Here is a 144,179-nt window from a genome sequence, read left to right as displayed (position 1 = left end):
ATGTGCACTGTAATTTCTTTCAAATACAAAATATATTGAAAAGCAAGATTTATGGATAAAGCCTTTTTTTTCAAACATTTGTCATCACAAAGACAACCTACTTCCACCTCCATAACATCACCCGCATCCGCCCCTAGCATACCCCTTTAGCCACTGAAACCCTGATATATGCCTTTGTCCTTTCCAGGCTCAAATGCTCCAATACTCTCCTGGCTGGCCTCCCATTTTTTACCCTCCATAGACTTCCGTTCATCCAAAACTCTGCTGCTTGTAACCTATCCCGAATCACGAATTGGCTCCAGTCCCTCAATGCCTCAAATTTAAAATTTGCATCCTTGTATTGAAATCCCTTCATGGCCTTGCCCCTTTCTATCTCTGCAGCCTCCTCTAGCTAATTACCTCCCCATGAACTCTCCAATCCTCTGAAACTGGCCTCTTGAGCACCCCTCTCTCCCTTCGCCCACCATTGGTGGCTGTGCCTTGGCTCAACCGTGGCTTACAAAAGAAATTAGGGATAGTATTAGATCCAAAGAGGAGACATATAAAATTGCAAGAAAAAGCGGCAAGCCTGAGGATTGGGAGCAGTTGTAGAATTCAGCAAAGGAGAACAAAGAGATTGATTAAGAAGGGAAAAATAGAGTATGAGAGTAAACTAGCAGGGAACATAAAAACTGACTTGTAAAAGCTTCTATAAATATGTCAAGAGGAAAAGATTAGTGAAGAGAAATGTAGGTCCCTTACAGTCAGAAATGGGGGAAATTATAATGGGGAACGAAGAAATGGCAGAACAATTAAACACATACTTTGGTTCTGTCTTCACAAAGGAGGACACAAATAACCTCCTGGAAATGTTAGTGAACCAAGGGTCTAGTGAGAGGGAGGAACTGAAGGAAATCAGTATTAGTAAAAAAATTAGTGCTAGGGAAATTAATGGGGCTAAAGGCTGACAAATCCCCAGGGCCTGATAATCTACATCCCAGAGTACTAAAGGAAGTGGTCCTGGAAATAGTGGATGCATTGGTGGTCATCTTCCAAAATTCTATAGACTCTGGAACAGTTCCTACAGATTGGAGGGTGACAAATGTAACCACACTATTTAAAAAAGGAGGGAGAGAAAAAACAGGGAATTAAGACCAGTGAGCCGAACATCAGTAGTGGGGAAAATGCTAGAGTCGATTATAAAGGACGTGATAACAGAACGCTTGAAGGCATTAACAGGATTGGACAAAGTCAGATGGGTTTATGAGAGGGAAATCATGCTTAACAAATCTACTGGAGTTTTTTGAGGAGGTAACTAGTAGAATAGATAAGGGAGAACCAGTGGATGTGGTGTATTTGGATTTTCAGACGGCTTTTGATAAGGTCCCACACAAGAGGTTAGTGTGCAAAATTAAAGCACATGGGATTGGGGGGAATATACTGGCATGGATTGAGAATTGGTTGACAGACAGGAAATAGAGAGTAGGAATAAACGGGTCTTTTTCCAGGTGGCAGGCAGTGACTAGTAGGGTACTGCAGGGATCAGTACTTGGGCCCCAGCTATTCACAATATATATCAATGATTTGGATGAGGGAACTAGATGTAACATTTCCAAGTTAGCAGACGACACAAAGCTGGGGTGGAATGTGAGCTGTGAGGAGGATGCAAAGAGGCTCCAATGTGATTTAGACAAGTTGGGTGAGTGGGCAAGAACATGGCAGATGCAGTATAACGTGGATAAATGTGAGGTTATCCACTTTGGTTGTAAAAACAGAAAGACAGATTATTATCTGAATGGTGATAGATTGGGAAAAGGGGAGGTGCAATGAGACCTGGGTGTCCTTGTACACCAGTCACTGAAAGTGAGCATTCAGGTGCAGCAAGCAGTTAGGAAGGCGAATGGTATGTTAGCGTTCATTGCAAGAGGATTTGAGTACAGGAGTAGGGATGTCTTACTGCAGTTGTACAGGGCCTTGGTGAGATCACATCTGGAATATTGTGTGCAGTTTTGGTCTCCTTATCTGAGGAAGGATGTCCTTGCCATGGAGGGAGTGCAACGAAGGTTTACCAGACTGATTCCTGGGATGGCAGGACGGACGTATGAGGAGAGATTGGGTCCACTAGGCCTATATTCACTGGAGTTTAGAAGAATGAGTATGATAGAGCAACTCTTGCCCATTGACAACCAAAGCTGTAGGCTGCATCCCAACTCCCAGGGCTGGAGTCATTTAACTAATTGAAGCAGATGACCCATGCCTATATGGGCACCTGTCTCGACTGACTTGAGGAAAATGGGAGCAGCATCCCGTCGTTCTGATGACAGAGCCAAAGAATCCCATTTAAAAGTTATAGTATTCAAACAATGTTTCTTAAAACAATCGTAGATTTTCTGGTTGTGGATTGCCTATGATGATACTGAACTTAATTGTCTATGATCATTTTATTTATTTATGCACAAACATAAGACAACGCATTCCATGATGGCTTTTATACGCCATCCTTCCTGATGACATTGATTTTGCAGAAAATGTAAAACTATAAAGAAAGATAACTTTCTGTTGAGAAGTAAGTAAATGAAGATATAATTTATTAGAATAACATTGGTTACTGAAAGATTTATGCTAAGTCAAGAGATGTTAGTTCCACATTTTGGTCCAGGCATTGTGGATGGAGTTGGATGAGGCATCACAGTAGAGGGTCAGGTATTTCCTCATGGCAAGGAAAGGAAAAAATCGAAAGGCGAGTTACCCCAGTTTGCTCTTACACATCTCCTAATGGTCAGATACAGAACAGTGCTGATATAAGCCCTGGAGAAGTTCACTCACTCACCCTCTTAGTGATGGAAATGTACTTTAAACAAGAATAACCAAAAACAAATGCATGCAAAGATAACAGTTTTAAGCATTTGTATATAAAAATAAACCAAAAACCTTAGTTTTTGTATTCTGTGTTCCATGGCTGGAAGATTGTTCCTAATCTGAATAATTCGAGCCTGCAAAGCACTCTGATCATCATGCGTATATGAGGGAACAATAAATTCTGTCAACAAAATGAAGTAGAAGAGAGATTAAAAGACATTAAAGTGATAACATTGGTAGAGAAATGTAAATATTGTCAGTGATACTTCAAAACTTCTAAAAATGAAACAAAGCACAGCAAAACAAATAATGGTCAAATTCAAAATATAGGCACATTAATGATATTGAAGTTTCCTATGATGCCAAATGGGAGCATGGTAAACTGTGGGGAAAACACAAAAGATTGCAGGAGAACATGGAAAGGTTGTGGAGTGCAAAGATAGATAGCAGATGAATTCAATGCAGAGAAATGTGAAATAGCACATTCTGAGAAAAAGAAAAGTGAAAGGAAGTATAGCTCCACCACCAGTGTACCATGGCTGCAATGTGCACTATCTACAGGACGCACTGCAGCAACCCACCAAGGCTTCTTCAGCAGCACTTGCCAAAACCGCGACCTGCACCAACTAGAAGGACAAGGGCAGCAGGTGCATGTGAACACCATCACTGCCAAGTTCCCCTCCAAGTCACACACCATCGCGACTTGGACATATAATCACCGTTCCTTCATTGTCGCTGGGTCAAAATCCTGGAATTCTCCACCTAGTAGCATTGTGGACTGCACACAGACTGCAGCAGCTCAAGAAGGCGGCTCACCACTACCTTCTCAAGGGCAACAAGGGATGGGCAATAAAAACCGGCCTTGCCAGCGAAGCCCACATGCCGAGAATTATTTTTTATTAAAAAGACTTTAAGTGGCATGGAGGAACAATGAGATCTAGGGATGTAAATACATTTGAGCCTGGAATTCCTCAAGCCCTGCTCTGCCACTGGAAGTGTGGGTGGTGGGACTTCTACCCACCAATCTGTCCTGGTCGTGGCCACATCCCAAATCCCAGGGATAGGGTCATTTACTTAAGGGGGCCCTGCACCCATGCCATTTATGGCACTCCCTGGGCATCCACCCCAAAGTGGAACAAGAATTTTTAAGTAGCACCTTGTCCCTCCATAGGCTGTTCTAGCCAAAGCTTTGTTGAAACTTTAAAAATATTTGGGATTTTAAAGTTGCCACTTTCTAACTGCAATTCATCACTTGGCAATCAATTGTTATTAAGGAGCCAGCACTGTCGGCCCTATTTCTGCCAGGATGTCAGCCTAGCATACAGTACACCCACATTATGCAACCACCCTCATCACTGTCAGAACTTTTTCATCAGCCAGAAAAAAGAGCAAAGATCTAGGGGAAGCAGGTCCCAAACCAAATTACAGCCTCCTAACTGACTTGAATCTTACAAGCACCCTTCCAGAAACCTAAGGCCCATGGATCTTTAAAGGATAGAAAAGGTCATAAGAACATAAATGGCATTTTTTATTTAGCTCTCCTGACCAGTTTCTTAACCCCCTTTACATTGTTTTTATATCGTTCTCAGTCCACCATGCCATGTTTATTTCAAGAAAAATCTATTTTTTGCCCTCATCCACACCCGCCCCCCCCCCCCCCCCCCAGTGACTTCCATTGTTGTCCACGTTGTTTTTTCCTTCTGTTACCCTTCTTCTCTAGTGGTATGCATCTGTTCTATACTATGCCAGAATTGCAAGAAATGGTATGCAGGACCAGCATACTCCCAAATGTTTATTAAAATGCAGTCCTCCCCCTTTTGACGCAGGTACTTTACCACTGCTGGTCCTGCCCAGCGGAAAATATCACAGGATGCAACCCCGCACATTTTTGGTGGGGTAGGACTTCCGCCACTTTCTTCATCCAGCTGCCACAATACTGCTCAATGTTCAGGTAGTACAGGTACAGGTAAGGAAAATCCTGGCTCTGGCATTCACATATAGAACTCCAAGGCATCATTTTCCTTATTCTCTGCACTGATGTGTTTATTTATGTTATTATTTTCTCCTGCGGTCACATCCTTATACGCCACGCACCTACTCACTTTCGGCATTTGCACTTGCGCTGTCATCTACCGACTCCTGCTCTGTGCCATAACATTCAAATACACATCTTTTTTATCTTTATCACTCTTATTTTCCCTCTTTATAGTTATGCTTTATTTGGTCCTCATCCTTGCTGTAATAGTTTAAATCATTTTTTTTTAAAAGAATTATCTTTACCAGTTCCCAAGTGCTTCTTTTGCAACTGAAGTTTACGCATTTCCTTCTTCAAACTTTCCTTATCTTCCTCTAATTTCCTTAAAAGAAAAATTCAGTGAAAAATCAAGAGTCTTAAAAACGTTATGCAAGACTCTTCTTCAGAAAGGTTCATATATGATACTGAATGTCATATGCTTGAATAGATTACAATAGTGGGACCTGGATAGGATCAATTACATACTGCCAAATAAAAAAAAGTTGATCGATAAATGTTCAATGAAGTGACTTGCTTGGTAAATGAATGCCTCATCCATCATAATGTTCAACGAACTTCAGAACTCCAGTGTATAATTCCCATCACACAGTTTTAAAATGTTAATTGGAGGATAATTATCATCCAGTGTGCTAGTCCACTGCACCTCCCAGTTCCTATAAAACTGTCCAGATAATAAAAAAATGCAAAAATATTTTGGGGTAGAATTTTCATAGGGGTTCTCTTGATTTCCTGCCGTAACTTCGGCAGAAGCCTCAGGAGAAAACAACATAAACAGCCATATATGCTGTTTCTCCGGGTTTCTGCCAAAATTATGGCAAGAGATCGGGAGAGCCCCCGTGGAAATTCTATCCCATTGTATAAAATTATTCATCAATAACAAAACTGTACAACGGTAGGTGAAAAGGTTGAAAAAAAAATTATTTTAACACTATGTTGACCAAATGTTAGCGAATCATATTTATGCTTCATGGCTAGACTTCTCCAACACTCTCCTTGTCAGCTTCCACATTTCCCTAATTCATAAACTGCAAGTATTCCAGAACGCTGCAGTTTGTATCTTCATACACACTAAGGCCCATATCCCTTCACCACTATCCTCACCAAGCTCCACTTTCTTCCCAACTTCCAAGGAAATTGACTTCAAAATCTTCATCCTTATTTTCAAATTCCTCCACAGCCTCACCTCTCCCTACTTTCAAGATCTTCTCCAGCTCTACGTCCATGTGCGCACCATCCAGTCCTCCAACACCTGCCTACTTCTACCAAGTGGCCATTCCTTCAGCCACCTTGTCCCTGCCACCTGAAACTACCTCCAGCAGCACCGTCAACATGTCTCTATGACTTCAAACCTTCCTCGACACTCCTCTTCTACCATGTTTTTGTTCCATTCTGATTCTCTTCATTTCTATCTTGCCCACTTAGTGTCGATTTGCTATCCACTGCTCTGAGACATCTCTCTGTACATAGTGACCACTATAGAAATATAAGATGTCACAAATGACAGTGTTGAGTGGTATGTGGTAATTAAGGTTTCAAACAACAAGAACTTTTCTTATGCCAAAGCAGCTGTGTTTTTTGTACTTTCATATCCCTTCTTTCTCTCCTATTTGTAACTTGTGCAACTGAATGTGGGCTTGTGCTCTCAGTAGAGAATTCCTAATCTGAGCAGGGTTGTCAAAAAAGCAGGTACTGAGTTAATGTGAAGCATTTTCCCGCAGGAAGAAAGGAAAAATTGGAGGATCAGTCAACCAGGTTCTTCCCCATGCACCTCCGAACAGCTGGTTAGACTGTTGCATTGGCAGATCATTTACCCTCCCAATCAGGAAATGGTGTGTGGCACATGGCACCTATGGAAAAGACAAAAATAACTGGGGAATTAAAGACATCAAATCCTGGATGAAACAAAGCTTTCCCCAGCTCAACATCAGCAAATAGGAAACCATCCTGTTTGATACCAATTGCGTCCATCTTCCTGGCTCAGGCCGAACCTGACAGTGTTGAGGTCTTGGTGCCCTGTTTTTCTCTGAGCTGATCTTACAATTCCACATACAGATTATCACCAAATTCCACTCATAACATTGCCCATCTTTATGTCTACTTCATCTGCACATTGCCAAAACCCTCATTCACATTTGTATGCTATCCTAACTTAGATCCAACATCTCCATTACCCCATCACATTGACTTTGAAATCCTTGTTCTCATTTTCAAACCTTTCCCGAGCACATGCTCTCTAATATTCCAACAGGGGTTCTCTGTGTCACCCCTCCCTCCATTCTATTATCACAGCCATCAATCATCACACACTCCCGTACTTTGGAACTCTCTCCCTAAATCCCTCTGCCTTCCCACCTCTTTCCCACTTTCAAAAAACTTCCTCAATGCCTATCTTTCTGACTGCACCTTTGCCACCTCCCATTACTAAAGCCCTTGCTCTTGCTTTGTGTTCTCTGACCTCCTGTATCGTGGCTTAGGAAGTTGTTATGTGAAAAGCACCATTTAGGTACAAGTTGCTGGGGGCAAAGTTAATTGTATCTAATGCTTCGACACAGTGAATGCAATGAGGTGGCCATGATATTCAAAAAGTTACAATGCGATTCTGACCTGTTTTGCATACTATGTTCTTTTTCCTTAACAAACTGCTGAAACCTGCGTCTCGCTAACACCTTGTCAATCAACCGTTGCTTGGGGCTTGAGTTAACAGTTAGCTTCTCATCTGTAGGAGAAACAAAAATAAGTACATGCTGTCTTTTTTTAGCTGTACACATTTTGTATAAAACACTGTGGGGGTGAATTTCAACAAGGATTTTCCAGCTCGCTTGCCATGACTGCCGAAAGAGCTGTGGAAACCCATGAAAATAGTGTAGAAGGGCACCTAATCCTGCTGGTTACTATCGGAGACAGTGGGAAAGAGGCAAATTCCAAGCATGTGAGCAACCTGCTCGTTTTTAACTGCCCACCGAGCGGGTAGGGTTAAAATCGGCCCCCTGAGAATGTATAAACTTCTTATGTAATATGAAAAAAATAACGTCATATTCCTTTAGGGTCACAAAGGGTACTCCCTATGGAGAAGTGGATAGTTAGCTTCTGAGGTCAATTAGACACTGGGTGTGGTGGGTGTCAGAGGAATCTCTGTGAATAAAGGCTTGGAAACAACTAAAGATCAGGCTCTAGTATTCTATCCTTCACCACATGGCTATCCAAATTTAACAAACTGTGCATCTTTGATCACCAGTAACATGTGAAAGCCGATGGCATTATATATTGATGGGTTGGATTTAAATAGGGAGCAATGATATAACACAGAAGGAGGCCATTCAGCCCATCGTGCCTGCGCCAGCTCTTTGAGAGCTATCCAATTACTCTCACTCCCCAGATCTAACCCCGTAGCCCTGCAATTTTGTCCCCTTCCCTTTTGAAAGTTTTAATTGAATCTGCTTCCACCACCCTTTCAGGCAGTGCATTCCAGATCATAACAACTTGCTGCGTAATTTTTTTTCCCCTCAAGTTGCCTCTGGCTCTTTTGCCAATTACCTTAAATCCGTGTCCTCTGTTTTTTTTTTATTTGTTCATGGGATGTGGGCGTCACTGGCAAGGCCAGCATTTATTGCCCTTCCCTAATTGCCCTTGAGAAGGTGGTGATGAGCCGCCTTTTTGAACAGCTGCAGTCCGTGTGGTGAAGGTTCTCCCACAGTGCTGTTTGGAAGGAAGTTCCAGGAGTTTGACCCAGCGATGATGAAGGAACGGCGATATATTTCCAAGTTGGGATGGTATGCGACTTGGAGGGGAACGTGCAGGTGGTGTTGTTCCCATGTGCCTGCTGCTCTTGTCCTTCTAGGTGGTAGAGGCCGCGGGTTTGGGAGGTGCTGTCGAAGAAGCCTTGGCGAGTTGCTGCACTGCATCCTGTGGATGGTACACACTGCAGCCACTGTGTGCCAGTGGTGAAGGGAGTGAATGTTTAGGATGGTGGATGGGGTGCCAATCAAGCGGGCTGCTTTGTCCTGGATGGTGTCGAGCTTCTTGAGTGTTGTTGGAGCTGCACTCATCCAGGCAAGTGGAGAGTATTCCATCACACTCCTGACTTGTGCCTTGTAGATGGTGGAAAGGCTTTGGGGAGTCAGGAGGTGAGTCATTTGCCGCAGAATACCCAGCCTCTGACCTGCTCTTGTAGCCACAGTATTTATATGGCTGGTCTAGTTAAGTTTCTGGTCAATGGTGACCCCCAGGATGTTGATGGTGGGGGATTCGGCGATGGTAATGCTGTTGAATGTCAAGGGGAGGTGGTTAGACTTTCTCTTTTTGGAGATGGTCATTGCCTGGCACTTGTCTGGCACGAATGTTACTTGCCACTTATGAGCCCAAGCCTGGATGTTGTCCAGGTCTTGCTGTTTGCGGGCACGGACTGCTTCATTATCTGAGGGGTTGCGAATGGAACTGAACACTGTGCAATCATCAAGGTTATCGACCTTTCTGCCACTGGAAACAATTTCTCCTTACTCACTCTATCAAAACCCTTGATTTTGAACACCTCCATCAAATCTCCACGTAACCTTCTTTGTTCTAAGGGAGAACAATCCCAGCTTCACTGGTCGCTCCACGTAACAAGTCCTGCATCCCTGGTACCATTCTAGTAAATCTCCTCTGCACCCTCTCCAAGGCCTTGACATCCTTCCTAAAGTGTGGTACCCAGAATTGGCCACAATACTACAGCTGGGGCCTAACCACTCTTTTATAAAGGTTTAGGATAACTTCCTTGCTTTTATATTCAATAACTATTTATAAGGCCAAGGATCCCATACACCTTTTTGATAGCCATATCAACTTGTCCTGACATCGTCAAAGATTTGTATATGTAAACCCCAAGGTCACTCTGTTCCTGCACCCCCTTTAAATCATACCATGTAGTTTATATTGCCTCTCCTCATTCTTCCAACCAAAATGAATCACTGAAGCTAGTGGAATCTATCATCAGCACTTGGACATGTATCAGCTATTCAAAGAGAGGCAGCATGGATTTGTGATGGGTAGGTCATATCTAACTAACGTAGCTAATTTTTTTGAGGCGGTCACTAGCATGGTGGATAGGAGACTGTCTTTGGATGTTGTCGATATGGATGTTCAGAAGGTACTTAATGAGATTCTGCACAAGAGATTATGAGCAAAAAATTAAAATGCACGGAATTCGAATTAACCTAGCGATATGTATTGGTAATTGGTTGGATGGTAGGAGACAGAGACTAAACAACAACTTGCATTTATATAGCGCCTTTAACGTGGTGAAACGTCCCAAGGTGCTTCACAGGAGCGATTATCAAATCATGGAGAAGAATGTGAGTAAAGTAATATTAACTAATAAAATAATATGTTGTTTCTTTAAGACTTCTTTCCTACTCCTGATACTATCAGCGACCCCTACTAGAAAAACATATATAGCCAGCAAGACCAGGCTCAGCTGTTATGGTATTCCAGACATAAATGAGAAACGACAAGAGGAAAAAAATGTAAGAATAAAATAACAGTCGAGAATTACCTCATGCTGCTCTCACTTCACCACCATAACTTTGCCAGAAGTGTGGCGTAAATGGGATTTCCACTGCATTTTTGGCAAAGTGGCAAAACGGGAGCAGCTTCAAGGAAATTCCCAGCCAAAAGCTTCGTAGTAGCAGACATTATCACAGATTGCTGTTACATAATCCCATCAGTACATCTCCTAGTTTATAAATGTGGTTAAATGTTTTGACAACATTATTCTGTTAAACAACCACAATAATTAGAGAGGCACAGACCTGTTGTGCATCACTATTTACCTTTGTTTGAATGTCATTGGTTGAAAACTGCTTTTAGGTATCTATACATTCCTTCATAATGAAATATCCATAACAACTTCTACAGAAAGTCAATATCAATTAAAGTGAAACACAATCAGATTTACGGTTCACATGGATGAAGTTCCCCATGATCCTATTTAAATCCAACCTATCAATATATAATGTCAGCGACTTTCATATGTTACTGACGATCAAAGATGCACAGTTACCACAGTAATTGATTAAACAATTATGGTAACCTACCTTGGTTTAAGACTTCTGCATAGTTTTGTTTGACTGACTCAAGAGCACAAGGTCCACACTGCATCCGAATCTCCTCTCTCAAGGTCTTTCCAGATAAGTAATTTTCAATTGGTTTACTTCCTGCCCATTCTTTAGTAATGGATGGCTGGTTCATTTCCCCAGATCTGTACAATAATGCAGCCTGTGATGAAGAAAATGAATGAAGTCAATGAAACCTTGTCTGCTAAAAATACAAGGTTAAAACATGTTTAAAAAAGTGAACTTTCTTTAACTCTTCAGAAACTATTCTATCAGTGGTTGGTGGCGGGAGTAAACTGCAGCAAGGCCTGAAAGAAAGAATGCTTTGGAATAGCCTAGGGATTAAAGCATAATACATGTCTTTCTGGCAATGAATTCCGTAGGACGGGCCAGTGAAATGATCATAGTGTGGTGCAGCAGCTGGAAATTTGAAAATGGAGAAAGTTAAGAGTTTTCAAAATAGGGTAAGTCTGTTCACATTGGCAAAAGTATAAATTTAAATTTATTCCAATAATTACAATTTACAGACCCAATGTTTTAATTGTTTTATACAGGCCATTTGTATGATTCCTCATTTTATCCAGGTCATAGAATCATACAGCACAGAAGGAGGCCATTCAGCCCATCTTGCCTGTGCCGGCTCTTTGAAAGAGCTGTCCAATTAGTCCCATTCCACTGCTCTTTCCCCAGTGCCCTGCAAAATTTTTCTTTTTCAAGTATTTATCCAATTCCCTTAGAAAGTTACTATTGAATCTGCTTGCACCATTCTTTCAGGCAGTACATTCCAGATCATAACAACTCGCTGTATAAAAGAAATTCTCCTCATCTCCCCTCTGGTTCTTTTGCCAATTATCTTAAATCTGTGTCCTCTAGTTATTTTTTTTTTATTCGTTCATGGGATGTGGGCGTTTCTGGCGAGGCTGGCATTTATTGCCCATCCCTAATTGACCCTTCTGCCAGTGTAAACAGTTTCTCTTCATTTATTCGCAATTTTTGCTCTGGATTTTTTTCAGCTGTTACTGGCCCTGTACTGCTCAAAGATAACAGTACATTGGATCTACAAAAAGGTAGTCACATAGCATTAGTTCACAAGCAGAACACTTAATGACACTGGAAACCCCATTTTTATATATTATAGATATTTGAGCCAAACAAGCGTGATAGACACTTTGCATTTACTTAGAAGTATGAGACAATTTTCCCCACATGCTAAGGAGCATGTTAGGCATTTAATTATGCAGATACTTATTAAAGCTAAAAAAATACATAGGTGAATAACTGGATATTGAAGTTAAGTATGACATTTATATTTTTTGTTCCATGATAGAGAGTTACTTGAACATTTTAGCTCCAATATGGTCAGTGATTATACCAGAAGGCAGTGATAGCCAATCACTGTGTTGCTAAAGTGTCATTAGAGATCTGATCTAGTCTATTTAGTCACAGTAACAGAACACAATGTAGAATAAACTGAAATGTTTAATTACACCATGTAAACAATTAAAAATGGTATATACAAATTGAAATATATTCGGCTCTACAGCACTCAAAGATAGTTCACTAGGATCATAGGGGGTGAAATTGGTCTTGGGCAGTATCACAAGATGGGCGGTGATGAATCGGCAGCCCGTTTTACAACATCTGAAACACAGAGCGGGCATCACAAAGAGAGTGGATCGTGAACCGAATGGGAACTTGAGAATTTGGTGAGAGTGGGACTCTGGTAGTGGGTGAAGGAGGTGCTAATTCCTTTTTTATATAAGAAAAAGCAAAAAAAATCCCAAAACAGACTAAAAAGTAATTATCTATAAATAAATATAGATTGAGATGTGGCAGAGCAGGTTGTGTGTCTAGTCTGCAGTATATGGGAGATGGTGGATATCGAGAATGTCCCGAGCAAACACATCTGCAGTAGATGGGCTCAATTTTCGGACGTCCGAGCGGATGCGTTCATGGCGGGGGGGGGGGGGGCTCCGAAAATTGGGGATTCCCGGGTCGGGTCCGGAGCCCGGCTCCAACCCGCCCACTTCCGGGTTCCCCAATAACACGCTTAGATGTGCGCGCAGCCCCCGCATGTGGGACTCCCACCGGCAATTAAAGCCGGAGGGATCCCACTTAAAGCAATTAATTTGATACTTCAGGTTGTTAGGAGACCCAATTTGGAGGATATTTTAGGAGGGGTGGGATTTTTATCCAAACTGAGCATGTGTACCGTACTGGGGGAAACACTCCCAGTTGAAATGGACATGTTTCAGCCATCAGCCTGTGGGAGCTGCAAAGGTCCATTTGACAGGTGGGGGCGGGGGGAGACACTCACTCATTGCAGGAGGCCACTCTGTCACTTTGGACAAAGTTTGGCCTCCACCACCCTCCTCCTAACAATAAAATTCACCAACTTGCAACCTCAACCCCAGGGTGCAGACACATTTACCTACCTTGCAGACCCCCTCAAATGTACACCTTCCGGATGGGGGCCGCCATAGCTGCAGTCACGACCTCCTCTGAGGACGAACAGCATCACCAGCCTCGCCAGCCACGCTGTCTACCTCTGACACGTGGAGCTCCACAACAAAGTGCTGTGACACATCCACCTGCACGGCAGGAGGGAGGGCAACCGCAGAGAGAGATGCGTCGCAGAAGGCACAACCCTCGCCACAGGGTCTACAGACCAAGGCTCAGATTCCTGGACCTCTCTGAGCAGCAGTGCACACGGAGGCTCATTCACTCGACATGTAGTCATGGACATCTGCAGCCTCCGTGATGCTGAGTTGCTCCCAGCTGGCCAGAGCACCATCTTCTTACCTGTCGCTCTCAAAGTCACCACTGCCCTCAACAACTTCTCCTCCGCATCATTCCAGGGTGCCACCGGGGACATTGCCAGCGTCTCCCAGTCGTCTGCACAAAAGAGCTCTACAAATACACCTGCACCCACTCTGCAGTGACACAATGGGTGGCATCAGGTGTGGATCTTCATGGTGATCCTCAGGAAAGGGCATTATTGCACAAGCCAGTCAAGAATGGCCAAGACGTGGCAATAGTGGTGACAATATAATATGTAATATGAGTTGATCAGAAATCAAATATAAATAAAAACCATGACAAACCCTCAAACACCCTTATGCATCCCCTTCATGCTCACGACATGTTTGCCTTACGCTTCCTACTGCACATACGTGATGCGTGCCCTGTGGCTGCAGCACAGGTAGTGGCAGGTTGAGTGAGGCTGACCGTGAAAGAGATGCACGAGAGGGTGAGTTTGAGATAGAGCCATGAGATTGTATGAGGATTGGGTTGAGTGGTAGTGGTGGGATGAGTACTGGCGAGGTGAGTAAGTGCAGCTAAGATGATGATGAGCTTTGAGTGGGTGTGAGGAGTGATGTGATAGAGTAGTGTTGGCAGTGCAGAAGGAGATGTGGGGTGGGGGCGGTGATGTGGCAGATGGAGTGTAGGGGAATGAGTAAGAGTACTCACTTCAGCTGACCTACTCAGGTCATTGCAGCGCCTCCTGCACTGTATGCAGGTGCATGATATGTTGGTGGTGCTGGTGATCTCCTCTGCCACCTCGAGCTAGGCCTTCTTGGTGGCAGAGGCAGGTCACTTCCTCCCGTCCGCTGGGGAGAAGATCTCTGTCCTCCCCCTCCTCCTCACCCCATCCAGTAGGACCTGGAGTGAGGCATCATTAAACCTGGAAGCAGCCTTCCCCCTGGGCTGCTCCATGCTGTATTTTTGGCTCCTTTCTGCAGCATCAGTCAGTGGAGGTCTGCCCCTTTAAATAGGGCTCCTCCAGCTGACAGCCTATGATGCCGGTGCACAGTCCGCCCACTGCGCAGCTTTCCAGCGCGAAACCCGGAAGCCAAGGTAAGTGGCTTCAATTTACTTGCGATCGCCTGCGGAGCACCCGAATTCACTGGGCTTCGGCCCCCCGCTGTCAACCCGCCTCCCTCCCAATATCGGGCCTGATGTCTCTGTCTCGAATCTCTCCAGCTTAGAGTCATTGAGCTGGAGTGCGAGTTGGAGACACTCCAACACGTAAGGGAGGGGGAGGAGTATCTGGACAGTTTGCTCCAAATCTTGGTCGCACCTTGTAGAGGGGTACAGGATCAGAACGGGGTTGCTGTGACTGATAGTGTACAGAGTAAGGGGAACCAGGTGAGATAGAGAACAATGATTCGCATAAACTGATCCTATCCAACAGGTAAAATGTACTTGCTACCTGTGAGGATAAGGATGAAGACTGTCGGAAAGACAGCCGGAATGCTGACCATGGCACCCTGGAACAGGAAGCTGTCCAAAGGGAGAAGGAGGAGGAGATGGGGAAGCATGATGTGGTAGTTGTAGGTGATTCAATAATTAGAGGGACAGATAGCATTCTTTGTAAGCAGGATCAAGAGTCCCACATGGTATGTTGCCTTCTTGGTGCCAGGGTGAGGGACATAGAATCATAGAAAATTTATAGCACAGAAGGAGGCCATTCAGTCCATCGTGTCCGCGCCGGCTGAGAAACGAGTCACCCAGCCTAATCCCACTTTCCCGCATTTGGTCCATAGCCCTGCAGGTCACGGCTCTTCAGGTGCACATCCAGGTATTTTTTTAAATGAATTGAGGATTTTTGCCTCTACCACCCTCTCAGGCAGTGAGTTCCAGACTACCACCACCCTCTGGGTGAAAAATATTTTCCTAATTTCCGCTCTAATCCTTCTACCAATCACTTTAAATCAATGCCCCCTGGTTATTGACCCCTCCGATAAGGGAAATAGGTCCTTTCTATCCACTGTATCTAGGTCCCTCATAATTTTGTACACCTCAATCAAATCACCCCTCAGCTTCCTCTGTTCCAAGGAAAACAATCCCAGCCTATCCAATCTGTCATCATAGCTAAAATTCTCCAGTCCTGGCAACATCCTTGTAAATCTCCTCTGCACCCTCTCTAGTGCAATTACGTTCTTCCTGTAATGTGGTGACCAGAACTGTGTGCAGTACTCAAGCTGTGGCCTTACTAGTGTTTTATACAGTTCCAGCATAACATCTCTGCTTTTATATTCTATGCCTCAGCTAATAAAGGAAAGCATTCCATATGCCTTCTTAACCACCTTATCCACCTGTCCTGCTACCTTCAGGGATCTGTGGACATGCACTCCAAGGTCCCTCACTTCCTCTACACCTCTCAGTATCCTCCCATTTATTGTGTATTCCCTTGCCTTGTTTGCTCTCCCCAAATGCATTACCTCACACTTCTCTGGATTGAACTCCATTTGCCACTTTTCTGCCCATCTGACCAGTCCATTGATATCTTCCTGCAGTCTACAGCTTTCCTCCTCACTATCAACCGCACCGCCTATCTCGTGTCATCCGCAAATTTCTTAATCATGCCCCCTATGTTTAAGTCCAAATCGTTAATGTATACCACAAAAAGTAAAGGAGATAGTACCGAGCCCTGCGGCACCCCACTGGAAACAGCCTTCCAGTCGCAAAAATACCCATCGACCATTACCCTTTGCTTCCTGCCACTGAGCCAATTTTGGATCCAATTTGCCACATTCCCTTGGATCCCATGGGCCTTTAATTTTTTGACCAATCTGCCATGTGGGACCTTGTCAAAAGCCTTGCTAAAATCCATGTAGATCAATTGCGCTACCCTCATCGATCCTCCTTGTCACCTCCTCGAAAAATTCAATCAAGTTAGTCAAACACGACCTCCCCTTAACAAATCCGTGCTGACTGTCCTTGATTAGTCCGTGCCTTTCTAAGTGATAGTTTATCCTGTCCCTCAGAATTGATTCCAATAACAATCCATCTGCCTCCTCCTCCCTCTCCCCCCTTCCCCACTTTGGTTCTATTATTCCCCTGACCTCTAACCATACTTGAGCTGAAAAAGTTAATTGGTCTTGACTACCTGTGTGCAAGGGAGAAGAATTAGAGCATCTAAAATTTTTGACAATCTCATGTCCTAAAACATGGAAGCCTACCAGGTAACAATGGTTCTACCACAAGAGGTTTTGAAGGAGAATCATAAAACACTTATTGCAACTGGTAGAGGTAAAAAGAAAAACCTCAAGTGCTGAAAATCAAATAAAAACAGAAATTATTATAAATTTCTACCAGAATCTGAAACAGGAAATAGAGACTGAATTGCAACAACTCTAACATCACCCTGGCTGATAACAGCCAACTCAGCCCAGACTTGGATTGAACCTAAGAGCCTCCTGCGTGGCTGACACATTCAATAACTAAACTTGCTGAGCCATGAAGGATACCCCAAAGAAAACAGGTTAATAGTTTGGTGCAGGGTCACTCCTGCAGCATTGACCTATGCTTCTCTTTCAGATGAAGACTGATTTGCTGAGATGGGCATAGGCTCAGTCATACTAACCTGTGGTTTTGTTGATTTAAGGCCCAGTTTCTGGCAAATTGACTGATTCCGTGCATGATGTATTATCAGCTGCTGCTTCAACCACTTGTCTGTATTGTCGTTCATCTGAAGTAAGTTATGCTGAAAGCTACAATCAAAACAAAATAGTACTATTAGTATTACTAGAATTATATATTACAAACCATATACAGAATTATATATTACAAGCACACATTGAAAAATCTCAAAACACTTCACATGTAACAAATTACTTTTGGAACGCATGACTGTCAAGCAGGCAAACACGTTAATCATTCTGTGCCTGCAACGTTCCACAAACAGTGTGGTGAATTAGCAAGTAATCTGTTTCTTTTTGGTTTCTTCTTACTGGTTGAGGGAGGGCAACAGGAAAACTTTCTGCTCTTCTTTGAATAGTGGCATGGGATCTTTTAACATTCACTTGAACCAATGGAACAGGTGGACAGGACCTTGTTTTTAACATCTCATCTGAAGAATGGCACCTCCAAAAGTGCAGTACTCCACCAGGACTGCACTGGAGTGTAAGTGTAAATTATGTTCTGATATCCTGATGTGAGGCTCGATTTCACATCCTTAGGATCCAGAATGGCAAATCCCACCAACTGAGCCCAAGATAATACACAGCAGAGAAATCTGTGTCCTAGGGATGGTCCAGATCAAGGAGGTCTCCTATCATTGTAACTTTGATCAGCTACCAGAAGTTACTGCCCTGTAAGTTGGTACTGATCCTGTGAGTTTTCATTTCTCTCTGTAAATGTGACAGTCTTTCTATGTTAAAAATTGGTAGAATCCAGATAGTTGAGGTCAAACAACTGTCTAGTCTGAAATTACAATCGCAAGCTATTCTGTAATTTCAACAACTGTCCTGGTAACAGTTTTGGATTCTGAGTCTGAATCAAACTAATGGGATGAAAATGAGTTTAGGCAGTCACCACCCAGTTTCATAGTGCCCATACATTCCACAAAATTGACCCTAACTTCACAATGTCTTAGAGGCCATAAGGATAGCTGATGAGGAAAACAGAAAGGTCACAATGTTGCAGCAGTCAACGTTCTTTGGGCATGACGTCGGGACAAAGTGAGAGAATTTATCCCACTTGTAAACAATGCTATGCCTTACCTGTAAATGTTGGATCCTGAAGGTGATAAAAAAAATGGCATCCCATACTTTCATGGAAAAACCTTCACATAGGAACATAAGCAAAACTGCAGCATATTTGTGCAGAAAAACTTTGCCCATCAGTCAAACAGACAGATGAAACATTTTCTATGCATCTACGTATTATTTATTAGTGTTCGTAATTTTAAATCACAGGTGCAGCTGCAACAGTAGCCCAGGTTGTACTACCCTGAAGTGGTGTATTCACAATTTAAAGATCAGTTGTTGAATCCAATACTGCTGCTAGAATCACTGCCCAGTACTTAAACAGATGTTCATATGAGTGTTATACAGCCTCCTGTAAGAAAACTGAAATCTCCAAAAGTTGTAAAATTCCTTAAACTGAAAATGACTGTATAATTTAAAGGTTGCAACAATGGAATATATTGCAAATCAAGGGAAAATTCATTTAGCAGTGAACAACAGTAAAGGGAAAAATGATTTAAAGACCTTTAATTAAGAGATCAGTAGCAACTCTCTGATAAAAATCAAAAACTTCAGAAGAAGCAAATCTAGCTGTTCATAAATCCACCGCACAGTCCTCGTGGGGACGAAGTCCCGTCATCGCACTGAGGACACCATCCAACATGTTGTGTGGCACTATGACCATGCTAAATGGGATAGATTCAGAACAGATCTAGCAGCTCAAAACTGGGCATCCAAGAGGCGCTGTGGGCCATCAGCAGCAGCAGAATTGTATTCTAGCACAATCTGTAAACTCATGGCCCAGCATATTCCTCACTCTGCCATTACCAACAAGCCAGGGGATCAACCCTGGTTCAATGAGGAGTGTAGAAGAGCACGCCAGGAGCAGCACCAGGCAAACCTAAAAATGAGGTGCCAACCTGACGAAGCAACAACTCAGGACTACATGCATACTAAACAGCAGAAGCAACATGCTATAGACAGAGCTAAGCGATTCCACAACCAACGGATCAGATCAAAGCTCTGCAGTCCTGCCACATCCAATCATGAATGGTGGCAGACAATTAAATAACTAACGGGAGAAGGAGGCTCTGTAAACATCCCAATCCTCAATGATGGTGGAGTCCAGCACTTGACTGCAAAAGACAAGGCTGAAGCGTTTCTTCTTCAGCCAGAAGTGCCGAGTGGATGATCCATCTCCGCCTCCTCCCGATATCCCCACCATCACAGAAGCCAGTCTTCAGCCAATTCAATTCACTCCACAACAACATCCTGGCTGTAGTGCTGAAGTCTTGTGCTCCAGAACTAGCTGCGCCTCGAGCCAAACTGTTCCAGTACAGCTACAACACTGGCATCTATCCGACAATGTGGAAAATTGCCCAGGTATGTCCTGTCCACAAAAGGCAGAACAAAACCAATCCGGCACTTACTCACCAATAACCTGCTCACCGATGCTCAGTTTGGGTTCTGCCAGGACCACTTGGCTCCAGACCTCATTACAGCCTTGGTCCAAACATGGACAAAAGAGCTGAATTCCAGAGGTGAGGTGAGAGTAACTGCCCTTGACATCAAGGCAGCATTTGACAGAGTGTGGCACCAATGAGTCCTAGTAAAATTGAACTCAATGGGAATCAGGGGGAAAACTCTCCAGTGGCTGGAGTCATACCTAGCACAAAGAAAGATGGTAGTGGTTGTTGGAGGCCAATCATCTCAGCCCCAGGACATTGCTGCAGGAGTTCCTCAGGGCAGTGTCCTAGGCCCAACCATCTTCAGCTGCTTCATCAATGGCCTTCCCTCCATCATAAGGTCAGAAATGGGGATGTTTGCTGATGATTGTACAGTGTTCAGTTCCATTCACAACCCCTCAGATAATGAAGCAGTCCGTGCCCGCATGCAGCAAGACCTGGACAACATCCAGGCTTGGGCTGATAAGTGGCAAGTAACATCCACACCAGACAAGTGCCAGGCAATGACCATCTCCAACAAGGGAGAGTCTAACCAGCATCCCTTGACATTCAACGGCATTACCATCGCAGAATCCCCCACCATCAACACCCTGGGGGTCACCATTGACCAGAAACTTAACTGGACCAGCTACATAAATACTGTGGCTACAAGAGCTGAGTATTCTGTGGTGAGTGACTCACCTCCTGACTCCCCAAAGCCTTTCCACCATCTACAAGGCACAAGTCAGGAGTGTGATGGAATACTCTCTCCACTTGCCTGGATGAGTGCAGCTCCAACAACACTCAAGAAGCTCGACACCATCCAGGACAAAGCAGCCCGCTTGATTGGCACCCCATCCACCACCCTAAACATTCACTCCCTTCACCAATGGCGCACCGTGGCTGCAGTGTGTACCATCCACAGGATGCACTGCAGCAACTTGCCAAGGCTTCTTCGACAGCACCTCCCAAACCCGCGATCTCTACCACCTAGAAGGACAAGAGCAGCAGGCACATGGGAACAACACCACCTGCACATTCCCCTCCAAGTCACACACCATCCCGACTTGGAAATATATTGTTGTTTCTTCATCGTCGCTGGGTCAAAATCCTGGAACTCCCTACCTAACAGCACTGTGGGAGAACCTTCACCACACGGACTGCAGCGGTTCAAGAAGGCGGCTCACCACCACCTTCTCAAGGGCAATTAGGGATGGGCAATAAATGCCCGCCTTGCCAGCGACACCCACATCCCATGAATGAAGAAAAAAAGAAATTGAAAAGGAAACTTTCTGCTGTAAGTAAATAGCAATACTGCACTGAGATGTGTTATCTGCTCCTATTGGCTATTAATCAAAAAGTGTTAAATCTTGTCAAAATCCCTCTAGTTACCATGAAAGGCAATGAAGCAACAAAAGAGACCATTAATTAACTGAAATGTGCATTTAAAAACTTCATATACACATCATTCGCATTTCACCACAGCAATCAAAGTACACATTTTTAAATATAATACACCTTCCTTATATGGAGATACATAGACACAATATTTATGTACTGTTTTGATCTACCATCGTGTTGTCGATATGAAGTCACCATGTGTGGGTTTGGATATTTCAGTCCCCATTTTAAAGTCATACATTCTGTCCTTATTTTTATGAAATACTTTGATTTTATATAATTTATAGTTAAGTAGCAATACTTATGGCAATTTGTGAGGCATAGACGTGGGATTGGTTGGAGCATGGGAGTTTCTCTCCAGTACAGGCTGAGGAGCTGGGAGACACAAAACTGAGTGCTTCCAGCATTTCCTTTTTTGTTAGAAATGCCGTTGTGGTCACTTCAAAACATTTCAGAAGCCAAACCTTAAAACAATGGGAACAAATATCTCCTGGGCGTCAGACGAATTGTGAAACTTTCGTCCGATTCTGGAACACCGATTAACCGAAGTCTTAGATTCTCATAAAAAAAACTGTTCCACTACATTGGCAAGTATAGATACACTAAAATTGTGTTCTCAGTCCAAAGTTGCCGGATGTCAACAAAATCACTGCAGAATTGGAGCTGTTCTGATTTTGCTAAAACCAATGGTGTTAGCCTGTATCGTGTGAACGGCACATTAAATCCGTGTAAACATTTTACTGTATATTTTCCATTTTCGTGAGATGGCATACCCTCTGAAGACGCTAATAAGCACTAACCTCGAGAACGTGTGTTACACAGTTGCTATGGAGCTGCATCCACAAAAGCTAACAGGAAATGCGCGGTCCAGATGCCCGCCGTTTCAAGCTGATTAGTAGCCAGTCACGTGTGATATTTGGGGGCGCGAGACGGAAATTAGAATTCGGCCCTGGACCATTCGAAGATCGAGTCTTCGTTACAACATTGGCACTAATCCATATAGATCATAAAATATTGTGCCATTTTCATTATGTGTTGCTAATGTCACTGAAAACCATAACCCAAAGTGAGTCTTGAGGGAGCCGGCAGTGAATGGGTTATCAAAGTCAAGTAGTGTGCGTGCAATTTATATTGCTGCGGAGGAGGGAACATGTTTAAGTTAAAGGAATTCTCCAGGTTGCGTGCTAAAAACTATGCAGACAGGACTTAAACGGTGATTTCATAACATTTTCCAAACGTTTTTCTTTGCCATTAGTTAATCAAAAAGGAACATAATGATGTAGTTCGTTCATGCAGCGATTAGAGGCTTTGGCTCCATCCCCTTCGAGTTGTACTCAAAGATTGTCAAGAGAAGAATTTATTTTTTGACAAAGGGAAGGGGAGAAAACAAACACCCGTACTAGAGATGTGTAAATGTGTGTTTTTTTTAATCCCTTTCCCATTTTCTGTTCCTTTTAAAATGCTTTTCATCTTCAATTTTTTTCCAGTTCTGCAGAAGGGTTACACCTGAAACATCGTCCGTCTGTTGTCCGCCCAGATACTGACTGGTCTGCGTATTTCCAATTTTTGTTGCAGATTTGTAGTTTTTAGTATCATGGTACATTACAGCACAGGAGGCGGCTATTCGGCCTATCGTGCTTGTACCTGCTCTTTGAAAGTGCTGTCCAATTAGTCCACTGCTCTTTCCCCATAGCCCTATAAATGTTTTCCCTTTTAAGTATTTATCCAATTCCCCTTTGAAAGTTACTATTGAAATTGCTTCTACCAACCTTGCAGACAATATATTCCAATGATTTTTATTTTGTTTTTTTTTAGGCTTCTTACAAAAATCCATCGTCCTATTTAAGAGTCTTCTGATCAAACTGCTACGAAAGCTATACCCATCTGTAGGGGTTCTGTTTAGCCCCTTCAAGACATGCCACTTACTTAAATCTACAGAGTTTACATGCAGGGTCAACACATAGGGACCATCCCTCCCCCCATGGCTAGGGGCACTGCTGGAATTTAACTAGCTAAAACCACACGATTTACCAGAGTAGGTCATTGGTAAGCTTCCTGCTGTTTGTCCTCTAGACCCATCCTAACCATTTGTTCTTTGTCAATAGGATCTGTGGCACTGATTGGGAAGAATCCCAGGTCCCACTGACAGGTCTATCCCTCTAGATTCCATTAGAGTCCAAGGTTAGCTTGTCAATCATCTGCAGTTCCCTGGAGTACTGCAGATCTGCATAGCTCAGGTAACCAAAACTGCCACAAGAGGTTGACTTTGTTTTGAACGTCCATCAGAAGGGATCAGTTTGGAGTTACCATTACCTCAAAAAGATCCATCCTACCTTTTCTCTCTTCGCCGCTGCCCCGCCCTGCCATGATGGTCATTTCCTGCAACTCCATCTTTGAACCACTCCAATTAGTTTTCCACCCCTGCAGCACTGAAACAGCCCTTACAAAGTCACAAATGACATCCTATGTGACTATAACCATGGTAAACTATTCCTCCTATCCTTCTCGACCTGTCTGCAGCCTTTGACACGGTTGACAACACCATCATTCCGCAACGTCTCTCCGCCGTCATCCAGCTAGGTGGGACTGCACTCGCCTGGTTTCATTCTTATCTATCCAGTTGTAGCCAGAGAATCACCTGCAATGGCTTCTCTTCCCACTCCCGCCACCGTTACCTCTGGAATCCTCCAAGGATCTATGCTTGGCCCCCTCCAATTTCTCATCTACGTGCTGCCCCTCGGCGATACCATCCGAAAACATGACGTCGGGTTCCACGTGTACGCTGATGACATCCAGCTCGACCTCACCACCGTCTTTGATTTGTCAAGCTGCTTGTCCGACATCCAGTGCTGGATGAGAAGAGATTTCCTCCAACTAAATATTGGGAAGACCAAAGCCATCGTCTTCGGTCCCTGCCACAAACTCCGTTCCCTAGCCACCTACTCCATCCCTCTCCCCAGCCACTGTCCGAGGCTGAACCATTCGCAACCTTGGCGTCCTATTTGACTGAGATGAGCTTCCGACCACATATCCACTCTATCATCAAGACTGCTTACTTCCACTTCTGTAACATCGCCTATCTCCAACCCTGCCTCAACTCATCTGCTGCTGAAACCCTCATCTAAGCCCTTGTTACCTCTAGACTTGACTATTCCAATACTCTCCTGGTCAGCCTCCCATCTTCCACCCTCCATAAATTTGAGCTCATCCAAAACTCTGCTGTCCGTATCCTAACTCGCACCAAGTCCCATTCACACATCACCCCAGTGCGCGTTGACCTACATTGGTTCCCAGTCCGGCAATGCCTCAGTTTTAAAATTCTTATCCTTGTTTTCAAATCCCTCCCTGGCCCTCACCCCTACCTATCTCTGTAACCTCCTCCAGCCCTACAACCCTCTGAGTTCTCTGCACTCCTCCAATTCTGGCCTCTTGTGTATTCCCAATTTTAATCAGTCCACCGTTGGCAGCTGTGGCTTCAGCTGCCTAGGCCCTAAGCTCTGGAATTCCCTCCCTAAACCTCTCTACCTCTCTCTCCTCCTTTAAGACACTCCTTAAAACCTACCTCTTTGATCAAGCTTTTGGTCACCTGTCCTTATATCTCATGTGGCTCAGTGTCAAATTTTGTTTTATACGCTCCTGGGGACATTTTACTACGTTAAAGGTGCCATATAAATGCAAGTTGTTATTGGTCCCTAGTTAAATAATGCTCATCACCAACTGCTTAATTCAGGCCTTAAATGAGGGGCTTTGAGAAGAATCCCCTTGCATGGATCTCCTTCCTAAAGTTCTCACTCTGGATAAATGCAAAGATTTGGCAATGAATTCGCATAGCTTTAGCTTCTTAACAAGGGCTGTATGAGGTACAAGGCTAAAAGCCTTATAGGAAAATCAAAGAAAGCAATCTTCTTTAATCCTTACAATGCTCTATAACCTCAAAGCCACAAACTGTCCTACATATTCCTCATGAGAGCAAAATCTAACCTGTTCCTTTGAGTACACTGCAGGCTTCCACAGCATTCACTATGAATACTGTGACAACCGAAAGAATCACATTAAGAGATGCTGGTAGCAATGAGGTTTCTCAGGGTTTTGTTTTTTGTCTCACCCTTGTGTGGATAGAAACCATAACTATTTTCTGGAAGGAGGGTATGCATACCTCAAACAAAATCCTATTCAGCAGCTCAGAGGCAAGCTGATGGTTCTGCAAGACCATTGGTGTTTCTTCCCTCCCAATTGCCTAGAGCAGCTTTTAGGAATTTGGCACATCATCCACACCTGCTATGCTACCATTAGTCAGGCAGTGCAGTGCTGAGTCCACTTCCTGACTTCGAGTGTGCAATACTCTACCAGTTGCAGATGGGTCGTTACTACAGGCTGTTAGATTGCACACCAACTCCATATAATGCTCTCTCCAGACCCTGGAATACTCTCCCGGTTTAAATTGCAAAATGTAGGTCACCTTCAGACAGTAATTTTGAATGCTTTGCTAATTCAACCCATACAACTTAATTGATAGTAATTGTAACAAAAAAAGTTAATATTTGATGGATTTAGGTGTCTCACCATAATGATTGAAATAATCCGTCTGTAAAATTACGGCCTAGAGTTTGTGCTAGTTTTATTAGCACAATCCGGTCGAACCAGCTCACAAGATGGCGGAAACTCGATTTACCAAAGACACTGGCCCCAATGTTAATAGGGAGGCAGGGAGGCAGGGAGGGTGTAGGGGAGGCAGAAAACAGTTGAAGAATCGACAAGGCTGAGGATGTGGTGGCCCTGCCTCCTGCCTGACAACCGACAAAATGGACAGCTTGGCCAGCGGGTGGGAATGAAAGCGGCAGGACGCCGCAGCCGGGGACCCTTGAAGGCAGTCTCTGGCAATCAGTGGGGGGGGGGGGGAAGGGGGAAAAGAGGCTGAAAATCAGGGCTGGGAGAGGCCAATGACTTCCTTGTTCCACAAGGAGTGCTGAAAGAGCCACTTACCTTGGAGAGGCAGCAGCTCCTGCTCGGTTCGGCTGCCGGGAATCCCACAGGTCGGGCCTCCCCATCGTTTTCTGCTAATTTAAGATATGGTGCTGATTATGTCATCAGGCCGCGACTTTGGTATGGTAATTAGGCCCCCAATTGCCTTCTGTCGGAGCCTTGTCCGTGCCGTGAATTGTGCACTTTAAAATTTAATGGGGTGGGAATGGGGTTGGCTTGCCCAATCCTGATATTTTAAACCCTCTCCCACCCGTCCAGAGGGGGAGGGGGGAGGGGCAATTAAAATTGAAGCTGTTGCGTCACAAGTATCTGTGCTAAAATTAAAAGAAACACAGGAAAATGACATTTTCCGATTGCATTTGTATCCTCTATTTTTTTAAAAATTTGTTCATGGGATGTGGGCGTCGCTGGCGAGGCCGGCATTTATTGCCCATCCCTAATTGCCCTCGAGAAGGTGGTGGTGAGCCCCCTGACTGTACTGCAGGCTTTTCAGTTCTCATCCAGCTTTGGTCTGATGCTAGTCTGTGGGATTTACAATGTACCATTCACATCCTGTTGCTCGACCCAAAACCTGATTGGGCAGGGCATAGGTTAGGTGACATCATGGCTTGATTTCTCAGGGTTTGATTTGTTGCTGATGGAAATTAATTATTTTTTTTTATAACAATCCCCCTTCACATTGTATGAGAGAAATGAATTGTTTATATTTTGGACAGCTTAGCCCAAAACTGGGCACATTGTAATCCTTTGTTTATCTCCCATTTTTAATCCTCTGTTTTCCACCACTGATTATATTATTTTTAGCCCAAGGGAAGCCAGTCAAGCTGTGCTCTACAATGTCCTCAGTGATTATAGTCTAACATCGCAAGGCATACAAGAGCATGCTTAGGTTGACTTGATCGTCACTATTTCCTTCATCCCAGTAAAGTAGATGGTGGGTAAAAAGGAAACACAGGACAACATACATCCCTACATTACAGACTTCCCAATTCATCACACATTTCCAGTTACATATGCTGTCAGACAGTATGTGTGTGCACGTGTGTTTGTTCAAAAATGTGGGTGAATTAGAACATCTGTTGTTCAGGATGACTCCGTATTCTATGTTCTTTGATGCAGCACTAAATATGCTATTTCAGATTGCTTCTACACATGAACTTGCAGGAATTGTATGGAACACAGAAAATGTTAGGGACATTTCAGATTTTGGCCTGGAAGAAAAAGTAGAGCAAGAAAATACAGTTTTTACATTTTACAAACTTAATAACATCACCGCCTACAAAATCAGAAGCAAGCTCTGCCGACCCTGAGAAGGCCTTTTGAAACTTTTATATCAACAGTTTCTACAATTCAACTTCAGGAATATTACAAGTGACAGAAAGGAAATGAACAGGGGAGAGGAAAAAATGCCCTTCCTCAGTCAAAGCCAAAGAGATCACTAAAATCTATATTTAAAATCTTGGCCTGTTTTTCCCCATAAGGGCACATAGAATCATAGAGCACAGGAGGCCATTTGGCCCATCATGTCTGCACTGGCTCTTTGATGCAGCTATCCAATTATAGAATCATAGAAGTTTACAACATGGAAACAGGCCCTTCGGCCCAACATGTCCATGTCGCCCAGTTTATACCACTAAGCTAGTCCCAATTGCCTGCACTTGGCCCATATCCCTCTATACCCATCTTACCCATGTAACTGTCCAAATGCTTTTTAAAAGACAAAATTGTACCCGCCTCTACTACTGCCTCTGGCAGCTCGTTCCAGACACTCACCACCCTTTGAGTGAAAAAATTGCCCCTCTGGACCCTTTTGTATCTCTCCCCTCTCACCTTAAATCTATGCCCCCCTCGTTATAGACTCCCTTACCTTTGGGAAAAGATTTTGACTATCTACCTTATCTATGCCCCTCATTATTTTATAGACTTCTATAAGATCACCCCTAAACCTCCTACTCTCCAGGGAAAAAAGTCTCAGTCTATCCAACCTCTCCCTATAAGTCAAACCATCAAGTCCCGGTAGCATCCTAATAAATCTTTTCTGCACTCTTTCTAGTTTAATAATATCCTTTCTATAATAGGGTGACCAGAACTGTACACAGTATTCCAAGTGTGGCCTTACTAATGTCTTGTACAACTTCAACAAGACATCCCAACTCCTGTATTCAATGTTCTGACCAATGAAACCAAGCATGCCGAATGCCTTCTTCACCACCCTATCCACCTGTGACTCCACTTTCAAGGAGCTATGAACCTGTACTCCTAGATCTCTTTGTTCTATAACTCTCCCCAACACCCTACCATTAACGGAGTAGGTCCTGGTCCGATTCGATCTACCAAAATGCATCACCTCACATTTATCTAAATTAAACTCCATCTGCCATTCATCGGCCCACTGGCCCAATTTATCAAGATCCCGTTGCAATCCTAGATAACCTTCTTCACTGTCCACAATGCCACCAATCTTGGTGTCATCTGCAAACTTACTAACCATGCCTCCTAAATTCTCATCCAAATCATTAATATAAATAACAAATAACAGCGGACCCAGCACCGATCCCTGAGGCACACCGCTGGTCACAGGCCTCCAGTTTGAAAAACAACCCTCTACAACCACTAACCCTCTGTCGTCAAGCCAATTTTGTATCCAATTGGCTACCTCACCTTGGATCCCGTGAGATTTAACCTTATGTAACAACCTACCATGCGGTACCTTGTCAAATGCTTTGCTAAAGTCCATGTAGACCACGTCTACTGCACAGCCCTCATCTATCTTCTTGGTTACCCCTTCAAAAAACTCAATCAAATTCGTGAGACATGATTTTCCTCTCCCAAAACTATGCTGACTGTTCCTAATCAGTCCCTGCCTCTCCAAATGCCCGTAGATCCTGTCTCTCAGAATACCCTCTAACAACTTACCCACTACAGATGTCAGGCTCACCAGTCTGTAGTTCCCAGGCTTTTCCCTGCCGCCCTTCTTAAACAAAGGCACAACATTTGCTACCCTCCAATCTTCAGGCACCTCACCTGTAGCTGTCGATGATTCAAATATCTCTGCTAGGGGACCCACTCTCCTGCTCTTTCCCCACAGCCCTGCAAAGTATATATCTAATTCCCTTTTAAAAGTTACTATTGAATCTGCTTCCACCACCCTTTCAGGCAGTGCATTCCTGATCATAACTCAATGTAAAAAATAATTCTCATCTCCCCCCGGTTCTTTTGCCAATTACTTTAAATCTGTGTCCTCCGGTTACCGACCATCTACTCTACTCTTATCAAAACCAGTAATAATTTTGAGCACCTCTATTAAATCTCCCTTTAACCTTCTCTACTCCAAGAAGAGCAATCCCAGCTTCTCTAGTCTCTCCCCATAACTGAAGTCCCTCATCCCTGGCACCATTCTAGTAAATCTTCTCTGCACCCTCTCCAAAGCCTTAACATCCTTCGTAAAGTGTGGTGCCCAGAATTGGACACAATACTCCAGCTGAGGCTTAACCAGTGACTTATAAAGGTTTACCATAAACTCATACTTTTGTACTCTATGCCTCTATTTATAAAGCCAAGGATTCAGTGAGTTTTTTTTTTAAAAACAGCCTTACTAACTTTCACTGTTACCTTCAAAGATTTGATTATGTGAACCCCCAGGTCTCTCTGTTCCCATACCCCCTTTAAAATTGTACCATTTAGTTTATATTGCCTCTCGACATTCTTCCTTCCAAAATGCATCACTTCACATTTTCTGCATTAAATTTCATCTTCCATCTGTCAATGTCCTCCTAAAGTCTGCTACTATCCTCCTCACTGTTTACTACTTTTCCAAGTTTTGTGTCATCTGCAAACATTGAAATTGGGCCTCCTATACCCAAGCTCAGGCCATTAATATGCATCAAAAAGAGCGTCCATCCAGTCTGAAAATCAGTCGTTCACGATGTCTGGCGGAGTGTGACTTCCGTATGCCTCAGAGTTGCCTTCCCTGAACCTGGCCATATTTTCAGTCCTAGGGTCATTTGCATACAGCTTTCCAGACTCTGCTAGACTGGAGGTGGAGACTTGCAGCTCCAGCCCAGGTGGGAGCCTGCCACAGCTAGTTTTTGTCCCCAGCAGAAGGTGGGAGTCTACACTGCATTTTGGTGCTGTTTACGGGGCCTATTCATGGCCATCCTCAGAGTAGTAGTACATGGCTCTTTGACAATGCTGTCTCAGAGAACTCCTCGATTGATCTTTGAATGCTAGGTTCCACAGCCTAACAGGCAGCCTCGGTGCCCAGTGGGAAATATGGCGCAGGTCATATTTCTCTCATTTTAATCTAATTTGCATGCACACACCCATCCACATATGGGCAATCGCATTTTAAGCTGCCAAGCTCGCCCAAGAAATGGGAGTTGGGGAGGGAAGGTGGGAAGTAGCAAGTAGCAAAGTGCATCACCAAGCGAATTTTTATCAGCATCCACACCAGATTTGCAAACATAATCATCAGAAGCCAGGCAGACGATCTAGCCTCATCTATCAGATATTGTAGAATTATAACGTACCTCTGTTAAAAACATTGAAAAAAATAAGTTCCTTTTCATCTGCCACTGTACTCTGTTACTCCCCTCCCTTAGTCTAAATTCTCTGCCTGAGTATTTAGAGTCTGCTCTTTCCCAGGCCTCATCTCATAGAATTACATAGAATGTACAGCACAGAAACAGGCCATTCGGCCCAACTGGTCCATGCCAGTGTTTATGCTCCACACGAGCCTCCTCCCACCATTCTTCATCTAACTCCATCAACATATCCTTCTTTTCCTTTCTCCCTCATGTGTTTATCTAGCTTCCCCTAAAATGCATCTATGCTATTCGCCTCAACTACTCCTTGTGGTAGCAAGTTCCACATTCTAACCACTCTCTGGGTAAAGAAGTTTCTCCTGAATTCCCTATTGGATTTATTAGTGACTACCTTATATTTATGGCCCCTAGTCCTGGTCTCCCCCACCAGTGGAAACATCTTCTCCACATAAACCCTTTCATAATCTTAAAGACCTCTCAGGTCACCCCTCTGCCTTCTCATTTCTAGAGAAAAGAACCTCAGCCTGTTCAATCTTTCCTGATAGGTATAACCTCAGTTCTGGTATCATCCTAGTAAATCTTTTTTGTACCTTCTTCAATGCCTCTATATCTTTTTTATAATATGGAGACCAGAACTGTTCACTGTACTCCAAGTGTGGTCTAACTAAGGTTCTATACAAGTTGAACAAAACTTCCCTGCTTTTCAATTTTATCCTTCTAGAAATGAACCCCAGTGCTTTATTTGCTTTTTTTCCCCCCAACTGGCCGAATTAACCTGTGTTGCTACTTTTAGTGATTTGTGTATCTCTAACCCCAGATCACCTCTGCTCCTCTACTGCATTTAGACTCTAATTTTCCAAGCGGTATGTGGCCTCCTTATTCTTCCTACAAAAATGTACCACCTTACACTTATCAGTATTGAAATTCATTTGCCAATTACACACCCATTCTGCAAGTTTATTAATGTATTTTTTCGCAGTCCTCCTATGCCCCCCAATTTGGTGTCGTCCGCAAATTTTGAAATTGTACTTCCGATTCCAGAATCTAAATCTTTTATATAAATGGTGAACAGTGGTCCCAGCACCGATCCTTGTGGAACACCACTTCTCACCTTTTGCCAGTCAGAGTAACTACCTTTAACCCCTACTCTTTGTTTTCTGTGTTGTAGCCAGCTTGCTATCCATTCTCCTACTTGTCCTGACTCCACATGCTGCAGTACCTTATCGAAGGCCTTTTGAAAATCCAAATATAATACATCTACTGCATTAGCCTCATCTCAGCCTCCATTCTACTCCACCGAAGCACATCCCAGGGTCCAGCTCCATGTTCTCCTTGCCACACCAAAACACAGTCAAGTTTTCCAGCTCAGTTCCCTACCTAGACCACCAAATGCAACATCCAGCTTCCCATTCAGCCCACATAAATCTGAGTGCAGCCAGCTTCTCTGTCCTGTTCAACTCCTGAACAGAGATTGAGTGTAAACATTAGGTAACCACTTAAATTTCATCAGAATAGCATGTTTCAATAATATTTATATTCTTGGTGACCTTCAATCTGTCCTTTTCAACTACTGCCCCATCTCTACCTTCCCTTTCCTCCCTAAGATGTGTGGTCACCTCGCAGCTCTGTGCTCATCTCTCCTGTTTGAATTTTTCCAGTCAGACTTCCATCCTTCACAGCATTGAGACAGCCTTCGCCAAACTCACAAGTGACACTGTCTCGTGACCGTACCGGTAATACCTAATCCCCCTATTTCCTCAACCTCTGGAGGGTTTTATGTGGGGAACCATTCTCCTCTGTTGTCCAGCTCCATGGCACTGCCCTTTCATGATTCCACTCCTAATCATAATGCAGTCAGCACATCTCCATCAATGGCTTCTCTTTCCATCCCACACCATCACCTTCAGAGTATTACAAGGTTTAATCTTTGGAGCATCTCCTGATGGGCACAGGGTCAGCTTCCATGCAAACGCTGATGACACCCAGCTCTACCTAGTCGTCAAATCCAGCCATCAGATTGACAGGCAGCGTTATGGATGAGCCGCAACTTTCTCTAATTTAATAGCAGGAAGACCAAAGCAATTATTTTCAGTCTCCACCATGAACTCCGTACCTTTGCCACTGATTTTATCTCCCCCAGCCAATCACACAGGTTAGACAAAGCAATGTAAAACCATGGTGTCTGTTAGATGCTGAGCTAAGTTGCAAAAGCCACATCTTATCCATCACCAAAACCACCTATTTCTACCTTCAAATAATGCCTGCCTCTCCCTTTACCTCAGCCCCTGTCACCAAAACCCTTATTCATACATGTCACATTTAGCCTCCCTTATTCCAAAGTCCTTCTTTCTGGCCTCCTCTCCTGCACAAACTCCAACTTATCCAAAATGCAGCCATCCATATCCTGTACTGCAGAAGTCCTGCTCGTCCGTCAGTCTCATCCTTGCTGATCTTAACTGTATCCCTAGCCCCACAAATTAGATTTAAACTCCTTATCTTAATTTTCAAATCTCTCCACAGCCTTGTTCTGCAACAAGTGAGCAGGTTGCAGCAGCTAAACAGAACCATAGCAGAGCAAGTGTGGCACTAACCAGAAAGTGGAGTCAAGTTTCAGTGAAACACATCACCAATACAAACGAATCTAATGGAAAACCATTCAAAATAGAAAAAAGTAGTGTAAATAGCCAACAAAAGCCATTTTTGAGCAGTGATCTACTTCCAAAACAATTCTACAAAGTTATTGAGCAACAATAAGCACCATCCAATTTCTGAGAAAGGACATTATCCATAAAATAGGAACATAGGAACAGGAGTAGGCCATTCAGCCCCTTGTGCCTGCTCCACCATTTGATAAGATCATGGCTTATCTGTGATCTAGCTCCATATACCTGCCTTTAGCCCATATCCCTGCCTTTAGCACATATCCCTTAATACCGTTGGTTGCCAAAAAGCTATCTAGCTCACATTTAAATTTAGCAATTGAGCTAGTATCAATTGCCGTTTGTGGAAGAGAGTTCCAAACTTCTACCACCCTTTGTGTGTACAAATGTTTTCTAATCTTGCTCCTGAAAGGTCTGGCTCTAATTTTTAGTCTGTGCCCCCTACTCCTAGAATCCCCAACCAGCGGAAATAGTTTCTCTCTATCCACCCTATCTGTTCCCCTTAATATCTTATAAACTTCGATCAGATCACCCCTTAACCTTCTAAACGCTAGAGAATACAACCCCAATTTGTGTAATCTCTCCTCATAACTTAACCCTTGAAGTCCGGGTATCATTCTAGTAAACCTACGCTGCACTCCCTCCAAGGCCAATACGTCCCTCCGAAGGTGCGATGCCCAGAACTGCTCACAGTACTCCAGGTGCGGTCTAACCAGGGTTTTGTATAGCTGCAGCATAACTTCTGCCCCCTTGTATTCTAGTCCTCTAGATATAAAGGCCAACATTCCATTAGCCTTCTTGATTATTTTCTGCACCTGTTCATGACACTTCAATGATCAATGTACCTGAACCCCTAAGTCCCTTTGGACAGCCACAGTTTTTAAACTTTTTACCATTTAGAAAGTACCCTGTTCTATCCTTTTTTGATCCAAAGTGGATGACCTCACATTTGTCTACATTAAATTCCATTTGCCACAATTTTGCCCATTCACCTAATCTATCAATATCCCTTTGTAATTTTATGTTTTCATCTACACTGCTTACAATGCCACCAATCTTTGTGTCATCGGCAAACTTAGATATGAGACTTTCTATGCCTTCATCTAAGTCGTCAATAAATATTGTGAATAATTGTGGCCCCAAGACAGATCCCTGCGGGACTCCACTAGTCACATCCTGCTAATGTGAATACTTACCCATTATCCCTACTCTCTGTCACCTTTCGCTCAGCCAATTTCCTAACCAAGTCCGTACTTTTCCCTCGATTCCATGGGCTTCTAACTTAGCTAACAGTCTCTTATGTGGGACCTTATCAAATGCCTTCTGGAAGTCCATATAAATAACATCCATTGACATTCCCCTGTCCACTACTTTAGTCACCTCTTCAAAAAATTCAATCAGGTTTGTCAGGCACGACCTACCTTTCACAAATCCATGCTGGCTCTCCCTGATTGAACACCTTGCAAATTTTCAGTTAGTCACCCTATCCTTGATTATAGACTCCAGCAATTTCCCCACAACAGATGTTAGGCTAACTGGTCTATAATTCCCTGGTTTCCCTCTCTCTCCTTTCTTAAAAAGCGGAGTGACATGTGCAATTTTCCAATCTAGAGGGACAGTTCCTGAATCTAGAGAACTTTGAAAGATTATAGTTAGGGCATCTGCAATCTGCTCACCTACTTCCTTTAAAACCCTGGGATGGAAACCATCTGGTCCTGGGAATTAGTCACTCTTCAGTGCTATTATTTTCTTCATTACTGTTGCTTTACTTATGTTAATTTTATCGAGTCCCTGTCCCCGATTCAATATTAGTTTTCTTGGGATTTCCGGCATGCTATCCTCTTTTTCTACTGTAAATACTGACGCAAAGTAATTATTCAACATGTCCGCCATTTCCCCATTATCAACGACAATATCCCCACTTTCAGTTTTTAAGGGGCCAACACTGCTCCTGACCATCCTCTTTTTCCTAATATAACTATAAAAGTTCTTTGCATTGGTTTTGGTATCCCTTGCAAGTTTCTTTTCATACTCTCTTTTTGTAGCTCTTACTATCTGTTTTGTGACCCTTTGTTGATCTTTGTATCTTTCCCATTTGCCAGGATCTGCGCTATTTTTTGCCTTTTTGTATGCCCTTTCCTTACATCTTATACTGTCCCTTAACTCTTTAGTTCTCCAGGCCTGTTTTTTTTGGCAAGTAGAGTTCTTGTCCCTCAGGGGTATAAACCAGTTCTGTATCTCATTAAAAGTTTCTTTAAACATTTCCCACTGAACATCAGTCATTTTACCCATTAACAGATTTGCCCAGTTTACTGTGGACAGTCTCTGTCTCATCCCATTGAAGTCAGCCTTACCAAAGTCTAGAATCTTAGCAGCTGACTCACTTTTTTCCCTTTCAAACACTACATTGAACTCAATCATGTTATGATCGCTATTGGATAGATGTTCACGCACAGTTAAGCAGTTAACAAAATCTGGTTCATTACTCATTACTAAATCTAGTATGGCTTGCCCCCTTGTTGCCTCTAGGACATACTGCTGTAGAAAACTATCCCAGACACACACAAGAAATTCACTACCTTTCTGACAGTTGCTGGTCTGCTTTTCCCAATCTATATGAGGGTTAAAGTCCCCCATTAAGACCACTATGCCTTTCTTACACGCTTGTCTAATCTCTGCATTTATACAATCTAGCACTTCAGAGCTGCTGCCAGGGGTCCTATACACAACTCCCACTATAGTCTTAGATCCTTTCCTATTTCTCAATTCAACCCATAAGGTCTCTCTTGGCTGCTTACCTCTCGTTATATCCTCCTTTATCATTGAATTGATTTCATCTCTAATCACTAAGGCTACTCCCCCCCTCTTCCATTTTCCCTATCTCTCCTGTAGACCTTATAACCCGGTATATTTAGTTCCCAATCCTGACCATCCTGCAGCCATGTCTCAGTAATAGCCATCATGTCATACCCTCCAATTTGAATTTGAACCTGGAGTTCATTTAATTTATTCCTTATACTCCGTGCATTTGTATATAGAACTTTTAATTGGGCCACACACCCTAGTCTGACCTTCAGCTTTGATGCTGGGATAATCGCCTTACGCCTTCTAGTTTTCACTTTATCTGTCGTGCCTAAAGTACACTTTCTTTCCGCTGCTCTACGCTTTTCCCTTTCACTTGTTCTTGAACTGTTTGTACTATTTGTATTGTAAATCTCCCCAGGTCTTCCCCTCTCTTGCTGCTCTCAACTTTACTCCCTTCTGACTCCCCACTAAGGTTCCAATCCCCCTGCCACTCTCGTTTAAACCTTCCCCAACAGCACTAGCAAACACCCCCGCAAGGACATTGGTCCCGGTCCTGCTCGGGTGTAACCCGTCTCACTTGTACGTCCCCACCTTCCCCAGAACCGGTCCCAATGTCCCAGGAATCTAAATCCCTCCCTCCTACACCATCCCTGCAGCCACGCATTCATCCTGTCTATTCTCCTGTTCCTATACTCACTAGCACCAGCCTTATATCATCTTTCAGTCCTATGACAATGGCATTTTCTATCCCCTTTACGTTTGTCCTACCATTGGTAGAAGAGCTTTCAGCCATCTTGCCTCCACACTCTGGAACTCCCATTCAAAACCCCTTCACTCCTTTAAAAGCATTCTGAAAACTCATCTTTTTGACCAGGCTTTCTGACTGTATTTCTTTCTCCCCCTCCCCCCAACCTCAACTTAGCATCCATTTTCCATATTTCCATTTATGAAGTGCCTTGGGACTTTGTTAAAAAAAAACACATTCAAGGTGCTATATAAAAATCAAAGTTTTTGTTTGGATTGCTTGTTATTTAATTTGATACTATTGATCTAATGTTGGAATAATTCCTCCAGACCATAGTTGTCCTTGGGAGTCATGCAGATCCAACTGGTCCATATTAAAATGTGACTGTTAATGCATTATCACCTTTCGTAATCTTGAATACCTCTATAAAAAGGTCACCCTTAACCTACCCAAATCTAGTGAAAAAAGCCGCAGTTTCTCAATACCTGGTAAGTGAATCTGCGCTGCACCTTCTCCATTGTTTTTAATATCTATCCCATGATAGATTGACCAAAACCACACACAGTACTTCAACTACAGCCTAAGGTCTTACACAAGTTCAACAATAGCTCCTTGCTTTTGTATCCTGTGCTTATAGATATAAAAATAAAGCCAAGGATTCAGTTTGCCTTTTTTGGTCCTATCTATTTGCACTGCCACTTTTAACGACCTGTGTATCTGCACACCAAGGTCCTCCTGCTGCTCGACTCCATGTAAAATCTTACCATTTAATGCGTATTTTCTTTCCCTATTCCTACTTCCAAAATGTATTACTTCACATTTTCTGCATTGAACTACACCTGATGCCTATGTCCTCCTGCAGTCTTTCACAATTTACCATACCCCCATTTCTGGTGTCATCAGCAAATTTCATTATTGTTCCTTCAGTTGCCAAGTCCTGATCATTTATGCATAAAGTAAGTGACTCAACTGTAGAGCATTACTCAGAACACACTATATTCCAAGAAACCTCCTTTTACCTCTACGCTTTGCTTTCTAATTTCCAATCACCTCTCTAACCACGTGATAACATTTCCCTTAATTCAATGCATCATTGGGCGAAAAATCACGCAGAGCGGAGAGGCAACACTCACCAATGCTCCTGCGAATTAAATTAACAAATTTTACTGCAGACTTCATTCATTTAAAAAGTTAGTATTCTGTATGTCATTGTAAATAAAAAATTTTTTTTTTGTAAAAAGCCAAAGAAATAATTCATGAGACAATTAATGAGACAAAAGGAAAAGTAAAAAAAATTTTAAAAATTAATTTTATTTTTTTTTAAATCACCAAAAACTATTAAAATAAGGAGTAATACGAAATGCCACATTTTTAAAAGTTAATGACTGCCAAACAACTAAATATTAAGACTTACCGCGCTGTTAAAACTCAGTTTAGACCTGGTATTTTTAAGCGTACCTGTTTGGTGGCATAATTAGTTACATTCCAGCTGGGCAGATAAGCAAGTTGGCACTTTTTCAATGATTTCTCTGATTGCAGCGTGCGATGGCCCTTTAATTCGAAGCTGTCTTGTCGCTGGCGAATCACTAGGAGCAAGTTCCGGATTTCCGCGTTTCATGCGCATGTGCAAATGCGGGAGGTTGCTCCTTCAATTTGCCACTAAAAACTGAGCATGCTGTTGAACTCTTCTGTTATTTCAGGAGCGATTTCTGGCCCATTATCTTTGCTGTGTCTCTTGTGGTACTTTATAAAACGCTTTTGAAAATCCAAATAAACCAAATCAACTGCATTTCTTTCATTTATCCTGTCTGCTATTTGTTCAAAGAAATCTATAGGTTTGATCAAGCAATACCTGCCTTTTAGAAATCAGTGCTCACTGGCCCCAATTCACTCATGTTTATCCAAGAGTTTAGTAATTTAATCCTGTTTTATAACTCTAGTAACCAATGAAATAATACTAACTGTCTTACATCTCATGGCATAGCCCTGTTTCCTTTTTTTGAAGAGGGGACTCACATCCAGTCCTCTGGTGCAATTTCCCATTCCACAGACTTTTTGAAAATTATAGCAAGGGCCTCCACAATTTCTTCCCTAGCTTCATCCAGGGTCCTTGGATACAAACAGTTAGGTCCTTTAATTTTCTACATCGAGTAATTTCTTTTGTACCATCTCTCTGAATAACCTCCACTCACTGTTTATACAATGTGAAAACAGAGGCAAATTATTTACTTCATATTTCTGCCATTCACTCATTCTTCATTTCAAACTTGCCTCCTTCATCTCTTAGCAGGCCTGCCACTACCTGGACAATTCTTTTAGTAATACTGTACCTTTTTCATGCTAATTTTCTCTCAAAGTTGCTCTTAGCTTTTCTAATGTCCCTTTTCGTAGCTTTCTATGATATTTCAATCATGGCTTTTTCTTATTATCTACCATTAAGCGCTTCTTTATAGTTTCAAATTTGATCTAATCTCCCTCTTCATCCATGGAAACCCAGCCGTCAATATACTCCCTTTTATTCCTTACTGGAATTTACTTTATTAATACCCTTTCCATCTCCCGTTTAAATATTTCCCATTGATGATCCATGGTCCATTTGCTAATTTTTCCTCCCATTTAATTTGGGTTAGATCCCTTTTAATTTCACTGTAATCTGTACTTTCTAATAAACTACCCTTGTACTCAGCTTCTCTCTTTTACACTTGCACAAAGGGAGAACAAGGGCAGCAGGTGCATGGGAACACCATCACCTCCAAGTCACACACCACCTTGACTAGGACATATATGGCCATTCCTTCATAATCACTGGGAACTCCCTACTTAACAGCATTGTGGGAGCACCCGCACCACACAGACTGCAGCAGTTCAAGTGGCGGCCTACCACCATCTTCTCAGGGCAGCTAGGGACGGCCAATAAATGCTGGCCTTGCTAGCGGTGACCACATCCAGAGAATGAAAATAAAATATATTGCAAGTAATTTAGTGCTATTTCCTTCATGATAGTACATGCACATCATATAAAGTTTAGTTTGGGTGTTTGGTTGTAACATTTCATACAGTGGGATCTGGATCAAATAAATCACTAGTTTAATGTTAGATTTTATTGAACAAAATACAGATTATAAACAAGTTCTGTATGCATCCATTGTTACCATCCCCCATTTAATGAACACATTACATTTTAAATCAAAGTGCACTGTGGATATACATACATAGGTACACTAATATTTAACAAATTATTTCCCTCCTACTTCAGGCTTGCAAGCCAAATGTTGACCTCTTGGAAGTTTTATATGTAAACTGCTTTCCATTGGTACACATTTATTCACTCAGTATCCAATGCTGATTAGACCAAATATAACTTGATGAAACAAAAAAGAGACTAGGATTATGAGAAATTATTTATTATTGTTGCTCTTATATAGATGTCTGAAATGCACAAATTCTGAATGCATAATTTACCTGTTGGTACTATATTACACTTTGAATGCCAATTTAACAGAATGTTTATTGAAGTATACGTTCACTAACTTTTCCAAAGTGATTCAGGGATTATAATATATTTAAGTGTAACCACTAAAACACATCTCAGATATGAGCATATTGTGTAATTTCACTAAAGCAGATTACAGTGTCAAACTCACATTAGACATCATATGAATGCCTTGCACTGCTGTCATAAGCACTTAGGGCCATATGAAAAAAAATCCTTTCCAGTATATATCCACTGAGGTCTAATTTTGGCACCTTTTAAATCTCCAACCTTGCAATTAATTTTACAGTAGCTAAAAGAATCTCAATCAAGTAGATTGTTGTGTACATTTAACCCTCTCAATACTGGAAAGGCTTTGCAGCTTTAACATACCCATTTTCATTTATGCCAGCTGCTGGTTTCTGTACATTTCTGCTACTTACAATACCAATATAAAAAATGTACAGAACCATACTGTACTGAAACTACATTGCAAACTGGTTACTGTCGAACAAAAATGTTCACAGCAATATTTCACCTGGCCAAAAGAAATTCTGTGCTAGTATCTTCAATTCAAAGGTTGTGGCAATGTAGAAAAATGCATTCAATGAAGCAGAGACAAATAGTACTGTGAGGTTTGCAGCATTTATTTGTATTAAGATTTGCAAACTAGGAACAAAAAGGGTACCTAAAATGTGCATTGAATGCCACTACAGGGATGTGGTAATAAAAATCATTTGTGTTACATTTTTTAAGCTAATAGGCATCGTCATATGACAAGCCAATAAAAAAAGATCAAATTTACAATGACATTTAGTTTGTTATTGCAACGATGTCAGCAGTACGATAGATGGATTAAAGTGTGTATATAGTAAGGTACCTCGCCAGTAAATGGCCAACTTGATGACAATCTTTTAAAAAAAAAGTCAGTGTCCTTCTTCAGCACTCAAAAGGAGTACACAGTTTTAAAACTGCAATGTATGTTGACTGGAAGGCAATTATACAACAAGCCATGGCACGATATATAGAAACCAGATTATTGCTAGTAGGGGCGCAGATACAAAACATTGAAACAGTTACTGTATTGACAGCACTGAATTTGAACACTTTGTTCCAAGTGCGCCTTGCCTCATTTCATTCATAAATTGCACTAGCCCATTTTTACAATGACAACTGTTCTGAGTAACATCATAATGCTCCAATTGTAACAGCGAAAAAGATACAGTAATAGCAAAACTGCCCACAATTTAAAAGGAAAAAAGGACCTCAAAAGCAAACACACATTGCTGAGACCAAACATTAACCGTATTGTGGCACAAACATCTGAACACAATAATGTTCTTAAACCCCAAATTCCCCAAAAGTGAAATGCTAGCAGGAAAGTGTTATAAATAAGGAAGACAGAAGGATGAATTAGTTGCATAACTGCCATATTTCTCATAATTAAAAATAAACAATTTAATGGACAAAGGGAGGGCAGTGGATGTATAAACAGCTGAAAACCACACTGTATACCAGTGCCATTGTATCAGAAGGACTAATATACTGAGTGATGAATGCAAAATTTTAATGTGATTAATCACTAGACCTCACTGAATCAATCAGTAGCCGGAATGTACAGTAAAACAAATTGTTTTTAAAAACAGCATATTTTGATCATTATAACTAAAATAAATTTAAACAAGAACACAAGTTTCCCCAGTGCAGGTAGGGCAGAAGATGTAGGTACAAATTTCAACCATATCAAAACTGCTTTTGAAGGTAGTGACCTAGGCTTTTTGCCTCCTTCCCCACCCATTTTTTGGTAGATCTGTGGACAGGTACATGTTAGCCACATGTAAATGAGGGAAACATAGCCTTTGCCTTGGGCAATGTTCCTAGATGTCACTGTGGATGTGTGTGCGTGCTTTATGTTGGGAACAGCAATATATTGCAAGAGACCAATGTCAAAATTAACTAGTGCTCAAAGTCCACAGCATCCCCCCAACTCCCTGCATGTAAACTTACAAAGCACCAGCCGGTTATAAAACAAAGGTTTCAAAAGGGCAATTTAGCTGCTCAATAGGCCCACTCAGAAATAATTTGAAGATTCATCCAAGACTGCAGTAAACATACTCTGCAAATTCTTCAAACGTGTGATACAGTACCTTAGTTTCGAGTTACTTGACTTAGCTTCCTAGCTTATTTTGCAGTGTAAAGACTACACAAACACACTCACCAGAAACATTTTAGACACAGATGAAGTGAACAGTTTTGTGCTGTGATTATTTTGCTATTCATAATGATGAAAGGCAATCACGTGTTGATTGATACATTATTGCCGTATGCTGCCAAAATTCCATCTCTCCCACCCACCCCCCCCATTGTTTATTCACATAATGTCACCTGACATTTTCAGCTGAGCCTGAGCAAGACTTTTGGCAAGAGTCATCATAATCATCAATTTATAATATTGGTTTTTAAAAAAATGTAGGAAGTGCAAATGATTTGCTGGCAGGGAAATTCATAACATTGTTTAGGATTCAGCATATCCTTAGTACTCAGTGTACTTCACTAGACAATAGCTAAATATTTATACAGCTCACACTGCTCAATGTTAGGTTATTTACCACAGGTATGATGGTCATTCTTTGAAGTTGTTCAATTGACAAATACAAACAAATACTCAGTCGTCCAATTGGGTAAAATGCACCAACAGATACTGTTCCTTTAAGAGTTTTGCTTAAACGTTCCTCCCCAACCTACTGTGAGGCCTCATCCTGGTCCAACCTTTAATTCCAACTAGAGACAGCAACAGATTGTGAACAATAACAATGTAAAGATGCACTCAAAAACATCAGGGAAGCTTTGTATGTGGAGAAAGAACTTCAAAGAGGATGGCCATATCTATAGTACATGGCTTAACATTCGTTCATCCTCCACATACAAATGATTTACAGCAAACTGGGAGAAAAAACAGGAGGCATGAACTCCTAAATGTAAATACCAGCTCAGACTCACACTGGCGCACTTGTCAGTTGGAACTGCCTAATCAACATAAATGATTAGTAAAAGCATGCAAGTCACTCCAATCGGTTGCCTTACTGATAGTGTGAAGAGAAGAACCATCATATTTCAGTTAACAATGTGACCACTGTACAAGTATAACAGATTCAAATTTTCTTCGATAGTTTTGCCACCAGCGAGGGGATGGTAAATGGAGATATAATCTACAACCCAATTTGCTGATCTCCACTTTACCATGTGTCTACCTCAAGTTTTGTTTCCTATAGGAAACAATTGCCTGACTGACAAATGTCTTTTTTTTTAAAACTGATATAGAATGCAATCACAATGTGCACATCAAAATTATACCTTCTTTCAATGGAAGGGGTAGGTTGTCACTGGTAAAATTTCAGCAATTATTTCCTGAGGTAAGTGAAACTTGCAAGAGACTAACATTATGAGCCCTGAATTTCCACATGAGTTCTCCTGATCTGCTGTAACCTTGGAAGAACCCCCATAGAAATGGTGTCAATGGCTGAAATTGGCTATTTCTCTAGGGCTTCCTCTGATCTCCTGAAGTTACGGCAGGAGATTGGGAGAACCCCATGGAAAATCAGGGTCATGGTGTCATGACTGGCTTTTCTTGAATCTCAAGGTAAGGTAGATCAACCAAGACAAAGTTCACTAATGATGTGCTGAAGAACAGAGAAGGAAGCAGTCTCAAGAAATCTAAGAATACGCATAACTGAAAAGGTGTACGTGGATCAGTTAAGCTTACTCAATACATGATTAAAATCAAAGAACAGTATTAGCTGTTGCACAAATGATTTAAATTACTTGGTGATTTTTACTAATGTGACAATTATTCTGTGTTCAATAATGAAACTGATTAAAAAATACTTGAAAAATTCTTGCCTTTATATAGCACATCATGGAGGGCAGTAACTTGCGTAAGCAAAAACAGAGGCTTTTCTGTAACTACAATATTCCACAATAGCAACGAGATGAAGGGTCACTTGTTTTTGCGGTACAGGTTGAGAGGGGAAAATGTTGGCTAGGATAGTGGGCGAGCTCCGTGCTTTTCAAGTGCCATGGGATCATTACCTAAATAAGCAGACATGATTGTGTCCCAAATCTCTGTCCTTTTGGATGAGATGTTAACAGTGACCACATCAATTCTCAAAAGAGTTGTCAAGGCAGACCAACTAACAGGATAACTGAAAAGTCATAGTTCAAAGGGTTGTCATAGTGATCTTGACACCTGTGCCTGAACCTTTTCCATTATGGGCTTTAAAATTGGAAGTTTTGAGATAATATAAAAGTCCCTGCCAGAGGAAAGCATGCCCAGTTGGGTTAGTTTGGTCCTCTCAAAAGCTGCAGCGTCAAATACACCATGTCACATCTAGTCCTGCATCAGAGATAGTAGGTTCCATCTGTACAGAAACTGGAATGGTTAAATGGTGCTCAGAATAGGCCTGAGAACCAAGATTTTCTGAATTGGTTGTGGGGGGGGGGGGGGTCGCATGAGGTGGTGAAAAGATACTAAGAATGCTGTGGTTCTTGACAACACTTATGGATATAAAAAGCAAGCAACTTACTGCACCAGGAGACCAGCTGAACATTGAAAGATGATGCTTTGCTGTTATGGCTTCTGCAACAGAAAGCCAATAGCCACTTGTTCTGAAAGATGAGAGAGATCAGTTTCTGGGTAATCCCACTTACTCAATATCCATCAGAATGGGGGGGGAGGGGGACTTATAAAAAGCAACAAAAGGATACAAAGAAAGCAATATGAAAACTTGCATTGGATATCAAAGCTAACAATAAACATTTTTAGAATTAAGAGAGAGTAGTAAAGGGAAATGTGGAACCATTAAAGATAGATGCAGGAGAGACTATAATGGACAATAAGGAAATGGTTGATTTGTTAAAATGAGTACTTTGTATCCATTTTCACAGTGGAGGAAGAGGACAAAATACCAGCAGTATAAGGGAACCTAAAAATAAGACAAGAGGAAGAACTCAGTAGATTTAAAACAAGTTTAAAAAATGGTAATGGAGAAAATTATAGGACTCAAGATAAACAAATCTCCTGGTCCTGATGGTTTCAACCCCAGGATATTAACAAAAAAATAGGTGCGGATAATGCAGATGTGTTAGTTATAATTTTCCAACGATCTCTAGATTCAGGAATTGTGCCTTTGGATTGAAAAATTGCAAATGTCACTCCATTATTTAAGAAAGGAGGGAGAGAGAAACCAGGTAACTACAGACCTGTAGGTTTAACATCAGCTGTGGGGAAGTTACTGTAATCTACCATCAGAAACAGAGACAGATACAGCTTAGATTCACCAGAATGATACCAGGGCTTAAAGGGTTAAATTATGAGGACAGGTTGCATAAATTTCTTTTGTATTCCCTTGAGTTTAGAAGGTTGAGGGGTTATCTAATCGAGGTTTTAAAATGATAAAGGGATTTGATTAGGTAGAGACAAAGTGGGGGAACCTAGAACAAGGGGGCATTACTCTTAAAATTAGAGCTAGGCCATTTAGAAGTGAAACCAGGAAGCACTTTTTCCAAGCAACGGGTAGTGGAAATCTGGAACTCTCTCCCTCAAAAGGCTGCGAATGCTGGATCAATTGAAATTTTCAAAACAGATAGTTAGATTTTTGATAGGTAAGGTTATCAAGGGAGATGGAGCAAAGGCGGAAAGCTAGATTTGCCATGCTCAATGTCACGATGACAGTCTTACTCACTACAATGGCATTTTTCCAGGCTTACATTGATTTGTTGCTAGCTCTTTTATTCTTTAACTTGTACACAGTTTGATCCTGTTTGTATCCTATACAGTCTGTAGTTGGTCCAAATTCCATTCTATGTCTCTATTCCATGAGGACAACACTTATCTTGGGGGACTGGGGGGAGGGGGAGGTGCCTATGAAGGAGAGATTATAGCATTGTGTCTAACCATAGTCCATTCAATACATGTGCCTGAAGACAATTTTTAGGCACTTACCAACTTCTGGTCAACTGACATTCTGGAATATCAGAGCATCTGTGATCACTTTGAAAAGTTAGTTGCAAGTGTACAATAAATTATGGTATCACAAAATGAATGCTGAGAATTTGCATATTGTGTTAATCAAGAATGCTGCACTGGCTATGGTAGATAGCTCCGTCTTTCCAATAAAAACAAAACCTGCTGAACAGATGCACATGCAGAGTCTTTAGCAGTAACTACCATGAGCTAATGATCTAAGCAAGGGTTAATGTAGAAGTACTCTAGACAAAGAAAGGCCACCATTACACACAGGTAGTTGATTCCTCGACATTGGATCTCAAGTAATTTCTGTGGTACAGAAGTTTTTAAAAGATCCAAGTGTAGAAACCACATCTATGTTGGTGTCTCTTCTCTTCCCCCTCCAAGCTCAGGAAAACTTGCTTCTCAGACTTTCTCAAATCCCATTGTGAATGTAAAAGTCCTGGAAGGTCACAGCCACCAAGCAGCTCCCAAAAGACTTATGAAAAACAATGCTACCTTGAACATTTCCTTCAGAATGAAGTAGTTCACTATTCATAAATCCAGAGAGAATTGGAATCGTCTTAGAACCAGAACTGGAGTTTCCTGGTCTTGAAATACACTTCTGCACTCAAAGTTTCCTGGAATTAACAATAAGAATCCCAAGAAAGTGACTTCCTTGAATCTTTTGGAGCAGAGGAGCAAGAAGGGAAAGAGAGGGGCATCTGTGAAGTGAAAGGCACAGATGTCTGACAATCTCCATCACCCAACCATCTGATGAGACAATGTTTGTCTGAGGACCACCAGATGCAGTCTGATATTGGTAGGGTCTAATATTTAGTCTAAATATGGTAAGCCAAAGGGAAATTAATGACAGTTGAATAGAGAGAGACTATTGTGAATTTAGAGAGACAATACAGTTCATCAGGCCCAGATGGGACCAAGATAAACTGATCTAAAATGTCAGATTATCTTTGTGGAAATCCAAATAGATGATAGGAGGGACAGGTAAACTTGAAAGTGTTCACTATATTCATGGGAGTCTCTGCTAAAGTAAGAATTCTCCATGACCTAGGCCCAGTTGAGAAGGTGTAGGAATTCAGTCAAAAGAAATTGTGTCTAGGACACAGTGAGTATAAATGCTCTTTTGTCATTTTGCTTCCTAATGGTATGTCCCATCTGATCCAAGTGTAAGAAACTATGGCTAGATCCCACCATCTTTGGCTAATTCATACAACAAACAGTCCAGGAGTCTTGGCCAGTGTTAACAAGGAACTTGTAATAGCTACTGATACCAGTGCTGGAAGAGACATTGCCGTGCTAATTTGTAAAAATCCTGCAATGCATTCAGAAAAACCTTTTGCAGCTAAGGAGACATCTTCAAGAAATCTTTTAGGTAGGGACTAAAGGCAACAATCTTCAGTTGATCACATCTCCCTGTGTTTACAAGACTTGCATTAGCAAGCTGATTTATTGATTGAGGTCCCTCTGCATGGAGGATCAAGAGAGGTCAATTTGTCTCCATGGATTTTTTTCCAGCAAATTAAGATGGTCAAACAGACCTTTTTGTTGAGCTTGAAACAGGCCTTATAGAAATAGTGCAGCATTGCTGGGCAATATAAGCAAGTGCCATGGATGTTGGTCATAAGTAGGAATCTAATATACAAAACAGACCTTAAAAGTAGGAACTCACATCAAATGGAACCAAGGACAATTCAATCACAGAAAAATCTACCAGAGGCTGGACCTCAGCCAATTAACAAAATTCACTTCAAACTTCACTGAAACCAAAATTTGGCAGAACTTTTGTAAAAGACAATAACTACACAATTTAAAATGTACAACCAAGGTGAATAAGCACAAAATGTTGTTCACATGCAAAGGCAGAAGTCAGGACTGTTGACAACAACAATGGAAAAAAAAAGGTTATGGCTCACAATGAAGTCAAAAGGATGGGGTAGAACATATGACTAAGAGGCTGTACAGAGGTTGTTAAGGAACATTGTCCCTAGGTGCTTTTCTTCTGTTGAACAGCACTCTACTTCTTTGTAAGTAAAAGATGAACAAGGAAGAATCTGATGTGGAGTCTCTTCCTCTCCAGTAAGTTTCCTTGAATTTTGATACTATAAAATGTTAGTCCTTACTTTGGAAGTTCATCATTAAGTGTAAGCAAGCACATTTACATCAACAACATAAGCAACCAATAACCAAGGCGATGATTTTTTTTTCCGGAGGAGGAGACAGGAGGAAGATATGACACACAGTTTACGGTTTTAAATTTAAGTAGATTTCTTGTGAGCAGGACACAACATTTTTATAGCAGATCAATCTGATATGGACTTTGGATTACAACTAGGAACCTCAATTTAGAAACAAAGAAATTAAGAAAACAGTAAGTATTTTGTAACGGTTTAAAAAAAATTCCAAAGTGAGACAAGTCTCAAATTTGCAAATAGAAAAAGTGTTAATCAGGTTAGATTTTAAATTAAGAAGCCCTTTCATTTGATCAGCATAGTATAAACCAAATCCATCAATCTGATCTGAACCATAATTTAAATAGTTGTGTACAAGAGATTAATATATACTTTAAAATTGACCTCATGAATCAAGCACACATCAATGTCTCCAACTGAAAGTGTACAGAATTTGGCTTCATTTTTGTTATTAAACATTTTTGTAGCAATGTTTTTTTGTTCCTTTTAAAAGTTATTTATGCCATCCACCACATCTACTCACTTTGCCAAAGTTAAGATACTGTCATTCCCAATCTCTGGCTGTGATGCCATACTATTCCATCTTCTAATACATTTATTGTATTCCCATTTATGATATACATGATTAAAAAGAGACACTAGATAACATCCCAAAAAACCATATAATACACTTGATTGCTAACAACAATCAAGATGGTCCTTCAGTACTATCCAGCTATAATGGGAAGCCATCTAAAGAATATCAGCCTTAACCATTAGACTCCAGCCAAATAAGATACTGCACCATTTAAAAGTGACTGTTGATAAGGTTCAAATTTAGCTTGAAAATGATTTCATTGCATATCAGGATAAAATAATAAAAGTCCACTATTTATTCCCACTCTCTTTCGATCTTTCAGCAGACAGGACCTTATTACACAAAGACAAAAAATATAACCATTTAGCTACTTGAAAAAAACCAAATAATCAAACTAATCAAGTTCCATTTTCTGTGACATACTCCTACCATGAAAGGCCTTTAACATGAAGAAAGGAATCTCATTGTGAAGCAGTGTGCAACAAGATTAGGAACATAGGAACAGGAGTAGGCCATTTAGCCCCTCAAGCCCGATCTGCCATTCATTGAGATCATGGCTGATCTGTGACCTAACTCCATATATCCGCCTTAGCCCCATATCCATTAATACCTTTGGTTAACAAAAATCTATCAATCTCAGATTTAAAATTAACAGTTGAGCTAGCATTTACATTTTCATTGGGAGAAAAAAAAAATCATCCACCAGAATACAATCAAGTCCATTCTACAATCCAGTGAATTAGCAGTCATCTTAGATCAGGCAAGCTTCCACTTCAACATGGTGTAGAGGCAATTTGTCTTCTATCCTCCCCAACCTCCTCTAAAACCAAGGTCTAATATTAGTGAAGTAAACAAGTATTTGGGTTCAGCAAAGGAAAGTATACCTCAGTGAACAAAATGGTAAACACTACCATATCTATTGGTTTACTGTCATGTATTAGGAAAAGACTTATTCAGTCTTGCATGCGTACTTGCATTACTTTTGTTAGTATTTTGACTGGATACTCCCCTGCCAAAACTACTCCGACTTACAGAACTCTTTTTCATAAGATCACACATTTGCCAGTAGCCTACAAATGCCCGGAGTATGGTCATAAATCCAGTTCTGATGCCCTATAAAAGGGCCCTGAAAGGACAACAGATGTCCTAATCAATCATCGGTTGGCAATGGCCTGAGCTCTTTTGGACTAGTTAACTATTCATCTACCTGATTATTCAGGCCAGTACTTTACAATTTACTCTCTTGATTGATAAAATAAAATATATCCAGACTCTGAGTTTTTTGAAATGTCTGAAGTCAGACCGTAGAATTCTTCAATAGCTTGAGCATCAATTTTCTGTAAAAGAAACAGAATCTTTTAGTAATTTTAGAATAATTATAAATATAACCAGATATAAATTCAAATTAGTAATACAATGCATTAACTGTGAGAATTTCTGCAAGTGGACATTTACAGTTACTTCCTCCAAATATCAGTATTGGCCCATCACTGCTTAAAGAGCAGATCTCAGCCTTGCGTACTTTAAAAATTTAGATGAGTTTTGATCATGTCAGACAAATATTTTGCATGCCAACCAAGCACATAGCTGCACTCAGATTGGGCATCTGTAAATCTACAATTAGATAAAACATAATTCATTATACCCTGGAACTTGTTCAAAACATACTAACTCCCCAAACTTTGCAGTCTCTATCCTATAACCATTTGATCTTCAGTCTAATTTCAGCATAAGAAAATATTCCCACAATTCTCATTTTTAAAATTGTTTTTTTATTCGTTCACGGGATGTGGGCGTCGCTGGCGAGGCCAGCATTTATTGCCCATCCCTAATTGCCCTCGAGAAGGTGGTGGTGAGCCGCCTTCTTGAACCGCTGCAGTCCGTGTGGTGACGGTTCTCCCACAGTGCTGTTAGGAAGGGAGTTCCAGGATTTTGACCCAGCGACGATGAAGGAACGGCGATATATTTCCAAGTCGGGATGGTGTGTGACTTGGAGGGGAACGTGCAGGTGGTGTTGTTCCCATGTGCCTGCTGCTCTTGTCCTTCTAGGTGGTAGAGGTCGCGGGTTTGGGAGGTGCTGTCGAAGAAGCCTTGGCGAGTTGCTGCAGTGCATCCTGTGGATGGTACACACTGCAGCCACAGTGCGCCGGTGGTGAAGGGAGTGAACGTTTAGGGTGATGGATGGGGTGCCAATCAAGCGGGCTGCTTTATCTTGGATGGTGTCGAGCTTCTTGAGTGTTGTTGGAGCTGCACTCATCCAGGCAAGTGGAGAGTATTCCATCACACTCCTGACTTGTGCCTTGTAGATGGTGGAAAGGCTTTGGGGAGTCAGGAGGTGAGTCACTCGCCGCAGAACACCCAGCCTCTGACCTGCTCTCGTAGCCACAGTATTTATATGGCTGGTCCAGTTCAGTTTCTGGTCAATGGTGACCCCCAGGATGTTGATGGTGGGGGATTCGGCGATGGTAATGCCGTTGAATGTCAAGGGGAGGTGGTTAGACTTTCTCGTGTTGGAGATGGTCATTGCCTGGCACTTATCTGGCGCGAATGTTACTTGCCACTTATGAGCCCAAGCCTGGATGTTGTCCAGGTCTTGCTGCATGCGGGCTCGGACTGCTTCATTATCTGAGGGGTTGCGAATGGAACTGAACACTGTGCAGTCATCAGCGAACATCCCCATTTCTGACCTTATGATGGAGGGAAGGTCATTGATGAAGCAGCTGAAGATGGTTGGGCCTAGGACACTGCCCTGAGGAACTCCTGCAGCAATGCCCTGGGACTGAGATGATTGGCCTCCAACAACCACTACCATCTTCCTTTGTGCTAGGTATGACTCCAGCCACGGGAGAGTTTTCCCCGATTTCCATGGACTTCAATTTTACTAGGGCTCCTTGGTGCCACACTCGGTCAAATGCTGCCTTGATGTCAAGGGCAGTCCCTCTCACCTCACCTCTGGAATTCAGCTCTTTTGTCCATGTTTGGACCAAGGCTGTAATGAGGTCTGGAGCCGAGTGGTCCTGGCGGAACCCAAACTGAGCATCGGTGAGCAGGTTATTGGTGAGTAAGTGCCGCTTGATAGCACTGTCGACGACACCTTCCATCACTTTGCTGATGATTGAGAGTAGACTGATGGGGCGGTAATTGGCCGGATTGGATTTGTCCTGCTTTTTGTGGACAGGACATACCTGGGCAATTTTCCACATTGTCGGGTAGATGCCAGTGTTGTAGCTGTACTGGAACAGCTTGGCTAGAGGCGCAGCTAGTTCTGGAGCACAAGTCTTCAGCACTACAGCTGGGATGTTGTCGGGGCCCATAGCCTTTGCTGTATCCAGTGCACTCAGCCGTTTCTTGATATCACGTGGAGTGAATCGAATTGGCTGAAGACTGGCTTCCGTGATGGTGGGGATATCGGGAGGAGGCTGAGATGGATCATCCACTCGGCACTTCTGGCTGAAGATGGTTGCAAATGCTTCAGCCTTGTCTTTTGCACTCACGTGCTGGACTCCGCCATCATTGAGAATGGGGATGTTTGCAGAGCCTCCTCCTCCCGTTAGTTGTTTAATTGTCCACCACCATTCACGACTGGATGTGGCAGGACTGCAGAGCTTTGATCTGATCCGTTGGTTGTGGAATCGCTTTGCTCTGTCTATAGCATGTTGCTTCCGCTGTTTAGCATGCATGTAGTCCTGAGTTGTAGCTTCACCAGGTTGGTACCTCATTTTTAGGTACGCCTGGTGCTGCTCCTGGCATGCTCTTCTACACTCCTCATTGAACCAGGGTTGATCCCCTGGCTTGTTGGTAATGGTAGAGTGAGGAATATGCCGGGCCATGAGGTTACATGCAAATAGTCCTACATGCAAATAGTCCTACCATAACAAGCTCTCCCAGCCCTATATCACCTAACCCTTATTGTTTTAAATCAATTTCCTACACATTCCCTGTTCAGTCTAGTAAAGCTCAATGAATGAGTGAGGGAAGCTGCAGGGGCAGAACCCTGTTCCAATGAATCTCCACCCATTTTTGCCCACAAGTCAAAAATTCTGATGGGAGGGGGTAGATGCTTGCTACCCCCAACCCCTTCTGTCCTAATGTCATTGAAAGTGGCAGGACTGGCAAGATTATGTCCCCTCTTGCCACTATCACCTTTCCTGCAGTCAGGGGAACGTACGCCTGCATGATGTAAATATGGAAGTCGGGGCTAATGCCAGTTTATTAACAGCAGTCAATTGCCATTAGGAAAGCAACTCAAGAAATTGCCAGCATATTTTATTTTGCTTTAAATCTTCAGCCAAAATGGCCCAATTTCCTCGCCTCCTGAAGGAACAGGAAGGTGCTGTTTCAATACTTCTGGCACAACCCCACCTGTCTACCCCCCACTTCAATACAGGGCAGATGCTGAGGGATTACCATAAATTTTGTGGGTGCTTGCACTCTTTATGGGTTTGGGGCTGGATCAACACTAGGCCAGATTGATAGCCAGAAGTCCCACCTCACTGCGCTTCAAGTGGCAGAATAGACCTATGGATATTAATTCAGAGTTTAAGAAACAAAATTGGGGATCTAGAATAACCGATAAAAATAGAAAATCATGACATTAAATCAATAATTGCAGTTGGGTCAGGATTGGCAATCAAATATTCTTGGATATAAAACGTCTGGGAAACATAGGGAAAGAAAAAAGGGAGGCGGTATTGATATTAATTAGAGACAATGTCACAGCACTAGCGCATAGGATTTAATAGAGAAGTGATCCAAACAGAATCCCATTGGATTCAACTAAATAATAGCAAGGGATCAGTCAGGCTACTGGAAGTATATTATAGATTGCCAAATAGTGGAAAGGAAATTAAGAATGAAATTTGAGGACAAATTAGAAGGGCATATATAAACAACTGAGTTATAATTGTAGAAGATTTTGATTATCCAAAAATAGACAAATAGGGACAATATGTGATGAAAAAGTACAGTTTTTTGAAATGTATTCAGGACCTTCTTCTTATTCAATAAGTTGCTACTCCAACAAGGAAAAAAGTACTACTTGACGAGGTTCTGAGTAATGAGGCGGAGCACATAGGCTGCAGTTAGAGTATAGTGTGCAGTTTTGGGCACCCCGTTATATAAAGGATATTAAAGCAATGGAAAAGATGCAGCATAGAATTACTAGGATGTTACCAGGGATTAGGGGGTTACATTTATGAACAAAAACTTGACAGGTTAAGGCATTTTTCACTGGAGCTGGAAAGGTTGAGGGCTAACCCGGTAGAGTCTAAGCTGGGGTTGTTCTCCTTGGAACAGAGACAGTTGCGAGGAGATTTGATAGAAGTATTCAAAATCATGAAAGGTCTAGACATAGTAGATAGAGAAACTGTTCCCATTGGCAGAAGGGTCAAGGACCAGAGGGCATAGATTTAAGGTGATTGGCAAAAGAACCGAAGGTGACATGCGGAAACGCTTTTTTACACAGCGAGTGGTTAGGATCTGAAATGCACTGCCTGAGGGGGTGGTGGAGGCAGATTCAAAGGGACCTGGGAAAGTATTTGAACATACACGAATTGCAGGGCTACAGGGAGAGGGCGGGGGAGTGGGACTAGCTGGATTGCTCTTGCATGGAGCCGGCGCAGACTCGATGGGCCGCATGGCCTCCTTCCGTGCTGTAATGATCGATTTTATATATATATATATATATATATATATATATATATAGTGACAGATTGTTTTTTCCGTTGGTCGGCAAGATGGTGACGGAACAGCACAAATTTACAATAAATTAGAAAAAAATTCTTTACAGAGGGTGGTTAGAATGTGAAATTCTCTGCCACAAAACATTGTTGAAGCAATTTTCATCAATTCTTTCAAAAGTGTATGGGGACTGAGCAGGAATGGGATTAGACTAGACTTGATAGGGTGAATAGAATGTTGCAGCACAGAAGCAGGCCAATTATTCCATTTTAAGAGAGAGTCTTTACAACAGTAGACGTTATTCACTGCAGCAACCCTTAAAACTCCTTTGACTTCTACAAACAAAGCAGCATTTTTTTTCTGCCAATTTTCTACAGTTCCATCCTCAAGATATTGATAGCTTGTTGGGGTACAGTTCCATGGCACCGGTTATCCACTGGATACCTTGCCCAACTGTGTATTTTCTCATGTGCTAGTCTAGACAGTGAGTTTCAGTGGGCTCTTTGGCCACAAAGTGGGAGGGGGAGGTAACCAAAGTCAAGCTTGATTCCCTCCTCAACCAATGAAACTTCCAGCCAGGGGCTGTAGGTTATGATTAAGAGTAGGAATTCCAGCCAATTTTCCCCACCCTAATCTCAGGTACAGTACTGAGGCCACCCTGGCTGAGATTGAAGCTTGTATCTTCCTAGTCTATGTAGGGCACTGAATGACTGAACCAAACAGCTGAACCACTGGGGAAGCCTAGCATTTCTTTTTCAATACAGCAAGACGTCAAGAGAAACCTTAGACAGACCTGTGGCAGTTTTAACTCAAGTGATCGTAGTAAATATCAATTGGAGTTTTCCACGCAATTTCATTGCAGTTCACTGAATCTTTCAAGTATGACTATTCAACTACTACAATTACTCACATTGACCAACATAAAAGGTATTTGTTATATTTTTGGGGGGGGGGGGGGGTGATGGGAAGGTCATACACAGGTGTACCACCTGCAGTTTATTGCATTTTAATCCAGTATAATGCCTGCTTATCTAAACCTAGTCCAGTAGTCTACATCCCTGTTTTCAAATCTTCCTCCTACCTGTAAATCTACTTTGTTATAAATGCTTTCTAAAGGCATTTCAACTATTTCAGGTAGTTGTATTGCAAAAAGAGGAACTAGGGCCATGGATGCAACTTTAGAACTGTACACACTCCTCAGGTATGGTAGCGGTCAAGTATATATTAGTTCAAATCCCACCATGGCAAGTTCTGAAACTGAACAAGAGAAATCTGCTAATTTATGGGCTAGTACCAGAAAATAACCATGAAAGCTGCCGGATTGTTGTAAAAACCCGGGGAAGGGAACTTGCCACCCCTACCTGGTCTGCAGTTTCTGCATGCCAAACAAGGCAGTGGGTTCATCATGAAAGCAGTTCACTATGCTGAAATAAGGCCTAGCAAAGTAACAGTTTTCAACGATAACATGAACTTGTATGTTCAAATGCTTCATCAGTTTGCTCACGACCAGATTCAAATCTACAACAGAAAAGAAACATAACTATCTAACAAAATGAAAGACAACTTATGTGTACTGCAGAGTCCCACAAATGACCAGTTAATCTGTCATGCCTGAATTTACAAGATGGATCAAAGTAGGTGGAGGAGGGTAAGGCAGTGAATACTGCCCACCTTAACTTTCAGAAAACATTCGTAAGGCCCCTCACGGAATAATATTTGACTGACATGAAAACTGAGGCGCAACTGATGAAGGCAGTAAGTAGCAGAGCTATACATACAAGGTCAGTCCCAGGTTTCAACTCCAGTCCACAGAATTAGGTGATCTCAGCCATGTCCTCATGCAATATGCAACCACATGCACTCCCTACAGGGATCTCTGAATAATCTCAGAGAGGCCATTTGTACTAGAGTTAAGTGCACTATAAATGGCCTCTAAGCGAGGGGCTTAGATCATTTTTCAGAGACCCCTGTTGGAAGTGCATGCGGTTGCATATAGCACGAGGACAGGATCAGGTTTGGCCGTATGCCCCCTCTCTTTCCACTCCATCTCCCCGTGGTCAAATAGCCTACCTAGTGAATACTATGGCTTCACCAGCAAAGCTAATATATGAATACTGGCAACTTAGGTGAGGTAGTGCAGGGTGCTTGTGGAAATGTACCTCAGCAGGATAACAACACCTTCAATGCAGGAGGAGGGAAGGAGTACAAGAGATATAAAAAAGAAAAAGAAGTTGCATTTATATGGCACCTTTCACATCCTCGGGACGTCCCAAAATGCTTCGAAACCAATGAATTTGTTTTAAATTGCATTCGCTGATGTTATGTAGGCAAATGTGGTAGCCAATTTGTGTACTGCAGAGTCCCACAAATGACCAGTTAATCTGTTTTGGTGATGATGGTTGAGGGATAAATTTTGGCCAGAACACCTGGAGAACACCCCAGCTCTTCTTCAAATAGAGCCATGGGATCTTTTACATCTCACCTGAGTGATGGCACCTCCGACAATGCAGCACTCCCTCAGTACTGCACTGAAGTGTCAGCCTAGATTATGTGCTGCAGTGGGTCCTGAATCCACAAACTTCTGACTCAGGAGGTGAACCAGCTACCAGTGAGCCAAGCTGACACTTGAAAGCTCTAAAGAAGAAGATAGTTAATAGATGGGTAGCAGTGAATACTAAGAGTTCCCTCTCCCCCAGGATTAGTCCTAGGTCCCATCATATTCAAATGAATAAATCTTGGCTAAAGATTTTGTAAATAGAATGTTGAAGTGTTTGGATATTAAACTAGGTAGAAAGCAAGATGTTCTGAGGAGACAGATGCAATTGAGAGAAATTTGGACACTTAGCAACTGAGTAGAAAAATGAGAAATGTAATTTAAAATTCAAAAATATATGGTAATTAACACTGCAATCATCATGTTTGGTGGTGTGAGCACCAATGGTCCTATATACACACACACAAAGGCAATAATGCCAATTATTAACCAGTTCATGTCCAGGGACTAAACAAGATACTGAGCTCTACCTCTCCATCACCTTTCTCGACCACTCCACACTCTGTTGTCAGACTGCTTATCCGGCATCCAGTCTAGGATGAATCCCACTTTCCTCCAGTTAAACACTGGGAAGACCAAAACAATCACCTTCGGCCTCCGCCACAAACTCTGTGTTCTTGCCACCGATTCCACCCCCCTCCCCAACCACTGACTTAGGTTGAACCTGACTGTTCACAACCTTAGCGCCCTATTCGACCCGGAGGGGAGTTTCCGACCCCATATCCTTTCCATCACAAAGACTGTCTATTTCCAGCTTCATAACAGCGTCTGAATTCTGCTCACAGCAATTCTGGCTGATCCATTACTTCCAACCTTGCTGACCTACATGGGCTCCCAGTTCCCCAATGCCTCCCATTTAAAATTCTCACCCTTGCATTTAAATCCTTTCATGTCCTTGCCCTCCCTATCTCTGTAAACTCCGCCAGCCCCACAACCTTCCCCTCCCACTTGGAGCACTCTTGTTTCCTCCAACTCTGGCCTCTTGTACATTCCCCACAACCCTTCACCCTACTATTAACAGATGAACCTTCAGCCATCTAGGCTCCATGCTCTGAAATTCCCTCCCTAAACCCCTCGCCTCTCCACCCATCTCTCCTCCTTAAAACCCACCTCTTTTACCAAACTTTTGGTGACCACCCACCCCCCAACTCCTAATCTTTCATTCAATGTACACTTTTCTCTGATTATGCCTTTGTGAAACACCTTGGGACATTCTTCTACATTAAAGGCACTATATAAATGCAAGTTGTTCTTGTTACTGTAGCCCATTTACATACCGGTCAATTAATTCTGTGTCCCCAGAAAATCTATGGTTTACAAAAAGGCCAAAAACAAACAACTAATGTCTGCCATGAAAGAAAACAAAATAGCATGTACATCAGCTCAGCCTTTTTTCTATGAATCATCTTGTAGTGATTTTCGGAGCGGCATTGGCACAAGACTGGGAGATGGTTGCCTGTCCACCCGTGAATGCCTTGAGTCCTTGGGGTAGATTTCCTCCTGTACTGCTTGGGTGTGGATTATCACCTGGGCGGAGCGCAGAGAGGAAAATTGGGTGGGGAGATTGCATGCTAGTAACAGAGCCTGACAGATTTTCCTTCTGTTAATTTAAAAGGAGGGAAAAATCCATTATGAGTGTGCATTCCTCCTCACCTGATTTTCCATTCTGTTTATTGACATGCGATGCAGATGAAAATCTACCCCATTCCTGCCCCCTTAAACTTGTGATTTTATTGTAAAGCATTAATATTTATAAGACTAACCTCAACAATATCATCATCAAACAAAAGCCAGAAGCCATGGCTTTTCACAATAGTTATGTAGTGTCCACGATTAGGGCCACTGAAATGGGGGGGGAAAAAAAACAATATTAAGACATCACACAAGCATACCCAAACAAATATTAAGTGCAATTAAGATAAAATAAACATTTATACAAACACATTGTAACTAGCAATTGTTACTTCATTATCCTGAAATCACCACAGAAAGACTGCTCAGTTGCTCAGATTTAATTATGGAATTTTTCTGGTTCTAAAAGGATTTTGCTTTAAGACTTGGTCAGGACGAACTGGCTAAACTCACTTTTATAGTGGCCATAAAAGTTAATGGACTACCGAATCAATGTCAACTGATACAAGAATGAACCATCAGTGTTTAATCAACATAGCAATTTGACTTAATACGGTGAGCTTCTCTTGGAAATCAACAGAAATGGTGTATTCTGTATTTTTCAAAGTTCATCTCGTTTCTGTTCTCTGCATACTCACCTTTTCTATTTTGTAATTTTTCAATAATTTTATTTTCTCTGTTTAACTTCCATCTAGTTTTCTAAATCTCTCATTTTAAAACCATTTTATTATATTTATATTGCCTGTGCAAATCTTTTTCTGGCCTCTTTTAATCTCTAGTGCTTCAGTAGAGCAGAAAAAGAGATTAAAAAGTTTACCAAGTAAATCCCCTCCTGTACAAATAGTTTACAGGAAGTAGTCCTAACGGATGAAAGAACAAGAGATAATTTCATGAAATTGAGATTCACTAGGAATGGGAAGGAATGAATATGGCTCTCATCAATACCTAAATCCTAACAATAACTGATAACAGACTTGCCAAATGCCCAGAAGTCAAGTTTAAAAAAAAATCTAAAAGCCATGCCTTCTAACGCTAGTCAGAATGGGCAGCAGAACAGATGAGGATGTAGTATCTTTTCTTACTGAACAGATGCCATGGCAAACTGTTGCAAGCATATGCCATCTCTATGGAGACACATGTGGAGTAGTTGTGAGAACAGGCCTTTCATCACATTATACACAGACATAAACTCAATACACTGGAGGCACAATTAGCTAAATGAGCAGACTGTGAGATTTCTCAGTTCCCACTGATAGATGATAGTTAACCTTTTGAGGGCCCGGTATCATTTTCAACTCTCTTAACTATGGATGCATTTATCAGAGAATTGATTTATAAACTAATGATGCCGAATATAACATAAATTTAAGAGAAATAACAGATTAAATCAGAGCAAATACAAAAACTCCTGGCAGGCCACAATGCAGCGGGGCGGGACTGGACTTCCACCCGCTAGTCTGCTCTAGCACTACCCCCATCCCAATTCCTGGGACAGAGTCATAAGCATAAAGGGAGCAGTTGAACACACCGTTTATTGCACTCCCTGGGTGTCAGCCCCAGAGGTCAGGGTGGGGAGAACAATGACAACAAGGAGGAGGAATTTCAGAGCAGCAGCTTGGTGCTCTGTAGGGAGAGGGGTTAGGGTGTAGTCTTTCCTCTCCTTCACCTCCAAAATAAGCAACCTGACATTTACCAGTTTCTGAACAGCACATGGATTGCTCTGCAACCAAGTGCCACTCACAAATTGACAATATGGGTCTACTTCTACCAGTATGCAATGCTGGCAAGGAAAGTACACCTGTATGATATAGATGTACTTTCCACTGTGGGCAAAGGAGGCAGAACTGCTGGGTGATGTCATCCCACTAGTCCCACCTTCTCTTATGACATAAGGACAGGAAGACCCATAGTAGTTTAGGGTACTGCTTCACTGAACATTTCTATTTTATCTGCATGACCATGACCTCCCTGTAGCTCACCAATAACTCTCTAATTCCCACACTTTCCTCTTCATCTTTGGTCTCCTATACTATTCCAACAAAGCTCAACAGAAAGTCCAGGAACAGTATCTCATATTTCTGCTGGGCACTCAGTGGCCCACTGATCTGAATACCGATTTTAGTAACTTCAGATCTTAGCTGTATCCTCCATTCACTTCACAGCAGAGAGTGCTTGTGATGTGGGAAGGATCTGTCAGTGGGGGGCGGGGAAAGGAAGGATGGGTTGACATTTAGGGTGCATGCACTTAAATCAGTGCTGCTGAGGTCTAAGCCAGTGGTGTGGACCCCCCCCCGCCCAACTCCGGCAACCTGTCCTCTTCTCACATCTGGCAGATCCAGCGTTTCGCTTACATTTTCTGTTTTCATTTCAAACTTGTTGCATTTACAGCTTGATTGTTCTCAGCCTTCTCTAGTTTTCTCTATTTTATGACACTTTTGTTTGTATGAACCTCTCCTGTGCCTTTTCACCACTCACTATTTGTACATTCTTTTGTCCTTTTTTTAATATCTCTGCATCATCTAACTTTACACAAGATGTTTGCAGCCATTGAACCAATTAATTCCCTCTCTGTGATTGGTGTTTGTTGATCTTCTCCCTCCCTCAATTTATTTATTTTCTTCTAATCTTACTATGTCTATTATTTTTTCAATCGCCAGTCCAATGAAGGGTACACACACAGAATGTCATAACTTGTCTTTTCTCTTCAGAGATGCTGACTGACCAGTTGTGTATTTCCAGCACTTGCAGGTTTCCCAACATTTTCAGTTTTTCCTTTTTAATGTGTTTTTGATTTTGACAGAAAAATGTTGCTGTTGGTTTCAGAAAACTAAGGCTCCATTTACTCCTATTTTGCAACAGAGGGAATAAAGCGTGGGTAGGGGAAGTGGGGGGAATAGGCACAGAAACTTTTTTTTAAAAAAGTGACTGAAGTATCATTGCAAGAGTCAAGATTAAGAGCATCAACAAGACTGTATCCACGTAATTGTCAACCTTCAGCTAAAGATTGCTTAAATCTTGTCATAATAGTGCGTTATGAGACACCATGGGCATGATTTTAGCTTGGAGCCAGGAACCCAGTGTGCAGATAAATGTTTGCGTGGGGAGCCTGGAAGTCAAGTGAGTGCGTCGTAATCTGCGATCACAACTCAATTGAAGATAAGTATTTGTGCTCCTGGGTTTCCCACGCACCAGGCAGCCAGATTGACAGGCTGGCTGCCTGTCGGGAAGGAAAGGAGCCACAAATCCGAGAGGAGGGAGAGAGATTGTTGGCCATGGAAGAAATTGGGGGTGGGGGGGGGGGGGGGGGAAGGAGGGGGATCACAATGAGGTACATTGCCTCTCTAAGTATCAGCCCACCGGCTTTAAGTGGGGACGGGACTTCCGGGTTTCTGTTGCACGCGTATCCTAACGCATCCGGGTTTATCCTGGAAGTGGGTGCATTGGAGCCAGGATGCAGTCCCACTGAAGATTTCAACAATTTTCACTACCCACCTGCCCCCAGCCCACCCATCCTTGGGGATTAAAATTAACCCCGTGTCTCCATTGTTATCTAATGTCTATGTGCTGATGGCATGGGAAACCGTTAGTTGCCAGTTCCTGTATTGTGGATTGTAAGGAGTCAGCAGATCATGTTTGGCTTGCAGAGAGGTTGACTGGCATGCGGACATGGGGCAGTCTAGGGGTACAGCAGATTAATGTGTGATTGTGTGTCTATAAGAGCGAGCATAAAACGTATGTGTTAGAATATTCTCGGAGCGACTGGACAGCTCAATATCTTTTTGCAGGGTTGCGTATGATCACTTTGGGAACCTTGTTGGTGTAATGCTTTTGCCAGGTTGTATTGAAACATCTTTTACTAATTATCTTCTATTGTAACTTTATAACAAAACCTTATGCTTGGAACAAGACATACTCCTCACCTTTTTGATTAAAGACCAAACCGTACATAAATTACTTACAAAAATCATCCAGTTTTAAAAGCTCATTCATTTTTTTTCCTCTACTTATTGAACATTTGGCATACCGTATACCAAATGAAGTGTTTATCATTTATTGGCAGAATAACACAGTATCCAGTGCGTTGCTAACCACTGTGACATGAGTTTCAGTCACATATCTAATCAGAAAATCTATATATTGCAAAGACTTTGTACAGGAGACTGGAGATAGAAATTTTAATTTCTTTTGTTCTGGAGTACCTTCAAAAGAATTTGGAGGTATACCTTGCTCTGTCCTGCACCGCCAGAAGTCAATCTGAAATCATCCTAGACATGGAAATTCGTGAGTAGTTCAACAGCCAACTAACATGCAGGATTAGTCAGGTCCTACGCTTCTGGTCCAGTTCACAGTGAGGGCTAATTATTGAGAATAATAAAGTCTATAATTACCGTAAATCTGGATTCAACTATTCCAATGCTCTCCTGGTCGGCCTCCCAACTTCCACTCTCCATAAACTTGAGCTCATTCAAAATTCTGCTGTCGGTATCCTAACTCGCACCAAGTCCCGTTCACTCATCGCCATTGTGCTCGTTGACCTACATTGGCTCCTGGTCCGGCAATGCCTCAATTTTAAAATTCTCATCCTTGATTTCAAATCCCTCCATGGCCTTGCCTGACCCTATCTCTGTAATCTGCTTCAGCCCTACAACCCGCCGAGATCTCTGCGCTCCTCCAATTCTGGCCTCTTGCGCATCCCTGATTTTAATCGCTCCACCACTGGCAGCAGTGACTTTAACTGCCTAGGCCCTAAGCTCTGGAATTCCCTCCCTAAATCTCTCCGCCTCTATAGCTCTCTCTCCTTCTTTAAGTCGCTCCTTAAAACCTACCTCTTTGACCAAGCTTTTGGTCAGCTGTCCTAATGCCTCTATGTGGTTCAGCATCAAATTTTGTTTGATAATCGTTCCTGTGAAGCACCTTGGGACATTTTTACTATGTTAAAGACACTATATAAATGCATGTTGTTGTTTGCATTTAATATTGCCCACTTATCAACTTAATGATTAACAAATTTGTCTAACAGTTTATAGCCTAACCCAGTCTGATAGAGTGATTCTTACGCATTCAGAAGTCAAGGTGATCACATGGCAGTGCTCACTATATCCAGTAAGCTAGAAAACAGTGACAAGGATTCTCTGTTTGACCCCGAGTTTCTGACACTTACCTAAATATTAAGTAAAGGCACACTAAGGATAATTTTAACATTTGGCAATAGTGTAAAAAGGGCGATAACAGATCAGCCGCCTGTTATACTTCAATCAAAAGGAAAATCAGGCTAGGTGTATAATGGACGGCTGATCTGATATAACCCGTTTTACGCTATGGCCAAAAGTTAAAATTACCCCCAATGAGTCATATGGAGTGAGGGCTCAGTTAAACGAGTGGTCTGTGACGCTGAACCCAAGGAAATATCTAACGTTAAAAACACCAAAATTGGTACAAGCACATATATTCTTGTCTATGGTTCCCCAAATAGAGTGGACATCATGAACATTTCATTCCAAGTAATAATGACACTAAAATGCATGACAGTCATCCATATGTTAGTTTACTTTTTAGTTATTCATATATCCATGGTGGCAGCCTATAACCAGTTTAACAAATTAGAAGCTTCACCCTTAGATCTGAAATGTTGACTGACTGACTTCTGTTTCTCCAGAGATGCTGCCTGATTTTACATCTTTTTTCTGTTTTTTGTATTTCCAGCATCTGCAGTGTTTTACTTTTTATTTAGCAGTTTCACTCTGTTGTACTATTCCAAATACACAGTTTCACACTTAGGAAACCCATTCCTTTTCTTATGTTACGATAGTATAGTTAGGTTGCTTTAACAACTGGGTCAGATGCAGTTAACGAAAAATCTTCCCTAGAACAAACCTGCCACAGTGAACAACAACAGCCACCAGGTCATACATGCGGTCCAAATTAATAGCATCTCCTGATGTATTAAACAGCCTCAGCTCCAATGGAAACACCACTCGGTAAGAGAGTTTTGTGTAGCGATGTAATTGCTCCATGTATTTGAACCTCTTCAAGTGTAACGCAAGGATCATGGGTAGCTTCTTCACACACATTCTGTCAACCAAAGACAAAACCGTATAGAAAGGTTAATATAAAAATAAACACACTGTTGGTCATCCAGTGGTCTTCTAAAACAAACCAAGATGACACTTTTAGGCACTAAATGAAACCATGAAAAACTAATCTCACTATTGACAAAAAAAGTCCAGACATGGGCGATTAGTTGCCGAAATTGCATGAAGAAATTTTGGCTCCAGTTCCAGTGGATGATCAGTGGGGCCTCTGCATTAATCTGCACCCCAACCAAAGACATTTTGCAGAGTAATACATTTATGATAAATGTAAGGTTCATAATACAGTAGAGAACCAAGCTGAATACGGAAAGTACACAGCAGATGTAAAAATGAGAATAAGAGGTGCAAAGAGAGAGTATGAGAATAGATTAGCAGCTAACATAAAAGGGAACCCAAAAGTCTTTTATAAATAGTATAAGAGTAATCAAAGAAAGAGTGGGGCCTGTTAGGGACAAAAAAGAGATCTTCTTGTGGAGGCAGAGGTTTTGGCATCCTAGCTTACTGAGTGAAGTACGGGTGGAAGTTGCAAAGGCTTTGGCCACAATCTTCCAATCCTCCTTAGATATGTGCGTGGTGTCAGAGGACTGGAGGATTGCAAATGTTACACTCCTGTTCAAAGAAGGGGAGAGGGATAAACCCATCAATTACAGGCCAGTCAGCCTAACGGTGGTGGTGGGGAAATTTTTTAGAGACAATATCCAGGACAAAATTAATTGGTACTTGGAAAAGTATGGGCTACTAAATAAAAGTCAGCACGGATTTGTTAAAAGGAAAATCGTGTTTGACTAACTTCATTGGTTCTTTGATGAAGTAATGGAGAGGGTTGATGTTGTGGATATGGACTTTCAAAAGGCATTTGATAAAGTACCACATAATAGACTTGTTAGCAAAATTAAAGCCGTGGGATTAAAGGGACAGTGGCAGTGTCGATACAAAATTGGTAAATGGAAAGAAAGCAGAGAGTAGTAGTGAACGGTTATTTCTCTGGAGGGAAGTATACATGGTGTTCCCCGGGGATCAGTATTAGGTCCACTACTCTTTTTGATATATATTAATGATCTGGGCTTGGGGATACGGGGTATTATTTCAAAGTTTGCAGATGACACGAAACTCGGAAATGCAGTAAACAATGTGGAGGATAGTAACAGACTTCAGGAGGTCATAGACAGACTGCTGAAATGGTCTGACACATGGCAGATGAAATTTAACGCAGAGAAGTGTGAAGTGATACATTTTGATAGGAAGAATAAAGATGGGCAATATAAACTAAATGGTACAATGGAATAAATGGGTCTTTTTCGGGGTGGCAGGCAGTGACTAGTGGGGTACCGCAGGGATCAGTGCTTGGGCCCCAACTATTCACAATATATATCAATGATTTGGATGAGGGAACCAAATTTAATATTTCCAAGTTTGCTGATGACACAAAACTAGGTGGGATCGTAAGTTGTGAGGAGGATGCAAAGAGGCTTCATGGCGATTTAGACAAGTTGAGTGAGTGGGCAAATACATGGCAGATGCAGTATAATGTGGATAAATGTGAAGTTATCCACTTCGGGAGGAAAAACAGAAAGGCAGGGTATTATTTAAATGGTGATAGATGGGGGAATGGTGATAGATGGGGGAATGTTGATGTACTAAGGGACCTGGGTGTCCTTGTACACCAGTCACTGAAAGCAAACATGCAGGAGCAGCAAGCAGTTAGGAAGGCAAATGGTATCTTGGCCTTCATTGCAAGAGGATTTGATTATAGGAGCAAGGATGTCTTACTGCAGTTATACAGGGCCTTGGTGAGACCACACCTGGAGTATTGTGTGCAGTTTTGGTCTCCTTACCTAAGAAAGGATATATTTTCCATAGAGGGAGTGCAGCGAAGGCTAGACAGATTGGATGCAGGGAGCATGTTTTCCCTGGCTTGGGGATCCAGAAAGAGGGGTCACAGTCTCAGGATACGAGGTAGGATGTTTAGGACGGAGATGAGGAGAAATTTCTTCACTCAGAGGGTGGTGTACCTGTGGAATTCTCTACCACAGAAGGCTGTGGAGGCCAAGTCACTGAATATATTTAAGAAGGAGCTAGATAGATTTCTAGACACAAAAGGCATCAAGGGGTATGGGGAGAGAGCGGGGATATGGTATTGAGATAGAGGATCAGCCACAATCATATTGCATGGCGGAGCAGGCTTAAAGGGCTGAATGGCCTACTCCTGCTCCTATTTTCTATGTTTCTAAAGATAGTGCAGGAACAGAGTGTCCTGGGGGTGTACGTACATGAATATTTGAAGGTGGTAGGACAAGTTGAGAAGGCTATTAAAAAATACATGAGATCCTGGGCTTTATTAATAGAGACATAGGGTACAAAAGCAAGGAAGTTATCCTAAACCTTTATAAAACACTGGTTAGGCCTCAGCTGGAGTTCTGTGTTCGATTCTGGAAACCACACTTTAGGAAGGATGTCAAGGCCTTAGAGAGAGGGTGCAGAAGAGATTTACTAGAATGATGCCATGGATGAAGGACTTCAGTTATGTGGAGAGACTGGAGAAGCTGGGGCTGTTCTCCTTAGAACAGAGAAGGTTCACAGGAGTTTTGATCGAGGTGTTCAAAATCATGAATGGTTTTGATTGAAAATAAGGAGAAACTGTTTCCATTGGCAGAAGGTTCGGTAACCAGAGGACACAGATTTAAAGGTGATTGGCAAAAGAAACAGAGGCGACATGAGGAAACATTTTTTTTGACGTGGCGAGTTTTATGATCTGGAATGCACTGCCTGAAAGGGTGGTGGAAACAGATTCAACAGTAACTTTCAAAAGGGAATTGGATAAATACTTGAAGGGAAAAATTTACAGGGCTATGGGGAAAGAGCAGGGAAGTGGGACAAATTGGATAGCCCTTTCAAAGAGACAGCACAGGCACGATGGCCCGAATGGCCTCCTTCTGTGCTGTATCATACTATCATACCAAGCATACAGCAGGCTACAAGAAAAATTTCATCTGGAAGAGTAACATGTGTGAATTGGCAAATCATGCAAACCAACGCCATGGATTGTGAAATACTGTAACACCTGAATGCCTTATGACGAAAAGTTATTTGAAAGTATTGTCCACAACAGTGACTGCACTCCAAAGCAATTAATTGTATATGAAGCGCTTTGGGCATCCGGAGGATGTGATAACACAATATAAATGCAGGTTTTCTTTCTTTCTATTCATATGGTTTTGGATTACTGATGAACATAACAGTCATTTGATTCCCACCTCTCTTACAAGCTTAATATATCAATGCTTTCAATTGTTCTAATCAACATCTGGCCTTGGTTAAGCACTGCCTAGCATTTTAATTTGTTATTTGGCAGCTTTGTCTTCTAAAAGATCTTTTTTTCTTTAAAAAAAAATCACCCGCAGAACAAAAGATACTCAAATTAGTGAAAGGAATTTATAATCTCTTATGAAATCTGTAGATACAATGATGAATGATACCTTTTATATGCTCACCTTTTCTGAGCTTCCTGTTTACTGCAACATGTTTCACAATAATACTTGTGTTCACTGCACAGTGTTTCTGTGTTGCTGAAATCTCTAAATTAAAGTTGCAAAAATATCACGGTGTTAAAATACAGTGCGTTAATGCTTGTAAAACACCGAAGAAATCATGGTAGTTTTAAGTGGCTTTTTAAAAAAAAACTGTATAGGAAGATTCAAGCAACATATTAGTTGTAATTCAATCACTTGAAAAAGACAATCGGTATTTGAAATGGAAGATCGGTAAACAGTAAAAGAAAGTAGTGCAGTGTGGTGAAGTACACTAGCGTAGCAATGTGCAGTATTAAGATGCTGAGAACTGGATTCACACTCGTGATCCACAACTACAACATGCATTTATATAGCGCTTTTAACGTAGTAAAACATCACAAGGCGCTTCACAGGAGTTTTATCAAACAAAATTTGACACCAAGCCAAATAAGGAGGTATTATGACAGGTGACCAAATGCTTGGTCAAAGAGGTAGGTTTTAAGGAGCGTCTTAAAAAGGAGGAGAGGGGTAGAGGGGTTTCGGGAGGGAATTCCAGAGCTTAGGACCTAGGCAGTTGAAGGCACGGCTGCCAATGGTGGAGTGATTAAAATTGGGGATGCACAAGAGGCAAGAATTGGAGAAGCGCAGAGATCTCGGAGGGTTGTAGGACTGGAGAAGTTACAGAGATAGGGAGGGACGAGGCTATGGAGGGATTTGAAAACAAGGATGAGAATTTTAAAAATCGGCAAATTCCTGACCTTAAGACACAAATCTAATGGGGGAGAAGTAAAGACACCAAATGGTAGTCAAGTATTTCTCTATGGGGATGGGGAGTTAAAAGACAGAAAATATAAAACATATTTTTCCCACTCTAAATGGGGTCCCAGCCTGATTCCATCTCCCCTATATGTACTTTTCAACAGGAGGGGTTAGGGGAGGAAAAGGAAAGGGGAGAAACAGCTGGATTCCTGGCTGATTCCACGTCCTCCAGGGATGTTGAACCCAAATGTAGAACCTTGATCTCTGCTCTGCCTGTGATCAGTTGAGTCAGCCAGACCCCTAGGATCTTCCTGAATGTTACAGCTCAGCGGCATACCTGGCATTATTATTTTTCAATGATCTCAGTTATTATTGGGAGCCTCTGGAGAAATCAGTAAACACCCATTTAAAAAAGCAGCTTACAGAGCAGACACACTAGAACAATATCAGGAAATTGAGAAGGGGGGTGAAACTATGACAGATCAGAGAGCTGTCCTGTTTAACATGATAGGAATCTCATTTTTTTGGCTAGGGGAGGGGGAGGGCTGTAGCTATACCTGTATTGTGGTCACTTTAACTTGGTCACTGCATGCCAGAGCAGCCTGTGTAGATGGATGTATGTAAGGAGTCTTACAACACTAGGTTATAGTCCAACAGCTTTATAACCTGGTGTTGTAAGACTCCTTACATTTGTCCACCCCAGTCCATCACCGGCATCCCCACATCATGTGTAGATGGAACACACATTATCTGGACCAGGTCTCCCAACATCAGTGACTCCTATCTATGTAAATTGTGTAACTTTTGAGTTTGTTTCCTTCTATGATGTCTAATTACATTAGAGGGTATATGTAAGACTGCCACCAGCTATGTAGAATGGAAGTTCCCACTCTATTGTGCAACAAGCAAGGAAAGATTTATAGCCTACCCAGGTAATCAAAAATATCAATAGGGAGCTCACTGATAGTCTGTAAATATGGGGATATCCCCTATTTAATTTGCTATTATAGGGGGCCTTTAAAGAGCCTGTACCTGTAATATCTTGTTCACCAGGCTCATAGCTCTACCTCATACCGGAGGTGAGTAAATGGCTAGAGACAGGCGACTGAGGGGGGTGTTACCCAGGTACCTTTAAAGTTAATTTTGATTAATAATTCTGTAGCCAGGAGCTGCCTGAAACTGTGTAGAAGTATGGCATTCGTTCCCTAGTTCACTAGTCTACTTCTCATTGTACCACTATACAGGCAGAGGCCAAAAGACACAAAAGCATTTCATGAGGAACTTAAGCTGAAAAAGTTACTGCTGAGAACCACTGGAGTTCCAAGGTATTTATTGTTTGGAATGTTAAGTGAAGTTTTGTAAATTAGCCAATCTGCTCATTTCTTTATTATTGCACATTAATGTTACTCAATGCACTCGATTCATAGTTTTCAGCCTGAAATATATGGTTTGTCAGAGTGCCAATTCTCCATCAGTTGGAGAGATCAGGAGCATATAGCAAGATCCAATGCCAATGGATACTTTAGCAGTAGAAAAGTTTTATTGTTTGCCTTGAGGCCTGCTATCCCAGATTGCTTCACATACAAGGTCATGTTTTAGTTCATGGGGAGTGAGGGCTTGCCTATGGATGCAGACCTTTGTATTAGGCACAAGAAAAAGTATCTGGACCAAGCCCGAATCATTACAGGGACATCCCTGATCTGATCACCACTTACCTGAGGCAATGTGTAATTGATGTGTTCTGTTCCACATCAACTGAAAGGTCCAGAAAATCTTCATCTTTGCTGCTAACCTGTAGAATACCCATTATGTAGTAAAATTAGGTCAAAATATACTTCAACTCTGCAGATCCAATTACAGGTCATTTGAATACTTGTATATTCATTGTAGTACTCAAAATTGAAGCTTGAAGTTTTTTCCTCCCAAGCATCTACTATAGCAAACTTTTTTTTTAAATCAATGTACGTTTCAAAATTTAAAAATCTTGGCTAACGTAATATGGCAGGATTCAACATTCTGTACCTTGGGCAGATTATCAAGGCTAGTTTTGCCCTTTACAACTTTGCTACAAAGTATCAACATTTAGTGCTGCCATTTTTTGCTATTTGATAGGGCTTTTACTGAAAGAAAACTATGTCCAGGCCAAAAACATAAAATGTATGAATAAGAGATAAAGTTATAGATAATTTTCACAAAACATTCATGAAAAAGGTCAAACAATATTCAATCTTGAATTTTCAATGAATGTACAGAAAACAAGCCTGCATAACATTTGTGCTGACTTCCTTTACTGATAAATTCTATGAACTTCTTCTATCTTTATTCTGATGCAAGGAACTTCTGTGGCTTCCTAAGGAAGTGAGGAAAAATACATTTATATTGCACCTCATCACATCTCTGAAATGTCCCAAAGCACTTCACGTAAAATGAATTGCTACGAGTACAGTCACATGTAGTTGAAAGCTGCAACCATTTTGTAACAGCAAAGTCCCGCAAGCAGCAATATAATGAATGACCAGTTCTTCTGTTTTAGTTCGTGTTGGTATTTAAAGGAAAAACATTGGCCAGGACACTAGGAGAACTCCTGGTTTTTCTTTGATTAATGTAATGGGATCTTCAACATGCACCTGAACCACCAGACAGTTTAACATTAGAGGTTTTTTTTGAGGATGTAACTAGCAGGGTAGATAAGGGGGAACCAGTGGATGTAGTATTCTTGGATTTTCAAAAGGCAGTTCATAAGGTGCCACACGAGAGGTTGTTACACAAGATTAGGGCTCATGGGATTGGGGGTAATATATTAGCATGGATTGAGGATTGGTTAACGGACAGAAAACAGGGAGTAGGAATAAACGGGTTATTTTTGGGTTGGCAGGTTGTAACTAGTGGGGTGCCACAAGGATCAGTGCTTGGGCCTCAGCTGTTTACAATATATATCAATGACTTAGATAAGGGGACTGAGTGTAATGTATCCAAGTTTGCAGACAATACAAAGCTAGATGGGAAAGTAAGCTGTGAGGAGGATGCAAAGAGGCTACAAAGGGATATAGACAGGTTAAGTGATTGGGCAAGAAGATGGCAGATGGAGTATAAGCACAGTATTTTTTTTTAAAAAGAGACTAATAAATGTTGGTATTCAGAGGAATTTGGGCGTCCTTGTACACGAATCACAAAGTTAACATACAGGCACAGCAAGCAATTAGGAAGGTAAATGCTAGCCTTTATTGCAAGGGGCTTGGAGTATAAGAGTAAGGAAGTTTTGCTGCAATTGAGACCCCTGGAGCACTGTGTACAGCTTTGGTCTCCTTATCTAAGGAAGGATATACTTGCCTTATAGGGAGTGCAACGAAAGTTCACTAGATTGATTCCTGGGATGAGAGGATTGTCCCATGAGGAGAGATTCAGTAGAATGGGCCTCTATTCCCTGGAGTTTAGAAGAATGAGAGGTGATCTCATTGAGACATATAAAATTCTTAGAGGGCTTGACAGGGTAGATGCTGAGAGGCTGTTTCCCCAGGGTGGAGAGTCCAGAACTAGGGGTCATAGCCTCTGGATAAGGAGTCAGCCATTTAGGACTTAGATGAGGAAGAATTTCTTTACTCAGAGGGTTGTGATTCTCTACCCCGGAGGATTGTGGATGTTCAGTCGCTGAATATTTTCAAAATTAAAAAAGTGATAGATTTTTGGACATTAGGAGAATCAAGGGATATGGGGATCGGGCAGGAAAGTGGAGTTGAGGTAGAAGATTAACCATGATCTTATTGAATGGTGAAGCAGGCTCGAGGGGCTGTATAGCTTGCTTCAGCTCCTATTTCTTATGTTCATATGTTCTTATATCCAAAGGACGGTACCTTTGACAGTACATCACTCTGTCAGCCCTGGAGTGAGGTTTGAACAATTCAGGAAAAAGTTAAAAAATGTATTTTCTTTAAATAAATTCCCCTTAATTATTTAAGCTGAGATAAAAATTGGATTAGGTAACAATAAAAAAATACAATTCAGCTACACTCAGATGATACTCTGCTGCTTTAGAAATGCTGAGAAATATCTGTTGAATTCATAACCTTAATTGTACTATCAGGGGAAGACACCAGACTTGATCTTAGCCAAGAGGCTGAAAACTAGTATTGGGGAAGGTGCTGAGCGCACACGATGAGCAAAAAAAGACTCTCCTCAGTCAGTCATCCACAGCTGGGAATGAAGCAGTGCTGAGAGGCAGCCAGGGAAATAGCTACAAAATGATCAAAAGAAATGTGTCAATTTTCTTAAAACCTTTGCTTACAGTTTCACAGTTCAGACATCGGGTCTCATTAGTGAGTGTTCCTTGGAAGATCTCGTGCACCCAGGTGGGTTCAGGCTTGTTGTTCTCTTCTATTTCGTTTGCATTTCCATTCTTCAATTTCCCATTTTGTTTCTCTTGCTTCTTCTCTTCCTGCAAGATGTCAGCGATGGTGTTCAGCAGGTAGTTCAGAAACTCATGTGCATCTTGTTGCATGTAGTTATCAAACAAGTCTACAGTTAGGAAGGAAAGGAAAATAATTAAATCGCGACAAGTCTGACCAACTTCTAATGGGGTTAGAGATTACAGAGCGAGTGAAGGTGGCATTGTAACAATATGGCACTGTTCACATGACCTTCCTTCCCCACACCATATAAAAACATCTGGCTTGAGCTACAGCTAATGGCTGCTCACATACTATCAGTGTGGGGGGGGGGGGGGGGGGGGGGGGGGGGGAAAGAGGGAGGGAAGACGGTAAAGAGATTTCCCTTGTGTGCTATTTGTGGTAAAATCATAAATGCATTTATAAATAACGCATTTACAATTTTGCTACAGGTAGTGAACAAAGGAAAAGTATGTTTTTGTTAAATTCTACTTGTTTATCAAATAATGGTCCAACTATTTTATAATGGAATAAGGAATAAAGCTGATTAAATAAAGTAGAGAGCTTTGAGCTTTAGATCTTCTATTCCAGCATTAAACTTGCTAGGTCAGTTGTTACAGCTATTAGTAAATCAACCCGTATATTTGTCACCATGATATCCCAATAAGTTAGTTTCAGTCTTTTGCAAATTAATAAATCTTTCCTGCATGGTAAAGTTTAAACAGCCACTGTCACCAGCAGTGACGAATTTATTTCTGTCCTATTTTTATCTTGTTTATGTTGCTCATTTAAGGTGATTGTCTATTGACATCTGGGAAACTGGTTTGGAGGCGATACAGAGCTGGCAATGTAAGAGGGGTGTGGTGGGGTGGCTGCTAATACAGTTAAAGCTAAAGCAAATTGGGTCAAATTATTGCTGTTCACCTCGTCCATACTGAACTCACTAAAACCTTTCAGGTGATTCTCCCAAGAGATCATCAACATTCAGTGTCAAGAACAAAATTATATTAAAAAACATTAATGGAGTTTCCCTGTTTGATGGGGGAAATCACTCACTGCCCAGTGTATTCGTGGAGTCATATAGATCAGAAAGTCCAGTGCTCAATCCCTGGTCCGCATCGAGTTAGCTAAGCTCAGCCTAGGTAGCAGTAGGGTTGCTACAAGTGACCTTAAGAATCCCTGAACAAGATAGAGGAGGGGGGTGGGGGAATAAAATAAATTACAGACTGGAGTTTTATTCTCTTATGCAATGGAAAGTGGTCATGTGGAAGTCTGGGGAAGACAGAAATAGGCTGAGCTGTGATGCCCCCTCACAATCAATTATTCTGTGGACACTCACCACCTAGGCTTATATATAAAGAATGGAAACTTGGGAAAATTCGATTTTTAAATCAGAGCACCTGCTGCAGTCACATTCAAGAACAGCACAATACTGAGATTGCACATTCTGAGGCCATAAGACAGTGCAAAGTCCAAAAGATAGTAACAAGAGCTAATCAACATGGTGGGCAAAAGAATTACTGGTAGAATGTAGTTCCTTGTTGGTTTTCAGTCTGCCCCGGAATATTTCAATCACCGAAAGTCATTGTTTGTAAGTCTATCCCCTCCTATAGCTGATTGCTCAAACCACAATCTGGTGAGTTCTTTCAGTCTCTTTGGAATTGGAGCTTCTGGTCAATTACCAACTCATTAGGCCAAAAAAAGCGCACATTCATAGGGGCCCATACTCAGGGCTGCAGAATTGCCTCCTTACCAGAAAATTGGCTTTTCCACAACCCAAACTGTAATATCACCATTTTGAGAAGAAAACTGATTATATACATCTCTCCCGATCACTACTTTAAGTTCTTAGTCTGTTGGAGGCTGTGGGCTCGAATTTGGGCCATCTAGCACCCATTGTTTCAGTGCTACGCGGCCTCCCGGAGTTCCAAGATAGCGTCTTGGCTGAGCATGCACGTTTCTAGCATGACGTGCGTTGGATGCCATCTTGGTAAAGGTAGCAGCACATGCGCAAATGATGAACGCCGGCAGCATGTAAAGTAAGGAGAAAATGCAATCAGTGTGCAATGCTGATTTAAAGTGATAGACACCATTTTGGGACTTAACGCACACAGTCTTAACCGCAACCATCTGAACATGTCAGAGTGCCTGGAGGACCCCCCACCAGCACTATTTAAAGGGACCATGCAGGATTTACAGCTTAGTTGCTGGATTATTGCTTCTGGCTGCTGAGTCATTTGTAACTGTTTATGGAGGTCTCCTATTCTTGAATACTAGGACGCTGGGACATACCCTAACATTTAGAGCCAGGACATGCAGGAATGAAGTTAGAAAATGCTTCTACACGCAAAGGGTGGGAGAAGTTTGGAATGCTCTTCTGCAAACAGCAGTTGATGCTAGCTCAATTGCGAATTTTAAATCTGAGATTGACAGATTTCTGTGAACCAATGGTATTAAGGAATTAAGGTATTAAGGCGGGTATATGGAATTAGGTCACAGGTCAACCATGATCTCAATGAATGGCTGAACAGGCTCGACGGGCTAAATGCCGCTGCCACTTGCTGCCTCCTGTTATGCGCCACCTTCTCCTGCAAGAAAGTGGGACATGTGTCTGGGTGATGTGCCTGTCATGGTTGAATAGCTGCCTGTGTGTGTGGCCTGAGAGTTGTGGGTGGGCGGCTTGCAACAGTGGTAATGTGTAAAGGTGAGACGATGCATCTGATTGGCAGAGTTGAGTACTGATGGAAAGAGTTTGTTGGTATGTGGGTGATGGGAGGGTGTAGTGCGTGGAGCAGTGGATGTGGCTAGTGGTGCAGTTGGTAGGTGATGCCACTTGACAGTTAACCTCACTCACCTTGACCACTCGTGTCAAAGCATTGAACTTCTTCCTGCACTGCATCCATTTTTGTGACGCTATGCGCCTGGCATTGACTGCGTTCCCTACTGCCTCCCACTGCCTTTTGGGCATATGTCTGGAGGGCCTCTTGCCGTCCCCTAGCCAATGGATATAGAATGCCCCTCCTTCTGTCTACCTCTTGCACCAAGGCCTCTAGTGCATCAGCAGAGAACCCTTGGTGCACGCACTCTCACAGACTTGGTACCAACTTGGACTGGCAGATTGGTGAGGTCTGGCATGCAGATTGGAGAGTGTGGGATTTAGTAGTGCGCAACCTTTATTTAATGTTTTAACATAACTCAGTTTGTAAACATAGGGACGGGACCTGCATCTGTGTTTTAGGTGTGCGATTTTTGATCTCCGTTCAGACTCCGTGCAGACAGAAGACTGTTATTTTCAGTAAACAGGTACCAGCTACCTTTAAAGAGATTTTGGCTGCCTGTCAGAGAGACATCCTCCCTTTAAGAGATTCTGGCTCCCCCTGCTGGTGGAAAGTTGCCATGTCCTTGAAACCTTGTGTCAGGCCTGATTTTTAACGCTGCTTGCAGGTAAGTGTTATAAGTGAAAAAAGTCTCGTCCTGCCTGCGCAGGAAGCACCGGTCACGGGTTAGTCATGGATCGCGGTGCGTTTGCCCAGTTTCCGGCCTAATCGAATATAACCCCCACTATCTTTTAGCGGATGGGAACTCTCGAACTTGGCCTCTCCAGTTAAATGCCTTCTTAGGGGTCCCCAAATCATTCCCCATTGTCCCAATTACATAGAAACAGGCCATTCCGCCCAACTGGTCTGTGAATGCTGTTTATGCTCCATACAAGCCTCCTCCCACCCCATCTGCATATTCTTCTATCCATTTCTCCTTCATGTGTTTATTTAGCTTCCTCTTAAAGGCAGCTATGCTATTCACCTCAACTACTCCATATGGTAGCAAGTTCCACATTCTAACCACTCTCTGGGTAAAGAAGTTTTTCCTGAATTCTTTATTGGATTTATCAGTGACTAACTTATATTTATGGCCCCTAGTTTTGGACTTCCCCTCAAGTGGAAACATCTCTACATCCAACCTGTCAAACCCCTTCATAATTTTAAAGAGTTGTATAAGGCCCCCCTTCAGCCTTCACTTTTCTGGAGAAACGAGCCCCAGCTCGTGATCAGCTCTAGATCTATCTTTAGTAGTGCACCGAGAAACAGAATGTTTTCTGCAATACCCACCACCACCACCCCTGGCATTGCTGATGAATTCCTCCCTTTCATATTGACAAGCTCAAATAAATAGAACCTAGACCCAGACCATCTAATGTCCCAAGGGAATCCATACAGCTAAGTCAGTCCTTTTCCAGACCAAGACCACAATGGTCCATTGTAATAAAAAACAAGGATGAACACATTCCCAAGTTCTGGGTCAGGTCACTCTCTTGGCTCAGCATGTGGCTGGAATAGAAAGCAACGGTCAGCTCCCTGAAATCAGCCACCAGGACAACCACACAAATAGAATTTGACCAGGAAGTTGCATTATGTAAATGTTGAGATAGTTCTGACCAGTTGCAATTGAAACACATTGGGGGTAATTTTAACCCCCCCCCCCCCACCACCATGAAGGGCAGAGGGTTAAATCAGTAAATGTGTGTCACCCGACCTCAACTCGCTGCGAATGTGCCTACTTCTGGTTCAACCGTGGCGGGTTTAGGGGCATCCGAGTAACTTGGCCTGGAGAGGCTGGTCTGTGATTATGATATTTAAATGAGGCTCAGTTCCTCAGATTTTGGGAGCCACTTGAATTTAACAGCTGTGGGCCGGGTTTCCCAGGACTCAGGAAACCCAGCAGTTAAAGGGAGGCAGAAGCTGCCAGAGCAAGCAGTTAAGTGCTTTTTAAGAGCACTGCTTGTGTACCAGGAGTGCTTCCCCCCCGGCCCCTCAGGCAAATCTTCAGCCGCGATCTGCTGACCACCACCACGCCCCGCCCCCCCCCCCACCCTCACCCCAGCTCTCGCAGCCGCGCTCCAAGCCCTCCCTCCATGCCCCGATCTTCTCCAATTGCCGGGAACGTCCCCAGCAGTCCCTGGCTGCAGCCTTCTCTGCTAGCTTTCCCACCCGGCAGCCGGCCAGCCTCTCAATCTGGTCAGCTGCCGGGCGAAACAGAGTAAAAAAAAAATGCTAATGAGGTCCTGACATTAAATTCGGTAGGTCCTCCGCGTTCCCAGCATTTCTGACTTTCCCAACTACAGGCACCTACTCTCGCTCCCTCCCCACCATCCCATAAATATCAGGGCCATTAGATTTCTAATTCAGTTGCAAGGGTTTTGGAAAACTCAATTACTTGTATTTTAACATGTCATGAAATTCTTATTATGCAAACGTTAACAACACACACGAAGAAACTTTCTACAAAATCTCAACTTCATGGGCTAACTGCAATGGTTATTTTGGGCCACATCTTAATACTATAAACACTGGTTTTTAGATTTATTAGCCAAACATCCACAATTTGACAGGTCCGTTTTATCAATAGGCAATTAATCTAGTCCAAGAACCACTTACTCCTCCTGTTAAAAGTACAGCATAATCTGCTTGTAATGTTCCACCCTTGCAATCTTAAAGCAGAAGTAATGCTCAATTTTGAATGTCAAAAACGACATGATACTGAATGTGGTACTTTTATACCTCGCCTCTGGAATTCAGCTTGTGTCCAAGTTTGGACCAAGGCTGTAATGAGATCTGGAGCCGAGTGGTCCTGACGGAACCCAAACAAAGCATCGGTAAGCAAGTTCGTGGTGAGTAAGTGTCGCTTGTTAGCACTGTTGATGACTCCTTCCATCACTTTGCTGATGATTGGGAATAGGTTTTGGGGCAGTAATTGACCAGGTTACATTTGTCCTGCTTCTTGTGGACAGGACATGCCTGGCCAATTTTCCACATTGTCGGGTAGATGCCAGTGTTGTAGTTGTACAGGAACAGCTTAGCTAAGGACGCTGCTAGTTCAGGAACGCTGATCTTCAACACTACATCCAGGATATTGTCAGGGCCCATAGCTTTTGCTGTGTCCAGTGCACTCGGCCGTTTGATGATGTCACGTGGAGTGAATTGAATTGGCTGAAGATTGGCATCTGTGATGGTGGGGACCTCAGCAGCAGGCCAAGAAGGATCGTCCACTCGGGACTTCTGGCTGAAGATGCAAATGCTTCAGCCTTGTATTTTGCACTTACGTGCTGAGCTCAGCCATCGTTGAGGATGGGGATGTTCATGGTGTCACCTCCTCCTGTTGCTTAATTGTCCACCACCTTTCACAACTGGATGTGGCAGGACTGTAGAACTTTTACCTGATCCGTTCGTTGTGGGGTTGCTTAGCTCTATCTATAGCATGCTGTTTTTGGTGTTTTGCATGCTTGTAGTGCAGTGTTGAGGCTTCACCAGGTTGGCACCTCAAAGAGAGCTAATGTTCCTGTGGAGGACAGTTCAGCCATTAATCCACTGAAACAGAACCGAAAAGAACTGCTAGATCAAAATGCATTCCTCGGAGCAGCTTGCTACAGGCAGCATGCCACCGTGCACTTTCTGCCACTTTGAAAGACAGCATGCTGAAGGAACATAACAAAAGGAAAAAAAAAGAAAAGAAAGAGACAAACTATCAACCAGACGATGACAAACGTTGAGTTAAGCTGTAGTAAGTGTGGTTGCATCATCTTCTTATAATATTGGACTTCTGATCCATAGAAGAGCTCATGAGAGAAGACACACCACCCCAATACTCAGGCTATGACCCGATCAAGTTGTCATTTATTCAACCGACAACTGAGGTAGCTGCCTTCAACATTAGAGGGCGCGAGGGGAAAAAATGATTTATGTCTGATGAAAGCATCCTCCACATATCAGGATCACACACTAAGATCCCATCTATAAAGTTCAATAGTCGTTTTTTGGGGGTTTTTTTTGTAAATAGTTGTGACAATTGTTACTTGCAGCTGTAATTATTCATGTTTCTCCTGCCTCTAGTTCAAAAAAAAAATCTTGCCATTCAGTGCAGGAGAGTTATTTTACACAATGCAGCAAAGTCATAAAACTGGACATCAATTGAGTGACAGTCAAAAACAAAATCTGACTTCTTTAGAATTTTCTCCATTACCTGATTTATACCTAATGATAGCATACTGTTACATATCCTTTGACATGAAGAGTGAAGATGATGTAATCTAATTATCTGTAAGATTGTGTAATATATTCTGGTTGATATGCAACACCCAATAGCAAAACAGCCGTTATGTAAATGCCAGCTGAAAAAAAAAAATTAACATTAGGATTAAAAATAGGCTAAGACAACTGCAATTATACCTGGAGTGTGGTACTACACATGTGGGTCTAAAAACTATGAAGAATGGATCGATTTGGGCAGGTAGTAAAGAACTAAAATTTGTAGCAATTAAACATTCAGAATGTATGCAATCTTCTCATTGCAATACTCACCATTCTCTTTGCGTAATCTGGAAATGAATTTCTTGGGAGGAATCACACCGACCTTTTTCTTCTGGGTGGCAATGCTATGGAAGAGGTCAGCTAAACACGTCAGCAGGTTTTCCTTCTTCTTCTGCTGTGCCTTGTACGCAAGCACATTCTCTCGAAATGGTCGGCAGAAGTACAGAGCTTGCAGCACAGAGTTACAATAGCAGGTGTTCCCAAACTACCACAGTAAAAGACACATGGCATTTAGATCATACATTAATACCATTCCAAACCAACCATATTGCTTAATTTAAAAGATATTTATATTTCAGTCAACCACAAGTTGGGAATATTTGCTTAAAAGGTGATCAAGAGTCCCACAAATTTTCATGGCTCTTTTACTAAATCACAAGTATATTTCATAACATGCTATATTAAAACTTTCATTACAACATGCATTGCTTTGAAGTCACAGTTGACTGAAATTCAGTTTAAGAAATGGCTTAAGTATGGTACAAAACTTGTTACGCTTGAAATCAAAAATCTTTTTTTCTTAAAGACGAAAAGTAACCAGTTCCATTTACCATCAGCCATTTTAAAATCACTCAGCAACTCAATCTAGACAATCTGATATACAAATAATGAGATCTTGTGATATAAATTATCACATCTACAGAAGAATTACAAGAAAAGCTTACCTGCTACTTTTTCAGGGCAAGACACTTTCAATTTGTTTTTGGCTAACACTTAGCAGTTCTGACCATTTTTTCTTTTTTATGTGTAAACCAACAAATCTATCTGAGTAGATAGAAAGCGGTCTGGTACTTGGAATTTTAAGCTTCATTCAGGCCAGAGCTGGATCTAGAATCAACTATATTACAACTATTCTGGTGAAATAGAGCCATCTTTTATCATACTATTAAAATGCATAGGTTCAATCCTTGTAGGGGCTCTACAGGTGAATGCATGCATGCTAAATATTCATTGGTTAAATGCTTGTATTTTATAGGATCATTAAACACTAGATTTTTCTCAGATTTCAGAAGAGAAAAAAAGCTTTATATAATTCTACGGTTGAAAAATGTGAATAGAGATTACAACACGAACACAGACCGTTCTGGCCAACCTGTCTGTGTTGTTATTCCTCCCCACGAGCAGTGTTCCTAATCCCATATCCCTTTATTCCCTTCAACAACCTATCTAATCTATTCTTAAATGTTGACATGGTCTCTGTTTCGATCACTAACTCCACATTCCACAGCCTCGCAATCCTGTTTGTAAAAAGGTTTCTCCTGCTCTCTGTCCTAAATCTCTTACATTTCATCTTGTATCTATGTTCCCTTGTTCTGGACATCTCAATCACTGGAAACGGTCCGTTTCTATCTGTTCAGTTCCTTCATAATTTTAAATACCTCTATTCGATCATCTCAATCTCCTCTGTTCTAACAAAAGCAACCCCAATCTTTCAAGTTCACCAATATCAAGTTCTCCTCCGGAAGGACAGAACAAAGAACAGAGACATACTGCCAAGATTGTTCGATCTTGAAACAACTGCTTATTTTTTTAATTCAATCTAAACACAACTTTGTATTAGTTTCTTCAGAAAGTAGAATAAACTTACATTGACCAAACCAAAGTAGTGTTCATTGATTGGGAACTGCTCTGGGCCGATGTCTTTCTCCAGAGCAGAGGCATTGGTGCCCTGCAAGAAAATAAAAACACATTCGTGAGAATACAGCAATAGGTACAGCAAGCTAGATGTGGATTTTAGGACAACCTGTGCAAGACTGCAAAACCAACCATTATCAGCAGAAATTCATCACAATATCACCATATTTAAAATAACAAACAAACATTCACTAATGTAGATATTTTCCTGATCTTACATAAAATTTAATTAGCAGTGATTTTGCGAGTGAAATGTGAATACAAGAAGGACCATGCCATTTGATATTCCATTTACATTCTCAAACAGACAAACTCCATTTGACAAGAATTGATCAATTGGTGTACCGTGGTACGGATTCAGATATGTAGCAGTGCAACAAAAACCTGCATTTATATAGCGCCTGCATTGTAATGAGTCATCCCAAGATGGGCATCAGACCCAAGCAGGACAGGAATTTGAAAAAAAGATTTTGATATGATTTTGAGGGGGACGTGTGGCACAATACAAGATGAAGGAGTTTATGGAGGGAGTTCCACAGTATGGGGGCACAATGGCTTAAGGTTCTGCTGTCGATTGTAGAGCAGAGGGAAGGAACACACAGTAGGCCAGAGTTGGAAGAACGGAGGTGCAGGCAGGGACGCCAGGCTGGAGGAGGTTACAGTGGTAGGATGGGAGAAGCTGTGGAGGCATTGAAACATAAGAATAACAATTTTGAAATTGTTGCAATGAGTGACCGTGGAGGTCAGTAAAGATCAGAGTGATAGGAGAGCAGGTTAGGAGGTGGAGGGTAGAGTTCTCAATAATTTGGAGTTTATAGAAGTTGGAGCTCAGGAGGCCTGCGAGAAAATTGAAAAAGTCGAGTCTAGAAGTAAAGGTGTGGATGAGAATTTCAGCAGCAGTATGAGTGAGAGAAGCAGAAAAGGGTAATGTTTTAGAGGCAGAAGTAGGCAGCCTTAATGATGGACTGAACGTGAAAGTTGGAGCCTCAACTCAGTGTCGAGCAGGACACAGAGGCTGCATACCGTCAATAGCATCAATGGGCACCTGGGAAGCGGGTCACAATCAAGAGTTAAGGCAGGAAGTTTCCGGCAGGGACCGAACAGGATAGTTTCAATCTGCCCATTGTCCAACTGCAAGAAATTCTGGCTCATCCACAGCGTGATGTTAAAGAAAGAACTTGCATTTCAATAGCACCTTTCATGCCCTCAGGACATCCCAAAGCGCTTTACAGCCAATGAGGTACTTTTGAAGCGTAGTCACAGTTATAATGTAGGAACTGCAGTAGCCAATTTGCACACAGCAAGGTTCCACAAATAGCCAAGAGATAATGACCAGATCATCTGGTTCAGTGATATTGGTTGACGGATAAATATTGGTCAGGACATTGGGGAGAACTCTCCTGCTCTTCTTCGAATAGTGCCATGGGATCTTTTACGTCCACCTGACAGCGTAGACGGGGCCTCGGTTAAAATGACTCATCCAAAAGACGGCACCTCCGACAGTGCAGTAATCTCTCAGTACTGCACTGGAATGTCAGCCTAGATTTTCTGCTCAAGTCTCTGGAGTGGGACTGTGAACCCACAATCTTTTGACTCATCGGCAAGAGTTCTACTGCTGAGCCACAGTTGACACAGCTGTTGGATAAACAGTGTGACAGTCATGGAATCAAAAGTGAAGCTGAGCATCATCAGTGTACATATGATTGGTGATCTCATGATTAAGGATAATGTCGCCGAGGAGGAAAATTATGCAATAGGTATCTAAAACCTGGTTGGATAATAGTGATAAATCAGAAATGCAGCTGAAAGATTACACAGGATTCTGAAAAGATAGGTTGGATCACAAAGTAGGACATGCAACTTTATTTGCAACTATATCCTCTTTTATAATCAGGAAGAGGATAATGATCAGCAGGAGGGAGCTTAAGCAGCTGGTCGCAGCCGAGCACGGAGTTGACCCAAGGTTCATACTTGGCACATGTCATGAGCCACCAAAGCAACAAATAGAGCAAGATAGGAACTTTGAAAAGAAATTAGAAGAGCAGAAGAGTGTAATGTCATCGCATAGGGTTTCAACGATCTGTACATTAAGTGGTCCAGCCAAGTGAGGCAAAACTGAATTAGTTATCAATGGTGTTATTGATGTTTTCCTATACAACGTCAGGGAGAGTACTGGAGAGGACAACTTATTAGTCCTTAATAGTGATCCAAAGACATTATCCAACCTCTAGGCGACAGTAATCATTGCATTGTTAGATTTGACTTGCTGAGGTGACTTAATGCTTCTGATAATCTAATGTTAGCACCTGATGTCAGGAGGGTTAAATTTTCATTTGTGGGGCAAAATTTGGGGAGGTACATTGATGTATACTATTGGGTAAGAATAACAGAAAATGGATTACAGTTATATAGGGGGCATGTCGGCAGTTAGTTGTGAATAGGAGGACCCAGGGGCTACCGCAGTCTCTTGGAGCTTGCTTAATTGCCTTTAAGAGTCAGAGAGGAATTTTCCAAAGTTTTCCAGAATTAGCGACTAGTGTTTTTGTCTCTCAGGAGATAGTATGGTTAGGGATGGGTGAACAGTGTACGAAGTTGTACCACTGACTGGATGTGGTGGGCTTGATGTACGTAATGTTCTTTTCTCTTCCTTGTTTTGATATGTTTATATATTGAACTTTGGGGTACACCAGAGGTTACCATATGGGCGCAAGAAGAGACCCATTATAAGAGATGCACTAGCTACATTGGGATAAGTCGGACTGGAACAAGGGAATGGAGTTTTGCAGAAGTAGGCCACGTGGAAGTATGATATGGTTAAAAGTGATGAGGGGAACAAAGATATCCTTATTTTTGATTATTGAGATCCTCCATGAAGTGTGCAGAAACCAAAGATCAAAAAACTAGAGCTGGGGATCTAAGGGGCAAGACCCTGGCTTTTCATCTATGGGACCTGGATTCAAATTGAGCCCAAATGTATGGAATGAAAGTCTCCTCTTTCTGCCTGCTGTAAAGGTAAGTGAGTGCGTGCGTGAGTATGTACATATATACACAGACACACTCTCAGGATATCATACAGGACAGTTTCACTCAGTTCAGGCTCAATAATGCGTATACTTAATCTAGATTTAGTCAGCAACTCAGGGTTTGTTTGGGGGTGGGGCGGGGGAAATGGGGCTAACACAGTTAAGGATAAGCCAGATCACTAGCGAGCAAGACCAAACAATGGACTCATTATTTTGACAAAATCTCAATGTAAATATTACTAAAGTTCTTAAGAGTTGGCATACATTGATTTGATTACGCAGCTCCCCCCCATTCAACTGCCCATGTTGAATTCTTGATGTTACCAGATCATCCTGATATTGTTGTGGTACAGTCAGTCCAGTTCGACTATCTTCAACTGAAATTTGAGAACACCTTTCCACTGAAAACCTGTTCTTCAGGTGTTCAACAAAGCATAACTGAATAATGTCTCCAGAGATTTGGTACTAAACAATCTTCCTCTTTCCCCTCCCCCACCTCAATTCAGTAATTCAGCTTAATCAGGTACGGTGTCAAGTAGCTGCAAGCTGGGTCACTCCTTTTGCCTGACAATGAAAATCGAGAATTGCATACTCAAAAAGGCATTTTTAGTATGGGAATCTCTAATTCTTCACCCGTTCAACCCGTACCTCTCAAAACTAAGAATAGCTCAAAAGCATGTTTTCCGAGTGAGATTTTATATCTCACTGAAGGTTTTACGTACAGTACTGCACAAGTCATAGCAAAATTGGTACCAGCTGATCCCGCAACTGTAACACAGCAACAGGAAGGATCATTCTACTGTTTGGAGTGCCAGAAAAAAATCCTGGTGATATTAGCATGCTCTTCATTTCAATGTGTAATCACTTTGCACCTATATATTGTACAGGTCCCTAATCAAATGCCTTTCTCAATGTCAGAAGCAGTTAATAATTTCCTCATCTCTAAACATAATTGACACAGATGGGCTATGTTTTCAGAAACTAAGTGTAAGCAACCTTTTGTAATCTTGATACTAGGTCTGCTTCTACCCCACAGTGACTCATTACTTCAACAGTAATAGGGAGTTTACGACTGCGCAATTTAAAAAAAAGGGAAGTTTTCAGTTGTCCAACAGTGAACTGAACTGAAACTAAAATTCCAAAAAATTAACATGGTATCAGCAATTATCAATGTACCGAATGAATTATGTGGATTTCTTACATACCATTCCATTACAGGCTTGTGTCCACTAATGAAGTGCGAACATAACTTTGTTCAGTAAAATACAATATTAAATTCAAGTGCAATAGAGATGACTTATATGTTAATGACCTAAAGGCATATTCTCACAAGATGGGTTCTACATTACTACATTTTGAGGAAAAAAGGTACAATTTCAACTCCCTTTAGCTTCACTTCAAAATAAACTTGAGCACCGACCAATATTTTGGAATGAACATTTTGTGACTTGGTATTTCTACCATTTGGAAATTTGGTTTGTAGCAGGACCACTGGGAAGAACATGCAACAGTAAGAACTTAAACATATGAAAATATTACCTCTGCTGATGTTCAGCAACAGCACTTCATAGAATTTATTCGTTACTAGTTGATTCCTGTGGCTTTGGTGATGGACAAAATAAAATGGTTTCTTCCTCTACGCGGGAGGTGGGGTCAGGTGCACCCATAGTTCAGGATGCTCAAGGCCTGGTAGGGTGCATTGTGATGTTTGTGAGGGAGGAAAAAGAGAGACAGAGTTGTTGAGCAAATTTTATGGTAAGTTTGATCATTTTTTTTTAATGTGTTATTAGGTGATATTTTCTTCTCAGGCATTTGTAGTGGAGTAGGTGGGGGACGATCATGGCAGATGTAGCTCAAAAAAATTGTTTTGCTCAGACATAATTGGGGAGAAAGATTTTTAATATGATAACTAAAGTAGAAAATAACAAATTAGAAAGGAGAAAAACAAAACACTTCACCAATGATGAAGAAATCTAACAGATACATTCAGCAGTCACAATATAGATGACAGATTTGACACACACGAAAGACAGATTTTATCAGCTATATAACAGAAAATCATACTTGCGTCATCAGAAAGACTAATCACAGTGCCAAAGTGTGATGATTAGTAAATGTATTATTCTGGAATAGCCCTGCATCAAAATACAAGCCACTAAACTCATCTTGACTATCTTAACGATAATTTTGTTTCTCGTTGATATGAGTGACTATGATTGTATTACTGGTCTCTAGTGATAAAAGGCAGACACAATACTTCAAGGCTCCTAAATCTGTAGGAATTCACTTATTATTCATGAGAACAAGATACAAGACAGTCAACCAAGACGAACAGAAAAGTTTGTAATAAACACTTGTGCATGCTAGTCGCAAACTTCTTTGTAAAATATTTACTTAGACCAAAAACAAGAATCATCAGGACTGGTACCAAAAATGATTCACTGAAATACTGAGCTGTACAGGAAAGGCTTGCATTTCATCACCAAGTGTCTTTTCAACAACAAACAGGCCTACTGATGGCAGGACAGAATGTCCTTTGGATTCATTTGCACACAGCCAAGTTGAAATCTAAGCAGATTATTACTCAAGGAGCTGTCTCCCTTATACATGGAGCCATACTGTATGATTTTGCAGAAAAACAAGCTTATTTGTCTAATTCCAGCAAACGTCATAGGTACTGACATTGACGGGAGATAATGAATGATTGTGCAAGAATTTTATTTGTGCTGCGTACTAAACCTTTTAATCTACCACAGGTTTTTTTTTAATACTTTGCTGAAGCAGTGAAGTTAGTGGAAATATTTTCTGTAAGCATTCTTGGCTTTCCTACTTCACGGCATCCACCAACAAAACTGGCAGAAAATCTTGGGCTACATCAATTAAAAAAAAGTCACAACTGTAACCTTGAACACTGCGAGATTTGTGTGCACTCACAATACAGGGGATCAAAAGCAACAGGAAGTATTACCCAGACTTTCTTCGGTGCTTTGTTTTCATTTGACCCCATCCCCATTTTCTCTCTTGCTCTCCTGAATACACCAATTCTTCCATGAAAATGGTTCCATGAATATCAGCAGCCCCCCTGTACCTCATCCAAATTATTCTATTAAGCAAATTATTAAGCTATTATTCACGTGTGAGCCTAGGCAACTCCCATTAGGCTATTCAATGACAGAGGGCATCAAGTCAAGTACAATCCTGCTCTCGCTCAACATTCACCTTTCTCCAAGGATCACTGGATAGAGATCGGGAGTGGCAACCTTGACCAATTTTCCATTCTCCAGCTCAGGACCCCAGCTGCTGCTCCCACTGAGATCAGCAAACTCAACACAGCACATAATAGGAATTGAACCAGGCACCTTCTGGTCTGACGAGCTTATTACTATCGGAGAAGCCATTTCCTAAGTACTTAAACCAGCAATTAACTCAAAGCTAGAAATGGATGCTGACAAACTCTTACTTATTTGTACAATGTTCCTCTATCCAATACTTTAATAGTTTTCTTTGAAAACAGTTAATGCCTCAGTTAAAATAATGGACACAGGAATGTCATACAAGCGAGCTTTTAGCATCTGTATGCCATCATCATCAACAGTAATTTCTACCCCCTGTTTTAGTAGCTATAGACTCAAAAGGGCTTAATTATTTCTGAACCTCAATTTTATATTCAAAAAATCCACCCTTTTGAGAATCTTTTAGGAGCTGGAAACTGGTACAATGTATTTTCTGGTTGCTAACAATTTCCATTTTTTCCATAAATTCTATTGTGGACAGGCTCATTAAGTTTCATGTAGAAATTATGGTTTGCAACTGAAAATAACTCGCATCAGTTGCTGGGATGTCCAAAGTCACCACAATGTGAAGGAGTGGAATTTTACTGTACAGTTTCACTCTCTCTTCGAAATTAATAAAGTAATAAATAGTTCCAACTACTTACTGACCTGAAAGTCTTTTATTGCTAGCCAAGAAAACACAAATATTAAAATTTATTGGCAAGCTATTCAGATTATATAGTCATCAATATTTGTAAATAAAGGTATTTCAATTCAAACAAATTTCCATGTGTATACACTAAAAATAATTCACTGCATTTGCAATACTTATCTGAACCTGATCAGTAATACGTCACTGGAAGAACCAATTCTAACTGTCTGGCCCTGCTTGAATTGGCCCTCCAATCGGTTTATTATATAGTTAACCACACTGGTGGAGAAAGCTGTGGCCCAGAGTGTCCGATGCTTCCTATTATGGGGGAGGGGAGGACATTTTAGAGCAGCCTGCGAAAGGGAAAAAGACTACAGTAACAAGGTTTGGCTCACCCTGCTTCAATCTCACCTCCTGACTGCAGATGTGGAGAAGACTGTGGCCCAGTTCGCCGTAGAGAGGGGCCTGCAAAGGGAGAAAAATGAGAATCTCAATTCTCTTCCCCCTCCCTCTCCCAATAACAAAAATATACAACATAAAAATGCAGCTGCATATAGATAAAAGGTACTGAGGTAGTTATTGTTGACACTTGAATCACTGCAATGCTAACTCTCCTTTTGCTCAGAATTTTCCACTACCTTCACTATTAGGTTACCATGTTATCATTTTATTCCAATTGCAAGTGACAGAGACACTAAAAGCACTCAATGATAAATATGGTTGAACAAGAGTCACTCATTTCAAATTTTACAAAAGATAAAAAGGAAAACAAAGAATGCTGGAAGTCTCAAAACAATAAATGTTGCAAATGCACAGCAGTTCCATCAGCATGTGAAAAAGATAGATTAACATCTCAGATGCGACTCGTCATCATTCAGTGTTCTGATAAAGCTCCCAACCGAAACATTAACCTATCTTTCTCTTTCTGATGCTGACTGACCTGTAAATTTCCAGAATGTATTATTTTTATTTTAAACCAGATAGAAGCATGGAATTTTACAACACAGAAGGCAGCCATTTGGCCCATTGAGAGCTGCGGCATGCACAAAGAACTATCCTCCTAGTTCCATTCCTCTGTCCTTTCCCCACACTTAAATTTTTATTTTTCAAACATTTATCCAATTCCCATTTAAAAGCAATTATAGATTCTGCATCTACAACTGTTACTAGTAAAGGCAATCATGTCTTAACAACCTTCTGCTTTTAAAAAAAATCTCCTACCTCCTCCCTTCGTTCTTTTAATTATCTTAAAATTAGAAATGTTCTCCCCTACTTACCTCATCAAATCCCCTTACTTTTGAACAGCTCAATCAAATCTCCTCTTAACCTTCTCTGTTCTAGTGGAAAAACACCAGTTTTTCTTTGTAACTAAATCCTCACATCCCTGGCATCATCCTAGTGAATCTCTTCTGTACAGTCCCGATGGCCTTGACATCTTTCCTAATGTGGGGAACCCAAAACTGGACACCATATTCTAACTTCAGTCTAATCAATGATTTGTATAGGTTTAGCATTACCTCTGCTATTGCACTCTATGACCTTCTTTATAAAATCAATTATCCCCTGTGCTTTATTAAAAAAAACAAAGCAGCCTTTATCAACTTGACCTCCCCATTTTAAAGATTTGTGTATTTGAACTCCTAAGTTTCTCTGCTCCTCTACTCCTTTTAAACTTTTACTATTTAGCACATATTTCCTCTCCTTACTCTTTTCCCCCCCCCCCCCCCCCAAGATGTATCACCTCACATTTCTCAGTGTTGAATTTCATCCAACATCTATCTACCCAATCTACAATCCTTGCTATTTCCTCCTGAAGTTACTTACAGTCTTCTTTACAATTACCCACACTTCCAATTTGTATGACATCTGCAAATCTATATCCAAGTCAAGATAGTACATTTAGATTGCACGGAGAAGGAAAAGGGTGAATGAATAGGGTGCTGACAACGGACATTAGCTTGGTTGGTCCATAGTTACCGGGCTTATCTCTTTCTTCCTTCTTGAACAGTGTAATGAACAAAGATTCTACCGAGATTTAATCTCTTCCCTTATTCTCTTCGGCAGATGAAAAATCCTTAATCCCAAATTTAATTCCGCCCCCCCCCCCCCCTCCCAAGAGAGTAGCAATAAAAACAGTTCTTCAAAGCTTCAAGCATCCTTTTCCCTGGATCCTTTACAGTAACCCGACTGAGAAATATAAAAACGGATTGTAAGAGCTTCTATAAGTATGTAAAAAGGAAAAGAGTAGCAAAAGTAAACGTTGGTCCCTTAGAGGCTGAGACAGGAGAAATTATAATGGGGAAAATCTGGAAATGGCAGATGTGTTAAACAAATATTTTGTATCTGTCTTCACAGTAGAAGACACAAAAAGCATTACAGATATAGTGGGGAACCAAGGGGTAAATGAGTGTGAGGAACTTAAAATAATTAATATGACTAGAGAAAAAGTACTGCACAAACTAATGGGACTAAAAGTCGACAAATCCCCTGGACCTGATGGCCTACATCCTAGGGTTCTAAAAGAGGTGGCTGCAGAGATAGTGGATGCATTGGTTTTGATCTTCTAAAATTCTCTAGATTCTAGAATGGTCCCAGTGGACTGGAAGGTAGCAAATGTGACCCCGCTATTCAAGAAGGGAGGGAGAGAGAAAATAGGAAGCTACAGGCCAGTTAGCCTGACAGTGGTCGTCGGGAAAATGCTGGAATTCATTATTAAGGAAGTCATAGCAGGGCATTTAGAAAATCATAATATCAATAGGCACAATCAACATGGTTTTATGAAAGGGAAATAGTGTTTGACAAATTTATTAGAGTTTTTTGAGGATGTAACTGGCAGAGTAGATAAAGGGGAACCAGTGGGTGTAGTATATTTGGATTTTCAAAAGGCATTCGATAAGGTGCAACATAAAAGGCTGTTACACAAGGTAAGGGCTCATTGGGTTGGGGGTAACATATTAGCATGGTTAGAGGATTAGTTAAAGGTCAGAATACTGAGAGAGTAGGGATAAACGGGTCATTCTCAGGTTGGCAGGCTGTAACTAGTGAGAGGTGCCGCAAGGATCGGTGCTTGGGCATCAGCTATTTACAATCTATATTAATGACTTAGATGAAGGGACCTAGTGTAATGTATCCAAGTTTGCCTGACTATACAAAGCTGGGTGGGAAAGTAAGCTGTGAGGAGGACACAAAGATAATGAAGCAGTCCGTGCCTGCATGCAACACCTGGACAACATCCAGGCTTGGGCTGATAAGTGGCAGGTAACATGCACGCCAGACAAGTGCCAGGCAATGACCATCTCCAACAAGAGAGAGTCTAGCCACCTCTCCTTGACATTCAACAGCATTACCATCGCCAAATCCCCCACCATCAACATCCTGGGGGGGTCACCACTGACCAGAAACTTAACTGGACCAGCCACATAAATACTGTGGCTACAAGAGCAGGTCAGAAGCTGGGTATTCTGTGGCGAGTGACTCACCTCCTGACTCCCCAAAACCTTTCCACCATCTACAAAGCACAAGTCAGGAGTGTGATGGAATACTCTCCACTTGCCTGGATAAGTGCAGCTCCAACAACACTCAAGAAGCTCGACACCATCCAGGACAAAGCAGCCCGCTTGATTGGCACCCCATCCACCACCCTAAACATTCACTCCCTTCACCACTGGCGCACCGTGGCTGCAGTGTGTACCATCTACAGGATGTATTGCAGCAACTTGCCAAGGCACCTCTTAAACCCGCGACCTCTACCACCTAGAAGGACAAGGGCAGCAGGCACGTGGGAACACCACCATCTGCACGTTCCCCTCCAAGTCACACACCATCCCGACTTGGAAATATATAGTCGTTCCTTCATCGTCACTGGGTCAAAATCCTGGAACTCCCTTCCTAACAGCACTGTGAGAGAACCTTCACCACACGGACTGCAGCGGTTCAAGGCGGTGGCTCACCACCACCTTCTGAAGGGCAATTAGGGATGGGCAATAAATGCTGGCCTTGCCAGCAACGCCCACATCCCATGAATGAATAAAAAAGTCTGCAAAGGGATATAGACAGATTATTGAGTGGACAAGAAGGTGGCAGATGGAGTATAATGTGGGGAAATGTGAGGTTATTCACTTTTGTAGGAAGAATAGAAAAACAGTATATTTTTTAAATTGTGAGAAACTATTAAATATTGGTCTTCAGAAAGACTTGGGTGTCCTCGTACAAGAAACACAAAGTTAGTATGCAGGTACAGCAGTCAATTAGGAAAGCAAATGGCATGTTGGCCTTTATTGCAAGGTGGTTGGAGTACAAGAGTAAGGAAATCTTATTACAATTGTACAGGGCTTTAATGAGACCTCACCTGGAGTACTGTGTACAGTTTTGGTCTCCTCATCTAAGGAAGGATATATCTGCCTTGGAAGCGTGTAACAAAGGTTCACTAGATTAATTCCTGTGATGAGAGGGTTGTCCTATGAAGAGAGGTTGAGTAGAATGGGCCTATATTCTCTGGAGTTTAGAAGAATGAGAGGTGATCTAATTGAAACATGTAAGATTATGAGGGGGCTTGACAGGATAGATGCTGAGAGATTGTTTCCCCTGGCTAGAGTCTAGAACTAAAGAGCATAGTTGCAGGATAAGGGGTCGGCCATTCAAGAGTGAGTTGAGGAGGAATTTCTTCACGCAGAGGGTTGTGAATCTTTGGAATTCTCTACCCCAGAGGGCTGTGGATGCTGAGTCGTTGAATATATTCAAGACTGAGATCGATAGATTTTTGAACTCTAGGGGAATCAAGGGATATGGGGGATCAGGCAGGAAAGTGGAGTTGAGGTTGAAGATCAGCCATGATCTGATTGAATGGCGGAGCAGGCTCGAGGGGCCATATGGCCTACTCCTGCTCCTATTTCTTTTTGTTCTGATGAGTTTCCAAATCTAGAATCACAGTAGTAATATCTTAACAGGCATGTAACTGCCATAACAAAACCCAATTAATATTTCTAACTTCCTGCACCCACCCCCACACCCCCGGTGCTCCATTTGTCCACCCTTCTCCCTCTCCATGCAATTCAAATACGTTGGAGCATTTGTTTGCAACTGCTAATATTTGATTTGATATTCAATGCACTAATGGGCAGCTAAGAGAACAAGTATGTGAAAAGGATACAAATACTCTGAGCTTTATGAATTTATTCAAATTGATTAGAACCTACCATGGTCAGCAGGGCGGTAGATTATAGTGCTTCAGCACAATGACACAAGTTTTTTAAAAAAAACAAAAAGCAATTCAGAGCTCGTGCCTGAACAAAATTATTTTAAAAGCCTAAATATGACTAACCATTCTAATCCTAAATTCTGCTTTAAAAACATATGCGCATTTTCCCCTTCACTGTCTCCTCTGACTAACTTCAGTCAGGAACAGACAACAGTTTTAAATGGTTGCATTGTCCAACCCATGACAACATCCAGCAAGAGCAGTTTTTAGACTAAAAATGATCCATAGTAAATATTACAAAAAGAGGCAAATTGTTTAATTATTCCACTTAAAAGGCACTGTATTCTTTTGTACATGTATTGATAATAAGCATAAGTGGAAAGCTTAACCCCCAAGAACATTCTTGTTTTTGGTTACAGAAAAAATTCTGACTGCTATTTGTTGTAATTTAGATTTTTGTTACTTAATACAAACAGCTCAACAATTGGTTTTATTTTTTTTTAAAAAGAACATATTATACAGCAAACCTTGATGTCTTTGGAGCTATATAAATTGTGTTACAGGAATGAACATAGTTTTGTTAATTGGACAGGTATTCAGTACTCACATGCATTAGAGAAAAAGTTGTGATGTGATACGAAAATACTCAAGAGGTGTGGATATTGTACATGTGAACAAGCCATTTAACATCAACTATCAAGTAATATTTTACCCTTGTACTTTGTGCCCCTACTTATAAAACTCAAAATGTTGTTGTCCTTTTTTATGACTTTATTAATTTGCACTTCCACGTTCTCAGTATCTTTCTTTTGACTGTATACTCCTATTCCTTGTTTTTTCTCCTGAAATGTATTACCTTGCATTTATCCATATTACATTACATCTGCCAACAGTCTGCCCATTCCACTCACCTGTACGTCTCCCCCAAGTCTTTCATAATCCTCCTCCTTGTTCACCAAACCTTCTACTTTTATGTTGTCAGTAAATTAGGTAATTGTTGGCTAGCACCATAAAAATCATAAAAGCTTCAGGACTGTTGTTCAGACCCAATTGGTTCATTAATGTCCTCCAAGGTAGGGGGGGGGGGGTCTGCTACCCTACCCAGTCTGGCCTGCATCTGACTTCAGTCCCACACTACATGGATAACTCTTAATGGCTTCTAAAGTGAACCAGCAAGCCACTCAGTCATAAATAATCACTGCTAAGTTCTTTTTTTATATAAAAAATACAGTAACAACCCAGGCATTATATCAGGAGAAGAGATGGGCAATCTCAGACCAATTGACTCAATAAAGTCTTCCTCTATATTGGGGAACTGTATCCAAGCTGGGAGAGCTTTTCCACAGACTAGTGAATTAACAGTGTGACATAGTCTTGCTCACAGAATCATATCTATCATCCAATATCCCAGACTCCTCCATCACCATCCTTGGATATGTACTGTCCCTCCAGCGGGATACGCCCACCAGAGATGGGGGCAGTAATATACGTAATGTGGGCTTGACTCAAATTCCTCAACAATGACTCCGGGTCCTATGAGGTTTCGTAGCTTCAGGTTAAATAAGATCAAGAAAACCTCCTGCTGATCACCACCTACAGCCGACCCTGGTTCAATGGAGAGTGTAGAAGGACTAACAGCACCGTGGGAGAACTGTCACCACATGGACTGCAGCGGTTCAAGAAGGCGGCTCACCACCACCACCTTCTCAAAGGCAATTAGGAATGGGCAATAAATGCTGGCCTTGCCAGCGATGCCCACATCCCATGAACGAATAAAAAAAAAGTGCCAGGAGTAGCACCAGATGTACCTTAGAATGAGGTACCAATCTAGTACCAATCTACTAAACAGGGCTACCTGTATGCTAAACACCAAAAGCAGGAAGCAATAGACAGAGCTAAGCGGGATCACAACCAACGGATCAGAACAAAGCTCTGTAGCCCTACCACATTCAGTTGAGAATGGTGGTGGGACAACCAGGCAACTAACGGAAGGAGGAGGCACTATGAACATCCCAATTCTCAATCATGATAGTGTCTAGCACCTGAGTGCAAGAGACAAGGCTAAATGGATTGCAAGCATCTTCAGCCAAACGTGCTGAGTAGACATTTCTATTCAGCCTTTTCTTGAGAACTCCACCATCATAGATGCCAATGTCCTGCCAATTTGGTTCACTCCACGTGACTAAAATGTGGCAGAGTGCATTGGATACAGCAAAGGCTAACAACATCCCAGCTGTAGCGCTGATGATCTCCACACCAGAGCTAGCCACTCCACTAGGCAATCTGTTGCAGTGCAACTATGACACTGGCATCTACCAAACAGTGTGGAAGATTGCTCAGGTATGTCCCTTTCGCAAAAGTAGTAATCTAACCTGGCCCATTGCTGCCCTAGCAGCCCTCTCCCAACCAACAGTAAAGTGATGGAAAGAGACATCAATGCTGCCATCAAATGACATCTACATGCTAATAACATGCACATTAACACTCTGTTTGGGTTTGCCAGAAACATCTCGGCTCCAGACCACTTCAGCCTTGTTCCAAACATAGACGCAAAAGCTGAATACCAAGCAGCTGCCTCAATTCAAGGTAGCATTCGACCAAGTATGGCACCAAGGAGCCTGGTCCACCAACACTTCGATTATAAAATTATAATGCTTGTATTCAACTCCATATCTCTGTAACCTCCTCCAGCCCTACAACCCTCCGAGATTTCTACACTCCTCCAATTCTAGCCCCTTGCGCATCCCCGATTTTAATCGCTCTACCATTGGCGGCCCTGCCTTCAGCTGCCTAGGCCCTAAGCTCTCGAATTTCCTCCCTAAACTTCTCTGCATCTCTACCTCTCTCTCCTCCTTTAAGAGGCTCCTTAAAACCTACCTCTTTGACCAAGCTTTTAATCGCCTGTCCTAATAGCTCCTTCTTTGGCTCGGTGTCAATTTTCGGCTAATTATGCTCCTGTCTTAAAAGCAAGTTATTGTTGTTGTAGTAAAAATGAAGTCAATGGAGGTCAAAGGAAAACCCTCCAGCTGGAGTCATACCTGACACAAATCAAGATGGTTGTGGTTGTCAGAGGGGAATCATCAGTCCCAGAACATCACTGCAGGAATTCCTGAGGGAGTGTCTTTGGCCCAACCATCTTCAGCTGCCTCATGAATGACCTTCCCTCCATCATAAGGTCAGATGTGGGGCTGTTCGCTGACAATACCAGTATTTGGCTGCATTCATGACTCCTTCAATAATGAAGCAGCGCACAGCAACACCTAGACATGTGGTAGATAACATTCACGCCACAAGTGCCGGGTAAAGACCATCAACAACAACAGAAATCCCAACCGTCTCCCCAACCTTCATTAGTATCAACATTATCTAATTTCCCCACCATCCACATCTTTTGGGGGGGGGGGGGGGGGTTGTCCCCATTGACTAGGAGCTTAACTGAGTCAGTCATATAATTTTTGCAGCTATAATGGCAGGGCAAAGGCTGGGTACTCTGCAATGAGTGGCTCACTTTCTAATACCTCAGAGCCTCTCCACCATCCATAAGGCTCAACTCAGGAGTGTGATGGAATACTCACCACTTGCCTGAATGGGTGCAAGCTCGACCTCATTCAGGACAGAGAAGTTTGCTTCATCTGCACCCCTGCCACTGGATTCAATATACTCCATCACTGGCAGACTGTGGTTGCAGTATGCATGATCTACAGGATGCACTATAGTAACTCACCAAATTTACTTTGACAGCACATCCCTCCCCTGCGACCTCTACCACCGAGAGGGACAAAAGCAGCAATGTTATGAGATCACCATCATCTCCACATTCTGCAATTCACAAACCATCATGACTTGGGACATATATCATCATTCCTTGTTCATCACTGGGTCAATATCCTTGAATTCCCTGCCCAACATGATTGTAGGAGCACCATTGCCATAAGGACTGCAGCGTTTCAAGGAGGAGGCCCAATTCCTACCTTTTCAAAAATGTAATTGGAGCATGTCCCAAGCAGAGCCTTTCCAAATTCTGCTATAACTGCAAAAGACGGTCATTTGCTGAAATGCAGTCACCAAGAATTCTATTGGATTTTTCTCAGTGGATTCATATTATTGCAAATCCAACAAGATTTCCTTTACACTTTAGTACCGGCTACAGTATGAGATTTGTAACATATTTTACCTTAATTATATTATTTTTCTCCATTTTACTAACCATTTTTATCTTGTTTTGTTATTGGCTACTTCATGGAAAAATACTAGCAGAGATACAAACATCAGATTTTAAAAAGTGAAGATTTTTGTTGTTGAGGGAGAAACAAAGAAAGGAAGACCTATAGTGAAACGAATAAGTAAAATGATTCCAATCCAAAAAACCTGCTGCCACAGCACATATTCTAGATATTCCCTGAATCGTTTCATCTTAGATAACAAAAACAATGCAGAGAATTCCCAACACTCAACTAACTCTAGATCATTGATTTTATAAGATCTACTCTGAACCATCATTAGATTCCCATTAGTCTGCATTGGTGAATAATCTCATGCACTTCCTTCAACATTCATGATCAAAGAAACAGGACAAAGTATTTTAGCAAGTTCTTTCAGTGCTGGGGGGGGGGGGGGGGGAAAGAGAGGAGAGGGGAAGTGAGGGAGAAGGGATGAGAGAGAAAGAATGCCAGCATGATCTGTGGACATCAGACTCTCTGCTGCTGAAACCCTCATCCTGCTTCTGTTACCTCCAGACTCGACTATTCCAATGCTCTCCTGGCCGGCCACCCATCTTCCACCTTCCATAAGCTTATCCAAAACTCTGTTGCCCATATCCTAACTCGCACCAGGTCCCATTCAACCATCGCCCCTGTGCTTGCTGACCTACATTCTGGTCCACCAATGACTCGATTTTAAAATTCTCATCCTTGTATTCAAATCCCTCCATGGCCTCGCCCCACCCTATCTCTGTAACCTCCTCCAGCCCTACAACCCTCCCGAGAACTCTGCATTCCTCCAACTCTGGCCTCTTGTCCATTCCCCACTTCCTTCGCCCCACCATTGGCAACTGTGACTTCAGCCATTTAGGCCCTTAAGCTCTGGAATTCTCTCCCTAAACCTCTTTGCCTCTCCACCTCTCTCTCCTCCTTTACGACACTGCTTAAAACCTCTCTTACTGTCCGAATGTCGAATGTCTCCTGCATTAGCTCAGTTTCAATTTTTGTCTGATCACACTCCTATGAAGCGCCTATGGATGTTTTATTAGGTTAAAAGCACAATATAATTGCACGTTTTTGTTGTAGACGGAGCAGAAATTGTGATAGCATGAACTGAGGAGGTTCAAGACGAAAGAAGAATACTACAGAACTGGGCCAGCATATTCGAGACTTACTGTTGAGGTAAGTTTTGGGAAGTGATTGGTTGGTTGGTATGTTGAAAGTCCAAATATCACTTTGTTTTTCCTTTTTTAAGGATTTAAAGTCTATTAATTGCAAAGGTATAAAAAGTGATTAAAATTATTGAGCTTGCATAATTTTCAATGTACAAAATTCAAAAATTTCCAGAGGAACATGTCTCAGATCCCTGTGGAAGTGCACTATCAATTGTGGGCTTTCAACATGGAATCTCAGAATGATACCGCACAGATGGAGGCCATTCGTCCCATCGTGCCTCTGCCGGCTCTTTTGAAAGAGCCATCCAATTAGTGCCACTCTACTGCTCTTTCTCCATAGCCCTGCAATTTTTTTCTCCCTTTTGAAAGTTATTATTGAATCTGCTTCCTCCACCCTTTCAGGCAGTGCATTCCAGGTCATAACAACTTGCTGCGGAAATTTTTTTCCTCACGTCGCCTCTGGTTCTTTTGCCAATTACTTTAAATCGGTGTCCTCTGGTTACGGACTCTTCTGCCACAGGAAACAGTTTCTCCTTATTTACTCTATCAAAAAAAAAACTTTCATGATTTTGAACACTTCTATCAAAGATCTGTAGATTCCCCCTTCAGGTTTTTATGTACTTAAGTTTGTTTTCGTCCAATACAAATGAATGTATGTTGTGTATACTTACAACTTAAGTTCCAAAGCCCATGCAAGTACTTGCTTTCATATGGTACAGGCTTATAATTAGGGCCATTCTTGAGGTTATCAGCTTTTTTGAAGCTATTGCTCAGATTTTTAGGTTGGCATATGTGGTGAAGATGCAACACAAATTCCTCATACTGGCCACCACACATCCTTCGATCCTATGAACACATTTGCCAATTTTATCCTTCCCCTGGAAATAAAATCATTTAAAACTGTAATGCACATGAAATCTGAAATATGTCTGTTGAGCTGGTTAGATCCATGGACAGGGGACAGCTCCATTCAATCCTCCCACAGAGATTTGATTGCTGAGTGCAGATTACATGCAGCATCAATCACATCCAAGTTTTATTTTAAATTACTAGCTCTCCAAAAATATTTTTTTTTTTCTAGAAGACATTTAATTTACAAAGTGCTCCTGACAACAAGGGTACAAGTGCTGAGGTCATGCAGTTTTAAATAGAACAAATGTAAATAAGTGCCATTATTTTAAAATTGTATCTCATTTATAACCTGTGACAAAATTTCATATATTAGTTTAGATATTTGATGTTACATTGATCCACTGAATTATGTACATTAATAACTTTTTATTACAAGGAAAAATACAATTTTGAAGTTTATATATAAACAGCCAGAATATACTGTGCTTTAAAAGTACATTTATTGTTATAGTCTGCTCAACATTATTTTTTTCCTTCTGTTCCCTCTCCAGGGTCCTTGTATAACAAACTCTAACCAGTGAGCATGCAATCTATTCTCAGATCCCTGCCAATATCATTGTGTGACCAGATACTGGAACAGGCCTGGGTAACTGTCAGATTTTCCCTCCTTAGAATTGGATTACATATATCAGCACGCCATTGAAACTCAAACACATTGATCCACTGCACTCTAATAGCCCCATGAATTTTATAAAATAGTAATCTAATTGCTCACTGAATAAACCAATGATTTACTGCTTTCAAGACCCTCTCTTTTTTTCCCCCCCAGTTCCCCAACCCGCAGGCCAAGTGCGAGCTGACAAGAGAAAGGGGTTTGGTGGTTGGGGGGGGGGGGGGGGGGGGGGAAGAACAGGGATGACTTGCATTCAGGCCAGTCAACATCTTTGTAAGGCAGCCATGATCAGCCCTCCTTCCAAACCTTGGAAATTCTGGGTCTCCACAACGCCATCCCATAGTAACGCAGCTGAGATCAGTGGTATGGCAATAATTAAACTTTCAGCTCACTACTCCACTGCACTGTGCATTGGTGCAGTGCCACACAAATTTATTGCATTTTTGAATATAATGATTCCTAACAAATCCAATGCACTGCATTTTCTGATATAAAACTGAAACTAAGCTTTGTATCATTTGGTTTAAAGACGATGTATGTTATATATAAGCATGTACTTTCCTTCTTTCCCACTCTCCACAGTTTTTTTTGTTTTTGCCAGCCATTACCTTTTCTACATCCAAATTTCTTGCTCACAGCTCTTACTGTGGAGGAACTTCATAATATACTAAAGCTTCACTCTTGTGGATTTATGTTAGCTGAACTACTGAACACACTGCTGCCTGATAAAACATTTGAGCATTTATTTCACACAAACTAAAACAGTGAATTGTGTCTTTATTAATTTTGGTAAATTAGTCTCCAGGGAATTAACAGGTCAACTTCAATCCAATTTCAAATCTGTGTCAGACTCGAAGAAAGACATGTGTTTCTACTTGTGGGGGAAGACCAAAACTAGGAGTCATAAATATAAAAGAGTCAATAATAATTCTAATAATGAATTCAGGAGAAACGTCTTTACCCAGAGAGTGGTTAAAATGTGGAACACTCTACCATGAGTAATTGAGGCAAATCACAGAGGCATTTAAGGGGAAGCTGGATAAACACATGAGGGAGAAAGGAATAGAAGGATATGTTGATGGGGTTAGATGAAGTAGGGTGGGAGGAGGATCGTGTGGAGCAGAAACACTGGCACAGATCAGTTGCGCCAAAAGGCCTGTTTCTGTTCTGTACATTCTATGTAATTATTTTGAATTCTATTTACACAATCCCAAAAGCTGAAGTAAAAATGCAATTGTGTTATACGTTTGGAGTTTTACTCCATATGTTTTTCTCTAGTTCAGCGCCTCTGACAACTCCCATAGACAAGGTGTCAGTGCTTACAAATGCATCCTTACCTGCCCCATATCTAGATAATTTATAGCCAGCCTGGAGCAGAACAGAAATCCCTCATTACTGTATTTTTGCTTACTGGTTATATTTATTGCCTTTACGTGATCTTCCTCCACTTCAGAAGCAAGTAAACACTTAATTAAAAGGTGGTGTTGGCTATTAACTGCCAAACAGTAAATGGAAAAGTGAACAGTAATATTAACACACTGTAGATTTAGTTTATAGGTTTAACTATGCCTCCTTGGAAGGTAAAAAAAAAAATACCGTCACAGCTGTTACGCTAAACTTCAATGTGAACTGAATCTAGCACATGCCACTGAATATTAAATATATGGTGATGCACTGCTGACCTTCCATAGAGACTCTCTGGCCTATCTCTATATCTGTCTGTCTATGTATCTGCTTGATGGCTTCAGACAGACTATTCAATTAAAAACAAGACAGGCTGAGATATACTTTCAAAATTTGACACCGGATATTTAAATAGAGCTGCCAATCATGCAAAACCCACAGGATGCTTGTATTTGAATTGAATGGCTTGGCTTCGCCCATAAATAACTTTCACAGATGTAACAACTCTTCTGGGACTACTGTTTATCAAAATTGGCGAGGACCATTTTCTGTGCGTGAACCTGATTTTTAACCCAATATGTAAAATGAAAGAAAGACAAAGACCGAAAGACCAATTGCATCATGCAAGACAAAATGCTTAACTTTTGCCACAGGACTCCTTCAAAACACATCTCTTGATAATTTTGACTCCAAGGTTAAATTAAACATCATTTATCACAGTGGTTTTGTATAATAGCAGAAAGGTACAATTTGAACAGGACTCATTTGTACTCCACCAACATATAACTGCAAGAAATTAAATTATCAAGGAACATAAAAATAAATGGTAAAGTGTTCTACAGACACATAAATGACAAAGGAAAGATAGGGATAGGGCCACTAAGGGATACACACATTAAACTCAAAAGGTAATGAAAGCGAAATGGCAGAAATATTAAATAAATACTTTGCCTCAGTATCTACCAGGGAGACTAACAAGGACATTAGAAGAAGAGATAAAAAAAAAGACATTTAAGATAGAAATGGGGGAAATAATTGATAAACTAATCAAACTTAGAGAGGATAAGAATACTGGTCCGGATGAATTGCATCCACGCATATTAAAAGCAGTTAGGGAAGAGATAGCAGAGGCACGATTACATATATATAAAAATTCATTAGAAAAGTAGAAAACCCGAGGACTGACAGACAGCTAACGTGATTCCTATATCTAAAAAGGGAGATAGAACATAAGAAATAGGAGCAGGAGTAGGCCACACAGCCCCTCAAGTCTGCTCCGCCATTCAATAAGATCATGGCTGATCTTCGACCTCAACTCCACTTTCCTGCCCAATCTCCATATCCCTTGATTCCCTTGGAGTCCAAAAATCTATCGAACTCAGTCTTGAATATACTCAACAACTGAGCATCCACAGCCTTCTGGCGTAGAGAATTCCAAAGATTCCAACCCTCTGAGTGAAGAAATTCCTCCTCATCTCAGTCCTAAATCGCCCACCCACTATCCCGAGACTATGTCCCCTAGTTCTAGACTCTCCAGCCGAGGGAAACAGCCTCTCCGCATCTACCCTGTCAAGCCCTCTTAAGAATTTTATACGTTTCAATGAGGACAAGTAAAATCAAGGAAAACCCAAAGGTGTTTTATAAATACATTAAGAGCAAGAGGATAACTAAGGAAAGAGTAGGACCTATTAAAGACCAAAAAGGTAACCTGTGTGTGGAGGCGGAAGATGTGGGTATGGCTCTTCATGAATACTTTGAGTCTGCCTTCACAAAAGATGGGGTCGATGCAGACATTGTAGCTGATGAGGAGTGTGAAATATTGGATGGGATAAACATAGCGAGGAAGGAAGAATTATTGGGATTAGCATCTTTGAAAATAGATAAATCACCAGGCTCGGATGAAATGTATCCCAGGCTGTTAAGAGAAGCAAGAGAGGAAATAGTGGAGACTATGACCATCATTTTCCAATCCTCTCTGGCTACAAGCATGGTGCTGGAGGACTGCTAACATTGTACTGTTGTTTAAAAAGGGAGAAAGGGATAGACAGAGTAATTACAGGCCAGTCAGCTTAACCTCAGTGGTGGGCAAGTTTTTGGAAACAATTCTGAGGGACAATATTAATCGCCATTTAGAAAGGCACAGATTAATCAAGGACATTCAGCATGGATTTGGTAAGGGAAGGTCATGTCTGACTAACTTGATTGAATTTTTTTTGAGGAGGTAACAAGGAGGGTCGATGAGGGTAGCATGTTTGATATAGTCTAAATGGATTTTAGCAAGGCTTTTGACAAGGATCCACATGGCAGACTGGTCAGGAAAGTAAAAGCCCATGGGATCCAAGGGAAAGTGGCAAGTTGGATGCAAACTTGGCTCAGTGGCAGGAAGCAAAGGGTAAGGATTGACGGGTGTTTTTGTGACTGGAAGGCTGTTTCCACTGGGGTTCCATAGGGCTCAGTACTAGGTCCCTTGCTTTTTGTGGTATGCATCAATGATTTGGACTTAAATGTAGGGGGCATGATTAAGAAGTTTGCAGATGATTGGCCGCATAGTTGATAGTGAGGAAGAAAGCTATAGACTGCAGGCAGGTATCAATGGACTGGTCAGGTGGGCAGAAAAGTGGCAAATGGAATTCAATCCAGAGAAGTGTGAGGGAATGCATTTGGGGAGAGCAAACAAAGCAAGGGAATACACAATAGATGGTAGGATACTGAGAAGTGTAGTGGAAGAGAGGTACCTTGGAGTACATGTCCACAGATCCCTGAAGGTAGCAGGACAGGTAGATAAGGTGGTTAAGAAGGCACATGGGATACTTTCCCTTATTAGCCGAGGCATAGAATATAAGAGCAGGGAGGTTATGCTAGAACTGTATAAAACACTAGTTAGGCCACAGCTAGTGTACTACTTACAGTTCTGGTCACCACATTACAGGAAAGATAAGATTTACGAGGATGTTGCCAGGACTGGAGAATCTTAGCTATGAAGAAAGATTGGGTAGGCTGGGATTGTTTTCATTGGAGCAGAGGAGACTGAGGGGAGATTTAATTGGGGTAGATAAAATTATGAGGGGCCTAGATAGAGTGGATAGGAAGGACCTATTTCCCTTAGCAGAGGGGTCAATAACCAGGGGGCATAGATTTAAAGTTATTGGTAGAAGGATTAGAGGGGAGTTTTTTCACAAGAGGGAGGTGGAGATCTGGAACTCACTGCCTGAAAAGGGTGGTAGAGGCAGAAACCCTCATCACATTTAAAAAGTACTTGGATATGCACTTGAAGTGCTGTAACCTACAAGGCTACGGACAAGAGCTGGAAAGTGGGATTCGGCTGAATAGCTCCTTTTCGGCAGGCACAGACATGATGGGCCGAATGGCCTCCATCTGTGCCATAAATTTCTATGATTCTATGAACAAGTCCAGGGAACGTTTTTTTAAAAATTCGTTCATGGGATGTGGGCGTCGCTGGCAAGGCCAGCATTTATTGCCCATCCCTAATGGCCCTTGAGAAGGTGGTGGTGAGCCGCCTTCTTGAACCGCTGCAGTCCGTGTGGTGACGGTTCTCCCACAGTGCTGTTAGGAAGGGAGTTCCAGGATTTTGACCCAGCGACAATGAAGGAATGGCGATATATTTCCAAGTCGGGATGGTGTGTGACTTGGAGGGGAACGTGCAGGTGGTGTTGTTCCCATGCGCCTGCTGCCCTTGTCCTTCTAGGTGGTAGAGGTCGTGGGTTTGGGAGGTGCTGTCGAAGAAGCTTTGGCGAGTTGCTGCAGTGCATCCTGTGGATGGTGCACATTGCAGCCACAGTGTGCCGGTAGTGAAGGGAGTGAATGTTTAGGGTGGTGGATGGGGTGCCAATCAAGCGGGCTGCTTTATCTTGGATGGTGTCGAGCTTCTTGAGTGTTGTTGGAGCTGCACTCATCCAGGCTAGTGGAGAGTATTCCATCACACTCCTGACTTGTGCCTTGTAGATGGTGGAAAGGCTTTGGGGAGTCAGGAGGTGAGTCACTCGCCGCAGAATACCCAGCCTCTGACCTGCTCTCGTAGCCACAGTATTTATATGGCTGGTCCAGTTAAGTTTCTGGTCAATGGTGACCCCCAGGATGTTGATGGTGGGGGATTCGGCGATGGTAATGCCGTTGAATGTCAAGGGGAGGTGGTTAGACTCTCTCTTGTTGGAGATGGTCATTGCCTGGCACTTATCTGGCGCAAATGTTACTTGCCACTTATCAGCCCAAGCCTGGATGTTGTCCAGGTCTTGCTGCATGCGGGCTCGGACTGCTTCATTATCTGAGGGGTTGCGAATGGAACTGAACACTGTGCAGTCATCAGCGAACATCCCTATTTCTGACCTTATGATGGAGGGAAGGTCATTGATGAAGCAGCTGAAGATGGTTGGGCCTAGGACACTGCCCTGAGGAACTCCTGCAGCATTGTCCTAGGGCTGAGATGATTGGCCTCCAACAACCACTACCATCTTCCTTTGTGCTAGGTATGACTCCAGCCACTGGAGAGTTTTCCCCCTGATTCCCATTGACTTCAATTTTACTAGGGCTCCTTGGTGCCACACTCGGTCAAATGCTGCCTTGATGTCAAGGGCAGTCACTCTCACCTCGCCTCTGGAAGTCAGCTCTTTTGTCCATGTTTGGACCAAGGCCGTAATGAGGTCTGGAGCCGAGTGGTCTTGGCGGAACCCATAGATCAATTAGCTTAACGTCGGTGGTAGGAAAGATAATGGAATCCTTACTCAAAGATGTAATAGAAAAACATCTAGAAACTGAAAATTTAATAAAGAATGGTCAGCACGGATTTCAAAAGGGAAGGTCATGCTTGACCAAACTTATTGAATTCTTTGAAGAAGTAACAGAAAAAGGATGGACAAGGGCAATGCAGTAGATGTAATATATTTGGATTTTCAAAAGGTCTTCGATAAGGCACCGAATAGTAGACTCATGACTACAATCAGAGCATGTGGAGTCAGGACATGTAGCAGAATGGATAGCAAGCTGGCTACAACACAGAAAACAGAGAGTAGGTGTTAAAGGTAGTTACTCAGACTGGCAAAAGGTGGGAAGTGGTGTTCCATAAGGATCAGTGCTGGGACAACTGTTGTCCACCATTTATGTAAACAATTTGGACTCGGGAATCGGAAGTACAATTTCAAAATTTGCAGACGACACCAAATTGGGGGTGGGGGGGGGGCATTGATAACTGAGGAGGACTGTGACAAAATAGAGGAAGATGCAAAAAAGATTTACTAGGATGATATCAGAACTGAGAGGTTATACCCATCAGGAAAGACTGAACAGGCTGGGGCTCTTTTCTCTAGAAAAGAAAAGGCTGAAGGGTGACCTGATAGAGGTCTTCAATATTATGAAAGGGCTTGATAGGGTAGACATGGAAAAGATGTTTCCACTTGTGGGGGAGACCAGAACTAGGGGCCATAAATACAAAAGTAGTCACTAATAAATCCAATAGGGAATTCAGGAGAAACGTCTTTACCCAGAGTGATTAGAATGTGGAACGCGCTACCACAAGGAGTAGTTGATGCAACTAGCATAGAGGCATTTAAGGGGAAGCTAGATAAACAAGTGAGGGAGAAAAGAATAGAAGGATATGTTGATGGGGTTAGATGAAGAAGGGTGGGAGGAGGCTTGTGTGGAACATAAACACCAGCATGGACCTGTTGGGCTGAATGGCCTGTTTCTGTGCTGTACATTCTATGCAAGATTAAATACAATTTAATCAGGAAATTATGCCATTTTAATGTGCCTGAATTGTGTGTTTGTTTCAAAAAACCACAGTAATACAACCCTCCCTCAATAGACCAACTACTTAAGCCAGCAAATAACTGAGCCATACAGACCAAGAAGGTTCCAGGTTCAATCCCAGTTTGTGCTGACTTAACTGATCTGAGCCAGGGGCTTTGGACATTACAATTGACCTCAGAACCTCTGGGGGAGGGAACAGAATACAAACACTCAGTCTCTACAACAACCCATCAAGAACAACCATTTGGAAATGGTACTGGAAAGTGCCCCAGACTTGAGGAACTGTATCCTACCAAAGCATCAAAATGCTTTCATGGGTACGGGGAAAAAATATCAGCAGAGATGGACGGGGGCAAAAAGCACTACAGTAATTTAATCATTTATTACCCTGGTTTAACTGAATATGCTTAAAATGTAACTTTTGAAAAATTAATAAGTTCAATAACAGTTTATAAAAAAAGAGCCCAAAATCTGGTTCACAACATTAGCCAGGGGACTAAACAGTAGTTGGATACTGATTAGATAACTCAAAAATTAAAGCCATATTAAAAAAAGAGTCTGACAGATACCCACAGGTAGATGTCAAAATCTTAGTGCATTCCAAACTGTCTTGTGCAAGTTTGGAGAATTATTTGGGATTGGAGTGGAGGCACAGGAGAGGAAGTGTTAAACTATTTATTCTGCAACCTTCCAAGATTGAGGGACATACAATTCCACATTTTGCAGTTGATTCCATCTTTCACGACAACTACAGAAATAGGTCAAGAGATAATTTCCCCAAATCAGCAAGTGTTGTGCAGTGCTAAGTTCACATGTACACATGGTATGGTGTCCTAGCATCCTCCCTTTCGAGGAAAAGTAAACCCTCTCTGCTTTCATAAAGATATTCCTCTAACTTGTGCCCTGGTTGGGTACAGGAAGCAAAATGTTGACTGACAAGCTCAACGATCCAATTCACAATTCATATCTAACACTAACATGGTCCCTTCTCTCCTGAAGTTGATACTGTGGTGGACAATCCATGAGCAGTTTGTATTCAACTAGTTTAAAATTTTGAGAGAAAATATTTCAATTATTTCCATTGAAAGTCAAAGTTCTCTCCTCCCTAGACCCATTTAGAGATTATTGGCACACAAATCATTGTGTGCATATATCAAGGAAAAAATGCAAGAATTAAATTGAATTGGAAGAGAATTAAGTTGGATAGGGAGTGAGGAAGGACTATGAATGAAGATAATGCAACTTTTCCCCATCCCAAAATAGAACTACAGTTCAATACCAAACAGCAACTAAAAAGCAGTGGAGGTACACATAGAATGTACAGCACGGAAACAGGCCATTCGGCCCAACTGGTCCATGCTGGTGCTTATGCTTATGCTCCACACGAGCCTCCTCCCTCTCCTCTTCATCTAACTCTATTAGCATAACCTTCTATTCCTTTCTCACTCATGTGTTTATCCAGTTTCTGCTTAAATGCATCAAGGATTATACATTCAGGATAATCTCCAAAGTTTAGCCTCTTCATTTATAAAAAGTGCATAATCCCTCTCCACAGACAACTGATCTCTGTATAATATTTAATCTCCACATTTATCAATCCATTGCATTTATAGAAGCCAAATGAACTTGCCAAATGCTCTTCCATTGGGCTAGTCTATTTTACTCATATAACCTTGCAAAAAGTAAATTAGAAAAAAATTGTCCTGTATCGATAAATCCACAGTGTAGTCAATAGCAAAAAATTAACCCATTGGCATAATGGGAAATTTTCTGTTCCTGTAATACACAATTGTAGTCTTCAAATGACAAAAAAGGACATTGATGTGTTGCAAAAAAGACAAGATGTCTTTTTTGTAAATACCAAAAGATGAAACTCAAGTTTTAAAATAAAAAACACAATTACTTCTCAATTACAGTTTTAATTATAATACAGCACTTGGGCTCTATTTTTTGCTATGGTGTTCAAAATCAGTCAAACCCTTTTGTAACTAGTATTGGAGAGAGTTCAAACATTTTGGAATCCCAATCACACAAAGCAGGTACTATAAAAAAGGAACAATAACTAAATGAAATGGAGACGCTCAGTCTTCTGACGGAATAACTGGGAAGTGCTGCCAGAATTTAACAAAAAAGAAAAAAGCTCGGTTACCTTTCTCATGTATAGTTTTCGACTGCAATGACGAAGTGAAGTGTACCTTACTGTTCTGGATTGAGTGAAGCCACATATTTACCCCAAATTAAGCATTTAAGCCTCTTTTGTGGGTGATCTCTGCCAGTTTTGCAGCTCTATTGTGATCTGTTCAAAGGCTTGCATTCACAAACTGTAGTAATTGTGAATACAGTAAGGGGCTGCCTTTGTGCAAGCTCTCCGGAAAACCCTTCCAACAAACTGGTCCCAGCAATTAAGAGCCATGCAATGCCAATTTATAAGGCATTCCAATTTCAATTCTCACGATTATAAATCATAACAGGAATCTTAACCAATAAAATGACAGGTTACAAATTGTGGAGATCTGCAAGCATATCAAAACAGAAAGCAGCCCCCATAACAGTAACTGTGAGGTGACACATTTCACAAGGCAGGGTAACACCATCAATGAAATAGGAGAGAATAGAGAAGATTTCTGAGCAGCAGGAGATTGTGGTAGAGATCCTGAGTTTGAGGGGTAGGGGTAAAAAAAAGAGATCTGAGAGCTGGTAAAACTTGAACAAATTTCACGATTTTTAAAATATGGTTAAAGGCCATTTTCTTGTGCTGCTTGCATGCTCAACTCAGCCATATCAATAGGGAAGTAATTTTCTCCAAAGTTATAATTTAATATTTGTATTATAGATCTAAAAGCCTATTAGTCAACTTATTTCTTACCATCTTGATCAGCAAAATGAACAAGTCTAGTCAAAAATATTTTGCTCACTAAAGAAATAAATCTGAGCAGCTCTATGGAATTGTAAATGAAGCTCAGGGTTCCTTTGTTAACAGCCACAACCCATTTCAGGTGTGTATTTTCATATTGTTAGACACATTCTTCTAGCCATATTTTTTAATTGAAGTTTGTAATGTTGCAGTCACAAGAGCTATTTTGTATTTAAAGGCCCAAATTATCAAAAGGTCCAATCTGAATGAAATTAGTGGCCCTGGGTCTCAGTGCAATAACATGTATTTATAGTACCAATGAAAATACAGGAGTTTAGATGATTAACTGTCAACCCAGCAAAACCAATTTCAAAAAGGTTACTTTTCCCACCTTTAACAATAAGATATATTGGATGCACCAATACTTCAACTTTCAGCATTTGCACTGAGACGTAGCTAACAAGTGCATGTTCCTGCTCTTGACCTGATGCACTGTTCATAATGGGACCACTAACTTTTCTCTCATAGTCCTGGGCCAATAATTTACAACAACATTCCTCCACACTTGCCCATTCTATGCTTGATTAATCATTTGTCTGGAACCCTAGATATCCAAAGTAACAAATAATCCTATACTTCATGCGAATCATAGCCTTGCTTATGTCAACCTAAGTGCCACATCAAATAATTAAAAAATTCAATCAGCCATTTTCAATAAAGCACAGAAATCTATTGTACAAATTGATCATATAAAACCATTAAGTTCAAGATAATTACACAAAAACAGACTTCACATGGGGTTCTAATGGGCTTCTTCTTACAACTTTGAAAACTAAACCCCTTTCTTCTTAGTTATAGTCTTCTTTTACTATACAGCTATGCAATAGATGCTTTTGAGTTACAGATGAGGAAAGCCATTCAACCCATCTAAATTAATCCAACCAGAAAGATCTTAAATCTCCCTACTGCAATCGCCCATTGTTTCTTAAATAATTGCAGGGTTTTGCCTCCTCTACTCTATCTGGAAGCCCATTCTAAGTGTGATCACTCTATTGTGAAGAATTTCCTGATATCAGTTCTAAATTTACCTTTTACTAGTTGGAACCTTGGTTGTACAGTACCAAATAGTTACAGATCAATCTTACAGCCTACAACCAAGCATTAGCCAAGCTTGTGACCTCAAACTTAACAAGCATATGTTCAAGATTCAACTTTTATACCAGCCATGGAACCTAGTAAAGAATGTAATTGTTTATGCTGACAGACATTAAGGAATTTTAACATTTTCAGAAATATAAACTCATTCCATTAGATGTCAATTGAAAATTAAAATTAATTCCACTTCTATTTAAAAAAAACAGTAAGAGCTTTAGCTCATTATTTCTTCATTGTGTGATAGATGATTTCACATTTTTCATTGCAGAGACATACTAAGAATGTCCTGAAAATTTTTACTAATGGCATTTGTTTTTCTCATAAAATGGCAGCCCTCAAGTTTACCAACTGAACAAAAAACCCTAGGTCACCTACTTATAGAAACCTACATCTATCACCACTGGCAAAAAAAAGTTCTAAATCCTACTGAAAACACAGTACTCAGTCATATTTTATAATCAAAAGATGCCAACTAAAGACACATAAGGGAAAAAATTCCAGTGGTATCCATTTTCCAGATATTTATAAATGTTTTGAAGCAGGGATCAATATCAGAAACATAGCTTGTGCACATATAGTACTGCTCTCTGTTCCCAATTCCTGCCAAAGAACCAGAAATCAGGCACAAAAAGCAGAGGTCAGCACTGGAAGTACACAACCAAAGCATTGCTGATTTCATTCTATGCTGTAAAGTTCAATATCTAAATAATGTAGCTGAGATCCTAACTAGCTCCCAGTGGTTTCTTTGGTTTGTTCTAATAAAGGGGGAAAATGTGAATTGTCACACATTGCTGCTTTGAAGTAAAGGGGTCTCATCCTCCCCATTCACAAAATAATAACAAATGAGAGGGGCCATTCGGCCCACCTTCCTATTCTAAATTTGGCCAATAGAATGGCAGTGGGCGTAAATCCAATGACTTAAAACAAATCTGGAAAAGTGTGAGGGAATGCATTTGGGAAGGGCAAACAAGGCAAGGGAATACACAATAAATGGTAGGATACTGAGAAGTGTAGAGGAAGAGAAGGACTTTGGAGTGCATGTCCACAGGTCCCTGAAGGTAGCAGGGCAGGTGGTTAAGACGACATACAGGATACTTTCCTTTATTAGCCCAGGCATAGAACAGAAGAGCAGGAAGGTTATGCTAGAACTTTATAAAACACTAGTTAGGCCGCAGCTAGAATAATGCGCACAGTTCTGGTCACCACATTACAGGAAAGATGTGATTGCATTAGAGAGGGTACAGAGGAGATTTACGAGGATGTTGCCAGGTCTGGAGAATCTTAGCTATGAGGAAAGATTGGATAGGCTGGGGTTGTTTTCTTTGGAACAGTGGAGGCTGAGGGGAGATTTAATTGAGGTGTATAAAATTATGAGGGGCCTAGATAGAGTGGATAGGAAGGACCTATTTCCCTTAGCAGAGGGGTCAACAACCAGGGAGCATAGATTTAAAGTAATTGGTAGAAGGATTAGAGGGGAGTTGAGAATTTTTTTTCACCTAGAGGGTGGTGGGAGTCTGGAACTCACTGCCCGAAAAGATGGTAGAGGCAGAAACCCTCATCGCATTTAAAAAGTACTTGGACATGCACTTGAAGTGCCAGAACCTATAAAGCTACGGACCAAGAGCTGGAAAGTGGGATTAGGCTGGATAGCTCTTTTTCGGCTGGAACATAGACGATGAACTGAATGGCCTCCTTCTGTACCATAAATTCCTATGAAATACAATGCCCTCGCCCTGCCCCATTCATTCAGGTCAAACTGCCCACTCAAACTAATAATGCACGCAGTCTTGTTTTTAATTCATCCATCTAGAAAGATCTTAAAGTTCTCCATTGCAGCATCAAATTGTTTCTTAAATGATTCATGGGGTTTTGCCTCCACTACTCATACTGGAAGTCTATTCCAGTTGTTAGACATGTAGTACGGAGGGATGGCTTAACCGGTGCCTTGCCCAAATGCAAGGTTCCTTTAAAATCATTTCAATAATTGTTTTCCTTAAATCAGAATACGATGAACGTTTTAATACAAAATGCTTCACGGTCGCAAAACTTATTTTCCACTACGAGACACCTGCATACCTACAGTATGGTTGCTTAAATGGCCAACATTTCTTTCTGTAAGTGCTCTGTATTTGCGGTAGACAGAAAAACAATAACGGGTAGATAACGTCGTGCAACAAATTCCCAAAAAGTTAATTTTTCAAATACAATGCACCATTATGGTTATTCTGCAACTCCATAGTTTGAAAGCAGTGCATGCCTTCTGTGTGCAAAGATAATTTCTACTTGTGGTAGTGCGAAAAAGGAAGTTTCATTTTAATTCATCCGCAACCTGATTACATTCTAGATTCAAGTATACGTCAATACATCGAGAGATAACATATATGTAGCATCGGATTTGAACTGTGATGTAGAAGTCGATTTTTAATCCCAAATTTATTTTTTACATTTTGCAAAATGAAAACATTGGTACAGAACTTCAATTCAACACTTGTACAGTTAAATCGGAGCTCTAAATTCGAATTCTGTCTGGATTAGGTGAGCATTTATCTGGATTGTAAACCAAACTCTAAATGTATACTTATATCCAGTTCACTGACCCTGAAAACGTCCACGGCCGTCTACTCACCATATTACAAATTGAAGCGATGTTTCTGACAGTCATTAGTTTGCAGCCTGTGGTTCCTCCGCCATCTTTATGAAAATATTATAAACCCAGGGGAAAAGGGGGAGGATGTATTGTGAAGGATGTTTTGCCGGGAGTCGGCGGTGAAAACTGAGCCGGTCCAGCGCGTCTGGGAGCCGGCGGGACTAAGGTAAACAAAGCGCTGGAGCCCCGGTGCACCCTCGCTCGCTCAAGTGGCTGTCCAGGCCCATGCACTGCCCAATCTAACCCACCACTCCTCTCACACTGAAAACATTAGCAATTTATTGCTATGCAGTGACTGCCCCAGGTCGCTTGCCATATTATCCGCTTTAAATGCATAATGGCGATTCCCTATAGAAACAGCAAGCTGAAAGTCAAACCAACAGCTGCTGCCCCCGCTCCCGGATCGCTCGTGACAGGTAAACAGGAGGAAGCAGTGTTTGACTGACACCACCATCAGCCAATCAGAAGACGGAGCACGCAGTCAATCGTGTTAAAGCTGGAGTCGCTTGGCCAATCGGTGTGCGCGGGACTTTTCGTTTGGGTTCGTCATGTTGCTCTTGGTCCCAGTCATTAACAGTTCGGTTCGAAAGGGGAATATTTGTAAATCTCAAGGTCAGCTCAGCAAATTGCTAAATATGTACATCCGCATTTTAATTAGAGAATCTGCACTATTTTATCAAGCTACTCTAATCTTGCTTTTACCATATGGGTGACTTTTAATATGTAAATAATTACAGGGTATGCAGTACCGAAAATATTTTTTATTGGAGGTTTTGGTTCAAACTGCTAAAACTAAAATTATGGTTGATATTAAAAGCTATTCTATGTAATTTACAACAATGCTATCAATCCCCTGCCCTGAATTATTTCCAAAGTCTTGGGTAAAGACTACTAAGCAATTTATTCTATTAAATATATAATCATAGAATCGTTACAGCACAGGAGGCCATTCGGCCCATCAAGCCTGTGCCTAAACAATTTATTGATAATCCACAACTGGAAAAATGTAATACTGTAGTACATATTATGCAGAAGCTGATTGGAGAACAATGATGCTCTGATCTATTCTCTTAAACCACCCCCCAGTCCCAAGAAAATTTAGTTCCCAACCCTACTCCTGATCACTATCCTGTAATTCCTATCTGAAAGTTCATGTGTGGATGAGGAGTCAGGATCAGGCTCAGCTGTGACAACATAGTTAATATATTCAATGATTACTTTAAGTATTCAACTAGACAAGAGATAAGCAACATGCTCTCCATAATCGGTGATGCTCCACATAGAAGTAACAACTCCTACGTAAATGAGATGGAGCTCCGAGACATGTCTCAAAACATGTAAGTCCCGAAGGGTGGCTGATATTTATGTACACAGAAGGACCAGGAATGAGATTTGTGAGGTTCTGACAGCCATCGTGAAGGAGTTGAACACTGGGGATGTACTGATAGTTTGGAAATAAGCTAACATGGTGCCCAATTTTTTTTTTAATTGGGAAAAAAAGACTTGGGCAAACACATTTCACATCTAATGGGTAAAATAATCAAATTGATTATCCAGTGTACACTAAGGATTACCTATGTATTAATAATCTAGTAAATATTAGCCAACATAGATTCAGAAGGTGACGTCCTCCCTGACCGAACTCTGATATTTTTGAGGAGGTAATGTCAAAGTGAACTGTGGAAAGCCCTACGATGTGGTACCCTTAGACTTCCAAAAGCATTTGAAAAATTCGGCAAGAAAAACTGCCTCATAAGCTTTACGCAATTATATCTTCCAATCCTCCTTAGATACGGGGGTGGTGAGAGAGGACTGGAGAATTGCAAATGTTACAACCTTGTTCAAAAAAAGAGTGTATGGATAAACCCAGCAACTACAGGTCAGTCAGTTTAACCTCAGTGGTGGAGTAGCTTTTAGAAATGATAATCCAGGACAAAATTAATAGTCACTTGGACAAGTATGGATTAATAAAGGAAAGCCAGCACGGATTTGTTAAAGGCAAATCATGCTTAACTGACTTGATTGAGTTTTTTGATGAGATTACAGAGAGGGTTGATGAGGGCAATGCAGTTGATGTGTATATGGAATTTCAAAAGGTGTTTGATAAAGTACCAGCTAATAAGCTTGTCAGCAAAATTGAAGCCTATGGAATAAAAGAGGCAGTGGCAGCATGGATACGAAATTGGCTAAGTGACAGGAAACAGAGAGTAGTGGTGAATGGTTGTTTTCCGTACTGGAGGAAGGTATATAGTGGTGTTCCCCAGGGGTCGGTAGAAATCATAGAAAAATCATAGAAAGGTTGCAGCACAGAAGGAGGCCATTCGGCCCATCGAGTCCGTGCCGGCTCTATGCAAGAGCAATCCAGCTCATCCCACACCCTGCCCCATCCCCGTAGCTCTGCAAAATTTTTCCTTTCAAGTACTTATCCAGCTCCATTTTGAAAACCATGATCGAATCTGCCTCAACCACCCCCTCGGGCAGTGCATTCCAGATCCTAACCACTTGCTGTATAAAAATGTTTTTCCTCATGTCACCTTTGGTTCTTTTGCCAATCACCTTAAAATTATGTCCTCTTGATCATACGAACTAAGAGCAGGAGTAGGCCATTTGGCCTCTCGAGCCTGCTCTGCCATTTGATAAGATCATGGCTGATCTGATTGTGACCTCAACCCTAGTTTCCCGTCTACCTACTATAACCTTTGACTCCCTTGTTAATCAGAAATCTATCCAACTCAGCCTTAAAAATATTCAATGACCCTGCCTCCACCGCTCTCTGGGGAAGGGAGTTCCACAGACTCACAACCCTCTAAAAGAAAAAAATTCTCCTAATTTCCGTCTTAAATGGGACACCCCTTATTTTTAAACTGTGTCCCCAAGTTCTAGTCCCTCCCGTAAGGGGAAACATCCTCTCAGCATCTCCCCTTTCAAGACCCCTCAGGATCTTATATGTTTCAATAAGATCACTTTTCATTCTTCTAAACTCCAATGTATACAGTCCCAACTTGTCCAACCTTTCCCCATAAGATAACCCCCTCATCCCAGGAATCAGTCGAGTGGACCTTCTGTGAACTGCCTCCAAAGCAATTATGTCCTTTCTTAAATGAGGAGACCAAAACTGCACACAGTATTCTAGATGTGGTCTCAACAATCCCCTGTATAACTGTAGCAAAACATCTCTACTTTTATATTCCATTCCCCTTGCAATAAATGACAACATTCCATTTGCTTTCCTAATCACTTGCTGTACCTGCATACTAACCTTTTGTGTAGTAGCCTTTGATGTGGCACGTTGTCAAATGCCTTCTGAAAATCTAAGTACACCACATCCACAGGATCCCCTTTATCCACGTTGCTTGTTACTTCCTCAAAGAACTCTAATAAATCAGTCAAAAATGATTACCCTTTCACAAAGCCATGTTGACTCTGCCTGATTGCATTGAGATTTCCTAAATGCCCTGCTATAACCTCCTTAATAATAGATTCTAGCATTTTCCCTATGACATGTTAAGTTAACTGGTCTGTAGTTTCCTGCTTTCTGTCTCCCTCCTTACTTGAATAGAGGAGTTACATTCGGTATTTTCCAGTCTGATGGGACCCTTCCAGAATCTAGGGAATTTTGGAAAATTAATACCAATGCATCTACTATTTCTGCAGCCACTTCTTTTAAGACCCTAGGATGAATTCGATCAGTACCTGGGGATTTGTCAGCTTTTAGTTCTAATAATTTCATCAGACCCCTTTCTCTGGTGATTGTAAATGTTTTAAGTTCCTCCCTCCCTTTCACCTCTTGATTCACAATTATTTCTGGCATGTTATTTGCATCCTCTACAGTGAAGACAGATGCAAAATATCTGTTCAATTCATCCGTCATTTCCTTGTTCTCCATAATTAATTCCCCAGGCTCACACTCTAGAGGAACAACACTCACTTTACTTACTCTTTTCCTTTTTAATGGTACTAGGACCATTGCTTTTTTGATCTATATTAATGACTTGGACTTGGGTGTACAGGGCACAATTTCAAAATTTGCAGATGACACAAAATTTGGAAATGTAGTGAACAGTGAGGAGGATAGTAATAGACTTCAAGAGGACATAGACAGGCTGGTGGAATGGGCAGACATGTGGCAGATGAAATTTAACGCAGAGAAGTGCGAAGTGATACATTTTGGCAGGAAGAATGAGGAGATGCAATATAAACTAAATGGTATAATTTTAAAGGAGGTACAGGAACAAAGAGATCTAGGGATATATGTGCACAAATCTTTGAAGGTGGCAGGACAGGTTGAGAAAGCAGTTAAAAAAGCATATGGGATCTTGGCTTTATAAATAGAGGCATAGAGTACAAAAGCAAGGACGTTATGTTGAATCTTTATAAAACACTGGTTCGGCCACAACTGGAGTATTGTATCCAATTCTGGGCACTGCACTTCAGGAAGGATGTGAAGGCCTTACAGAGGGTGCAGAAAAGATTTACTAGAATGGTTCCAGGGATCGGGGACTTCATTTATGTGGATAGATTGGAGAAGCTGAGGTTGTTTTCCTCAGAGCAGAGAAGGTTAAGAGGAAATTTGATAGAAGTGTTCAAAATCATGAAGGGTTTAGATAAAGTAAATAAAGGGAAACTGTTCCCAATGGCAGAAGGGTCAGGAAACAGAGGACACAGATTTAAGGTGATTGGCAAAAGAACCAAAGGCGACATGAGGAAAAACTTTTTACACAGCGAGTAGTTATGATCTGGAATGCGCTGCCTGAAAACGTGGCGGAAGCAAATTCAATTGTGGCTTTTAGAAAGGAATTGGATAAATACCTGAAGGGAAAAAATTTGAAGGGCTACAGGGAAAGAGGAGCGGAATGGGACTAACTGGATTGCTCTTACAAAGAGCCGGCACAGGCTCGATGGGCCAAATGGCCACCTTCTGTGCTGTAACCATTCTGTGATTCTATTTTCAGATAAAACTTAGGAATGGATAAGAAATTCAGGCAAGCTGCATTATAGGAAGTAGCACATCCTTGTTAACAGAGTGATATTGGAGTAGAGGAAACCACTGAGTGTCCAGGATTGGTGTTGGGAAAGCTAATGTTTCTAATTTACATTCACGATCTGGATTCAATACATACTGGTTAAGTTGAAAGATTATACAAATTGGGTAAAAGGAGGCAAATCTGAAGAGGCAGCCAGGGATTCTCAAAATTAATATGTAAGTGGGCAGACAGATAAAATTTAACATAAGTAATTATAAAATCTTGCAATAAAAAGTAAAATCTTGCAATAAAAAGTAAAAGTAAAAAGTAAAATGGACAACATGAATTTTCCATGAAATAGCTCAAGGTGAAGTTGAAAGAGCAGTACAGGTGTTAACCTGCCCAACCACTATGAAGTCGCAATCTATGAAGCAAACAGAATATTGAACTATATAATCAAATCAACAAGAGTAAAAGTCAGAGGAAATGATGTCGTTTCCAACCCCCTTCTGAAGGGTATGGTAGCCTAGTGGTTATGTTACTGCACTAGCAATCCAGAGGTTGTGACTTCAAGTCCCGGAGTTAGCAAGTTGGGAAACTGAATTCAGTAAATCTGGTAATTTGTGAGCTGGCACCAGATATAATAGCAATGAAAACCCCAACTGGTTCACTAATGTTCTTCAGGGAAGGAAATTTGCCACTCTTAGCTGGTCTGGCCTACATGTAACTCCAGTCCCACACTACATGGTTGATTCTTAATGCCCTCAAGGCAACTAGGGATGGGTAATAAATGTGGCCTTACCAGTATCATCCACATCCTGAGAACACATCAGAAAAAAAAAACTCCCTCCTAACCAACCTCATGAACTCCACTTTACACAAACTCCAACTCTGCTGCCTATATCCGATTCTGTACCATGTCCTGTTCACCCAATCTTTTCTTTCCTCCGCTGACTTCTTAACACCCAGCAAAGATTTCAAAATCATCATCCTCATTTATTAATCCCTCCATGCCCTCACTCTACCCTACCTCTGCAATCTCCATCAGCACTATATCTCAACTAGCAACCTCTACTCTTTTGTGTCTGGACTTCTGTGAATACCCCTCCACCCCCCACTCCTGATCACCTTGCCCTCTAAACTTCCTCTCTTAACACCTTCACCTTGTCATCTTTCTCCCTGCCCCCAAAAACCTTTCCCATTGACCGTTCTTACGTCCTGAACTTCTCCTCTTCCTTTCTCGTTCCTGCTTGGTGGCCTTTTGTTGTTTACTGTCTGTAAAGTGCACTAAGACATCTCCCTGCAGATAAGGAACATTACAGAAATGTAATTTGTTGAGACAGAGTTTACATGAGGAGGTATTTACTGTAATAGCTCACCTACTGAGTGCAGCGGGCACGGAGTGAGCAACGTGAGAGTTTGGTAAGTGCGGGAGTTCGGTGAAGTGGGGGAAGGAGGTGTTGCTTTGCCTTGCTTTTCCTAACTTTTTCCGCAGAGCGGTGGCGGACCTGAGCAGCAGCAGACCGAGAACGAAGATAAAAGCAGCGGCAGACCTGCAACAAGAGAAAACTGCAGTGTGATGTCACAGGTGCGACTGGTAAATGATTGGTAGTGACTGTGGGCTAAGTTTTAAGTCAACATATAACTAAATTTTAAAAACTAAACTTAATTTAATTAATCTAATAAATTAAATGAGGTAAATAATTTGATTAACACTAAATTATTTAATTAAATAAATACAATAATGGGAGAACAGGAGATGTGTTGCTGCTGCAATATGTGGGAGCTTGTGGACATTTTTGTCCAGGGCGACTACATTTGCAGTAAGTGTCTGCAGCTCGAGGAACTTTAGCTCCTGAGTTGAGGGGCTGGAGTCCGAGCTAAAGGCATTGCGAGACATCAGGGAGGGAGAAAGCTACCTGGACCTTTTGCTCCGGGCGGCAGCCACACCCCTTAGATTAAATACTTTAGAATTGACACAAGGTCAGGGACAGGAGGGTGTGACTGCGAGTGAGGCAAGTACGGGGATCCAGGAGGTAGTATTGCAGGAGCCTCAGTCCCTGCACTTGTCCAATAGATTTGAGGTTCTTGCAACCCTTGCGGACTAGTGCGGGGACTGCGGGGAGGATGAGCAAATTGACCACAGCACCGTGATACAGGAAGCTGTTCAAGTGGGGGGGGGGGGGGAGTAAAAAGGAAGGTGGTTGTAGTAGGTGACAGTATAGTTAGGGGGATAGACACTGTTCTCTGCAGCCAGGAGCATGAGTCCTGAAGGCTACATTGCCTACCTGGTGCCAGGGTTAAGGACATCTCCTCCGGGCTGGAGAAGAACTTGGAGTGGGAGGGGGAGAATCCAGTTGTCGTGGTCCACGTAGGTACCAACGACATAGGTAGGACTAAGAAAAAGGTTCTGCTGAGAGAGTTTGAGCAGCGAGGGACTAAATTAAAAAGCATAGAAAATAGGAGTAGGAGTAGGCCATTCGGCCCTTTGAGCCTGCTCCGCCATTCAATATGATCATGGCTGATCCTCTATCTCAATACCATATTCCCGCTCTGTCCCCATACCCCTTGATGCCTTTTGTGTCTAGAGCAGAACCACAAAGGTAATAATCTCTGGATTATTACCTGAGCCACGAGCAAATTGGCACAGGGTAAATAAGATCAGAGAGATGAATGCATGGCTCAAAGATTGGTGTGGGAGAAGTGGGTTTCAATTCATGGGGCACTGGCACCAGTACTGGGGAAAGAGGGAGCTGTTCCATTGGGGCGGACTACACCTGAACCGTGCTGGGACCACAGTTCCAGCAAATCGAATAACTAGGGAGGTAGATAGGGCTTTAAACTAAATAAGGGGGCGGGGGAGGGTCCCGGTGGAGAGAAATCTAGAATGTTAAAGAGAAAAGACAAAGAAGCAGTGCAGGAAAGTGATTGGGGTAAGGATAACCAGATTGTGCCAGGAAGGGACAGAGCGTACAAACAAAAGAGTGCACTAACAAATAGGGTCCAGTTAAGAAAAAATAGTAATAAGATAAATAGGGCCATAGTACAAAAAAATGTTAAGATGTCTAAAAATGTTAAAAAGACAAATCTAAAGGCACTGTATGTGAATGCACGAAGCATTTGTAATAAGGTACACGAATTAATAGCACAAATAAATGTAAACGGATACGATATAATTGCGATTACGGTGACATGGCTGCAGGGTGACCAAGGCTGGGAGCTGAATATCCAAAGGTATTCGATATTTAGGAAGGACAGGCAAAAAGGAAAAGGAGGTGGGGTGGCGTTGTTAGTAAAGGATGAAGTCAGAGCAATAGTGAGAAAGGATATTGGTTCAGAAAATCAAGATGTAGAATCAGTCTGGGTGGAGTTAAGAAGGGGCAGAAAACACTGGTGGGATTTGTCTATAGGCCTTCAAATAGTAGTGGTAATGTAGGGGATGGCATCAAACAGGAAATTAGAATTGCATGTAACAAGGGTACTACAGTAATCATGGGTGACTTTAATCTGCATATAGACTGGCCAAACCAAATTAGCAATAACACTGTGGAAGATGAATTCCTGGAGTGTGTAAGAGATGGTTTTTTAGACCAGTACATTGAGGAGCCAACCAGGGAACAAGCTATCCTAGATTGGGTATTGTGCAATGAGAAGGGGTTAATTAATAATCTTGTTGTGCGGGGTCCTTTACGGAAGAGTGACCATAACATGATAGAATTCTTCATTAAGATGGAAAGTGGAGCAGTCCAATCCAAAACAAGGATCCTAAATCTAACAAAGAAAACTACGAAGGTATGAGGAGTTAGTTGGCCATGATAGATTGGGAAGCTTCATTAAAAGGCATGACGGTGGATAGGCAATGGCTAACATTTAAGGAACGAATGCATGAATTGCAACAATTATATATTCCTTTCTGGCGTAAAAACACAAAAGGAAATGCGTCCCAACCATGACTAACAAAAGAAATTAAGGATAGTATTAGATCCAAAGAGGAGTCATATAAAGTTGCTAGAAAAAGTAACAAGGATTGGGAGCAGTTTCGAATTCAGCAAAAAAGGACCAAGAGCGGAAAAAGAGAGTATGAGAGTAAACTTGCAAGGAACATAAAAGTGGACTGTAAAAGCTTCTATAAGTATGTAAAACGAAAAAGATTAGTGAAGACAAATGTAGGTCCCTTACAGTCAGAAATGGGAGAATTTATAATGGGGAACAAGGAAATGGCAGAGCAATTAAACAAATACTTTGGTTCTGTCTTCATGGAAGAGGACACAAATAACTTCCCAGAAATGTTACGGAACCAAGGGACTATTGAGAAGGAGGAATTAAAAGAAATTAGTATTAGTAAAAAAAAGTGCTGGAGAAATTAATGGGACTGAAAGCCGATAAATCCCCAGGGCCTGATAATCTGCATCCCAGAGTACTAAAAGAGGTAGCCATGGAAATAGTGGATGCATCAGTTGTCATCTTCCAAAATTGTATAGATTATGGAACAGTTCCTGCAGATTGGAGGGTGGCAAATGTAACCCCACTATTTAAAAAAGGAGGGAGCTACAGACCAGTTAGCCTAACATCAGTAGTAGGGAAAATGCTAGAGTCTATTATAAAGGATGTGATAACGGGACACTTAGAAAATATCAACGGGATTAGACAAAGTCAACATGGATTTATGAAAGGGAAATCATATTTGACAAACCTACTGGAGTTTTTTTGAGGATGTAACTGGTAGAATAGATAAGGGAGAACCAGTGGATGTGATTTATTTGGATTTTCAGAAGGCCTTTGATAAAGTCCCACATAAGAGGTTAGTGTGCAAAATTAAAGCACATGGGATTGGTGGTAATATACTGGCACGGATTGAAGGTTGGTTAACAGACAGGAAACAGAGAGTAGGAATAAATGGGCCTTTTTCGGGTGGCAGACAGTGACTAGTGGGGTACCGCAGGGATCAGTGCTTGGGCCCCAGCTATTCACAATATATTTCAATGACTTGGATGAGGGAACCAAATGTAATATTTCCAAGTTTGCTGACGACTCAAAACTAGGTGGGATTGTGAGTTGTGAGGAGGATGCAAAGAGGCTTCAAGGCGATTTGGACAAGTTGAGTGAGTGGGCAAATACATGGCAGATGCAGTATAATGTGGATAAATGTGAAGTTATCCACTTCGGAAGGAAAATCAGAAAGGCAGAGTATTATTTAAATGGTGATAGATTGGGGAATGTTGATGTACAAAGGGACCTGGGTGTGGCAAGCAGTTAGGAATGTTGGCCTTCATTGCAAGAGGATTTGAGTACAGGAGCAAGGATGTCTTACTGCAGTTATACAGGGCCTTGTGTATTGTGTGCAGTTTTGGTCTCTTTACCTAAGAAAGGATATACTTACCATAGAGGAAGTGCAGCGAAGGTTCACCAGACTGATGCCTGGGATGGCAGGACTGTCATATGAGGAGAGATTGGGTCGACTCGGCCTGTATTCACTCAAGTTTAGAAGAATGAGAGGGGATCTGATTGAAACATATAAAATTCTGACAGGGCTAGACAGATTGGATGCAGGGAGGATATTTCCCCTGGTGGGGGGTCCAGAACGAGGGGTCACAGTCGCAGGATACGGAGTAGGATATTTAGGACTGAGATGAGGAGAAATTTCTACTCAGAGGGTGGTGAACCTGTGGAATTCTCTACCACAGAAGGCTGTGTAGGCCAAGTCATTGAATATATTTAAGAAGGAGCTGGATAGATTTCTAGACACAAAAGACATCAAGGGGTATGGGGAGAGAGCGGGAATATGGTATTGAGATAGAGGATCAGCCATGATCATACTGAATGGTGGAGCAGGCTCGAAGGGCCGAATGGCCTACTCCTGCTCCTGTTTTCAATGTTTCTCTGTTTCTACTCACCCTCCTTGCCCTGGAAGATGGAATGTGCCGTTGGGAGCCAGAAAGAGGAGTAATTTCCTTTCTCATAGCAAATAGAAATCCTCTCTAGAGCATTTTGGGGTAGATCTCCTCCCAGACAAAAACTTCTCCTCATTGGAGAGGAAGAGTTGCTATTCTACAAGAATCTAGCAAAAATATTAGTAAGGCTAGGAAATGGGCTGCAATACATACAGGGCTAGAATATACTTGTATCCTACTGTTGAAACAGCTCTGTCTCACTTAGAATAGTTACACCATCACTGTCTTATTCTCAATAAATACAGAACAATGGGCTTACATTGCAATACGTAGATTCATGGTCCTCCACAAGTCAATCATAAAGAAATTCAGCCATTCAACAGTAAGATCTAAATTTTGGATGTTTTTGTTGTTTTTTTAAAAGATAGTCAAAAAACAGCTGGCTTGAATATGTTGTAGCACACAGCAAACCAACTATTATTCAATTTATAGTGTGTAGAATCATAGAATAATAAGCACAGAAGGAGGCCTTTCGGCCCATTATGCCTCTGCTGGCACTTTGAAAGAGCTGTCCTGTTCTTTCCCCATAGCCCTGCAAAATTTTCCCCTTTAAGTAATTATCCAATTCCCTTTTCAAAGTTATTATTGAATCTGCTTCCAACACCATTTCAGGCAGTGCATTCCAGATCATAACAACTTGCTGCGGAAAAATTTTATTCCTCATGTCGCCTCTGGTTCTTTTGCCAATTACCTTAAATCTGTGTCCTCTGGTTACCGACTCTTCTGCCACTGGAAACATTTTCTCCTTATTTACTCTGTCAAAATCGTTCATGATTTTGAACACCTTTATCAAATCTCCCCTTAACCTTCTCTGCTCTAAGGAGAACAACCCCAGCTTCTCCAATCACTCCACGTTACTGAATTATTTCATCCCTGATACCATTCGAGTAAATCTCCTCTACTCCCTCTCCAAGGCCTTGACATCCTTCCTAAAGTGTGGTGCTCAAAATTGGCCACCAAATGCCAGCTGGGGCCTAACCAGTTTTATAAATGTTTAGCATAACTTCCTTGCTTTTGTACTCTATGCCTCTATTTATAAAGCCACAGATCCCGTATGCCTTTTTAACTGCCTTCTCAACTTGTCCTGCGACCTTCAAAGACTTGTGTACATACGCCCCCAGGTCTCTGTTCCTGCACCCCCTTTAAAATTGTACTATTTAGCTTATATTGCCTCTCCTCATTCTTCCTACAAAAATGAATCACTTCACACTTCTCTGTGTTAAATTTCTTCTGCCACGTGTCTGCCCATTTCACCAGTCTGTCTATGTCCTCTTGAAGTCTGTCACTATCCTCCTCATTGTTTACTACATTTTCGAGTTTCATGTCATCTACAAACTTTGAAATTATGCCCTCTATACCCAAGTCCCGGTCTTTAATATATTTCAAATAGAGCAATAGTCCCAACTCTGACTCCTGGGGGACACTACTGCACACTTCCTTCCAGTCTGAAAAACTGTTCATCACTACTTTCTGCTTTCTGTCTCTTAGCCAATTTCATATCCATGCAGCCATTGGCTCTTTAATCCCACGGGCTTCAATTTTGCTAACAAGTCTATTATGTGTTACTTTATCAAACGCCTTTTGAAAGTCTATATACACAACAGCAACTGCACTACCCTCATCAGCCCTCTCCATTACTTCATCAAAGAACTCGATCAAGTTAGTCAAGCACGATTTGCCTTTAACAAATCTCTGCTGCCTTCCATTTATTAAGCCACATTTTTTCCAAGTGCCAATTAATTTTGTCCCTAATTAATATCGCTAAAAGTTTCCCCACCATCGACATTAGGCTGACTGGCCTTTACTTGCCGGATTTATCCCTCTCCCCTTTTTTGAACAGGGGTGTAACATTTGCAACCCTCCAGTCCTTCGGCACCATCCCCATATCTAAGGAGGAGTGGAATATTGTGGCCAGAGCCTCTGCAGTTTCCATCCTTACTTCCCTCAGCAAACTAGGATGCATCCCATCTGGACCGGGTGACTTTTCTACTTTGAGTATAAACATAATTTAATAGGACAAAGTCAGCATGGCTTTACGAAGGGGAAGTCATGTCTGACAAATTTGCTTGAGTTCTTTGAGGACATAACGTACAGGGTGGATAAAGGGGAACCAGTGGACGTAGTGTATTTGGACTTCCAGAAGGCATTCGACAAGGTGCCACATAAAAGATTATTACTCAAGATAAAGAATCACTGGATTGGGGGTAATATTCTGGCATGGGTGGAGGATTGGTTATCTAACAGGAAGCAGAGAGTTGGGATAAATGGTTCATTCTCGGACAGGCAACCAGTAGCCAGTGGTGTTCCGCAGGGGTTGGTGCTGGGTCCCCAACTCTTTACAATCTATATTAATGATTTGGAGGAGGGAACCGAGTGTAACATATCAAAGTTTGCAGATGATACAAAGATGGGAGGGAAAGTGGAGAGTGAGGAGGACATAAAAAACCTACAGGGGGATATAGACAGGCTGGGTGAGTGGGCAGAGATTTGGCAGATGCAATACAATATTGGAAAATGTGAGGTTATGCACTTTGGCAGGAAAAATCAGAGAGCAAGTTATTATCTTAAAGGCGAGAAACTGGAAAGTACTGCAGTACAAAGGGATCTGGGGGTCCTAGTGCAAGAAAATCAAAAAGTTAGTATGCAGGTGCAGCAGGTGATCAAGAAGGCCAACGGAATGTTGGCTTTTATTGCTAGGGGGATAGAATATAAAAACAGGGAGGTATTGCTGCAGTTATATAAGGTATTGGTGAGACCGCACCTGGAATACTGCATACAGTTTTGGTCTCCATACTTAAGAAAAGACATACTTGCTCTCGAGGCAGTACAAAGAAGGTTCACTCAGTTAATCCCGGGGATGAGGGGGCGGACATATGAGGAGAGGTTGAGTAGATTGGGACTCTACTCATTGGAGTTCAGAAGAATGAGAGGCAATCTTATTGAAACATATAAGATTGTGAAGGGGCTTGATCGGGTGGATGCGGTAAGGATGTTCCCAAGGATGGGTGAAACTAGAACGAGGGGGCATAATCTTAGAATAAGGGGCTGCTCTTTCAAAACTGAGATGAGGAGAAACTTCTTCACTCAGAGGGCAGTGGATCTGTGGAATTTGCTGCTCCAGGAAGCTGTGGAAGCTACATCATTAAATAAATTTAAAACAGAAATCGACAGTTTCCTCGAAGTAAAGGGAATTAGGGGTTACGGGGAGCGGGCAGGAAATTGGACATGAATTTATTAGATTTGAGGTTAGGATCAGATCAGCCATGATCTTATTGAATGGCGGAGCAGGCTCAAGGGGCCGATTGGCCTACTCCTGCTCCTATTTCTTATGTTCTTATGAGTACTGACAATCTTTTAAGTACCTCCTCTATCAATTTTTATCCTATCCAATTTCTCTACTACCTCCTTCTTTACTGTGACATTGGCAGCAGCATCCTCTTCTTTAGTGAAGACAGATGTAAAGTACTCATTTAGTACCCCAGTCATGCCTTCTGCCTCCACAAGAAGATCTCCTTTTGGACCCTAATCAGCCGCACCCTTCCTTTGACTACCCTTTTACTATTTATATGTTTATAAAAGACTTTTGGGTTCCCTTTTATGTTACACTCTATTTGCCTCTCTTATTTCCTTTTTCAATTCTCCCCTGTACTCTCTGTATTCAGATTGGTTCTCTACTGAATTATGAACCTGACATTTATCATAAGCCTCGTTTCTCTGTTTCATTTTAATCTCTATATCTTTTAGTCACCCAGGGAGCTCTAGCTTTGGATGCCCTTCCTTTCCCCCTCGTTGGAATGTGTCTAGTCTGTACCCGAACTCTCTCCGCTTTGAATGTCATACAAATGACAGTGGTACTTTATTACAATACTGTTCTATTTCAAATCATGGCTCATAAAGAATGCTGCAGGCATAAGGGAGTTTTCTCGTGTGAAAGAGTACTGATAATAAACTATCACCAGTGTGACAGCCTATTTTTACTTTACACTACAGGAGCTTAAGTTGCTGTTATCCTGCCTTTTGGATTCAAAATATCCCATCAGATAGCTAAATTTTTGGTTCTGCCTAATTGATTTGATATGCAATTCTAAACTCTCCAATCGGTGACCACATTTCACATACAGCGGTGTTAGGTTGAGTTACTACAGAACATACCAGGACATATCATAGATCACTATGTCACGATGCCATAATATGAACTGTTAAATGATAATTTGTTCAATTAAATTAGTAAATTACCATTTTAAATTTCACTGCAATAATTGACCTGTCCGTAAGTACTTAAATTATTAGCAATCCTCATGGAATAAAATCTAATAACCTGTATTTCAATAGACCATTAATTCAAATAGACAAGCTGCAGAAGGCAAACAATCACCCTTATCACAGTTACTGAGGCACGTGTGAATATTAAATTAGGTTAGAGTAATAAAATGACAAGTCTTTTGAAGAGGACTGACTGGTCATTTGATTTCTACAACTCCTGCACCAAAAAAGCTGCTTTTATATTCCAGGCTGAGTCTGAGGAGAGTGATCTAAGTACACTGCTCTCCTGCGTTTACCTTGGAGTAGTGCAGCATGTCTCCATGTGAATTAGCTCTGCACCGCTCTCTCCTTCTTTAAGACGCTCTTTAAAACCTACCTCTTTGACCAAGCTTTTGGTCACCTGTCCTAATGTCTCCTTCTTTGGCTCAGTGTCAATTTTTGTCTGATTACACTCCTGTGAAGCACCTTGGAACATCTTACTACGTTAAAGGTGCTATATAGATGCAAGTTGTTGTTGCAGAATTTGTTGTTGTTATGGTCTTCCTGACAACAGGCTTGAGATGGAGTCTAACACACAATTTTCAATACAAACAAACCATGATTGATTCAGTTTATATTTGACTAACAATTCTCTTTTCAATTTGAGATTCACTGAAACCATCTCTCTCAAAAGAGAAATAAAGACTTGCATTTATATAGCACCTTTCACAACCTCAGGACGTCCCAAAGCGCTTTACAGCCAATGAAGTACTTCTGAAGTGTAGTCACTGTTGTAATATAGCAAATGAAACAAGGTTGTCCACTGTCACTCATCCTATTCAGTGCCTTCATCAATGATGTGTTGGATGGCATCATAAGCAAAAGATTTGGAATGTCTGTTCTAGCCTTTTCACAGATGATATTGTGTTGTTGATGGACTCACCTGGGAATGTAGTGCACTCTATCCGCCGTCTTCAACAATGGGCTAACCTGTGGGTTGTGATGGTTGCTGACTCCAAGTACAGTTTTATGGCTTTCCACAGCCAAAAAGATGGTCTTGAATGTATGTTTCAATTGTTGATTCATATCAGTACCTGGGGTCCCGGTGAGTGTCAACTTCAACTTGGTAACAGTCCTTTGGGATCTTGCCAAGAAAGGCACTTTGCTCTTCAACATCTTTTTTCAATAGCAGCAAAGTCTTAATGCAGGTTAAGCTTGTGTTACATAAGTCTTGTGTCCAAATAGGTTTCCTTCATGGTTCAGAAGTAGGCATGCAAGAGAAGGGTTTCCTCTGGCCCATGGGCAAGATCCAGATCCAAGTTATGAGGTGAATTTAAGGCAAAAAGTAGAAGTGTTGGCAGAGAGGGCTCTGACCTAAACCACTCGATATCTGGCCAGGCAAGTCCGCAATACTCCAGTATAACACTGCTGATGACTGACTAGCCAGCCTAGGTCACTAATGGACATGAGGGATAGATCTGTCACTGGAGGCTGGGATCCTTCCTAAATCAACTCTAGGATTGCAACGGGATCTTGATAAATTGGGCCAGTGGGCCGATGAATGGCAGATGGAGTTTAATTTAGATAAATGTGAGGTGATGCATTTTGGTAGATTGAATCGGGCCAGGACCTACTCCGTTAATGGTAGGGCGTTGGGGAGAGTTATAGAACAAAGAGATCTAGGAGTACAGGTTCATAGCTCCTTGAAAGTGGAGTCACAGGTGGATAGGGTGGTGAAGAAGGCATTCGGCATGCTTGGTTTCATTGGTCAGAACATTGAATGCAGGAGTTGGGATGTCTTGTTGAAGTTGTACAGGGCATTGGTGAGGCCACACTTGGAATACTGTGTACAGTTCTGGTCACCCTATTATAGAAAGGATATTATTAAACTAGAAAGAGTGCAGAAAAGATTTACTAGGATGCTACCGGGACTTGATGGTTTGACTTATAGGGAGAGGTTAGACAGACTGGGACTTTTTTCCCTGGAGAGTAGGAGGTTAAGGGGTGATCTTATAGAAGTCTATAAAATAATGAGGGGCATAGATAAGGTAGATAGTCAAAATCTTTTCCCAAAGGTAGGGGAGTCTATAACGAGGGGGCATAGATTTAAGGTGAGAGGGGAGAGATACAAAAGGGTCCAGAGGGGCAATTTTTTCACTCAAAGGGTGGTGAGTGTCTGGAACGAGCTGCCAGAGGCAGTAGTAGAGGTGGGTACAATTTTGTCTTTTAAAAAGCATTTGGACAGTTACATGGGTAAGATGGGTATAGAGGGATATGGGCCAAGTGCAGGAAATTGGGACTAGCTTAGTGGTATAAACTGGGCGACATGGACATGTTGGGCCGAAGGGCCTGTTTCCATGTTGTAACTTCTATGATTCTATGATTCTAGGTGGCCCTAAAAGCAATGCCCTAACAGTGTAGGCCATCCTAGCTGGACAAGCAATAGGAAGTTCACAAGTGCTCTGTACTGGTAAGCTGCATGATTTGAATTGGTTAAACTCCTATGATAGCAGTGATTGGTAGTGATCATAATTTAGTTAGTTTTAGCATAGTTATGGAAAAAGACAAAGATAGAACAGGAGTTAAAGTTCTCAATTGGGGGAAAAGCCAATTTTACTAAGCTGAGAAGTGATTTAGCAAAAATGGACTGGAAACAGCTACTTGAAGGTAATCAATGTCAGAGCAGTGGGAGGCATTCAAGGGGGAGATTCAAGGGGTTCAGAGTAAACAAGAAAAAGGGCGGGACTGCAAATTCTAGAGCCCCCTGGATGTCAAGGAGCATACAGGAGAAGATAAGGCAGAAAAGGAAAGCTTATGTCAGACACTGAGAACTCAATACTGCAGAAAGCCTAGAGGAGTAGAGAAAGTGCAGGGGTGAAATTAAAAAGGAAATTAGGAAAGCAAAGAGAGGGTATGAAAAAATATTGGCAAGTAAAATCAAGGAAAACCCAAAGATGTTTTATAAATACATTAAGAACAAGAGGATAACTAAGGAAAGAGTAGGGCCTATTAGAGACCAAAAAGGTAACCTATGTGTGGAGGCGGAAGATGTTGGCATGGTTCTGTATCTGTCTTCACAAAAGAGAGGGACGATGCAGACATTGTAATTAAGGAGGAGGAGTGTGAGATATTGAATGGGATAAACATAGCGAGAGAGGAAGTATTAAGGGGATTAGCATCTTTGAAAGTAGATAAATCACCAGGGCCGGATGAAATGTATCCCAGGCTGTTAGAAGAAGCAAAGGAGGAAACAGCGGAGGCTCAAAGATGCTGATCCCCTTAATATTTCATCTCTCACTATGTTTATCCCATCCAATATTTCACACTCCTCCTCCTTAACTACAATGTCTGCATCGTCCCTCTCTTTTGTGAAGACAGACGCAAAGTATTCACTAAGAACCATACCAACATCTTCTGCCTCGAGGTTACCTTTTTGGTCTCTAATAGGCCCTACTCTTTCCAATCCTCACTGGATACAGGCGTGGTGCTGGAGGATTGGGGGACTGCTAACATTGTACCGTTGTTTAAAAAGGGAGCGAGGGATAGACTGAATAATTACAGGCCAGTCAGTCTAACATCGGTGGTGGGCAAATTATTGGAATCAATTCTGAGAGACAGGATAAACTGTCACTTAGAAAGGCACGGAGTAATCAAGGACGGTCAGCATGGATTTGTTAAGGGAAGGTCGTATCTGACTAACTTGATTGAATTTTTTGAGAAGGTAACAAGGAGGGTAGTGCATTTGATGTAGTCTACAAGGATTTTAGCAAGGCTTTTGACAAGGTCCCACATGGCAGACTGGTCAAAAAAGTACAAGTCCATGGGATCCAAGGGAAAGTGGCAAGTTGGATCCAAAATTGGCTCAGTGGCAGAAAGCAAAGGGTGATGGTCAGCGGGTGTTTTTGTGACTGCAAGGATATTTCCATTGGGGTTCCGCAGGGCTCAGTACTAGGTCCCTTGCTTTTTGTGGTATATATTAATGATTTGGACTTAAATGTAGGGGGCATGATTAAGAAGTTTGCAGATGATACAAAAATTGGCCTACTGGTTGATAGTGAGGAGGAAAGCTGTAGACTGAAAGAAGATATCAATGGACTGGTCAGGTGGGCAGAAAAGTGGCAAATGGAATTCAATCCGGAGAAGTGTGAGGGAATGCACTTGGGGAGGGCAAACAAGGCAAGGGAGTACACAATAAATGGGAGGGTACTGAGAGATGTAGAGGAAGTGAGAGACCTTGGAGTGCCTGTCCACAGATTCCTGAGGGTAGCAGGTAGATAAGGTGATTAAGAAGGCATACTTTCCTTTATTAGCCGAGGCACAGAATATAAGAGCAGGGGGGTTATGCTGGAACTGTATAAAACACTAGTTAGGCCACAGCTAGAGTACTGCGTACAGTTCTGGTCACCACATTACAGAAAAGATGTGATTGCAGTAGAGAGAGTACAGGACTGGAAAATTTCAGCTATGAGGAAAGATTGGATAGGCTGGAGTTGTTTTCCTTGGAACAGAGGAGGCTGAGGGGTGATTTCACTGAGGTGTACAAAATTATGAGGGGCCTAGATAGAGTGGTTAGTAAGGACCTGTTTCCCTTTGCAGAGAGGTCAATAACCAGGGGGCATAGATTTAAAGTGATTGGTAGAAGGATTAGAGGGCAGCTGAGGAAATTTTTTTTCACCCAGAGGGTGGCGGGGGTCTGGAACTCACTGCCTGAAAGGGTGGTAGAGGCAGAAGCAGTCAACTCATTTAAAAAGTACCTGGATGTGCACCGGAAGTGCTGTAACCTACATGGCTACGGACCAAGTGCTGGAAAATGAGAATCGGCTGGGTGGCTCATTTTCAGCTGGCGCAGACAGAATGGGCCGAATGGCCTCCTTCTGTGTTGTAAATCTTCTATGATTTCCAGCAATAATTCTGCACACATTTGGGGGTCCCTAAACTTTGGCTCTGCTAACTTGTGGCTAAGCTCTTTGGACATAGGTAAATGGAGAGAGTATGCACTCCATAGGGTAAAATTCTACATGAGTATTTTTCTCATTCGCTTGGTTTGGAGACTCTTAAATATAGTGATATATTTTTATATGTGTCAGATTACTAGCTGACAAATACAAAACATTTTACCTGTTCTATGATAACAAAAATATGCTTTATAACTGTTCATTAGGGCAGAATTAAAATTGAATTTTAAAAAGTTCTAACATTTTGAGTGGTTACAGTAAATTTACACAGACAGACAAAAAAGGAGCAGAGGCCTATAAAATGTACCATATAAGCACTCAGCGTACAACTGACCTGTGCCATTTTATTCCTGTACCTTAATAGTTGTTACAAGTCTGGTACCAGTATGCCTCTTCATTCCTCCCCCAACTCCACTCCCAACAGTCATGTACTACTGCTTTACTTGATCAGCAGTTTCCTGTCTTTTGGATTGTGTGTTCTGGTACATCTGACCAAAATCGTTAATAGATACTGAAAAGAAAATACATCTCAGAATACTCTGCTGTCAATTATCTAAAATCAAGATTGATGGTACATGGTGGTTTCATTAAGTTTAAAGCAGGCCGTGATTTGAGATAGGGTATGTAATTTAATATTGTTGTATTACAACCTTCTATGCTGCACAATATACTGCACTGCTATTTAATTATATGTATTTTTATATCTTTACACTATAACTTTGGTAATTCCGGACTAAAATAAAACACTTTCACAAGGGATGTTAACTTTTCTTTTTGTTGGCAGTTTACTTTCAGAACACAATAGAGCACAGTGAGCAATATCAAAGAAAGACTTGCATTTATATAGCACCTTTCACAACCTCAGGACTTCCCAAAGCGCTTTACAATCCAATGGAGTACTTTTTGAAGTGTAGTCCCTGTTGTAATGTAGGAAACACGGCAGCCAATTTGCGCACAGCAAGGTCCCACAAACAGCAATGTGATAATGATCAGATAATCTGTTTTAATGATGTTGGTTGAGGGATAAATATTGGCTAGGACACCTGCTCTTCTTCGAAATAGTGCCATGGGATCTTTTACATCCACCTGAGAGGGCAGAGGGGGCCTCGGTTTAACATCTCATCCGAAAAACGGCACCTCCGACAGTGCAGTACTCACTGGAGTGTCAGCCTAGATTTTGTGCTCAAGTTCCTGGAGTGGGACTTGAACCTTTTCACTCAGAAGCGAGTGCGCTACCACTGAGCATCAGCTGACACCCAGGGCAAAAGGTTCATGGACTACGACTGTCTGATATCATTATTGGACTTGTTTTCTGCAATAGATATATTAAGAAGCATATCAGATTTTGAATAAATCTTATCCTGGGTCTCAGATCTGATTAATCTGTGAACAATTGCTTAGTTTTGAAATTGTTCAGTTAAGATTTGAATTTGAGATAGATGTCGATTCTAAATCAAATGTCACGTTTATACTACATTCATAATCTAGACTTAATATGTAGGGGTATTGGTAGAAAATGAAAACATCTAATTTACAAAACTGATGTCTTATTTAAATGGTTCTGCAGCTTACTACATGCAAATATATATCATCAAAAATGATGATTTTCACTGATTAGCATGAAATGAAAAACATTTTACCTTGGTGTCCCACATTGCTGAGATATGCCGATACAATCAAAAAATAACATGCAGTGAATGATGATTGAAACCTTTTTTTAGAAAATCATGCCAGCACTTACCATCACCTCGTTATGAACTTATCTTGAATTCAATCGTATGCTTTCAGAAAGTGCCAGCACAGTACAAAACACAATACAGTGCGATGAAAATATTCATTCACACATTGTGTAGAAACTGATTATCTATAAAGGTCAAAAACCATGAAATAGATTTCATACAGATTTGTTTTTGCCTCTATTTTTCTGTGTGCATGCTTTTCAGCTTCATTTAAAGAAAAATGCACAAGTGCAAGGCCAGTTTACGGACGAGACCAATTTAATTTTCTGAAATTAAACTAGCTTCAGAAATAACAAACAGTAATTAACTAAAATTATCTCTGAAGACTCTTCAGGTAGATGACAATATCAAGCAAGATGGCAGACATAAGCAGGTAGCAAGCTCATAGGTATGTTCCCCCACCCCCCCCCACCACTGTCACCACACTTTAATTTTCAATTTAAAATAACATTATTCAATTTCTGTCATTTGTCTGAGGAACGTTCTTAATAAATGAGGAAAGCCATTTGAGTCATCTGAACTCATCCATCTAGCAAGAACCTTCCTAGCCATCCCACAATCCCAATGTCTAAGTCATTCTTAAATAATTCCAGGGTTTTGACTCCATTACCTGGAAGTCTATTCCATATGTTGATCACACTTTATGTAAAGAACAGCCTGACATCAGTCTTAAATTTTCCTTTCATTAGTTTTAACCTGTGCCCCCTTGAATTACATAGAATGTACAGCACAGAAACCCAACAGGCCATTCAGCCCAACAGGTCCATGCCGGTGTTTATACTCCACACGAGCCTCCTCCCACCCTTCTTCATCTAACCCCATCAACATATCCTTCTATTCCTTTCCCCTCATGTGTTTATCTAGATTCCCCTTAAGTGCATCTAAGCTAGTCACCTCAACTACTCCTTGTGGTAGTGAGTTCCACATTCTAATCACTCTCTGGATAAAGAAGTTTCTCCTGAATTCCCTATTAGATTTATTATTTATGGCCCCTAGTTCTGGTCTCCCCCACAAGTGGAAACATCTTCTCCACGTCTACCCTATCAAACCCTTTCATAATCTTAAAGACCTCTATCAGGTCACCCCTCAGTCTTCTCTTTTTTAGAGAAAAGAGCCCCAGTCTGTTCAATCTTTCCTGATAGGTACAACCTCTCAGTTCTGGTATCATTCCAGAAAATCTTTTTTGGATCGTCTCCAATGCCTCTATATCCATTTTATAATATGGAGACCAGGGGCCTGATGTTACCAGGGCTGCGGGTTCTCAGCGGGGGGGGCTATCGGGCGCGTGGGTAACGCGCACGGCGAAATCAGTCAGCTCCCCGCGCGATCGTAGCATAATTGGATCCAATTACCTGCTCCTCCGGGTTCCCCACTGCTGATCTGTGCGTCGGGCGAGCTGCGCATGCGCAGTAAGATCTGTCAGCTAGAGGAGCTCTATTTAAAGGGGCAGTCCTCCACTGACAGATGCTGCAACAAACAGAAAAAAATCACAGCATGGAGCAGCCCAGGGGGATGGCTGCTCTCAGTTTAATGATGCCTCACTCCAGGTATCAATACATGGGGTGAGGAGGAGGGGGAGGACAGAGATCTTCCCCCCCGGCGGGCGGGAGGAAGCGGCCTGCATCTGCCACCAGGAAGGCCTGGCTCGAGGTGGCAGAGGAGGTCACCAGCACCACCAACATATCGCCCACCTGCATACAGTGCAGGAGGCGCTCCAATGACCTGAGTAGGTCAGCCAAAGTGAGTACACTTACATTTTCCCCCACACTCCGTCTGCCACATCACCGCCCCCACCCCACATCTCCTTCTGCGCTGCCAACACTACTCTGTCACATCACTCCTCACACCCACTCAAACCTCATCCTCATCTGACCTGCACTTACTCACCTCGCCAGTACTCATCCCGCCACTACCACTCATACAATCTCATGGCTCTATCTCATACTCACCCTCTCGTGCATCTCTTTCACGGCCAGCCTCACTCAACCTGCCACTACCTGTGCTGCAGCCACAGGGCATGCATCACATATGTGCAGTAGGCAGCGTAAGGCAAACGTGTCGTGAGCATGAAGGGGATGCACAAGGGTTTTTGAGGGTTTGTCATGGTCGTTACTTATATTGAATTTCTGACCAACTCACATTACATATTATATTGGCACCACTACTGCCATGTCTTCACGAATCTTGTCTGGTCTGTGCAATAATTCCCTTTCCTGAGGATCACCATGAAGACCCACAACTGATGCCACCCATTGTGTCACTGCAGAGTGGTGTAGGTGTATTTGCAGGGCTCTTTTGTGCAGATGGCTGAGAGACGTCGGTGATATCCCCGGTTGCACCCTGGAAGGATGCGGAGGAGAGGTTGTTGAGGGCAGTGGTGACTTTGACAGCGACAGGTAAGAAGATGTTGCTCGGGCCAGCCAGGAGCAGCTTGGCATGAAGGAGGCTGCAGATGTCCACGACTGCATGTCGAGTGACTCTGAGCCTCCGTGTGCACTGCTGCTCAGAGAGGTCCAGGAAGCTGAGCCTCGGTCTGTGGCCCCTGTGGCGAGGGTAGTGCCCTCTGCGACGCATCTCTCTCTGCGGTAGCCCTCTCTCCTGCTGTGCAGGTGGATGTGTCACAGCACTCTGTTGTGGAGCTCCACGTGTCAGAGGTGGATGGCGTGGATGGCGAGGCTGGTAATGCTGTTTGCCCTCCGAGGAGGTCATGACTGCAGCTACGGCGGCCCCCATCTGCAAGATGTATATCTGAGGGGGTCCGCAAGGTAGGTACATGTCTCTGGACCCCGGGGTAAGTGTGCAAGTTGGTGACTTTGATTGTTAGGAGGAGGGTGGTGGAGGCCAAACTTTGTCCCAAGTGACAGAGTGGCCTCCTGCAATGAGTGAGGGTCTCTCCACCCCCCCCCACCTGTCAAATGGACCTTTGCAGCTGCCACAGTCTGACAGCTGCAACATGTCCATTTGAACTGGGAGTGTTTCCCCCAGTGTGGGAAACAGTCCCAGTTTGCTCTAAAATCCCACCCCTCCTCACATAATCCCTTAATCAGGTCAGTTAATGACCTGAACAAGCCAAATAAATAGCTTCAAGTGGCATCCCTCTGGCTTTAATTGCCTGCGGTATTCCCACCATCGGGGGCTGCGCGCGCACGCCGGCGTGTCAGCGGGGAACCCGGAAGTGCGCGGGTTCGAGGCGGGCTCCAGTCCCGCTCCGGGATTTCCCGATTTTCGGGACCCCCCCGCCACGAACACACCCGATAGCGGGTGCTAAAATGCTGCCCCAGATTTGGTCCAGGTCACAGGTTAAAGGAATGTCCTTATGTAAGCACTTTTCCTCAAATGGAGGATCCTGGGACACCACATCGTGTGTACATGTGAACTTAGCACTGCACAACACTTGCTGATTTGGGGAAATTATCTCTTGACCTATTTCTGTAATTGTCGTGAAATATGGAATCAACTCCAAAATGTGGAATTGTATGTCCCTCAATCTTGGATGGTTGCAGAATAAATAGTTTGACACTTCCTCTCCCGTGCCTCCACTCCAATCCCAAATAATTCTCCAAACTTGCACAGACAGTTTGGAATGCACTAAGATTTTGACATCTACCCATGGCTATCTGTCAGGCCCTTTTAATATGGCTTTAATTTTTGCATCATCTAATCAGTATCCAACTACTGTTCAGTCCCCTGGCTAGTGTTGTGAACCAGATTTTGCACTCTTATTTTTAACTGTTCTTGAAATTATTAATTTTTTTAAAGTTGCATTTTAAGCCTATTCAGTTAAATCAGGGTAATAAATTATTAATTTACTGTGGTGCTTTTTGCCCCCATCCATCTCTGCCGAAATTTTTTCCCTGTACCCCTGAAAGCATTTTGACACTTTGGTAGGATACAGTTCCTCAAGTCTGGGGCACTTTCGAGTACTATTTCCAAATGGTTGTTCTTGATGTGTTGTTGTAGAGACTGAGGGCATGATTTTATTCGGAAAAACAGGTGGGCTGGGGGCGGGGCGTCAGCAAAAAATGTTAAATCTAAAACCCGCTCCCAATCCACCTGCAACCCAGCCTATTCAATCTTTCCTGATAGGTATAACCTCTCAGTTCTGGTATCATTCTAGTAAATCTTTTTTGCACCTTCACCAGTGCAACAACAACTTGCATTTTTATTGCAGTCAACACATACAGGAGGATGTCTCAAGCCATTTGACATTAGGAGGATAAAATAGTGGACACTAACAAGGAAGGGAAAAGGGATAAATAAAGTGAATCAGAGAACACACAAAGGCACAGTTGAAGGATCGTGACGAGGTTTTTAAAAAGCAGGAATTAGGCAAAAATATGGGGGGGGAATTAGGGTTACCAACCATCCTGGATTGTCCTGGAGTCTTCAGGAATTAAAGATTAATCTCCCGAAGCAATCCAAGAGAAAAATCATACGGCATTCTCAAAATGAATATTGAATGGCTCAGGCAATCCCCCCAATTGTAATCGGTGTCGGCAATTTGCCCGCTATGCAGCTCTGCTGCTTCCCCCACACGATATCAGAGTCTGCCAATCACCCACGTTACGCCACTCTGCTATTGGCTTCAGCTGTTCATCACCTCCACTGCACCCCCTCCCCCCAAACACCTGCCAACCAGCCACTTTTGTCACTCGCCATCTATACTGTTCTCTTACTTACTCATCCACCGGGTTGTTTGTACCTTACATCAACTGGTAACCTGCCAGTGCTTCCCCTGAGCTAATCGTTTATTCCAGCTAGAAGTCCCCACCTCCCACTGAGGACTTTTTACCTCCCCCTCTCCTTCCCTCTCGCTGGGATTTTCCTCATCAACGAAGGATATTCCAAGCCTGACGTGCCCATTCCTGCCAAAGGAGTTTTCATCCCTTCCTCCATCCGCTGAAGGTCTATTTATGGTTGGTAGTCCCTCACCAAAGGACTTTCCATAGCAGGCCCCTCCCTTCCCACCACATGAAGGAGTCTTTGGGCCACGTGGCTTTTCGGATCATTGGCTGCTTTCCTTGGTTTCAGGATGTCGATAACCTTTGTATGTTACCATAACTTGGGCATCTGGCCAGGTTGGTAAAGAAGCATGCCAGCCAGCTGCAGACATGTTGACCTAGGTTCTTCAGGAATTCTGGGAAGATGCCGCCTTGGTGGGCAGTCAGAAAGGGCACAAAAGGTGATCTGCGTGGAATTCAAGAGTTTTTGGGTGGCAATATGGGACTCTACTTTGGGACGGGTGAGCACCACCAAGGTTATGGAGAAGTAACCAGGATTCCCAGCTCGAGTGGGTGAAATCTAGGGTCTGCATGGCTATCATCCGTTGTTCTAGTCTAGCAGAATTTAGTAAGTCCAAAAGTGTGATTGCAGCAGCAGGGTTACCTGTTGTCCTATATTCTTCTAGAATTGCTTTACCGTCGGATGGACAGCTTTCCTGTACCCACGGGGGATGTTCTTTCTCGCGGCCACTTTAATGAAGTCGATAAACCTGTCGTGGTTCACTGAGTTCTTAGGAATTCGTTGAACCACTTTTTCTATAGTTCTCATGTAGCTATTCCAGTTAGACATCATCAAGTTCCAACATGGCTTTGGTGGTGATGATGGGGCCTTGGAGACCAATGTGTATGACAACAGAACGGTGTTGGCTATGCAGAAAGACATCAAGTACAAGGACAGTCTTTCCGCCACTAGGGATAGTACATCTCGGTCACCGGACACAAAGCACAAGTCTGGAGAGTAGTCTTTTCTCCATCTAGCAGAATGGAATATTCCTGGCTGCATCAGATCGAAAAGTAGGTATTTTCTTGATTTAAGGCCCATGCAAGGAGCTGTTCACCTGCAGCATCTTTGTGGTCATATCCCCAGGTTTGTGATGGTTATTGAAGTCCCTTAGATTTGATTAAACAAGTTTGGGCCAGGCAACATTTGGTGGTTTAGAAACGTTATTAATTGTAAGTTCACCGACTCTCGTTCTGGTAGCATATGATTTTGAAGAGCTCAAATCCAAAGAACAGTTGTTCGAGAGTTCTTGTTTCGCAAACGTGGCCAACCCATGTTTTGAGTGGTTTTGGATTGTTGCTAACTTATATCCGGGAATGTGATGATTTGATGGTTTATCACATCTGCAATGAGTCTCTTGTAGTGCAAGAACATACTCTTCAGTTCATATAGCAATTTGGTAAAGTAGTCACATTTTGCAGATGAAAGGCCTTCCATGTCGACAGACATGTAGATGTAGGCCTACGTCTCTCGTTTGATGTTGACTCCGAAAAGGACAGTCTTGGTCCTGAACCTTGTGTGTTGCTTTTTGGACCAGAAGGCTGTCAATCGGCTTTCAGTTGCCTTGTTGATGGCATTGATCTGAAGCACTTAACAGAGAGGACGACATTAAGGTTGCCGTCTTTCTCGCTTTATATTGATGAACTAACTTTTTTATCCTCCTTCTAGGTGATGTTCCATGAAAATTTATATTGGTCTGCTTAATCATCTGTCATCCTGTGCCTCGACTCCACAATCTTGGAATTTGATTAAACCAGAATTGGCAACTCTAGAAGGAAATGGGCAGGATTGTAG

At 41.9% G+C, this 144,179-nt stretch overlaps 1 protein-coding gene across 2 annotated transcripts; it reads right to left on the bottom strand.

Moving 5' to 3' along the window:
* Nucleotides 1-42,856: 42,856 nt before the first annotated feature.
* Nucleotides 42,857-116,161, bottom strand: usp46 (ubiquitin specific peptidase 46). Of its 2 annotated transcripts, XM_067987601.1 has the most exons (10): nt 115,732-116,161; nt 90,245-90,298; nt 82,840-82,920; nt 81,243-81,456; nt 73,791-74,020; nt 71,224-71,300; nt 68,732-68,815; nt 65,023-65,220; nt 59,280-59,358; nt 42,857-50,620 (listed from the first exon to the last, which is right to left on the bottom strand). In XM_067987601.1, the coding sequence occupies exons 1-10, from the start codon at nt 115,765-115,767 to the stop codon at nt 50,519-50,521; spliced, it is 1,155 nt and encodes a 384-aa protein (XP_067843702.1). In that variant the 5' UTR covers nt 115,768-116,161; the 3' UTR covers nt 42,857-50,518. The 2 variants fall into 2 exon arrangements, with proteins under 2 accessions (XP_067843702.1, XP_067843711.1); XM_067987610.1 differs by lacking the exon at nt 90,245-90,298.
* Nucleotides 116,162-144,179: the final 28,018 nt, after the last annotated feature.

This window comes from Heptranchias perlo, chromosome 1, assembly GCF_035084215.1.
Source record: "Heptranchias perlo isolate sHepPer1 chromosome 1, sHepPer1.hap1, whole genome shotgun sequence".
NCBI lineage: Eukaryota > Metazoa > Chordata > Chondrichthyes > Hexanchiformes > Hexanchidae > Heptranchias > Heptranchias perlo.
Note: the sequence above shows the minus strand (reverse complement) of the source record. Positions and strands in the feature narration are given on the sequence as shown.

Excerpts from the sequence above, each read along its gene's own strand:
- usp46 (XM_067987601.1), bottom strand. The coding sequence starts at position 115,767 with ATGACTGTCAGAAACATCGCTTCAATTTGTAATATG. Across the intron at positions 59,359-65,022 it reads GTTGTTGTTCACTGTGGCAG|TGGCCCTAATCGTGGACACT; the intron begins GTTTGTTCTAGG and ends CCCCCATTTCAG. Across the intron at positions 50,621-59,279 it reads TTGATGATGATATTGTTGAG|AAAATTGATGCTCAAGCTAT; the intron begins GTTAGTCTTATA and ends TTTCTTTTACAG.